The sequence below is a fragment of the Copadichromis virginalis genome, linkage group LG11 (assembly GCF_057382275.1).
Source record: "Copadichromis virginalis isolate Kocher_CV1m ecotype Utaka linkage group LG11, C_Virginalis_male_GT1.1, whole genome shotgun sequence".
NCBI classification, from domain to species: Eukaryota; Metazoa; Chordata; class Actinopteri; order Cichliformes; family Cichlidae; genus Copadichromis; species Copadichromis virginalis.
This window is the reverse complement of record NC_140628.1, coordinates 24,956,309-25,087,525: the sequence shown is the minus strand read 5'-3', so window position 1 is coordinate 25,087,525 and position 131,217 is coordinate 24,956,309. Positions and strand designations below refer to the sequence as shown.

The window sequence follows — 131,217 nt, the reverse complement described above, 5'->3', positions numbered from 1 at the left end:
CAGGACAGGAAATAAAGACGGGCAGCTCTGACCAGAAGAAATCTTTTAAAATGTTTCAGTCAGGTGAAACTCAGGTCAAGTACTGTGACGCTTCAAAAGAACTTCATTAATCAGTGCTAAAAGACAAATTAGAGTTTATCACAGATGTAAGTGAGTTAGCCTTGTGCTCTAACATACATACAACAAACAATACTTTATTTTGTTTATTCTATTTCCAAGCATAATACTGTAATATAAAACAAATTCATTTAAATTAAATCAAATAAAAAAACAAGTTATTTCCACAGTTCCTAACCCTTGGAAGTTATTTCCTGTTTTGGGTGTCCACACTGCAGAATCCAGAGAAGAAGAAACCCTGAAGAGGAACCTTTTAAGTGTATGGTGTAGACATAATCGCAGCATGACCAACTACCACATTCAAAAATATATTTAAAAATTCAAAAACACTGTGTAAAGCCTCAGTCACCAAGCCAGAGATCAATCGACAACCCTGCGGCAACTTCCGGTCACTAGGAAAAAATCTGCATCCCTGATTGGTTGATGAAGTAGAAGCTGGTGAAATAGTTCGCAAAGATGATGCTGAAACCTGAAAAAAAAAGTGACACAAAGCCAAATGTTTACCTGTAACATAAACGTGGTGCCTCACTGGCGCAACCAATATTTCAAAAAAGCACAAGTTTTACTTCGAATGGGTGAACATTTGTGCCACACTTGCCAGTTTCACTACCACTCAGAAAGCTACTGACAAATCAGACGAGTGACGTCTTCCATGTAAACTAGTGGCGACCATGGCAAATGAGCGGAGAATGTTGGAGCAGCACCGTCTTCCTCTTTGGAACAATTTCACTGCCAGCAAACAGCAATCACTCGCCAACCAGTTGGGGTGTACAAATTTTTCCCTAGCAACCAGAGGTTGCCAGAGAGTCACTGACCGGCGTGACTGGGGCTTTAGCAATTGATTTCACAGACTAGCCGATTGGGGATTTTACTTATTTCCCCCTAGCAACCAAGGTTGTCAGGGGTCGCTTGGCCTGTGTTCAGCACATATGCAATGAGGGGAAATATAGCGAGATGGTCACCCATCGAAGTGATATTTTCGCTGACATTTCCTCTCTACTTGCATCCCTGAGCATCCACACACAGTCAAGCATCACAGAGAGAAAATGAAGAAACAGAATGGCAAACAATGAAGACCACAATTGGAGAAGTGCACCAACACAGCTCTGCTATTAAATATTAGTGTAATGGTATACACATTTAATATTCAACTTTCCTGGTGGAAACTCTGCTTTTCCAATACCACAGTCATCATGAAACCCATGAGACATGCAAACACACAGGTCTGACCACAAGATCCTAAATCCTACGTTTCCACTTGTTGTTATATCAACTGTCAGTTACTGTTATGTCACATTAGCATTGCTACTGGCAGTGAAAATGGAAACAAGTAAAAATATGTGAATGTGCTCAGGGGAGCTGGAAGTGTGTAGGGAAATTTCTCTGAACACATTCAAGGGTTATACATTAGATAAAGGTTATCTTGGGGTTGGAAGCATCTTATTTAATGGACCTCGCACAAAAACAACCTTTTAAACAGTTATAAATCCACACACAGTGCACTGTGATTTAACCAGTACTGACTCAGTCAAACCACAGAGGTGGAGGTTGAATGAATTAAATTGTAATCTGGTGTGATTGTAATAAACTGGGACCACATGCTCCCAGGTTGAGCTGTTATTTAACTTTCACCCCTCCCTGTTTGCTTAAGATTTCCAGTAAACGTTTCCAGGAGTAAGTAAACCGCCGTGATTTTTTTTTTTTTTTACATGAGTGGCAACAGTTCTTGAATTTGCTGCTTCTTGCATGCACTCAAGGGGCACACTCGTGCACTGGTCCTACACACTTCTTTGCAGAACATCATTTATATGTTGTTTACCGTCACAAGGGGGCAAGGTCAGAAAATACTGGTCTGTGGGTTATTCTTGTTCATATTTGTGCTGTTGTTGGTCGCTTTCAACAAAAACACACAGAGGGTTATAAAAGACAAGAAACCTTTTTGTAGTGCAGTGAAGCAGAGTTTTAAAAAGTGTCAAATGAGGTGACTGGTTACACTTCTCGTAGTGCTTTTCATAGTGAAGTGTAGTTACTCACTTCCTGTTCCAGCCAACATTTTAAATAATCATCATTTGACCATCACTGCTAGCTAACACATTTGGTTTTTTGGAGGGAGGAAAGTATAAAAGCAAGTCTGTGTAGGTTGCATCCTTAACTCTGCATAGACAAATACCTATGCAAATGGCCAAAAATGCAGTACTATGAATCGTACTTCAGGCAGCAGCTACTGTGTTTTGACTCCACCAGCCTTGTCCAAATAATTTGCTTATAGAGATGTTATCACAGTTGAAGCAGATTCCAGGTTTATTAATATCAAGTATAAATGCACATTGTTATGGATTAGATGGTTTTCTCTGGTCAAAGTATCCTTCATGATCACACATGAGATAAAATAAAGACTAGCAAACCACTGATTATGGTGAATTTATGGTTTCGCAGTTGTGCCTGTGCCTGGGTATTTACCTACATAAAGCATACACATGCAACCTTACATGGACATGCTAGTGGAAACCACTAGCGCAAAGCTTGATGTGGATAACAATGGCGATTGGTTGGAAACCATGAATGTTAAAAGTGTGTAAAACTTTGAAAATACAGTATGAGAAGCACAGATGTCAGCTCCAGTGAACAGTGCAGTACAAGAAAAATATTTGCCCTGAATTGATTTTTTAAAATATATTTGCCACATTTTCACGTTTCATATCAAACAAACTTTAATATTAGACAAAGATAACCTGAGTAAAAAATAAAGTTTTTAAATGATGATTTAATTTGTTAAAGGGAAAAGCTGTCCAAACCAGCCTGGCTGTACGTGAAAAGTAATAACTGGTTGTGCCACCCTTGACAACAAGAACTGCAATCAAGCCTAACTGACAATGAGTCTTTTGCATCACTGTGGGGAAATGTTGGCCCACTCTTCTTTGCAGAATTGTTTTAATTCGGCCACATTGGGGGGTTTTCCAGCATGAACAGCCTGTTTAAGGTCACGCCAAAGCATCTCAATCTGAGTTAAGTCTGGACTTTGCCTTGGCCACTCCAAAGCCTTCATTATATTTTCTCTTGGCCATTCAGAGGTGGGTGCAATTGGGGGTGAGGAGGGCAGTTACTTTTCACAGAGGGCCAGGTAGGTTTAGATAGCTTTGTGTGACACACATGCAAAAAAAATAAAGAAGGGAATACAACTTTTTCATGGGACTGTGTGTTGCCTAACCAACAAAAGCACAAGCAAGAGGAGCCCACAGACTGCTTGTTTCTGCCACTCCACCCCTGGTGACAGTAAACAGCTACGCTCTGAATAGGACCACCACAGAACCACGCTGTCTCCTCTAAATAAGTCCTGTCATTAAATCGGATACTCGTTGGCTTGTGGTTGAAGTCCTTTGCCAATAAATTTGCCTCCCTTTCCAACTTTAACAAGAAGAACTTAAAATGCATTTACCATAGCTTGAAGCTATTGATTAAGCCTGTAAAAGTCGACCTCTTTCAAATGAGAGGTCTTTTTGCAACAAAAGGAGTCGCCCCCTGCTGGCCATTGCCAAGAAGACATGTTTTAAAACACTCATGCTGGCTTCACTTTTCAGACTCCAGGAGCGATATCTATCATTTATACAGTCTAAATTGGGCATTTTTTTGCATGTCTTTCCATCATTTCCTGTCGTCTCTCTTAAGAGAGATGGCAGGAAATGATGTTTACTGAACTGTGCAGTAAACACATCCAACTCTGATTCAAATTTTTCAAAGACGCCTAGACTACAGTAAACACATGTGTCATCCATCGTCTCAAAGCGCCGCCATTCTTCACCACAGTTCCCCAACAACCCCCAAACAACGGTTAAATAATCAAAGTAAAGTAACTGGATCAACTGCTGAATGCACACATCTGTCACCAGCGATCATCCTTTTAAACTGTAGCAACGCATGTGCTGTCAGAGCTCTGTGTGGAATGTGGGGGGAAAAAAATTAAAAAAATCAAGGCAGAGATGAGCAAAGCACACCTTAGCTCTCTGAAGTGGCTTCCCTTCTCTAAACACTGATCTGATAAGATAGGAGTGAACCCCACTAGGAATTTGTTTTCACTGCTCTTTCACTGCAAAGCGGATGATAGCGAAGACATGTGGAGAACAGAGCCACTCCGGCCCTGTCTCGGGGCACACTAAGAAAAGCAGGCGAATTCCACCTGAGAGGAGGAATCTAGAAGCCGGTTATTGGTTTTGCCCCCTGTCAGATTGACCCCGAGAAACAAAACACCTGCTTTTCTTATTTCTTTTTGGGGTTGGACTTGGCAACCACCGTCAGTTCTCGCTCATTTAAAAAGAGAGCAGGCTGTGGGTCACGGATGGGCACGGACGAAAAATTATGACTGCTTCGATTTCACTATTCAGTGACCAAACACGGATTCAATTAAACCCAGCTGAAGGTCATGAGGTAATACAATGTAAGCGGGTCTGCCACTGAGCTTAATGGAAGCTCTCATGGCTTTGGGAATACTTAAACCAATGGCCCTGTCTAGCTACCCCTCAGTGTCGGCCATTCATATAACCTGAGTGCTGTCATAACCTGAGTGGAGGAAGCTGGGGGTAAGAGTTTAAGAAATGTGCTTCAAATTTGGACTAGCACAGGTGCCAGATATGGAAAGATGCGAGTGTTATTGCTTACAGCAGTTTTGGCCACAGAGAAGAAAGAACAGATAAGGATCTGAGGCAGGGAGGGGAGGATGGGGGTGATGCAGGTGAAGAGGTGGTAAAGTATAGTGGGCGGGGAGTGGATACTATGGGAGAGGGAGAGAAGGGGGAGGGAGAGGGAAAAAGAAAAGATAAGGAGGGGAGCCGCAAAGGAATTTGTGAGAAACTGAAAGCAGCGGCGTGTGGCTGAGTGGAAAGGGAGGAGCACCGAGCAGACAGCAAGGTTACACACGAGGAGGAATTAAACAAAGCACAGACAGGGACGGAGGGGAAAGGACAGGCAGAGCTGTTGATAGTAGGTTTACATCTTACCTCAGCACTAATTACTACTTTTTCACTGCAGCAGAAAGAAAAGAAACAGAAATTAAGAAAGAGAGAGCGAGAGAGAAACAGCAAAGCGAAGGTGCAGCCGAGAAGAGGAAGAAAAGGAGGGAGTAGCGAGAAAAAAGTGAGAGACAGCAGTTTAAAAAAAAAAAGTCCAGGAGATTAAATTGAGGAAGCGAAACAAGAAGGGAGAGACGAGGCTCTGAGGAGTGAGCGAGGGAGGGAAAGTAAGAAAACTGCAGACACTCATTGACAGAGAACACTGGACTTAACTCCACGGTTTACTGACATCAGCAAAAACAAAAGAAGAAGAGCGTCACCAAAAAAAAAAAAAAAAAAAAGAGGTCACTGTGGTGGTGTGTTGCCTGCCTGAGTTTGTCTACTATGCAACCGAGTCAGCTGAGATAGACAAACTCAAGCACGATCCCACTGTTTACTTCCCCCCAAAAAAACTTCTCCCGGTATCAGCACCATGTTGATGAAAGAGTACCGCATATGCATGCCACTGACCGTGGATGAGGTAAGTGTGTTTGTCTTTCCCACGCTTTTACACACACAATTCCCACCACTTAAAAGTGAAAAGCAAAAATTTGGGGGTTATTTTAACTGCGGCAATGTTTTGTTTGGTCTTTTTTTTCTTATTGTTTACTTGTAATCGTGAAGGTGTGAACGTACTGATAAGACAAAATGCCAACACAGCACTGAGACCCCCCCGCAGCTGCCCTGTGGGAGCTTTTTCCACATTGGGATAGAGCGATGAGTCAAGCGTACAACACCTGGACAGCACTACACGTTCTACATTTGCTTGAGCGCTCCAAGCTCAAACTAGTCAGACTGGTTAAGATCCCAACTTAAAGGCATTTGGCCTGCGGGTGGAAAAACAAAGAGATCCTGCTGGAGAGGGAAAAGGTGAGCGGACGAGGTTGTTATGCGCTAAAGTGCCCTTCAAAAAGAAATGTCCTTGTCGTCTCCACTACCCCCAACCGGCTTACTTCTACCTGTTACCACAACAATGACAGTGACAAATAGCAGTCCAAAATAGGATTTACAGTATCAGGACAGGGCACACAGAACTCGAGCTTGCAGCAAATCCTCTTTCGCTTAAGTGTAATGTGAGTTTAACTGCAGTTTATTTGAGGAGGTATCAAATCATAATAGGAACCACGCAACAGACCGCAACCTTTGCTCCACTATTAAAGTGAGCAGATTTTCAAGTGTGACATGCACAGCACACCCGCACCGTGGCAAAGAATGTTCCGTGTTGCTTTTGTCAAAGAAAAGAAACAGGCGGCAGGTGATAGTGGCTCAGGTGGTAGGTAGGTGTGTCGGTTCTGTTGTTGATTCACTTTCTATTTCTTCCACAGGCACATGCTAAAAATAACTTGGAGCAATGGTTCTCAAACTCTTCTTAATTATATGTCCCCATTAAAGTATTCAGCCAAATTAACCCAGACACTTGCTGTAGAACAGAAGGGATACACAGAGCACTGCACCATCTATATTTAGTTAATTAAAGAAATCAAATTGTAATCTAACCATTTGTTTCAGTCATTAATTGTTAGATATTGCTTGAGACACGATGTATATCTTTTTCTTCTATTTGTTGCTGGGATTGTTTCCAATTTTTTTCTGATTCACGCCAAAGCGATACGTATGAAGGCTTGTCCTATGTAAGACACTGTCTGATTATTACATTACTGCCTGCTGACCTGTGTTTCTACTGTCTGATGAAAAGCAGATGGTTCACGAAACGTCACACGCTACGAGATGTAATGAATAAGAAAATTGGAGTTCTGCAGTGTGCAAACTGTCACTCGCGTTTGTGGTTAAATAAATTACAAACTTGTATCTGAAAAAAAAACTTCATCTGAAAGTGAGGAACACGGGCTTTTGTGTCTCTGTGGTCTTGGTTATTCTCTTGGCAGGGAGGAAACTGCAGTGTTCAAACTTGTTAACGACTCTCAGTCGCTACAGAAAAGAAGGCCTCACTCAAGCGTGCCCTTTGTCTGTGTTTTCAGCATTGCTGCTTTCAACCACAAATCTTGTTTCATGAAATGTTGGAAACAGGATTCACGCTCACAGCGATCATAATTTTGTTTGTTGCTATTTGGGTCTGTGAGGTTTTACAACCATTTAGGGGTGTATGAAAACTGATTGCCCCCCCCCCCCACTGGCTCTCCCTCACCAAAGCCCTTACACTAGGGTACTGTTAATCTTATGCTGCCTAGCACCACTGTATGAGAGTGCAGACTAAATAAGGCTTCATGGTGGAAAGTAACTTTTTTTGCACGTTTACTCAAATACTCCACTGAAGTACGGTATTAATGCACTTATAATACAAATAGTATCCTTATTTGAGAGACACCTCTCACAGAGGTGTGTATGAAAAAGGCAGTGTCACAGGAACATGCAGCGCCCCATAAAAAATATTCAGACTTCTCAGAAGATTGTATGTTTATTGCTTTACAGCAATGAATCAATGTGACATTTTTAACTTTGAAGATAAAGATAAAGATAAGATAAAAATCTTTTATGTGACATTTGTACACATACACTGGGTCTGGGTACATAGCAAATTGTGTGCAGAGCTGAGAGTCAGGGTCAAATAAATACAGACACATATGCAGTATAAACCAAAGTGCATGTTGAGGTAATATGTTTGGGGGTTTTTTTAAGAAAAAAAAAATATGTCAAGATGTTTCTCAGGTAATTTTTGCCTTAACTCCAAGAATTATGACCTTAATTCTTCATAGCGTAGATTCAGAAAAGCCTCAGAAAAACAGATTTGGGTCCATATCGACATGACAGCGTCACACAGTTCCTGCAGATTTGTCGGCTCACGTTCATGATGAGAATCTCCCCATCCAACACATGACAATGACTGTGAAGGTCATTTGTGTAGAGTGTCATGTTCAAGAAACCACTGAGAGATGATCTCAGTTCTGTGATATGTTGTTATGTTATTATGTGCCGCATGTGTTTTGGATTTTTGCTGCCGTGGTGCCAGGTCTCTCTTGGAAATGAGATTTTTAATCTCAATGAGATTTTTACCTGGATAAATAAAGGGCTAATACAATAATATAGTGCATTGTCCTGCTGGAAGCAGGCATTAGAAGATAGATAAACTGTGCTCATAAAGGGATCAGCAAGGTCGGGCATGCTGCCACATTAAAACAATGCTCAGTTGGTACAAAGGGGCCTATAGTATGCCAATATAGTGGTATTCTGAAACTAGGCCGTCAGCTTGAGGGTTCATGTTGTGCGTTCATATGCAGGAGAGATGCTCTTCACTGGGCCATTTCTTGTAAACCCTACAGATCACTATGGGGGAAAGTCCCAGTAGATCATCAGTTCAGGAAAAACTGGCACCAACAACCGTGCAAGATTCAAAGTCACTTGCTTCAACTATTTTCCTCATTCTGATGTTCGTCTTGACAATTTCTACATTTCTAAATGCACTGAGTTGCTCTTATGTGATTGGCTGATTCAATATTTGTTTTAAGGACCAGTTAAACAGGTGTATCTAATAAAGTGCATAAAGTGTAAATCGCCACTGGGAAACGTTGAACACAAATTTTCCACCCTTAATTGTCATTGTTGTCGTTGTGTTTTGCTAGTTGACGATCAAAGACAAAAGCTGGTAAATATTTTAATCATGAATCATGGCATTGTCCTGATAATGCGTTGTATTTGTAGTCTGACGACATTTCTTGTAAAGCAAATCCTGGGCTGTAAAAACGAAACAGTAAGAGGAAACACATTCCCAGAGCTGACAACGATCCCTCCTGACCTGTATGTAGTGATTTAAGGAAAGAAAGATACTTTCCACTTCCTTGTTTTTCCTAAAACGGGGGGAAAAGATTCATAACTTGTGTGGGAGGAGCTCTCTGTCCTGCAGTCTGCTGGCTTTAAGATGGTGTTAAAGCACCCATCACTATGATTAATTAAGTCCCATGAATATCCAAGAAGTAAATATTGAATGTTGACGTTCCACAGTAATTGGAACAAGAAGGAGGAGTGTCACATGATGTCAGCAAAGCACAGTGAAGGATGGCAATCTGATGTCTGCCGTCCTCTTTCTCTCTTCCTCCCAATCTTTCTGTTTCTGCTTTTAATTAGAATAATGCTTTAGTGCCACAGCAATATAGGGCAACAAAATGAATTGCATTATGGTGGTCACAGCAGAACAGCGAAGCGCTTTATGGCACAATTTCTCAGCTTTTTCATAACTTTATAAACAAAAGTTTACCAAGTGATTTACAACTGCAGCAAACAGAAAAATGCAAATAGAAACAAGATTAGGGAGAGAAGATGAGAACGACCAACAGCAGCAGCAGCAGCACTGCAAGAAATGAAAAGAATTATTGTGAGAGATTTTTTTTAAATACACTGATTGTATCAGGCTTAGCTAAACGAGGAGATACTCCAGATGCCCAAAGCCCTTGTCCTCTTTAGACTAACTAACACAAAATACTCCCTCATCAGCGTGCACAAACTGGGGCTGCAGCAGAGAACAAAGTCCCTTCCCCTAATTTAGACACTAGGCAATCACTCTCACTAGCCAAATTAATTTTTTGATATCTGAAATGGAACTTTAGGGAAATCTTTATACACAGCAAGTGGCTAAGATTTGAAAAATGAAGAGCAAATACAAAGCCTGTGCCTAAGCAGCCCTGAGTAAGTGCCTGTCGAGACAAAACCGGACTCAGCAACCAGGGTGAACCTGCTGCCAGGAGGATTTTCTGCCATCATTCTCATTACTTCCTCTTAGTGGCAGATGGGTATTACATTTTCTTCAATGGGACCTGCATTGTATTGATTTGTTATGGATGAATTTTTTTCTTATTTAAGTCCTCATATCCATTATTATGCTCCATGAGAAATTTGGTCTGCCCTCCTTCAGCTTAAATGCCAATTCCAGTCTTTAAAATATTCCCAAAAAGTTCAGATTAAGAATACAACTTTTCTGAAGAGCAACTACAGCTGCTCGAGCAACAGTTGGATAATGATACACAGAGAGGAGTGAAGAGTAAAATCGAATGTGATGTGATTTAGTTAAATGCAGCAGTTCCTTATTGTGGTTCAAATGTATGTGTAGAATAAATGTTGAAGTAATTTAAATGTAAAAAAGCGACTAAAAATGGGATTAAAATTTACTCCAGTACCAGACCGAGAGACGAGAGAGGCTACAGCTGCAAAACCTCTGAGAACTGACTCAAGCAGCAGTGCCTGTTATTTGGATATGGCTTTGAGTTCACGGCAAATTCATATTTATTTTGTTTGTTTGCAAAAAAATGAAGCATAAATGTGTGAGTTATTTCAAAGGCTACATGTTTATGGTAGATGAACGTGAGGACCTGTGTGTTTAAACGAAGGATGACCACAGTCAACAAACACTTGGTTAATTCAACTAAGGCCGCACTCTAAATGTGTCCCTTTGGATGGCATCTTGAGGATTAGCAGGAGGAGGACGAGGGAGATTTTTGCTTTGTGCTTACCATTTTCTCACCACATTTCTCTCTCTCTCTCTCTTTTCTCTTCACGCCATCCCCGTCCTCTCCGCCATAAACCTCATCCTAAACCTCTCCTCGGGCTCCAGTACAGGATTGGGCAGTTGTACATGATCAGTAAGCACAGCTGTGAGCAGAGTGGTGGGGGAGAGGGGGTGGAGGTGGTGAGGAATGAGCCAGATAATCACCCCAAGTACGGAGCGGGGCAGCTGACCGAGAAACGAATCTACCTCAGCAGGTACAATTAAACTCTTTGATTGTGTTGTTGCACTAATGATGTACACATGACGGGCCATTAGAATAACTGATTGCCGTGTTCTGATCGCTGCGCTGCAAAGCTTCACATCTCAGCAATCCAAGTTACACGAAACACACAGTAACACCCAGCGTGCATTGCGACCTGCCTGTTTACAAAGTCCAAACACCCTTTGTCTAGACATGCTGAGGTATAAGTGGAAATATTACTGTACCGTGAGGTCAGTAAACACTGGATTACGTAAGTAAAGTTCTCTAGCTGGGCATAACTCGTGCACATCATCCCGGTGCTGGTAATTGCAGGGTATGTGGGAAGATTTAGCCTCTCATTAAATTTTCTTTGTAGAGTTGACAAAGTTTGTTGGCAGTCAGAGTCTAGTCACAGTATAACCACACATAGAAAAACTACAGATAATTACCTCCAAGTTCTTACACTCAAATAATGGATGTGTTTAACCCCTGGTAAGCTTTTCTAAGTGGTCTATCAGAACTCTGTTATTGTAAGAAAGAAGTGACAATATTTACATAAGACAAATATTATTTACACGTAGGGGAAAAAAGACAAAAACAGGAAAGAAAATTACAGAATAAAGCGAAAGCCATCGATAGCTATTGTGACTGCAGGTGTTAATATGTAACTTGTCTATATGCATATTTTTACAGGACATAGATGTGAATGTTTATAGAGTGTAGTCTTGAGTACATAACAGAACATTGTAAACCTTTTTTTTGAAGTATTTATGTAACATTTTGGGAAATAAACTCTTAATTATTATATGATACAGTGTTTAGCTCAAACATAAAGTCACGTCAGTTGACTGTTATGCAAGTTCTTTGTTTTTTTTTAAACTTTGGACTGCAAAACCTCCAATAAAAACTAAATCTACTGTTTTTATACAACAGTGTTGATTCAGCAAGCCAGACAGTGAGTTAATTAGTGCTGGTAGGTGAAATTTATTGCCTGTGGATGGAATGAGACTTACTGTTTCCACCATATCCAGTCTTTTATTCCTCTCTGATCTTTTTAGGTGGGTGTCACTTCATGTTTTATACACATACTGAGAGTGTTTTTCTTATCATACAACTCTTCACCACAAAAGAACTGATGATTGGTCAGGCTAAAGCCAGAGGAAACTCCACCGGAGGCCTGCAGTGGTCTTCACATGCAAATCTGTCATCTAACAGGATATATGGGGAAAAAACTAATTGAACCACCAAGTACTTGGCTCCCAATGATGATTCCCCCAGAATAGTTGGCATTCAAGCTTTGCATTTTTATCTGGTAAAGCGAATGATAAGGGGTCGTTAAATTATATAAACATATTCTCAAACTTTAAATGGGTAAAATGCCCGGCCTATTGGCTTGGATCTGGGCATGTACGCTGCCAGCATCCCATTTTTGGTAAGCAGAACTGACATTTCCCAAAATGTCAAGCTAGTGCTACAATGTATTTGTGACAACTTTCATACCATAATTTATTAGCATGGTATTGCCCTGTTTTTTTCCTCCACTTAAAACTATACAGACATCCCAGGGTGTCACATGCTGCCATTTTATCCAAAGCTACTGGCATTGCAGTGCCCACTGGCATCGGTGCTTTCAAGTACTGGGATGTAATTCATGGTCATGTTTGAAAAATAAGAAGGTCGGTTAGTAAGTTTATCAGCCAAGAGAATCTGCTAATTTTATTTGGCATTTTAATTTTAGATTAATTTTAATTTTAATGAATCTGCTCATTACAATACGGCAAATAACTAATAAATTACCAAAAAAACAAAGTTGTTGGCATCTGCTGCTATCTACATACGCAGAAAATCCAGTCGAACAGAAACTAATATTAAGTACGTAGATTAAATAGTTCATCTAAGATTAAATAGTTCATCTAAGTACTTAATATTGCACAACTCTGGGGATGTGAAACAGAGATTCAGAAATTCCTCCCTAAAAGTGACGTTGCTGCAGGACATTCAGTCGGCAGTCACTTGAGTCAAGTCCCTTACGGCAACTAAATTTGTCACAGATCACTCATCAGCGCAGACTTACTCAAACTGATTGCTACATGTCGGTAACATGTCTGCATTTAGAGCTCAACTATAAACTCAACTCCAACTATTTGCAAACTTAATCCAATTTGTCTAAGACTGCAGGCAATCTGAGTTGGACTGCAGTTGGTTGGAGACAAGCTGCCTCCAATCAAAGTGTTCACTGCAGCTATTTGCAATTGGTCACCAAATCAAAGGGCAACCGATTTGTTTCTAGTCACACTGAGGTTTTGTCCTTTTACTCTTGGAGTGTCTGAGCCATGAGACTGCAATTTCAGTTGCAATATACCCAGTATAATAGCACATTAATATTAACACTATATTCTGAAAATACAGTTAATCAGTGTGCTTCATTGTGAAACCAAGCGGTTCCATAAATGATGAGTCAGAGGTGAAATTGTTGCTCTGTTTACAAAACGGAGTATTTCACACCCTGTGAGTGATAAGAGTTATAAACCAGCCACAGGCTGCACACTGATTATAAACCTTAAATAGGAGTTGATTTTTCCTACATGATTAAGTGTGTTTGCACTGCTACAAGTAAAAAGGTTTAATAATGCTGCTCTGCGAGAGAGTATTGTGTCCATGTACTTTTCTCTGTGCTCAGGCTGACAGCCCATCAGTTAATTGTGCTCATAATGAAAGCCCAGTCTCAAATATAACATAAATCTCCTAACTCTAAATTCACTTCCTAACCCTGAAATAACCTCACTCATTACCCTCATGTAACCTCAGCTCTTATTCCAATCACCACTACAAACCCAAGGCCTAATCCTAAAATAAACTCTCAAAGAAGTAAAGACGTGTTCACACTGTGGAGGATTTTTCTAATCTTTATGTGCTTGTAGGACATTTGGTCTTCATTAGTAAAGATATGTAAGAACACACGCATGCTCTTTCTCTCTTCACACACACACACACACGCACGCACGCACACACACGCACACACTGTATTCTACTTCAATCATGTTCTGACATGGGACCTAGGAGCTACAGTAACAGTTCATCACCACAGGTGTAATTGAGAATGAGTCATACAAATGAATGCTGTGGTGAGAGTAGCCTACAGGTAATCTGGCTATAAACGGCACAAGACCCACTCAGGATCTCTCCGTCTCTCCCTTCATAATCTCTCCTGCTCTTACACTCTGCAACGGTGATCCTTCTTTCTTTGCTTTCAGTAAACTGCCATCTTGGGTAAAAGCATTTGTCCCTCGATTTTTCTACGTTACGGAGAAGGCCTGGAACTTCTACCCATACACCATCACAGGTGCGTGTTTGCCTTTCTTTGTGTTAAACACAGAGTTATTTTAACCTCAATACATTATACAAAGCTTGTTTACTGAAAACAGATGCTTTTTCAAGTGACATCAAATGTTCATAACTATGTATGCATGTATTCCCTTGTGGTAAATTGCATGTGTGTGGGCGCAATTTCATGTTCAAGCATACGAGTTACTTATGCTGTTTTCTTCCCATCTATATTGAATGTCCCCGGTGCTGCAGAGTACTCAGTAAGTATTCTCACACATCATTTACTGTACATGAATGCAACAGAGCTCATCTCTTTCCAGTATCAGAGGATCTAATCTGCAGCCTGCTTTCACACTATCTCTGCCCCTCAACCCTCCACCCCCCATTTTTCCTCTTTGTCACCCTGTAGGTATCATTCCTCCCCAAGTTCAGCATCCGTATTGAGACAAGATTCGAGAACAACAATGGTGATAACGATAACGTGAGTATTGTAAGAGGGGGGTTGTGAGAGGTGAGAAAAATAGAGTGATTAGAGACGAGGGGGAGGAGAACGACAAGGGTCTGGAGAGAAATTGCAATTTTCTCTGCAGCACTACAAAAATGTTCATCAAATTGATGCGCCCATTACAAGGAAAACAAGCAAGCCACGAAACGCAGTATTGGCAGATCTATTAACCAGACATGCAGTGTGCTGATCATGGCTGCCACGATGCATTTTGTCCAAGGCACGCAAAGACACACACAGACAGAAAGTCACCAGCAATTGCAGCTCTGTCTGGCACTTGTGTTTGCCTGGTGTAATTGAGAAAAGTCAAGACAGGAGAACCAAAAAAAACAAAACAAAAAATGCATAGATCCAAGAGTTGTTTCTTGGGCTGTGCATCCAGTGAATCTAGTTTTATGTCATGTAGTTTCAGGTTACACGAGTTTACTCCAAACAGTCCCATTGCTGTTTGAGTGGCAACCACATACATGCACACTGACATGTGTTTTATACACTAGGGGGAACAAATTGAGATGCCTTAATCTTTTAAGTTGGTAATTTGTTAGCAAACAGCTGTTTATTTACACATCAAAGATTACAGAGCAACGCTATCAGCCAATTAGTCGTGTCGCTGCATGGCTAACTGGTGTATGTGATCAATTAATCACTCAGTTTTGCTCAGTTTTTGGTCTCTACCACCTTCTCACTGAAATATTTCCCCTTTATAAACCACTACAGACAGCATAAGAGACGGATGTAGCTACCCTGACATCACCCACCGTTTTCTGGTGTCTCGCTTTGAAGCCTCAACATGAGCGTTTCCACTGTTGCCATCTTGCAACAGACAGATGTGACGTGGAGGGGCGGGGTCTGCCTGTTAAACCACCTGATCCTTTTTTTAATATAATATGACCCAGAATGAGAGGCCGAACCCTTGAATTCAGCAGAAAAGTGTTTAGAGAAGCTGTCTTTGTATTGACTTCTAAAAGGACTGGAAGTCCTCTTTTAAAACCACAGCTATCATCATCTAGTGGCCTTCAGATAGGACGCACGGTTGAGGCACTTAAAGTGTTGGCTTAATTTTTCCGACCTTGAAGCTACGTCCACGTTTTATGCTGTTTATGGTAGTATAAGTTTAAGTATTTACATTACTTTAGCATCTTCCTTTCATAGTGCTTCATCTAGTTACTCTGGGATTAATCCATTACATGTGGAGCAACTCTTAGATATGTTGTCTAGAAGGAAATGTGAACAGACGAATGCCACCGTAAACCACTGATTCTGAAAGTTTGTCTAGCATGCCCAGCTTCAGAAACAAAAATATGTTTATTTATTTTAAATTTTATTTATTTAAGTCAGCTTCTCTCCATATTTTTCCTCGTCCTCTACGCCACTATTGCAAACTCGAGTTTGAGAACTACTGACCTGACCTAACTGTTGTAACAGTAAACATACCAACTCAGTACAGCTCTCAGTGCACGAGCTTGAACTCGTTTGTATTCTCACACAGCCTCTGAATAACACAAAAACAATTACCATTTCATTTAGTATCATTTCTAAATATCATTAGTCAGATAACTTTAACTACACATCACGTAGTCTAAATACCCACAGCCTGATTAAAAGAACTGAATGAAAGGAACTATTTATGCGAGCATTAAATTTATTCCAGTTCAAATTCATTTACTGAGCAGATTTTATCCTAGAAATAATTTGACACTTTCTCTTTCTGCCACTCTTTCTAACTGCAAAGTACAGATACTCTCCCAGTAGCGAGTAAGACAGATGGCCAGGCTGCATATTGAAAACAGCTTGTGTGTTTGGTCATATTTGTTGAGCCCCATTTGAAAGGCTGCATTTGAAATGATCTGCTGCTTTGGGGGGAAAAAGCAACTCCTTTTACGCCTGCTACACTTGTCTAGCTTGGTAACGCTACACTTGTCTAGCGTTACCAAGGTGTTGAAGACACTTAGATTTAAGTGAACCTAACACTATCAACATGTGCACGCATGCAGGGAGGGCAGGAATGAGAATGGAAAGAAAGGATGCTGAGTGAGGAGGCGGGATCGTGGGGTGACATTACTTTCTTATTTCTTGACTGAGTAGCTCCATGGCCGCAGCTGGAAGGAACGCCAGGCTGCAGCACCTGGAAAATGAGCTTGCTGGACTTTATTATGTATGAAACTGCCAATCAGACTTATTTACTTATTTACTCCAGATCGTTCCCGCTCACTTTAACCCCTGCTGTTAGTGTACTTCCACATTTCCAAGGGAAATATCATACTTTTTACTCAGCTGCACTTATTCACCCACCTAAGTGTATGCTTTACAAATCAGGCTTTACATACAAAGCATGCGGAGAGATTATAAAATACGATCCTTCTACAAAGCAGTGCATACAATTTGAGCTAACAAACTACCAATTTGGACCGCATCCGCTCATTTTCTGGAGTTTGGAGCCTATTCCAGATGACAGTGAGCAAGAGGCGGGGTCCACCCTGGACAGGCTGCCAATCAATCACAAGGAAAGGAGACAACACCTTGGCTAACAGCCACACCTGATTTAGCCTAACATGCCACCTAAAGACCACCTAAAGAAAATACACAGAGGCACAAGTAGTACACAGAAGGACCTCCAATCAGGAGTTTTGGAGCAAGAACCTTTTTGCTCTGAACTATCAATGCTGAACACTTGTTTTTTTTTTCCCCTCTTTTTTTAAAAAAATCCCCCAAATTTTAAGCTTTCAGGGCCTCATATATATGAATAGATTTTTTCTTGCATGTCCTTATAACAGTTATGGTGTTTATACAATTCAATTGACAATCGTTACGACACCGTGAGAAAACCCCAAGCAACTTGTAGAAGGCAACACAAACACGCAGCTAACACAACACATTCCATAAAAGGGAGCAAGACCTTGTGAAGACACAGACTAACAACAACACCGCAGGAGCGTAGCAGGCTATTATTTTACCCCAGGTTTTTCTTATTTGTTAGTTTTCAGCTGTGAAATGAACAACTCCAGTGCGGCATTAGAGCAAATTTTAAACAAGGTCAGATAAAAGTGCAGTCTCGTCTCTTTCTCCCTCTCTCTCCAGGTTTCTTCCATTCTCTCAAGGAAAAGTGTACGTGGCTCTCATAACTTTTTCCCCCCCTCTCTTTTAATACCCCTCATATGTCCTTGTTTTTTTCCCCTCATCCCCCGCCTCTGCTCTCTATCTGTTCGCTCCTCTGTTTGCACCAGTGTGATTTGCTCCAAGGGCCTCCGGGTGGGATATAGTGAGGGGTGTTATGGTGTGTGACCTCCGTTTTCTACACTGTTACTCATCTTCTCTTAGTCCCGCTCTATGCCGAGTGAGTGACTGTACGTGTGTGACACTACGGGTGGGTGTATGTGCGTCTGCTGTCATTTAACTGTGTGACCTCCCCCATCTGTTTGGATGTAGGTGTTTGGGGACAAGCCAACCCCAGCAGAGAATGTGTGTTTCCTGGATATCCTGAGTGACCCCATCCCTGAAAAGCACTACAAAGAATCAGAGGTACTCACTGCACTGGCAAAAAACCCACAAACATGGACATATGCTTCACAGAGGTGCAAACAAATGACTGTGAACAAAAAAAAGTTGTTTTTTCTGATTTTCTTTCTCTTCCAAATGGAAAACTATGTGATTGCTTTCCAAGAATAGTTCAGCATTTAGTGAAAAAATAAATAGGAGACTTGGTTTAATGACAAGTAGCCAAAACTGTAAGCTTACTTAATTCAAACATATACCCACTAACTTTGCTTTGGATTTTGGCTGCTTTTTCACTAATTCTCAGTCCAGTCCTTGCACAGGACCATTTTCAGAGGTATTTTTTTTCTCTTCAACCATTTAACACTGAACTATGAATCATTCAAGCATAAAAAGGCACCAACCTCGAGGAATGAATCAGTGTTGTGTCTACACATAATAGACAATTTAGCAAAGAACCGGTTTTAAATTGCATCTTTAGGCACTTTGTTACTAGCTGTCTGTCAATTTGGTCACATTTCTTTAGTTGAATCCATGAAAAATACCAAAGACATCACAGTTTGAAAGGCATGAAATAATATTTTGCGTGAAGTGAAAACAGAGAGAAAAGGCTGAGGTATTCCAAAATCAGTGGCAACAGGTCTGGTGGAGTGATGAATCCAAATTTGGATGAAGCTGTCGTTGATATGTATGAAGCAGATTAGGAGAGAGGTTGGTGTCAGCCATCTGTAAAACACGGTGAAGGCGCTGTCATGGTTTAGGCTGCATTTCAGTCAGTGGTGTTGGGCATCTTATCAAAACTGATGGAACTGTGAACGATGATAAGTCCTATCAGATCTTAATCCACTGTGTAGTACCATCCATAATGTGTCTGACTGGCAACAGCTTCAGTGAACTCAAACACACATGCTCCAATGCAGTTGAAGCTTACCTGAATTAAAAACAACAATTAAACACTAGTGTTCATCGATTGGCCTCCTGCCCGGACCTCAACATTACTGAAGAAAACAGAACAAGAAGCAGGTCGATCCTGTATTTCCATTTATGTATGCCCTTTTCAATAAATATGAATTACATCATTTTTAATTAATGGCAAGCATGCAACCAACTGAAAAACTCCACCCAAAAATCATATTAGTTTGTCTGGGGGAATCAACATATATGGGCATTTCTACTCTCAAAGCCAAGAAACTTTACGCAAAAAGGCAAATAAAACACTTTAGTGACTGAAGTTTGAGTCTCAGGCGGGGAGAATTTTTCACATGTTGCAACAAAGAAACTTGATAACAGTGATGGAAAAGATAAATCCTTTGAAGCAGCACTAAAGAGGTGATATGAAACTTTGTTTCTATGTGCCAAGACATGCCATATCTAAAAAATGCATTCTGCATGCATTTCTTCATATGACCGCTAGATCCACTTAAACCCACAGCTATAGGTCAGAACAACAGCTCATGCAAATGATCTATATGCTTGTTTCCTGCTGTGGAACAGTCTAAAATTTTCTCTAACTTGATGTGTCATTTTATTATCTGCATTTTGCATTGATCAGATTGTTGATTACTTAAACTAGTGGGGCTTTGTTGTTGTTTTGTTTTTCCTGTGCTGATTTTCCCACTTCCTGACTTTATATTAAGCTAAGACTACTCAAACAGACATTTAAGTCACATCCAACTCAAAATATTGTCTTTTAAGTGATAATGGCTCATAATGCATAGTGCTTAATATACAAACAATGATCCACTAAGACAAAAACACATACCTTTTTTTTTTTTTTTACTTTACTGCCTTTTGTTTCTGCTTCTAAATAAATCAGTTACACACACCCCACACAAACACCTCTGCATCACTGCTTATTTTCATTGTCTCTCCTCCAAGGTTTAACACGTCTTTACATGTGCATGTTACACAAGCACACCAATCAATTATATTAAGTGACAAGGTGAAATAAAAGATCACAAACACAAACACTTGCCCATCATACTTTCATCAGATTCATAATGTGTGTTATCACACTCCTCTTGTGCAATGTGTTGTGCAACATGCTGCTGGCTCCTCCACACACAGATATTGTCACAGTTTCTGCAGACACAGCTTTTATAACACACTGTTTACTCTGTAAAGGACCTGAGTCTGTGGCAGTCAAGTAAAACTGGCCGAGGACCTCTGGAGAAGGGCTGGAGGGACAGCCACAAACCTGTCATGTGCTCCTATAAGAGGGTGGAGTGCAGCTTTGAGGTCTACGGCTTCCAGACCAGGACGGAGGAGTTCATACATCGAGTAAGATCGAACTCTTTCCCTTTATGTTCATTCCATTGCTATTGTAACGTGACTGCGTCAAGGAGACATCACAATCTTCTTCAATGCCATTCGGTCATTTATTATATGAATGTGCCATGTGTTGCATTGTGACACAAATAAATCACTACCACATTCATTTTAAGACATTAGCATAATTACCAGCATTAACGGCAAGAAGGCTGCTGGCGTCAAATGACCTCTGATCTGTATTATATTATACAAAACGGTAAGAAAACATCTGTTTTTCCACTTTTAACAAAGCATAGTTGCAAGTTAGGGGAAGAAGTTGTACAGCTGGTGGGAAGAAAAAAAAACACTTTCACAACATTTATCCTCTGCAATGAGGCAAAGCAATGAAGCGTGAAAAGAAAGCAGAAGCACCAGCAGCTAAACTAGCAATAATGCCTTTTAACCCACCCCAACGCTGTCAGTGAGGAGCAAGAGTGTTTGGATTGTGGCTCTATTTTTTTTACAAAGCCGAGCAAAACAGATCAAACTAATAGTAAATGCGCTGCACTCATAGTCTTTTAACCTTATGCTACAGTCACACTATGCAGAACAGCATTACCAAACAAAAATTAATTGTCTACATACACAGAAATTCCCAATAACATACATTAACATTAACTACTTACATCAAGAGCAAAAGCCTCATAGATTTAGGGACAGAAAAAGCAAAAAACTCCTCCAAAAACGGTCGCATACTTGCTGCGATGACAGTGATTTAAGATCAAAATGACATAGGTTCTCTGAAACCTCGCTTTTATGTAGCAATGTAACCAGAACTGAGTCCCCTGGCGCAAAGAAATGCATCACAAACTAGGTGCACTTATTGCAGAGGACTAAGTTAGGTTGATTGCAACGAGGTTGGCAATCCATCTGTGTTCATTCCTTTGCAAACCTTCACGATTAGAGAGGTCGCAGTTGCTCTGATTCGGACTGCGATTGTTTGGAAACAAGATCCTGAGCAATCACCTGAGTGACTAAAAGTGGTTGCAAGCAGCTACTTCTAGCATTTGGTCACCCAAAGGTTGCAGAAGTTGGTCGCTACTACTTGCAAACTGTTGATGAATGCAAATAAATTCAATACAATCAATGAGCAACTAATATTTAAATGAGTCCTTAGCTAGGCATGATGGACCACTATTCACACACAACAATGCCAGGGGATCTGCTGTGGAAGATGGCCAGCCACTGGAAGCAACTTAAGGTTCAGTGTCGTGCCCAAGGACACTTTGGCACATAAAAGGTCCAGCGACTGAGCCACCAACCACGATTGAGCAACAACCTCTACAACCAGAGCCAAATCCACCTGCCCCAGCCTCCTTATTAAATAAATCCTCATCTATCTCAGCCGTAATCTCATATGTTTGAATTAATTACACAAAGGCACTGTCGTGATTTTGACACTGATCTGCTGTAAAATCATTCTAAAAGCAGCATTTCACACACGACTACACACAACAGCTGTAGCTTTTTAATTACATTTCCTTCCCATAACAGGTTTTTGTTTTCTGTGTAATTGCAGAACATACGAGACATTCTCCTGGTTGGCCACCGGCAGGCAGTGGCATGGATAGACGAATGGCACGGTGGGTCAAAATTACAGTAAACTGCTAAATTTTATATTTTACAGATACGAGATCATCTATTCTGAGCAGCGCACTTGTACTTGTACTTTGCTGTTGTTTTACCCTCGATCTACAGCCTGTTAAATTAAATATGTATCTTCCACTCTGTTTCAATGCACGCCTGTGTTTATGCACTGTTTTCCCCACAGGGCTCTGTTTGGAGGAGGTGAGAGAGTACGAGCGGACGATGCAAGAGAAGACCAACAGCAAAGTCAAATGCAGCCAGAACAGCACAGGTGAGTTCTCAGCATCTGACCTGCACTGTACTGAAATACCACAGAGGAGGAGAGACGAGAAGGCGGGGGGGGGGATAATAGAGGTAGATATGAGAGGAGTGGAGATGGAGGAATAGATGTAAGTGAAAAAAAAGGGAACAGGAAGTTTGAAATGTATATTTGTGCTCTACAATTATTAATTTCACACCGTAATAGGCAAGAGATGTACATTGGCTGTTTTCAGGTATTTTTTTTTAGCCTGGTATGGTATTAGATGCTGTCAACAAACTGCAAACACTATGAATAAATAACCATGTAATACTGGCATGCTTGAACAGATATTGGTTGCACCACTAGTGCCTTCGCTGTGCCCTACAAGTACCCAGATGGCTGGAGTACATCTGTGGGAGAAAAATGGGAAAGGAAGAGCAGTCAGGAGGCATTTCACAACACAAGGAGCAGTGAGGAGGGAGAGACAGAGGGTGTATGCCCAGAAAAGGACGACAGAAAGACAGATGTAGTGCGTGTGTGTGTGTGTGTGTGTGTGTGTGTGTGTGTGTGTGTGTGTGTGTGTGTGTGTGTGAGGTTCGGGGCGGGGGGGGGGGGGGGGTTGGGTAAGAAGGCTCATGAAGTGATAATGCCACTGCGTCTGTCTGATAAACAGTGTAATGCAGCCACCTGCTGAACTCTCACCATCACGAGCCCTCTCAACATAAATAACCGACCATTGCAGCACTTAGCTGCAAATGTCAGACCTGGTGGGGGTATGTGCCTGGGCATATGGTGTGGGTACGTGTGTGTGCGCGCGAATGTGTGGGTATTGTGTATGTGTGTGTGTGTGTGGGGGGGGGGGGTGTCAACCTGCCACCTGCTGGTTAGTCTGGTGAACCTCGGTTGGCTGTGGGAGATATCAAAGGTAAAATTCCCAATATGGCCTGTAGCATCTTGCTGCCTGCGCTCTCTCTCCTTCTCTCCCTCTGTGCGTTATGATGAGACACATCAAGCTGCAACAAATCTGCAGTCATTGCTCAACCTGCTGCAGCCTGCTCCACTGCCGCGGCCCCCCTACAGGCTGAAAGCTGCCACTGCATGCAGATCTGCACAGACTGAGGAATTGTTTTCATTTCATTCATCTGGTGTAATAAAAGTAAACTGATGTCATTTACTCAAGTCAATTGAATGAAAAGGCAAGTCTGTGAGCTGAATGACAGCAGGGGAGAATCAAGTAGCAGAAATTTAAGATCCTAAATACGCTCACAGTTTTCTCTTTTTCCTTCTGATTTTTTTCCTCTCTTTAACTTCTTTCTTGCCACATGTAAAAGTGGATGTATCTGTGTGTCTCAGATTCAGGGCTCGTCCCTCGTCCTGCGTTTTCTCGCTCCATCTCTGTGACAGATGAGCGCAGCCTTAAGAAGATGGGAGTGACCACTGCAGCCGTACCTGACCCCTCCCACGTGACACACAGTCCCATTCGCCTGAACTCAACCCCCGAATGACGCCTCTCTCTCTTTCTCTCTCTCGCTCTCACACACACACACACACACACCTTGCACAGTGCAAACACAACTCAAATACAGTGTGTTACAGGAAAAATGATTCTATGTTTCTTTACCTTCTTTTAAATGTACAAAGATGCCTTTTGTCTGCCCTCTGCCTATGGTTAGATTAGTTTAGAATTCACCAGAGTCATGTGATGTCATCTCTCAAATATGAACACACCCATATGCAAACAGCAACATGATCCAACAGACACCGTTTTTTGGGAAAATGCTTTGTTGCTTTCTGGAGCAGAGTATGATATCAATACCTTCTTCTTCTTTTTTGCCTTAAGTTACCGGTTCTAGCTCAGGGAAAAAGTACTTCACTGTTGTTTTTGTATGACTTTAAGAAAAAAAATTGTGAGCTGTAGAAATGTTGGTAGGGAGATTTTGTTACTTTTGGAGAGAGCCGAGCTTGATGTTCTTTCTGTTTTCTGTCTTTGTGTTAAGCTAAACTAACTGGCTGCTGGCTACAGTTTCTAGTATCGATCTCTTCATCCAACTCTCTGCCAAAAAGGAGCACAGAGCAGTTCCCAAAATACTAAACTAATCCTCCAGCACCACCTAAGAATTATTCATTACTTTTTACTTTGTTGATATGAAGTATGTTACAGAATGCCACTCAGATGCACAAGAACACACAAGCGCCTTGTGTCTACTCAGACATTTTCCACAAATAACCTTCAAGTGTCCTCGACAGATTGTAAACACGGTGCATTTCAGCACTTTCTCTCAGTTCCTCGGTTAGAGTGGAGTGCAGGACCCCCAGCAGGGCTCTCCGATTGTTTCCGAGTCCCCAACCAGGAGCGTACAGACAGATGCATAAGGAGTTTAATAGAGTGGATCTAATGAGAGAGCATGAGAGGAGGAGGGTGGGCTGTCAATGCAATGGATCAGCTCCCCCTCCCCACCTCAGCCAATAGGTCAGACCAAGTGTATTGACAGAAGGTAGTGAGGCATTGTATTGGTTCCTTGATCGCTTAGCTGAGTGTTGGGCCAAACGCGAGCTAAACTTCAATTATGTATCAACGGGGTGAGCATTTATAACATTATTAGCTCATGTGCATTTAAAGGGAGAATGGGTTCTTGTCACTGGGTGTAATTATGAAAACTGAATAGATGTAAGTTGTATGATAAAGTGTTACGTACTGCTGTTGCCTTTTTTTTGTAAAATTACTGGATGTTTAAATAGAATCAGATGGAAAATCATATAGATGTTACACTGTATAGTCTTTTATAACAGCTCTGATTAATAAATACAAATTCTCTCTAATGTGATGACTCAGCTGTGTCATGTTTAAACAAAAATAATGGACTCAATCTGCACATTATCAGCCATGTTTGATCAGTATTGATCAGCTGCTGGTATATCACAGACCGCGCATGTAATCTACTCACCAATTTCACACGCGTGTGCCATGTGGAACCAGCTCGAGCAGCAGCGGACGTGAAAATAATCACGCGCTCAGTCCAGACGTTTTCCCCGCTGCAAGACGCCACAGAATCCTGATTGTTTCACAGATGAGGTGGGTGTGTGCGCACGTCTTGTCATTTCATTGTCACTTTATTATTCAAGACTTCAGGACAAAAGCCAGGCTTGTCATGGAGAGACTTGAAAGTTCCCCTGATTGACAGACATGGCAGCTTGCTTTGAATGGCACGCCAAATAGCTCGCATTATGGGGCTCATTATGGCTTCTTTTTACCCATACAAATCAAGAGCCAGCATGACAATTTGTTATTAGATTCCCAACAAAGTGCTGCAGACGTGCTGTCACATATACACACAAACACGTAAGTACATACGCACAAAAAAAAAAAAATCTTGCTCCCTATTGTCTCTTTTTACAGTTGCAGCAGGGGGCTGATATGAAAGCACAAGTGCTCACCACAGCTAGGAGGGTTCACAAGCACTGCAGAGGGAGCACAAACTTCTGTGTGCACTGCACTAACATCACCTCTGTCTCTCTCACTTCTTTGTGTTTCCCATTAAATTTTCTCTCTCATTATTACCATCGTCAGAGCTCTCCTCCATCCTACTCCTTTATGCTTGCTTCCCCATTCTCGAAATCTCCCTTGATCTTATTTCTTTCACCTCTCTTTATCTGTGTGTCCTCATCTTCATTCCTCAAGAGGGCCTCTAAAGAAGATGTACTGGGCTCATTTTATGGAAATGTTCCCTGTGGTGCATTATCATAGATCCTGACCCTGTAGTGCTGAATCACCCAGCCGTTCCCAGTTCACCTGTCAGACCCCACAAGCAGCACGGTCGAAGAAATACGCGACGTTCTCCAGAGCCGCACCACCGCCGTCCCGCAGATTCGGTTTTGTGGAGCCTTGAAACAGGGCTAAAGGAACGGGAAATGGGAAAGCAGTTTCAGAAGCGGTTTGTTTCTGACAAAGAAAAGCATAAAAAGCTTGTGTGGGGTTGCAGGCCATGTGTGTACACAATTTCTCCTGAGCCTTAATGGTATTTTGCTTAACCACACTGATGAACGAGCTTCTGCTCCAGATCGATACACGCCCTCCATACGCTACACAGACAGTAATGCAACTGCCTCATTTGTCTGACGTCGTGGTGTGTGCACGAGCCCCCGTGACATTTTACTCATGTTGTGGGGACATAATGTGCGTACTCAACGCGAGGGGCAAAAAGCAAGCCCCTGTGATGTCATGTTTTAAGGTTGGGGTAACGTTCGGGTAGGCGGACGACAGTTACGGTTAGATGAGTGCATATCACCGTGATTTGAAGTTATCGATAAACGACCTCATTTGTTTCCCATTTCCCGACCGTGCAGTAACTTACTCAGACATTAAACGAGAATAAACATTAAGCTTTACCGTTTAACATGACTAACTTCATCCACACACCAACACTGACTTGATAAAGTCTTATTGTGGTTGTGTGTGTGTGAGCACGAGGTTTGAAAAGATATATATTCTCCACAGAATGGATGTTAAGTGAATCAAAGGGTCTCCATCAATGTTATCATAAGCATATTTACCTCCCATTGTGTTGCTATCATTGTTTGATATGTCATGTGAGTGTGCTTCTGTGTGTGAATTCCCATGGGTATGCGACTCCCATGAGATTAAACGGTGAGGCCAAAATGCTTGCGTTCCCTCATTACAGTGTAAGCAATACAGTTTTTAGCTCACTCAACCACCTAAAAGACTTTAAATCCTCCGCGTATTAAGCCTTACCACTGGGAACCCAATTTGTAACCTCTGCCCAGTAATACGTTAACTGGACTTTATCTGGGGATAGGCAGAGTGTAAAATTCATACAGTATCTGAGTGAACTAATTGAGCCAATTAAGAAAGTGAATATGGATTACTGTGGGACTGTGAACACACACAATCCCTCTGCAATAGAGTTGGAGACCACTGCTTTCACGCGATAATGATTGTCATTGCAAATGGATGGCGGTGCAGGGTCTCAAAGCGCCGCACGACAACACTCCGGCTGGCCTTGCATTTACACTGATGTGTTTTCATTAGTGCAGCATCAGCTGATCCCAGGGCCGTTATTCCGGGCAGTAATTAATTGCATGCGGGTAAAGGAAAAGTCAAGGATAAGTGTTAAAAACTGTTCCCCGCCGCATACATACGCTTGCCTCACTCATAAACACAGAGGCAGCACTCATTTCTCACACAAACACACATTTGCTCGAGGAAACAAAAGACGAACGAGTATAAACAAGAAGATACGCAGCAGAAACTTGCACAAAAATAAGAGCCTTGGGTACTTCATGCTTTAAATATCTTAATCAGCAAGCGCATAAAGTCTCCCAATTTTAATTGCACCGCCATGACTATTAATTACATAACAGCCATTGCAGTCAGCATGCCCATATGTTTGCTAATGGGAAAGGATAGATTAGAATAGTGAGTGGAATACATTAGAATACAATGGTTTTTATTGATCTACAAAGGTAGAATTACATTTTTCCTGCAGCATGTACATACAAACAATAACGTTTTTTTTCTTTGGGTTTTTCAAAGAACAACATTGTAAACAAATGGCAGGAGACACTTCATAAGCTGAAAGAACAATAAACCACCATTACTGTAAAGAAACTCCAGAAGACAAGATTAATGTAAAGCAAGAGATGCTTCAGAGACACTACAGAAAAAGTGCTGTACTCCTGTGAAACAAAAGATGCTTCAAACAGTGGGCTCAAGGAAAAACACGTTTTTGTTTTAAAACTGAGAAGCTTTCTGTCATAGAGACGAAACATCTGGCTTAGAAATGGACTAAATTTGATCTGCAGCTATTTCTCATTAGCACCAAGCTATATTTTTGTATAGGGCAGGGCAATATGGCCAAAAAATATTTATCACCATATACATTTGAAAATTTGCGATAACGATATAAACTGACGATATAATTGACACTAGACAAAATACTTTACAACTCCACAACTTTATTAGTGCAAAAAACCCCATCAATGTATTTTCACTTAAACAAGCAGCTGTTTTTTTATGTGCATTAAAGTTATATAAAAATTTAACAGTGCAAATGCAAATTCCTTGCTGACAGTTTAACCAAAAGACATTTCCAGTGGAAATTGGCCGACATATCCTCAACATAACCATGTAAAATATCCACAAAACTTAAAAAGAGGTTATACACACACAATACGGTAATATTATGTTGAAGCACAGTACGTATTACTCTGCGAGGCTCCTGCCTCCGGTAGCTGTAATGTTCCAACAATCCATCAAGCGGTGCGGCTTCATAGCTTACGAAAGTCGTACTAAAACATTTCTGACAGATTTTCGAGCGCCGTGTACAACATAAAAACTGTTCGAGGTCAGTAAACACAACCAGAATTCATACATAAGGCACACAGGGTTATAAGGGGCACTGTCGATTTTTCAGAAAAATCAAAGGATTGATTTTAAGTGTGCCGTATTTTCCGAAAAACACGGTAATAATGACGGCCCGCTAGCATGCTCTACCAAAAATAGTGCTTTGTTGTGTATCAGATGGATGAAAGCTAAACCAGTCCCACACCACTGAAGTTGCAGCATTTTTACAAACCAATTCTGGTTCATCTGTTTCATTCAACGATCCACTTTCGCCCTTCTCATTCTGCGTCGCCGCCATGCTTTTTCCGCCATGTGCGTATGTAAACAAAGGTACTGTGCATGCACGTTTTACTCATATTCCATCGCGATATTTCATTTTCTTATCATTGCCTAACATTATACCGGTATTACCGTGATACGCACGGTATGATATGGCCCAGCCCTAGCAGGTACCATGAAAGTCTTAAATAATTACCTGTACTCACAATGAAGCATTTGCATTGTATACTGTTGTCTAACACAGGTTTGCTTTCCATTTACAGCATCAATATGTTCTAACTACATATAAATAACTAATTCGGTATCTAAATCAAAGGAAACCTTAGCTGTGACAGTATCGATCAGAAATTGCTGCCGAGAGTCACTGTGCAGTTGATTACAAACACATTTTGTAGTAACACGACTTGTTTGAATCACATAATATTGGACGCCTTGTTCATCTAGTGGCCTGTACGATAAAGCAAGTTAAACATATGCAGGAAGTCTTCTCGTTATCTGGCTCTACTTACGCTAACGACCGCAATCAGGGTAAGTGGTCACACAGAGGTGGTTATCAACTCAATAAGTCAATCCAGGGTTTCCCAATCCAGCTATGAGTGCTTTCATGAGAGTGGTCGTGTTGGCAACATCTGACCAATAACAAGCATGGCCTGGTCTGCTGGCAGCAGAAAGACAGATTTTGATACAAAAATATGAAGGGGTTAAACACATAATCCACACTGAAAGGAGCAAAAGGTGCTGGAGACTAATTTGTGTCAAAGGAAAAGTATTAAAGGCTCTGTTTGAATATGTGTACGCTTTAGTCAGTAAGACTAGAAGAGACCTCCTATATTCATGAAGTCGAGCCTATCCGAAGCCAGGAAGCTGACAAAGAAGCTGACTCTGGACGTTAACAGACCGATCAGTATTCACAGCTCTGTCATTAACACAGGAAAATCTGACAGGTTACATTAGGGTTTAACTGTCTGACAACAAGAAAAAAATATACAAATCAAAATGTAAACACATGTTCAGGCAAAAAAAATTCGACACAAGGTCAACAGGTATAAATAGATGAATCAGGAATAAACTTGTTAAGAATCTACTTTTCTTACTAATGCTCTACTGGGAAAGACAAAGACGTTGGATGCTCTTTAAAAAAACAAAACAAAAAAAAATTCCTTGCATGCAGAGAAGAGCACAGTACACAAGGAGGGTGAACCAAGACACAGCTGAAACTAATTAAGACATTATAAAAGGAAGTAAAACTAACAACTGAAAAGTTACCGTGCTAAACCTCAAATCCCACTGACTGGCACAGGACTCAGGTTTAAATAAATAAATGAAACTAGAGCCAACACAGTAATGCTTTCAACCTGCATTTTTTGCTCATTTTGAAGTCTTATTAAAATGAACTAATGTCTATTTTGTAAAACAGACACTAAATAATTTGAGGGCTGCAACATGAACACATCGCTGGAATTGTGTCTCAGTTAAATCCTCCACTCTCTTGTGTCTGGTATAAAAAAACATGACAGAGAGGGCCGTGACATTAAAGTCAACAGTTCAGAGCTTGACAAATCAAAGAGTGATGTCAGAGTGGAAACATCCATCTTTTAAATACAGTCTATGATTGTAGGTAGCACGCAGTTTGCTACTCGGTGACCTTACAAAGGTAATTTATCACTAAGAGCAACAAGCACAAAACAGCAGTAAATAAATTTCAGTCCAATCCAACCTTTCATGTCCCCTCACTTAAAAGTTTTGTTAAACTTTTAAGTGAGGGGACTGAGAGATTTACAGTTGACTTTCTGCAATAAATATGAAACTACGACCAGCACCGGCTTAGCTGAGCACAAAGAGGGAAAACCGGAGGAACCATATCTGTTTCTGTCACCCAAAAAAACAAAAACAAGCACATTTCCAAAAAGATTTGCATGTGAAAGCAAACATCTATCAACAATATACTGAATTATACTGCGTTTATCTTTTTTGTATTTGTGTTCTTTGTCTTGTGTGTCTGACTTACACATCAGGGTGACATGTTGCTCGTAACTGACAGTAAAGTGGGACATGGGCAGATTCGTGGCGGCAGCTCATTAGTTTTCAGGTGACAGCTCCGGGTGACAGTGAGGCGCTACTCGACCTGAACACCAGTGTAGAAGAAACCTTTCATTTTTCCAGGCCAGCTGTCACTTCAGTCTCGATTACCACCAGGATTAGTATAACACTGCAGCTGGCACTTTTGTAGGGTCAGTGTCTTTACTTGCTGTTTCTAGCTGAACTCGCCGGCTGATAAACAGAGACCTTCTTTCTTTTGTTGTGGATCTGCAGGGTTAAGCTTTTGACCTGGTTTTGTCTGGAGCTAAAGGGTGGACTAACTTTTTTCATTTCTCTGTAAAAGGCTGGCAGAGTTCTTCTCTCACACACTGTATTTTAGCCACACTACATTTTATATATAGATATATATTTCTTATGATTACTTCCCCCTATTGCCTATTGTTCTTTGAAGTGTGTAACTGTATACCTGGGTGTGTTATTTGTAGATGTAATTCGAGAAAAACTAATGCAGGCTTATAAAAAGCACCAAAGTCTTAGACAATATGGTAATGACTACCCAAATCTTAATTCCATATAAACGCCCACATGCTTTTTATTCTCCTGCTGCTCACATAACATCTATTACAACTTTCCATAGCTCCAGGCCAAGCTTTCCTCCTCGCCTTTCTTGCTTCTCACCCTCTGTCTTTTTCTACTTGTCATCTGTGCTCATTTTCAACTTTGCCACTGCGCTCTGTGTTATTTCAGAATCAAAGTAATAAAATGGATCTTCACTGAGATGATTTCATTGCGGGGGGGTGTGGGGTGGGTATCATGTGGAGAGGACAATGATAAAAATGAGAAACGGGAGGAGGAAGTGGGCAGAGAAACAAATCAAAAACACCTGGCTGCCTGGCTTATTTTGATTTCAAGTTCCAGCTAGATCTATAGCTACTGCCTTAAGGAAAAACCCACTGCTGGATACTCTTAGATAGTTATAAGTCAACAGTCTGTGGCGTTTGTTTGTCATAGAGTGTCGGCATTTTTACTCTACGGTGCATTCCCCTCTTTGCAGTCACTGAACAATGGTGCAAAAGCTTCTGCTCTTTGATGGTTGACAAACATGTCAGTGATGTTTTTTGCAAAAAAAAAAAAATTCTGCTGTTTGGCTAAATAGACATATTTTTGACAGGATGTAGCAACATCTGTGTTTGGACAGCCATTAATGGGAAACAAGACTTCGAGTGTGCAGCTCTACTAGCAACTCCGTGATGCTGTATTTACACTGTATTCACGCTGACATGCTGTTGTTTAGCGCAAATAATGTGACAGTTCTGACATGTTCACCATTTCTGCTTAGCTTGTCAGCATGCTAGCTGTTACTTGTAGGTTCTAAACAAAATACAGCTGAGGGGACTGTTGGCAGCTTTTGTGGTCATAAATAAAAAAGTATTAATCCAGTTCAAGTGTTAATCTGGTGAAGAGTCACATATTACCATTGATCTAATCTAGTCCAAAAACTAACTCCACTTAACCTGCATCAAATTATTAGTGGAACCTGGTTATGGCTCAGTCATATTAGAGTTAAATGGAAACCTCCTTGCGACAACAACAAAAAAAAATCTGGGGCTGTCTGGGGATTTCCTTCAATTTACTGTCAACTGAGACCAATCGCAGGCAGCTGCACCAGTGGGTGCAACTTTTCTGCAACGTGTCACTTTGTGAAATGGGAAACATTGCAATTTGTTGCAAACTGGTTTATGGTATTCCATACCATAAAGTACCATAATTTATTTATACAGCACCTTAAAAACAACACAAGGCTGTCCAAAGTGCCGTACGGTAGAACTATAAACAGTAGAATAAGAACAATAAATACAATAAATACATAACAATAAAACAACAGTGCCAGTTACCCACTCAGTCAAAAGCCAGCGAATAAAAATGAGTTTTTAACCTGGATTTAAAGACCACCAATGAAGTAGATTGCATGATGTGAGTCGTGATTTAGGGACTGAGAGCAACGGGGGGACATAAAGCTTTTCGGGTTGTATTGCTAAATGCAAACACGGTTGTTGACCGTCTATGTCATTTTGTAGTTAAATCACCATCCTGCAGCAACTATGTCGCCATCTGTGGAGGAATTTTCGTATTTCTGGTTAATATTTGTGTTGTAACAGATTTGCAACTGATGTGCATTTTAAAAGTTATCACAAACATATTGTGTATAACTCCCAACTTAACCCTATGCAAACTGCAAACTGACTCTGTTTTGTTGCCATTTTGACACTCCAAAGACACTTTGAAGATGGCAACTAACAGGAAGTTAAGACAAGTCATGCTCCTGTCATTGAAGTAACCATTTCAAAGGCAACAAGAATTCATGTTCATTGTGCAGTAGTCGCCAACCACTATTTTCCTTAGTGTGACTTTATCATTACTAGCCCATCACAGGACTAACACAGAGAGACAGCAAACCACGCCAACATCCACACCTTACTACCAATTTAGAATAACCAATCAACCTAACATGCATGTCTTTGGTTGTTAGTGCATAAGACATTTAACTAAATACTCTAAATGTCAACCTCACGTTGGTGCCAGATTAAAGGTCACAGAATCAACAAAGTCAAAGTTCAGCCTGGTCCAGCCAATAGCTTGTTGTCACACTGAGTTGGAGAAAAATACACACATCATCTGGAGACAGCAAATGTCACGGTAGTCTAAGCATGGTATCTATTTTTAGTTATTTCCAAACCAAAGTGGTCGACCAACTAACCAAACAAAGTAAATAACCAACTAACAGGCTGATATTATAACCAGTAAAGCCATGCCATTAGCTACTTTGAAATGCATGCTGTATGAGTCAAAGCAACCCCAGAGAGTTTGGTATTTTGCAAATGGTGATTTTAAATTCATTAGCTGAAATTTCTCTGAATTCCCCAAAGTTATCATGGTGGAACGGCGCTTAAGTGTGCCTCTGGGCCTCTGTTACTATGGGCGGTTGCATTGTGTTGTCGTGCTTGCGTGCTTCACGGGTCTATTATAGAGACATCAGGGGAGTAGCGGAGGTCGACAGAGACAAACAGGTCACCCTTACCTGGGCTGCAGTATAAACGATTTCCCCTCTACCACTGCTCGACCTCGCTTCTTGCCATTTTACCTCACTTCACTCCACCATCAGCTCACATCTCCTCTATTCTACTTGTCTGCCGACTGCTACTTTCCAACCTCTGTCCCCTTTCCCTGCACATCCTCCACAACCCTTCTCCTCATCATCCCAAGCCCATCTCTGCACTCCACGCTCCCTCTTACCTCTCCACCCCTCGACAAAACAGAATTAATAATATAAAGGTGCCTGTGTGCGCGTCTGCATATGTGCGTGTGCATGGTTGGAGGGAGGGGTGATGAGAAGAGGACTGCAATGACCTTACTCGCAAATCGTTGCCTCATGTACAGCAACCATGTCCTTGTTGCAACAGCATAACAGCTCCGAGCCCCAGACCACAACACAGCATAAACAAACACACAAACAGCTGACTGCTTCCTCTCACTCTTTTTCTGCTGCAGCGTTATATGCTCATTATCTGCCCTTAAAAATTCACTCTGTTTGCTCGCTTGGCATTTAATAGAAAGAGAGCCCGATATTCCATCTAGCAGTGAAGTGTTGCCGCCGAGTATAACATAGCTTTTTATGGTCTGACACCTCAGTCAGGAGGAATAAGGAGGAAGAATGTGCTTGCAGCCTGTTCCTCTTTAACTGTCATAGAAAGGGACAAATGATGTCAGACTCTGTTGCCACTGCTTCAAAGATGCACATGTCCTTTTAAAAAGCCCTCGAGTTGTGGCATTTAGCATTAACACAAGACAGGTGCCGTCATGCATTCAGCTCTGAGTGTGTGTGTGTGTATATTCATGCATTCGACCTCATCTGCTGATGTATGATCACATGCATACAGTATGTGTGGATGCATAGGTGTGTGTGTGCGTGCATGTGTGTCTTTGCTACTGTGGCATAAATCACTGGAGCTGAGCAGGGGGCTGGTGCTGCTCCCTCCATCTGTCTCTGTCTGCAGGGGTGAGGTATTTTACACTGATGAACGGGCGATTGGAGAGAGGTGTGAAAAAGTGAGCCCTGCTTGAGTCGTGTGGGACGGACAGAAAAATAAATGCTGCAAAGTTTAAGGACAGCGGGCAGCGTGTGCATCATGTTAGTATGTGAAGAGACTAGGGGGTAGAGATGCGTCAAAGTCCGCAGTTCACATAATCCATGTCTCTGTAGGGCCGGTTACTCACCACCTAAGATCTGCTTTTGTGAAACAGACTCTGTTATCCAGTAGTGAGAAATAATGCCTCCCATATAATGTCTCTGCATGCAGTCCTCCCCCTCCCGCTGACTGAATGATGGATACATTTGAATGAATGCAGCTGGAAGCTAAAAACTCAATATTTCTTTGCTCCAGCATTTCTTGTGCATCAGCAATATGGACACATCAGCCTCATTCTTGGACCAAATTTCTTGTTCAATCTTCACACAACAAAATTCCTAAGCTGAGAAAATAGCTCCATATGCGGGAGAGTAACCTGGTGTCCACTGGTTACCTCGCCGCTATCAATCCCGCTCGCATCCTCTTAACATGATAAACCAACGCAGAACAGCTCCTGAACAAATGTATCCAGTACTTCCTAATCAGACTGTCACAGTCACGAGGGAAAAACTCCCTTCAAATACACACCACAGATACATGAGCTGCGAGACACAGCCTGTTCAGCTCAAGTGTGCTTGACCAATAAAACGAATCCCCAAAACAGACAGTTCCCGAACTGAACCTGCAGTCTACCATACCTGTAGAAAGAGGGCAATCAAACAGAGAGCACAATGTAACACACTCACTTGCTGCTGCTCTGTACATTATACAACTTTGACAGCAGCACCACTGGAAACTGTCTTGTTGAGCACCCTCTGCTCCAGTTATGTCCACAAGAAACTGAGAGAGCTGAGTGGAAAAACAATTCAAAAGTTGGAAAAGGTTTTTTCGGCATCCATTTAAGGCCTTCCTCATCCCTCCTATCAATTTGGATTACAGCGTTTTGAAGAGACACAGTGACAAAGGCAGGAGAGACTCTTGGCTTTAGATGGGTCTTCGGTTGAAGGGGAGGAGGTCATGCCTGGTCAGTTCGGATGTGAAGGTAGAGGGAGCAGAATCTCTCCTGACAGACAACCAGTAGCTTGCCACAGCGAAAGATTTGGTTCTGGGTTCTGAGATTAGCTCAAGCATGGCAATCTCTCCTTGGAAGCGTTCTGCAGGGCTTAAAGAGGCAGCCATAGAGCAGCGACTGTGGAATGGACGAAGCAATGCCAGGATGTTTTCTAAGTCCCAGTTGGCAACTGAACACTTCATAGCAACACTGTCACATAATTGTTTCTGCATGCTATGTAACCTGGTGCTAAAGAATAGTTTCATATTTGGGGATATACACTCTTGACAGACAACCAGCAGACAGCCAGTTTGGTCGAGTCCTCTCATGTTTCGTCCAATTACAAAGACTCATTCAAACTCCTGCATTTATAAATTAGCAGCAATTATTGCAAAGCTTCAACCGTCTCTCTGAGAGTGATTGCAGCTTTCTACCCGGCGAGCTCAAATGTGGCAGTGAGTGTGCAACACCCTCAAGTTCTGGGCAACCATTTAGTCACCACAAGCTGAAATCGGCTGCATAACGTAAAATCATCTATTACAATCACCAGGCAGTCAATGATTTTATTTTAGTTTTTTTAGATGGAAGGATGTTGCAGTCCTAATTGTTGAGCCATTAGCTTGCTAATTAGCATTAGCTTGCTAATTAGCAAGCTAAGTGTTTCCAGTGTTGGACGCTTTTTCATTTGAGACGATTTAATGTAAGTTTTCTCTGTATCTAATATCTAATAAAATATCAATATTTCCGGTGGGTGTAACAGTGCAAAGTATTACGATACTACACTGTATGGATTTATTCCCCCAGCACTAATAAATGTATATCCATAAAAATATTTTTTGAGCTTACTGTGATCATAACCTTTGACATTTGACCACCAAACTTTAACCACTTCATCCGAGAGTCCGAATGTCTGAAATTTTTTTATAGATATAATAAAATTAGAGTGTGTCAAACACACATGTGGGTATACATGTATCTATTCGCACAAATAGAAACCCATATGTATTTAGATCAATTTAATCTGTGGGTGTCCACTGATGTATTCATAGCATATGGAATGAGGAAGCAGGAGGTATGAAATCCCTGTGGTGTGGGTAACCTTGAGGAACAGGAGCCCTTATATCCTCATTAACATGGACGACCCGTGGCCACAGGTATAACACACCTACCAGCACGCAAACAGACGCACGCATACATGCACTCGCACTCAAACGAGCGCACAAACATGCACGACCCCCCACCACGGCATGTATTTTTCATTATAACAATGCTGGCAAATAAGGCAAGGTTGGGCTGCGTTACTCTGCAGCTGCACAGAGGCTGAGTGTGTGAGGTGAGCTTGTCATTGACGCTCGGCCTCAAACACGAATCGGTGAGGTGTAGTACACATCCTGCTCTGGAACTCAGCTGTGTCCTTTGCAGGTACAAATACTCACAGATAAATACACACTCGCTCAACACACAGGGCCGCTCGTGGCACAGGCTTTGTTTTATCTGATTTGGCTGTAATCTTGCTTCAACAAGGCAATAACTCTCAAGAGGATGAATCTACAGTTCAGGTGCAGGCAGTTTAACAAAGTGCACAGAAGGGTTTGGATCATTTTGTGTCAGTCCTGCCTTTTGTAATTTCACCCCATGTCCTGCAAAAAGAGGTTTGTATATTATTCGACACCGTGGTGAAATGTGTCCTTTATGTCCTGTCATGTAGCCCAACTATACGTCTGATTTACACAGACAGTTTTGTGGTGCTACTCTGTATCTATACATATTTGCACTACTGGAATGATTCCTCCGGGAAAACAGATGCCTTGAAAGTGATCTGATTTCACGGGATAAATGGCTGAGAAAAGCCTGGTTGTGCTATAAATTTACACACAGATGTGACATGTCAAGACTGTCAAAACAATAGTTACAGCCCCCAATGGTGCTAGACATTCATTAGCACGCTGGACAACACAATAAATTAGAGCGGACAGGACAAAAAAAATGATCTAATCCTCTGATAGAATGCAGAAAGCCGAGTTCTTGCAAACCCACAAAGCAAAAAGCAGAAGGATTATTACACACACTCACCAGCCACTTTATTAGGTATACTAGTTCAACCGTTAACACAAATATATAATCAGCCACATGGCAACTCTATGCAATGACTGGCATTTAGGCATGGCCAAAGCAGCTCGCTGAAGTTCAAACCGAACAGGGCATGATTGTTTGTGTCAGGCGGGGTAGTCTGAGTATTTCAGAAACTGCTCATCTACTGGGATTTTCCCACACAACCATCTGTAGGGTTACAGAGAATGGTCCGAAAAAGAAAAAATATCCAGTGAGCAGCAGTTCTGGGTGAAAATGCCTTCTTGATGTCAGAGGTCAGGAGAATTTCCAGATTGTTGTGAGCTGATAGGAAGTAACTCAAATAACTACTCATTACAACCAAGGTATGCAGATACATAAAAACTTGATGCCACTCATTTCAGCTAAGAACAGGAAACTGAGGCTAACATCCACACAGATTCAACTAAACATTGTTCAAACTCCACAGCCTCCCTTAGTATGGTGAAATGGAAAAATCACAATCATGGATGTGCAGCTTACAAATCTGCAGCATGCATGATCCTATCAAGTCAACATGGACCAAAATCTCGGAGGAATGTTTCCAGCTCATTGTTGAATCTGTGCCACGAAGAGTTAAGGCAGCTCTAAAGGCAAAACGGGGCAGCTCTAAAGGCAAAACGGGGTCCAAGACTATCAAGTTGTAATAAAGTGTCCAGTCAGTGCACATTTTCATGAACAGCTGGAAGAGATTTTAATGACTGCATTACTTGGCAAGTGTCACACCTTCTCAGATTCACTGAGATCTAGCTCATCACACACAGTTAAACTCAGTCACATACACACTGACAAGGAAAAATTGGTTCTGAATGCTCCTTGATGTGATTTCTTTTTATCTGACTTTACAGATATTTCTTTGCTCTTCATTATGAAGGTTTTTAAAAAAGTGCACGATTAAATTTGGATTTTAATTTGGACAAAACTGACACTCATGACCAGGTTTCTAAAATTAGCATAATTGTTATGCAGAGCAACTTGACAGGAAGGACCTTAACACTGAAGTGAAGCTGGAAATCACTTGTGATGAGATGCAGTACTAAGGTAATTTGTGCAGAGATAATAATTTTTTTTTTTCATGTCAAAGCTGCTAAAATAAGATTTTTTTAAAATGTCAGAACCTGTTTGCATGCTTTAGCTTTTGCTTAGGAAACAAAATCACCTGTAGTTTCTTCTTGTTTTACAGAACTTGCTTCATACCTGGATGCTAAAGATGGCCATTGACACAAACACAGCCGAGCTGTGAAGCCTTTCTTCTCCTGAGCTTAACACTGTCCCAGAACCACAATACAGTATGGTATTCAGTCTTCACTGAAGAGATGTGGGCCTCTTGGCAAGATTTAAAAGGCATTACTGCACCGGTGGTGTGCCATTTATCACATTCACCGTGTAGATTTTCAGAATTTAGGATATAATTTTCAGTTCCTAATGATATTTAATATTTAGGTACAGTAAAACAGGTGTAACAATTGGTGGTTAAAAGTTATACTTGTAGTTTAAGTGACCGGTGTAAGTAATTTTAAGTAACAATTACCTTCACAGCATTTAAAAAGGTGGTGCATGTGAGTGCTTTCAAATGAGAATGTCTATCAGGCTTTGGTTTTTGCTACAGTAATTAGTTTATGTATCCAAAAAAAGTTCTTTAATGACCTTTTTAAAAACCAAAAACACAGAAAATAAGAAGACTTGATTAACCAACTGTGCTTGAATGCTGCCTCAAATGTTACACCATCTATAGTCAGGCATTGCTTTCAGGCAAAAGAAACATGCCATTAACTAAATACTGCGTATTATAAATAGTGTTGGGATCATTACTCAGAAAAGTGATGTATTACTCATTGTTGCCGCAATGAATTACGTCATTTAATTACTCCCTGGAGAAAGTAATTAATTACACTATATTAGACTACTTGTGCTACTTGGCCACATGACCTGAGATGCTTTGTTACATAATAACCAGCTAACAGTGTAAGCATATCTCTATCCTAATAAACACTGCACAAAAAAAGGTCACAGCGATGATTCTGCTGGACAAACAGGTAGAAATGGAGGCCACAACGCTCCCACGCCTCAGTGCTTTTTCTTTCTTACCTGTTGAAGCTCAAGTTCTGGATGCTTGCCTCGGCTGTGGTCAATATTCAAACTCATTTACACTGGGTTCAGGTTTGCTAGCTGCTAGCCTTGTGTTAGCACGTTATCTTTGCGGTTGATTGCAGAGAGCCGATGTGTTAGCAGCAGTTGTATGTGGGTAAGGTGCAGTTTGCCCTTTACCGTCACCTTCTCGTCCTTTGGTGCAGGAAAACAGCAAGCAGGCATAATATTCGTATTTTTCAACAAGCACAGAAAAAGAGCAAGTTTGATTATTTAATTTTTTGCCTTTATTTATTGTTCTCCCGCACAGTGCAAATGATTGGAGAGTTAGATTAGTTACTGTAGTGTGATTAGTGAATTTAGCACTGCATTGCTGCTTTACAGAAGGCCTTACTTTGGAAGGACTTGTCCCTAATATAGTGAATCATTAAAATAACATCTGTTAAGAACTAAACACCCAGTGTGAGGGAATTCTGCAGCAACTGTGTGATGGTGTAATGTCAGTGTGGACCAAAATCTGGTAAATGTTTCCCATATTGTTGAATCAGTGGCACAAAGATAAAGATATTTTGGTGAAATAAAAAGGCACAGATATTGACATGTTGTGTTAAACCTGTAAACTGATGCATTAAACTCTATTTAACAAAGTACTCCTACTGTAGGTTGTTATACCAGATACTGCACATTATACAAGAAAGTTGTGGCACTCAAAGACTTTTAAAACCTTGAAATCTCTGGGAGAACTCTGCAAAAGCAATTTGGTTGGACTTTCAAGGAGAAGAAGCTTTTGAAAAGCTTATTTTGGAGCAAACTTTTTATGCATTTTTATCAGATTGAACTGGTTATTCTGTAAATGTAGTATTTTATGACCCTGTAAACACTGAAATGAGCCTCTTTTTTCTTTTTCTTTTTTTTAAACAGATGAACATATTTAAATCTACAAAAGCTTCTAAGTCTTAATACTAGTACAAACTACTATAATTAAAAATAGACTATCCCATAAACCTTCCAGCAATCTCGTAAGACTTTCAAGATAGGGAGATTTAGCAAAAAAGCCTCTGGTAAAGTAAATCCGTTGGGCATCTTTCTTCGCCTTTAGACAATAATTCTGATGGCAAAAGAGCCAAACGGGACAGGCAAAAAAAAAAAGCCTCTGGGTTACTTTTGTGTTGGTAAAGACGACATAAGCTGCACCGTGGAGTCACTTCATGAGGATAATGTGAAACTCTGCAGTGTCGAATGATGCAAATGAGGCACAAAGTCTTCAGATGTTTCTCATGTTCTTCATCTGATCCTGAGCACAGTTCTGCAAAACACACTGACTGTTTATGGAATTCAAGGTGTTGCAAGACTTCACTGTTTTTGTCTCTATGTTGAGGCAGAGCGCTGCAGTTTTCTGAGTCTTCATGAAGCCTCGGGGTGTTGGGACTGCAGTTGGGAACTTCAAACATTTTTAGGGTAACCGTAAAACCAGACAGTTCACACAAGAAAGGTGTAAATTTGGCAAAGCTTGCATTCCACAGGGGTTAGAGAGGCTCAACCCGGTCTGTCAAGAAACTCGGCTGGAGTTCCCAAGGCTCCCGCTATCGTGGCAAGGGTCAGTTTTAAGCATCGGTACATCAAAAACTGCCTTCCCAGCGTTGTTGTAACGGCACAGGGCTTAAAAATGGCACACCGGCTTAGCCTTGAAAGTGAGCCTCTTTTCTTCCTGCATCTTTTTTTAAACTAAAAAGAGGCACAACATCTGTGGTACAGAAAGACTGTTCCGTCAAGCCTTGTTTTGGTGCTAATTAGTCCAATTAGCCTTCCCCATCTCACACAGTTTTAAACAAAGACAAGCGGTAGCTCTGCTCGGCTTAACCAGCCCTGCAGTTTGATGTGTGGTAGTGCTGGAAAGCTGCAGAAGCCCCTGGTTACAGACACAGATGCAGGCTACTTTAAACAGTTTCGGGGCATCCTTCCTTCAGAGGATAACGCCGCATCCTGCCATGTCTTTTGAAATATCATATGCATGTCCCTTTAGCAGTATTTTAGCACAGAAACACGGTCGTATGCATTAGCAGTCAGGCAGCAGTGTGAAAGTAAAATTCCCACAGCCGTAATTTTATGATTAGCAATGCTGAAGGGCATGTTCCATATTGGTCGGCTGTACTGTGAGATAACAAATTTCATGAGGAGGTGTAAATGAACCAGTTAGATACAGTTCAACAGAGAACTACAAGGAAATTAGTTATTCTGAACACAAGAAGAACAATCATTCCTCAACAGCAGCCTGTTCGTAGAGGCAGTTTATCGTCACGAATCGACCCACATCTTCTCTCGGTCCTTCCTCTTTTATGAATAATACTAATTATACAATTGCAATTTAGACAAATATTGTAATTATGTGGCAAGATAGTGATATCTGGTCATCCCCTCCCTCAACCATTATGTGTACCTTCTAATGACAGAGAGAACAGCACAAGAGCACAACATCTGAATTTTTCAAATATTTCCTCCTCAGGGCAGAGCAGCAGTAATAATTCACTGGTTTTTGCAACAGAAAACAAGATTTCTGTAGTGGTTTCACCAAATTCCCGTGTTTTTTTTTTTTCATCCCATGAGGAAATTATACATTCAGATGTTTTTATTTTTGTTCATGCACTTGTAGAAGCAGTCTGAGAGAGAAAAAGAAAACATGCTTTACACCAGGCGGCTTAGATGAAGCTGTACATCAAAGCCTAAAACCAGGAATCTGTTTCTGTTCCTTTAGTTGGGTCAGCCTGTTTTAATTGTTGTAAATCATGTGTTTCAAAGCCACAATGTTTAGAGATTTAATGTAATCATACTGTTGAACCATGTCTTTAATTTGTTGAAAGGACTGCACCAATAAAATATGCATCCCGTCTGTTGCGTGCGCTGATCTAATGCGAGATCTTGCTGTCGTGCTTTTGGTTGTGTCAGACATCTAATCCATTTTCTCAACCAGTTCAGGGTCATGGTGAGAACAGGGTGGGGTCACAGAGAGACAGGCACACTCATACCTACGTCCAGTTTACAATCACCAGTTTCCCTACATGCATCTATTTGGAGAACCCTGAGAGATCATGTAAAGTCCAAATACATCCTGACCAGCCATCAGATTTAAACCCAGTAACCTTCTGAGACGTTCTAAAATTACTTGAGTTCATGTAGTGGTTTTTATTGAGGTATATACCATGCACACTACCTGCTGCAAACATACGCTGTGACCATTGTACAGAGCACTGTGCATCCTTTATCAGCTAATATGCATGTAAATATTAGGCTTACATTCACCAGAAATTTATTGGATGTATAAATTGGCAAGTTTAGATAGCCTATAAAGGTGATAACATATCAGTGTTATTTTATTTCTGCTACCTTGTGGCAGTTACTGTAGGTTAAGGGGATTTGTTTATGGCATCTACATGATGCCAGGGATTGGAAGAAGGACTTTATGTTGTTGCACAGCTTTAATAAGTCTCTTGTAACCACACAGCTCACTCAGTAAAAAGATTTGATTGATTTTACATCTCATGTATTGCTTTATCTGGTAGCATGCCCTCGTTCTGCCTTATATTGTATGCATGATTATGATTCGCTCAGTGATACACAGGCTAAAGTAGCTGCCCCCTGTCTTCTCTCACATGGTTTATAATAGCAGAGCAAAACTCTCAGAGGAGCACAACAGAAATCAAACCATAGCGACCCTCTGCCAGTGATCAAAGCCTACCCAGCCCCGACCCAGGAGACGAGAAATAAGGGGGTAAGGAAGTGAGAGGGAGAGATGGTGGGAGCGAGAGAATCCACACGTCTCGGCAAGAGCTACCTGCTTTACATATGAAACACACCTTTCTCCCTTTAATTTCCATGAAATCATGCAGGAAGCAGTTATTGCAAGGGAGGAACGAGGAGGAAGTGATGTGGAACGGCTAGAGGGGCCATTACAGCGAATCCCTCATTACACCCTGGTCACAGCTTTGGAGTATTACCCCTGTGAAAACACACTCTCACCCCTGGGTGGATAAGTCAAACAGAGAGTAGATTGTCTCGTCTTCTTTCTTCTCTTTGTGGCATGTCTGCGGTAGGGTTAAACTTATCAACATATGCAGCTTTAAAGAGCTGGGCCAAAGAAATTGTGTGTTGTATTCCTGTCTGTCTATGAATGAAGAGACTGATCCTCATTTTAATACTTTCGATATAATATCGCTGTCGTGCTGATCAGTAATCGGAGATCATACGTTATCACTTCTGCAGCTTTTCATTTGAAAGCATATTATTGTTCTTCAGGATTATAATACTGTGCCATTTTGAAGATTAACTATGGAACTATGTGGGTGTTAGTGAGGTTTCATGGATATTTAAGATGCATATTGGCACAAATGAATATTTAATTTACTTTGTGGTCATCAATATTTGATAAGACGTAATTTGGGACAGTGATCAGTAGTTCTTTCTTCATCCATTTGTTAATTCTCTCAGTGTGCTACATCACTTAACTTCCTGCCCAGGGATGAAAGAAAGAGGAGGCACATAGTAAATCTATTAAGACTTTAATTTTTGTAATGCTTTTAAATACATTGTGGAGAGAAACATTTGCACAAATAAGTTACAAATAGACGTACAAGCAAAAACATTTTGTTTTGTCTCACATTTTCAGAATAAGGTATTTATAGCAGCAACTAAACCACAGTTACCTGAAACACTCCAGTGCTTTCAGTCAACGTTTTTAACTCAGTTTAAAACAGAATTATTAAACTTTGGCTTAATTAAATTAGTCAACAGTCTCTGGGGTGTTTCAGGAAAGTCTGCACCAACGATCGGAAGTAAATAAGAAACAGGGAAAAGACTGTTGTCAGCCCTAAAGCGGAGGAAGTCACAGGAGGTAGCATCTTACTCTCCTGCCAATCTATTTTTTCGTTTCTTTTTTCTTTTTTTTTCTTTGCAGCAGGCAATGCTTATTGATCGCTATGATTATCATAGCCATCCATCCACATTTAGCTGCATTTTCATAGTCTCTTTGCTGAAAGCTGTACAAGAACTGCTTCAGCATAAAGCTGTTGCACTGAGCTGAAGGTTTGCCAATGCACAGATTATCTTATCCCAATAACTCACTGTGGCTGGCTTTATCACTACAATAAGAGGAAGACAAGCCACAACAACACATTGCCTACATAGAAACAACAAGACAAGAACGTACAGTAGTATGAAGTTAGACTTCGAGTTTCTGTGCCCTCTACATGAATCAAATTGCACTCACTGCTTCACTTTCATTGAAGGGAACAAATGCGTTTTTTAGATATAATGATAACATAAAAGAAGAACTCTGCGTCATTTATCAAATAATCGAAATGCTCTAGACAGGAATTAGACAATCAGAGCTCTCCAAAGTGATTGATGGGACATGCAGCCAATTAAGGGCCTAGAATAAATTTATGTAGATGGGATCGTGTATCTGAATTACATTCATCTGGTACAGCAGAGGTTAATGGCAGATAACCTCTGTCAGATTTTTTTTTCATTAATATCATTATGGTAAGTGGGGTTGAGAATGGACGTAACTCACTGAAAGTGTATTATGCAAACAAATAATGTACCCACTACTGCACGACCAGTAAATCGTGTAGAAGTTTGAGCTAAGATTACTGTCACCCGTAAGAAAATGTGCGTATTGGCTCCGACTGACAGGCTCACCTGGTCGCGTGATATGTTTCATCCCTAAAACACAGTATTTTGTGCTAACGCTACAATACATTTTCTCTTAATATTAATGGTCCATTTGTATATTGAAATATGCACCAAACATTTAATATTCTTAGCAATAAATTGGAGGAATTCATTTGCAGTAAGTGAACAGGTGTGGCCTTGGTGTTGGGTTATAAATTGTGCTAAATCTGGCTTTTGCTAGTAGCAGGATAATCACCGAGGAGCAGGCCAGACACTGTTGGGGGTTAATCAGGGAACAAAATGACCACCTGTTTTTGCAAAGTGATGAGGAAAGTCTCACTCGGCTGATTGGTGCATTTGTACGGGGACTATTTTTGGGGTGGCTTCCTGATTGCTCTCCTGGAGGATGGCGGCTTAAACAAGGTAATGTGGTTGTTCTGATGATTACACAGGATAACTACACTGGAGTTACTGCCCGCTGGCAGAGGGACCACAATTAAATGTCTGCTTTAGGAAGTGGACACTTACTGTAAATCCGCGGCCTCTCTTCTGTGTTCTTCACGTGTATCCTCTCACAGATCTGTCATGCCACACACAAGCAGGCACACTTAATCGCAAACAAACAAATAACTACAAGTGCTTTGGCTCGGATGCTGATAAATACACCTGGAAGCATTGTATGTGGACACATACAGCCAAGAGCAGCCATGTGTGCACTCGCACAGTCAGTCATATGGAAAGCGCACATATACACACACACACAGATCACACTTTCACACAAGCATGTACTCACACTTCCTGTGTGTGGCTTCTGCCAGCTTTCTCCCTCTGCATGCCGACTGTGTGTCTGGCATCGGGGTCAAGGTCTGGAGCCACACACAAGCTGTGCGCTCTGCCTGGCTTTTACACACTCTGAATGGGCTTTATGAATGGCTAGGACTCAATGACTGAGTCAACACCAGGGGCCATACTCAACCCAATCCGACAACGGGTTTTGGAGATAAGTCAGAAATGACATTCTCCCAGCACAGCCAGGAAGCATGTTTAAATTAATATGCCACCAGGTTTTCTTTTGTTTTGCACTGCAAACATTGTGCTGTGGAGTGTGTCAATCCACAGATGTGTGGCTTGTTTGCCATTTCTGGCTGAGCCCAAGTGCTTTTAAAAAACACTACGAGTGTGCATAGGGTGAAAGTGTGCGCATGTGTTTGTGTTCTCATTGTCCCGTCAAAGCTGCTGGATCCGATCGCTGCAATGGATCCAGCTCTCGACATTGCGTGGAGCTGGTGACTTTTACAGCTGAACTGACAAATAACGAGCGATCACCCCTCGCAAGTCCTCACCACTGCTCTATCATCAGGTCCAGCACTCGATTGACATTTAGATCTGAATCCAGGCTCAAGTCTGGCTCGACAAAGGGGGCTGCTGGGGGGGTCAGAGGGCGGAGGCCGGACGACAGCGTTTCAAGCCAGTCAGCAGCGTCGAACGGTGTTGGAGCCCGTCGTTTCCGGGACCTCCTGGTGGATGGCAATGGGGAGGTACAGATGGGCGGTGGAGGAGGAAGTGGGACTACCTGGCTCGGGTTTATTACAGCAGGGGATGGAGGAAGCTCCAACAAGAGAGAGGAGCAAAGAGGTGAAAGCAGGGAGTTGTCGTCCTTGTGGTGCTGCTGGGAAGCCTGGGACTGATCATTTTGAAGAGGAGAAGGAGAACGGGCTGAGTGGGCAGGAGATTTATGGTCAGACACATTGACGGAGTCTGAAAGAGAGCCAGTACAAGGAATTAGACGATGAAAGCAATCCGAGTGTTAGTGAAAAGGAATTCTTTATTAATTGTGTGAGACTGACCGACAGAAGCAATAGGCTCATCTAGAATGTCATCAATGGACTGCCGAGGGTCCATCTGTTAGCCAAAGAAAAGGAGAAATACTTCATTTTACAGAACAAAAGATACTCCTTGTGATCTCCTGTTCATCCAAAGACTCCTGACCTGTGCTTTCTGGATAGCCTCCTGTAGCTCTTCCTCCAAGCTGCGAACAGAGGGTAAGGTCTGAATAGGACTTGCTGTAATCTGCACTGGCAGTTCAAAGTCATTGCCAATTGCATCACAGGGCTGGCAGCAAAACACCTGATTAGAAAGAAGAGATAAATTGTTTGACAGGTGGCGTATGCGCATGTTTGCATGTTTGAGAAATGCTCCTAGATGGAAGGCTGTTTAGTGTGCCACTGTGCAGAATAATTTATACCCATTTATCCAGGACATGTGTGCTCTGTTTTGTATGTTTACCCGTGTAAACAACACCTCTGCGTGTGCATCTGTTTCTTGCTTCCCTCTAGAGCATCCCAGGTCCTGTTGCAGGAACGGATGGAGGGATCCTCCACAAGACTAGTGGAAAAAGATTTTTATAAAGCAGTCACATCATTAAATGATCATTTCTCGTATCAACATCTGTCACACCAGAAATCTGAGTCTGTCTGTCCTCACCTCATTGCCGGAACATGTGGAGCGGTCTCTTGGCCTGCTCCTCATTCTCTCCCTCATCTCCAGCTCCACACTCAGCTCCTGCTGCTGTTGCTGCTGCCGCTGCTGCTCCTTCTCAGTTCTCCAGGGAGTCCCACACTGTAGGGGTGAGGAGGATGACATGGGAAGACTGGGACTTGGAGTTCCCGAGGCAGTGCTGGCAGGAGCTAAGAAGACCGTGTTGGTGAGACTGCACGGTTCCCCCGCCAAACTGACTGATGCAGCATTTGTGAAACCGTTTGGGACAGTGTTTAGAATTCCATTTGGAACTCTATTTGGAGCGCTGCTGAGAATCCCATTAGGAATTGCCCTATCCTGGATGTAAAGCTGCTGGTTCGGGCTGCTGCTGGGCGAGTCTAGCCCAGAGCTGGAGCTGGAGCCAGGGCTCTGGCTGGATGGCAATGAGGGGCAGGGGGTGAGTGGCTCCGGGCTGGTACCCAGCTGACAGAGGGGAGCCGGGGTGAGGCAAGCACTGGGAAGCTGGAAAGGACGAAGTCGCTGCAATAGGGCAGGCTTTGTGCCGGAGACAGGAAGGCCGCGCTTACGCAGCTGCTGCCGTAACTCTGACACCTGAGGAAGAAGAAATGGAGGCAATTATTGGACTATTGGAAAGATACTAGTGTAGGTACTTGGTTTCCTTTAATTGTGGATCATTTCTCAAACATTTTAAGCCATTTTAGCGTCTCTGTTCTCTGATAAACATGATTTTCTTACTGTTAAATCAACCAGATTAGCAGGGAGAAGCTCAGGCTTTGATGGAGGGTTTGTGTCCGTAGGGGTGTGATTGGTTGTAGCAGGAACAGGTTGGGGATTCTGTGGTATGGCTCCCGAAGACTTCAGATCACCAGATTCCCCACTAAAAGAACGACAGGAGCATGAACTCAAGTAAAGATCAGCTAAGTAGGATCATAATAAAATACCCAACACTGTGTCACCCACTAATCTGTTTGTGTACCTGGGTACAACAGTGATCTGTTCTTGTGGTTGTTGCTGCTGCTGCTGCTGCTGCTGGTTCTGGAGGATTTGAAGCTGAAGGAAGACCTGCTGCTGTTTCAGAAGATCAGAATAGGCTGGGTCTAAAGACTGGGTAGGGTTAGGGCTCTTCTGTTTGGCTCCCACCCCTGAAAATACGTAAATATTCTGGCTAAACTCAATCACTTTATCACCTGAGCAAACCTTGATCTGATGAATGAGTGTTGCTGTTTAAGTAAACCAATTATATTGGTACCTCCGGTCCCAGCCCCTCCTCTCTGGTCTGGAGGAATGTACTGATGATATTTGAGTTTCCTCATTTTGGGCTTGGTGTCCCGCGGTTTCCGTGGACGGGGGAGATGGGTGAAGTTAAGGGAGTGAGGCAGAGTTGAGGTGCAGGGGTTGTTGGGAGGCCGAGCTGTCTATAAAGACGCATTTAGAAAACTTGTGAGTTATTTCAAGAACACTTTAAACCATATAAGAGTAAAAAAAAAAAAAACAAATGAGTCATTTGACATATGACATCATTAGCTGCACGCTACAATCCAATCCAACTTTATTTATATAGCACTTTTAAAAACAACAAAGTTAACCAAAGTGCTTTCCAATAATAAAACAGAGATAGCAGTTAAGAAAAGCTACATGAAATGCATAAATGCCTCACAAATCCCCCAGATGACAGCATGCGCAGGCTCCGACATATAACCAAGCTGCTCATATGTGAATGCGTTAACCTCTGGGGCAAACACTGAGGTCCTCCAGAAGTGCAAATTGACATTAATGAATGCAGAGCAGTTTACAGCAGAGGATTGTTTCACAGGAGTGACCATCCTGTTAGGTGAAAGACCTCTACATTTGTCTTTTATCTCTCACGTTGTACACCTGCTGTGAGTACAACTACAGCAAGCACATACACACAGGCGTAAGACGTAAACACTGTTTCCTGGATGAAAATTTTACATACACAGAAAATAATCAACTCACCAAATAGCACCCACGTAGGATTTTTGTTAGCTCTATGTAGCAAAATGCACATTTTTACACTTATCTTTTCAGAGCATGCAGAAGGTAAGTGTTTTTTACACTTATGTATCATTGTTAGAAATTTTGAAAGTGGTAAAAACTAAAGAACACAAAAGAGAAACAATATAACCAGAGAGTATTACATGAAAAGTAGCAATATTAGCGACATGATCCAGGTTATTCAATTATGAAATTGGTCTGAGGTCAAAGTCCATGATTTAGACTTTTAGGGTCAAAGCGTAGAGAAGGGTTAATGTTTTAACAATGATGCAGTTTATGTCTCCCCCTCTCTGTGGATGTTTTATTACATCCATTCCCACATACAGTAAAGATCTGTGGTATATATGACAGCTAGAAGTGTACCAGCAAGGGTGAAAGTTTACAAGATGCTCGTGAGACCAGCTGTTACATGTGAGGCGTAGCCAGAGGCGGGTGAATTAAAAGTGCTGAGATTTGCATTTGGAGTGACAAAGATGGACAGGATTTTAAAAAGTGAGTACATCAGAGGGACAGCTTAGTTTGAATGGTTCAAGGACAAAGCAAGAGAGGTGAGATTAAGTTGGTCTGGACACTTTCAGAGGGGAGATACTGGGTACACCGTCGGAGGAATATTGGGAAAGCTGGAGGAGCTGGGTTAGTAGGAGAAAGGTGGAGGCAGAGAGGTTTATGGATGAGAGAGGACACGCAGGTGGTTGGCGTGACAGAAGGAGATGCAGACAAAGATGCAGAAGATTGGAAGAAATGGAAACAGATGATCTGCTGTGAATGAGAGCAACCGAAAACAGAACATAGAAGAAAAAAGGAAAGCGTCCATGACAGCTGCTCAGCATGTGTCCTTTATGGAGTACAAACTGTTGGAGATGCATGAATTGCATAAGGTTTAGAGTATTTTTAAAATGAGCTTTTTTCTCATGCTATGTCATGCATTTTGTTTTGTGGCTTGTGATAATTTAAGAATTTAAGACAGCAACTCGGAAGTTCAGAAATGTGACTTTTCCACAAACCGTCCTTTTTCAGCGCCAAGATGTGCACGGCTTTTCGTCTTTTGTTTTCATGTAGCTTAAAGCAGCGGGGTTTGTATGTGGAGGAGCATGCATTAACCCCAGCTTACCTTTGGCAGCAGGGGTGTGGTCTGAGAGGTCAGATACATCCCAGTCGGCCTCCCAGTCGTTGCCATGGAGTTTGAGTCACTCAGCTTTACGCTCATAGGTTGTCTGATGCCCTCGGTTCCCGGGAGCACTGCCAAACCAGACTGAAGGCAGAGTATCAGATTATTAGAGCTGACATATGAAGCTATTTATAAACTCAACAGCTACTGAATATATGCTTTAATATGTTTGTCCATGGTTATAACTGAGAGCTCATATTAGACATTTTTTCCAAAATATGTGTGTTTTTATTAAAACTATATACTTAGTGCCATTCCTTCACCTGAGCATGACAGGGACCGTGGTTAAGGGTCGGGACCAGAGCCGAGCAGTCGCTCAGTAATTGGTCACCTGAGAGCCTCGGCAATGAAGAAAAAGCTGGTGATTGGTGAGTGCTGTGCTGCTCCGTGGGTGAGGATGAGGAGGAGATGTCATCTTCGAAGACATCAGCAGTCAGAGGGAAGGAGGCAGGACCTGAGGAAATGAAAAGCAAATGGAAGTAAGGTCAAAAGACAAGGCTGGGGGGGGGGAAGTGTGTGGTGGTTCATGCAGATGCGCGTTGACTCACCGTTCTCCGGAGGCGGCGTGCGTTCGAGCTGCTGCTCCACAGGTCCAGGCGGGCGCTGGATCCTCTCAGTGAGGTCCTGCGCCTGGCGAGCTTTCTTCTGCCTGTGGGCCCCACACGCAGTCCGCTCTACGGGTGGGAGAAAGTGGGAGGGATGGTGCAGATAAATGAGGAGAACGGGACAGATGGGAGATCAGTGGAAAGAGGCAAGATAGGAGAAAGAGAAGCAACAGGATTTCAGAACATATGCAACGTGAGCGTGCGCAACAGCTTTGCCACAGGCGATCAGTCCCGATTCAAAGCAGCAGAGGCATCAAAAACAAGTAAACACGCCTGCCCATGGGGAAATGTATTCCCTTGGAAATGAAGGCAACACACACACGCACGCAATCACACATTTTTAAAATGTCACAGAAGGACTATTAAGGAAATTATACATTTTGAAAAGCCAGATGCTATAATCATAGTGTTTTAAAATTAAAAGGCAGATTAGAGGAGAAGGAGGTGAGTGGCATGATGAGAGAGGGAGATCTCAGTAATAGCCGAAAATGATGACTCTGATTCCTGGATTGACAGGTTTATCACGTGCTGTCAATCCCTGATATGTCCTGCCGGCTGCATGTGGAGCAGCGTTAAAGTGTGCTACAAGGTCACATTTCAGTCTCGCTGACAGCTGATGAAACACAAAGCCCTTTGTGAGATTTACACACTTCACATCTTTGCACTACTACTACTACTGTACGACGGGGAGCGGAGAACAGCACAGATATGATATAACGCAGACCGAGAGAAATGGACAGGAGGGGAAGTGTGTTACAGTGAGCTACGCTGGGAGCATACAGAGCAAAGCAAGGAGGAGACAGCAACGTTACTGTGGGCATGGTATCACCTTGTGCAGTTTCAGTATTCAGACCACCAGGAGGCAACTTCTGAGTGGCACCGTCATCAGTTAGACGCTGCATCAGGAAACAGAGGGTCAAACCAACAGCCAAGGCCCAGAGGAAAGTTGAATAAAACTTTATTGTCAGTGCAGCCTAATGACATATTATTACACCAGGATTATTGCAAGGTTTTGGGAGACTTTCTATTGAAACTAGTGCAAATTAGTTTTCTTTAGTTGAGAAGAGACTTAATCATGAATTATATTTCTTATGAACTCACAGCAGTAACCTGACATTTGGACTCTTACTAATATAATCACCAACCAAGATTCATAAAGATATTTAGAGGGTTCAAATGTGTTGGATGCTTCAAAATCAGTTTGGTGTGAAGTGTGAGAAATTAATTTTTTATAAAAAGAGACAGTATTCAACTCACCAGAGCTTCACTCTGGTCTTTCTCAGCTTTTTGAGGCGGGCACGTGGATTTCAGCCCTGTTCCAATCAGACAGACATGCAGTTAAAGATGAAATGTGGAAAAGCAGAGTTTAAAAAAAAAAGATAATTTGTTTTTCTTAATCCAAACTCTCATATTAGACTATTTCAGAGAACAGTAGCCTAGAAGAATAGAAACTCAGGTGATGGGGTGCATCAACAAAGCAGCGTCAGCTTTCAAATGATCCTTCCAAGTTACAGCATGAAGCATCTCAGACACTCTTTTGTGTTGGCAGGCATCAAAAACGGAGTAACCTGCAGCCAGGAGGGAAGTGAAGCAAGGTGCCTGCCTGTCGGATGGGGATTGTTTTTGTCTGCTTTTTAATACATTTCTGCACTCGGCACTTTGAATTCTGTGCATGACACAATTTATTTATGCTCACATCTTCAGATAATGATTGTTGATTGTTCCAGCTTTATATATTTATCCTCATGTCTTCAGCGTGTGAACTTTTCCCCTTTCTAATAAAGTGCATATCTACTGACAGCAATAGACTTTTTAAAGTAAAAATAAAAATGTGCTTTTACATATGGAGTAATATCTACATTCACCAGCTACTTTTTAGGTACACATACTCAGCTGCATGCTAATGCAAATATTTAATGATCTAATGGCATGGCAGCAACTAAATGCGTATGAGCTTCCTTTGTAAGTTCAAACTGACCATCAGAATGAGGAAGTCTGTGATGAGCTGGTGTGAGTCTTTCAGAAACTGCTGATCTGCTGGGATTTTACTGCACAACCATCTCTATAGTTTACAGATACTGGTCTGAAAAGCAGAAACTATCCTGTGAGTGGCAGTTCTCTGGGTCTCAATTTCTGCTGCCACATTCAGATGATAGGATCAGAATTTGGCATAAACAACATGAAAGTATGGATCCATCCTGACACGTCTCAGTGGTTCAGACTGCTGGTGGTCGTGTAATGGTGTGGAGGATGTTTTCTTGGCCCACTTTTGAGCTAAATAGCAACAGAGCATTGTTTAAATCCCACAGACTACCTGAGTATTGTTGCTGACCATTTCAACCCAGTACTAGCAAGGTGTATTTAGTAAAGTAGCTAGTATATTTTATTTTTATTTTGTTTATGGTATAAAAAATACTTTTTTTCTTATTTTATCCATTTTTTGGGTAATGCTGGGATTATTCATCTAAAATACAACAATATTAAAAGTAAGGTAGCAAAAAACTACCCTTTCAATATATTGTAATTTAAAAGGTCTGAGTGGGAACTAAATGCTCACACGTCCTTTTAACTGTGTTTTCAGGCTTTAGAAAACCAAACCCATTCATCTGATTAATTGCTTATCCAAGGGGAGGGCTCGAGCCTAGCCTAACCATAATGAGGTGAAAGGCAGGTTACAGCCAGGTCAGGTCACCAGTTTGTCTAAAGGCTAAGAAATACCTAAAATATATATATATGTGTGTGTGTTGATTTATTTATTTTGTTTTGTTGTTGTTTTTTAGACAAATCAGGCGAGTAGTATAAAGAAAATCTGTGAAACCAAGATCTGGTAAAACAAACGGTTAAACTGAGGACTTTAACCTAAGAGGGTGGGTTTCATATCCTATGTGAAGTCAATGTTTACTTGTTTACTTATTTACTTATTCACGTTTCTAGATTTCTGATTACTGCAGATCAAACCTAGAGCCTTATTGAGTTTTGTAGATTCATGTACAAAAAAAGTTTTTTTTTAATATATAAATAAATAAATTCAGCATTAATCCAACCATTTTGCTGTTACAAAAAACGAAAAGGTCAGTATAGTAAAATCTAAAAAGAAAAAAATTTTAAAAACTGGGCAAATCAATGAGCAATCGCCTTCCACTGAAAAGAAGTGACTTGAAGATCATTAATGTGAAATGCACCCTGCAGTCATAGTGTAATGGATCAATCACAATGTTAATGATACACGTAGACTAACCTGAGTCTGCATTGATTTCACTCAGCCTTCGGTTCTGAATCCTCAGCTGCAGGACTGAAAGACAAGATTGAGCTGTGTTACCAAGAAAATGATTAAGTATTACACTGATGGAACAGTACATTAGTTTCATTTCATTGAAGGCAAAATTGGAATAAGAATAAGAAATCAGACTGACGTAGGAAGCTCGGAGTTAAGCAATGCTAGACAGCACGCTCACTGTTAAATGATATGGCCTTCAAACTCATGTTACCCCATGACTTTGCAGTGCTTGTAGATTATATATCTCCTTGAATGCTGGCACGCACATATTAACATACACACACAAACAGGTGAAGCACGGAAGGGCTGTGCCCGTGACACAAAGTCCCCACCCCCCACCTCGCATGATACATTTCAGCAAGCATTGAGACCTGAGAGACCTGACAAGGGGAGGGTAGGAGAGGACTGCTCGAGGGGGGGGTGGAGGGCAATAACTATTTATCTCTCAGTATGTCTATTTCTGTTGGTCCCATCCCCCCCTTCAGCTGTCCCGTTCTCTCCACAAGCCTCTCATGCATGCCCTCCCCCTCACATCACTCTCATATGTGCTGCTAACTATACTCTTCCTGCTCTTTCCTGCCTTTCTAACTCTAAAATTTAAAAGGTTTCAAGATCTGTATTTAAAGCAGCCTTACGTATCAGTCCCCTGGGTTTAAAACAGGATAGGGAAGCAGTGTTAAGGTAGTTTAACTGTTCCTGAAGGGCCAAATAAATATAATATAATACATTTTCCCTTTTTGCACCAAAAAGTCAGTAATTGTCTTAAAATCTTTAAAAATTTCTGCAGGGACGCTCCAGATGAAGAGCCGACAGCTTTAAAGCTGTGAAAAACAAAGACAAAGAGTTATCAGATGCTTTGTTTCAAGTGGCTACAAGCTATAAATAATCGCTGTTATTCTATTCAGTTGGATGTCATCATCTAATACGTGCACGTCCAAGTTCGAATTAAGTGCAATCATAATGCTAGCTGACAAAGGGATCAACAAGTTGGATATAGTGGTAGATAAAATATATTCCTCCAGCTCAGCTATGTGCATATACGCTTTCTGACAGAGCAGCTGCTTATAGAATCACGTTTTCCAGCAGGTGTTTGCACACCTAGGGGACTGTCTGTGTCATTTTCTCGCCGTTCTATTTTGCCAGCCGTTTACGACAGCTGCGTGGGAACTCAGCAGCAGCCGCTGCAACTTGTTGGGGAAACTAGCATCGTGTAGCTTGGGAAGGGTTGCCTAATGCTGTTTGTCACAGACTGCTGGCTGCCTCCTGAACGGTTCACTGTTAGGTTATTATCACACCTATCACTGACAATGATATTTACATTTTGGTAGGAATGCATGAAGACATCATTCTCCTTTAAACTCGCGCCATTTGTGCCTATTTTATGTTTGGGATTTCTGCTTTTGTGCAAACCCTTAATGGCTGATTTGATGTGGACGAGAGTCAGACAAAAGGTTTGGTACACCTCTTCCTACTTTAGCAATATTAGAACCAACATCTGAGGATAATTGTGGGGTCGTTTGCTTTTGCTGCTTTACAGTTGTCATTCAGATCTGATCAAACCACACTCACCATCAAGGTGAAGCAGCTTAGCTGAGCTTTTCACTGTTACATTTTTAACATAATAATAATTATAATAATAATTGTAACTCGGGGGGGGGGGGGGGGGGGGGGGTTATAGGTGAGGTCTGATTGTTTGTCATTTGGACATGAATTATTAATAAGACATAGATTTTAAATCTGGTTTGCAGAACCTTCAAATAATGAGGACTTTTCTGGTAAAGACCCACAGTCAGTTTTTTTTCCATAAGCACAACAAACCAGCCCGTTTCCTGATTGAAGTGTCAGACAGTAACGTTCAGAGATCTTTATCCTCGGGGTCAGCGGATTTACTTCTGTTCAAGACATCTCCATATGTCTGTCTGTAGGGAGCGATCACTAAATCCATTCGCCATGATCAATAACCTTCACTGGATTGATCACATGATCAACAGTGTGACTGACTTGCCAATAATCTTCGCAGACATTTCAACTCAAAATATTGATGATCATGCATGTGCGCCTGAGATGAAAAGCCATTGTTGTGGGAAAACGAGTCCTTCTCTCCTTTAATTGGCATGAGCTCAAATCCTCACCTGAGCGGAACTTGTTCCGGATGAGAAGCGACCTCTCGGAGGCCAGCAGTGTCATGGTGGAAGGGGGGGGGGGGAGACGATGGGGGCACGAGAGAGGAAGTGGAGCAGAGAGAAAGAGGAAATTCCTGGCGTCACCCTACCAGGAGGAATGGACTCCTCTCCTTCTGTCTCTCACTGTTGGGAATGCAGAAGAGTGGAGGAAGCAGAGGAGAGAGGCAGACAGCTGCTTGTTAATCCACTGATAGACACAAACCAATATTGATAGAGGCACACAAAGCATAGCGAAGATACATTGAGGAGGAAATAGAGACGAAAAGCTTCTCAGACCTACAGGCAGACTGAACTGTATGGTTAGCCGCTCTGGCAACAGCAGGCCTCCCTATAGACAGCCTGTCAATCACACAGAGAGTCACAAGGCCCACCCACAGAGACAGAACTAACGACACAGAGAATTAAACAGATGGGAGGCTTTTAGAGAGAGACAGGGCAAGGAGCCAGACGAGGAAGACTAGGAGAAAAAGTCGAGTTCACGTGAGTGAGGGAGACAGAAACCCCAGCAGATACTTGGACGTCAGGGCTGGAGGACACTGATTGCGACGGACAAACACGAACTCGCAACACCTACAGCATGGCGCCGGGGACGGCAGGCCAAAAATGTGCCTTCCACTAAAAGGAAGATGAGCTGACTCTGAAATAGAGAGAGAGCTGGGAATCTACATGAGCTGCATTAGTGCACATACACACACAACCTATTAACAATATTGATTTGAACTGGCCAGCCACAAAACACCCAAAGGAAGCCTGTTTGAAGGGACTCTACAAACACACACACAAACAAAACCACACACACACACACACACTCTGGAATAGCTGAGGTTATGCATACTAAATCACCGCAGAGCTCTTCCTATTCCCAATCCGATAAATGCACACACTTCACTTATTTACAGCCTAAAGAGTCCAAAAGAAGGCCTCTCGTTCATTAATGCAATCAAATAACAAGCAATTGATTGAGATTTCACGTCTGGCACAGGCATTGTTTCACAGCAGGGTGCTGAGTCACAAGAAGGAACTAAAAAACACAGAGAGAATAAAAGCAAGAGAATGAAAGAGAATACTTACAGGAAAAGAGAGAATTGAGTCCCTCGGGGGAAATTGGAGTGGATTTAAGATTAAATTGAGAGAGGTGCGAGATGGAGGAAGAGAGGGAAAGAGAGAACTTCGTAGTGCGTTTAATGACGATTTCTTTCTTTCATGTTCTTTTCATATCCTTAGTTTTTGGGGGTTTTTTTCCTGAAGGTGAAACGCAAGGAGGGAAAGGATCTGCGGTTCCTTCGTCCTCCTTCCGATAGAAGTTCACCGTCTCTACCTCTGCCTCGCTCTCTCTGCCCCTCTCCCCCCCCGTCTGCCCCAAAGCATCCTGGATCATCAGTGCCAACTGTGAGCGACTGTCAAACTTCACCCCTCCCCTGCAGTGACCTCACCCCCACCAACCCCCCCACCCCTCTCTTTTTGCTTGGAGCAATTTACCCCCTTGACATCTGCAGACTGAAAGAGTGAGGAACAGATTACAGGACAATAAGTACTTCTGTGTTTGTTGCACTTGACTTTAACATAGAAGAGGATAGAGCAGTCGATTTAATGTTAGGAGCTGGACTGTCGCATGATGTGATGATAGAAAAGTGTAAGCAGGATTTCTTTAAGAAAGGGGGGACAGTTTATTATAAAGCAGCTAGAAGAAGAGTGTTTTGGACTCTCTTCAAGTCGTGCACGGCTGCAGGCTCATATGCTCCTGTCAAGACACCTTTAGGTCACCCCCCCCTAAAGTGATTTACTGTTCTGTGTATGTGCAAGTGTGTGAGTGTGTGTGTATGAAACACAGCACAGAGAGTCACAGGTCAGTAAGTTAGTGACCGTCAGCATACACTATACAGTGTGGTTCCAGCAAAACCAGTCAAGTTTTACCTCAAAAACAAGCAGTGTTTGCCAGTGCGTGCATGATGTCTACACATGTATACATACGTGTGTGTGTATGCATGTATATGTGTGGCTAATGCTGCAGAGGGGAGGGGGGGAGAAGCAGAGACACCTGTTCAGTCCTTTTGACAGACAGACGGGTGTGTGCTGGTTCAGCAGGTCATGGAGAGGAAGGGAGGCAGAGAGGGGAGGTAGAGAGGCGGAGGCGACGGGTAAAAGTTGGTGAGGAAAGGAGGCCGACACACATGACGGAAGTCTTACTGGTGAGGACAGGAAGTGTGGTGACAGGGAGACAGTGGGTTAAAGCTCTTTTTATCTGATAAGGAGAGAAAGACACCAGCACGGAGATCCACTAATCAGAGAACACGGAGCAGAGATAGCACTGCATGGGCCAATTACGGTTGCCATGGAACAAAATAGAACAACTAATGGAAGACAAAATGAATGGGAACCTTAATTTAATAGATGGTTATAGACAGAGCGCTCTTTCAGGTGCCATTTGCACAGTACGTCTGTGTTTGTCATCATTATAAAATCTCACCTTTGGCAGCTTTTCCTCTCATGCCCTGCAAAAAGCATTTTACACACTGCTCCGACACACACATACACATATATATAAACACTGACAGCGTGCCATGTTATTGTAGGAAAGGTGATGTAATTGCTTTTTCCTCTGGTTCCCCCCCATCGCAGCTTCACCCTCTGCTCTGCAGCAGGGACTCCCTCTCTGATTAACACCTGTTACCCTCCTTCTCTGTCACACACACACACATATGCACAGACAGACTCCACAGTGTTAATCCTACACTGTGTCTGGTGAGCGAATTAGCTTGCACGCTGTTAACCCTTCCCTCTTGATATCATATTTCTCTGTGCTATTCTGGGCTTACCCATCTTTTTTATGTGGCTAATGAGCTAAAAACTCACTTTGTCTATCATTTGGCTTGTAAAATTCATTCACTGATTTCATACTTTAGTCGTAACCGCCTCCTCAGTCTGTTATATTTGCAGAGCTTGAGTGATGCAGCTCTCAAGAGAGTCGCTGTCTTCTGCCTTTCACCCTGGTGTAAGTATCTCTCCACCATTTGAGAGGCTTGACATAGAGAACGAGCCAGACGTGCAGCACATCCTAAGTGTAAGTGTGCCCCCGCGTGGCTGAACTGTGCAATGACAGTCATATACATTGGACTAAAAAGAAAAAAAGCTTTCATGGTTTGTTTAGCTCTACATCATTTTGGCTCTCAGTGACAATAATGGGCTGTCTGTGATGCAACAGAGCAGATATACAACAAACATATCAAAGTGCCAAATGTATCAAAGGGAATAAAAAGCTGAGACACACACGCCGAGCTCACTTCATTACATCTGCTGTCTCTCCCTGGTCGTTCATCATTGGATCTATTCTAGTCCGTCTCTCCACTCCTCCTCTACCTTTATCACTTCAATCACTTGGCGATGTGCCTTGTGCCACTCAGAAGGCCTGCTGCCCGTTCCACTTCACGCAGCACAAACACAGCCACACACACACAAGGAAATTTCAAACACGGACTCTACAGATTCCTGTCCTCCGTCTGTCTATCATCCATCTGTCTGTCAGTCACTGCACTTTGAAGCTCGGTGCAATCTGGATAGTTAGCAGCCAGCACACACAGAGAAGCGCGCATACTGTACAGTGCACACACATCTCCAGCTGGACTGCTGAGCTCACACATTCAACTGGTTGAATATTCATCATCTCCATCGCGCGCTGAGGACCTTGTGAGCTCAGCAACGCAACAGCCCAGTGGTGTCAATTAAAGGGCTCGAATCTGTTTTGTGTTGTTCTTTCTCGTTCTGATAGGAGGCCACCGATTTAAGTGAACGCTCGAAGTGACCTTCACAGTAGGTAAGCAGTACTTCAATTGGCTTCTTCAACAAAAAAGTGAGGAGCTGTTAGGTGACCGGGGGGGTTATATTTATTAGAATTTGATCTAAACAACACAAAGATATGAATAGAGCGTTGTAGCCTTGTAGTTCAGAGTGCTGCTGCTGCTGGTGCAATAGTGTGGAGGATATTTTCTATTTAAACACCTGAGTATTGTTCCTGACCATGTCCAGATATTCAGATGGCCTCTACAGTCACCAGATCTCAGTCCAATAGAGCACATTTGAGATGTGATGGAAAGCAGCTGTGTGATGCGGTCATGTCAACATGGAGCAAAATATCTGAGGAATGTTTCCAGCACCTTGTTGAATCTGTGTCATGAAGACATTTCGACAGGCAAACGGGAATATCAAGGTGTGCCTAATGAAATGACTAATAAATGAACACATGAAAAATTTTACCAGTGTTAAAAAAGTTTTTTAATTTTGGTTTCCAAGGACAATCATTATTTGATTATTGAGAAATGTATGTAAGTAAAAAATTTCAACTTGAGTACTTCATTCATCAAGATTTGACGTGTGATTTAAGTGTTCCCTTCATTTTTTTGACAGGTTCGTATTTTTCCAGTCTGTCTGTCTGCCTGTAATCATTCTTCCTGTCCATACTGGCACTGAAGTCATTGCTTCTCGATATTAGGCAAGCAGAAGAGATGGAGTACAAAGCACGGTCCTCTTTTGTGCAAAACTGACCTCTAAAACTCTAAAATATGAGGCTTCCTCAGCATGAATTTGTACAAATCCAGATGATGTTTGCTCTAGTTAAAAGGTTTTAACACTTTAGCTTCCATAGGCAGTGTGTCCTTGTTGGCCTTTGGCAGAAAAGTAGTAATACAAAGAGAGAATTTGGTTCCTGAAGATACTGTAAGCCACCTCTTTCATTAAAATTTAGATTTCTGAGTCGTATTAAATTCAGCCTAATGTCAGAGCTCTTACAGCGAGCTCTGATTGTGGATTTTGTTCCCCATCTCTACACTGAAGTGCCATTAAGAGGGATCCTCTCACAGGCATGAACAAGGGGAGCAATTACAGTTACTTACAGTCCTAACCCACAGTGCGAATGGGGTTTGTTAGCATTGTTTTAAATAATTTCCCCCAGGGATCAATAAAGTATTCTGATTCTGATTCTGATTTTAAGACAAACTTGAAAATTGTAAACTGAAGCTGCACTGATAGCAGTGCAATTCCTGCTGAAAATATGGTAATAAAGTGGTATTAATACCATATTCAGTTTTTACACATCCCTAAAGTCTCCTTGTAATTACAAAAATTCAAAGAGGTAAAGCTAAAATATCTGCTTTTTAATGCTCGGCTATCTGCGAGCACAGGGCATTTCACAGGAGTAAATTAACCACTCTTAATAAACTCCTCAGTTAACCTTTGATCCTCACACTCTGCACACCTTTCTCCTTCCACTGACCCTCTGTGAAAGTGAATTTCCTAAACTAAAACACAATGGTGCTCAGCACAAGCCTTTCAGGAGGCCAACGCTGCTCAAACAGCACAATGGCCGGCGTAGAAATGAAGAATGGGACGCCCATGACGACCCAGTCAGGTCATTTGAGCGATACAGTATTTAATAACTTATCTCCAGCTTACCTCTCTTAGGCTCCATGGCTTAAATGGAGCAGAAAATTGAGAGAGTGCAAAAAACAGAGGCCCGGCTTCCAAACTCAATTACTCCCTGGAGGCTGTCCAAGTGGTCAGCCTGCACACCCAAGCAGGGTGTTTTTTCCTTAATCATAGGAAATCATGTAAATCTCCTCTGTGGCGATTAAGCTGGCAAAAATGGATCAAATTAAGAAGAAGAATAACTTCATGCTGTGTAAAGACTTGAAAGGTGAGGCTGTGTTGTGCAATCCACAATGTGATAAATGGTCTGGTTCTTATATGGTGCTTTTCTACTCTATCTGAGCACTCAAAGCATTTTATACACCATGCCTCATTCATCCATTCATACAAGCACTTTTTTCTATGCTTAAGAGCTTTCTGTCTAACATTCATACCCCAGTGGATGCATCGGAGAGCGACTTGGATTTAGCATGCAGACTGAAGCAGCCAAGGACCGAACTATCAACCTTCATACCACCAGCTTTACCTCTTGAGCTAAAATAACTCCCTACAAAGCAAGGTGGAAGGAGATAGAGAACAGTAAAACTTTAGGACCTCTAGTACGAGCTATGCTAGCAGAAAGGAAACTAAAAAGTGAACTTTTTTTTTTTTTTTTAAACCACCAGAATAAAGTTGGCCTTTAGATTTTGCCAGAAAGTAATCAAAAATGTGACTTAGAGAGAGAAATAAAACATAATGACTCAGATTTTACCCCCCAAAAGATGCCAGTTAAAGTATGGACTAGTAAAGACCTAACAGCCTACTGTTGCTTTATACACAGAGAAATTATGGTTTGGAGAGGTTAAATTAAATCATAAGGAGGGGCTGAGAAACAAGCAGAAACCGATATATTGAATGTCTTCCTATCAACAAACAAACAAGAAAGCAGATATAAAATAATATCGAGGCTTTGCAATTCTTAGAAGTAAGCATCCAAAGTCATACAGACGAATGGAAAAGTGAAGTGGAAATAGTTGTATCTGCAGAAGAATGGGAAACTATTGGGGAATTATGCTTTTCATATCCCTGGAGGCCATTTGAGTGGAAAAACATTCTAAGATTTTTTTTATTAGCGCTGCCCCGAGAAAGCACCAAGGTGTAGGAAGGAATTGTTGGAGGATATGTGGCTCATCAGTGGGTAATCATTGCCATTTATTCTGGGAGTGTTCAAAACTCAGGCTATTTTAGAGTGAAATCCATTTGATGCTCTGACAGTGAATTTAAGCGCCTCGGCACAAAGATCCAAACTAAAGAAGGCAAATACTGAATGAGAGTACTACCTGTAGGAGGGTAAAAGCCGTTCTTCTCTGACAAAAAAGTGATCAGACACGAACTGAGGATTAGTTCAAACTTAATGGGAATATTCTCCTTTTCCCTAAAAGCGCAGCAGGATAAGTTCATGGAACTGTGATCAAAATGGATTGCATTTATCACCCGACTTCAACCAGACTTAGTTTAACTGGAAGCGACAGTTTTATTATCACTGTGATGAAAACTGTGACGCTTGAAACTTGTATCTAAATCGCAACAAGCACAGAGAGAGGATGGGGTTATGTCTTTCTGCTATAATGTATTATAATTAGTAAAATATTAGAGAAATTAATACAATGTAGAGTTTTTTTGTTTCGTTTTTGGCAAAAGTCTGCATATAACGCTCAATTGTAATAGTTTATATATTAAAATTGTGTTAGCAGATTATAATTTAATGGGTGTATTTTGGTTTTGTGTTGTAGCTTCACACATAAAAAGGATTTTTTTTTGTTGTTGCTTTTTTTTGTTTTTGAAAAACGGGGCAGCTGGAGCTCAGCAAGCAGAACTATGTGTTCATTAACTGGAAGGTCAGTGGTTTGATCTCCAGCTCCTCCAGCCTGCAGGTCACAGTGTCCTTACACAGAAACACACTCTATACAGCAGCTCAAAACAGTGGGAGCGATATGTAAATACAGTCTGTTTATACTATTTAAAGTGGAGGAAAAGAAAGAGCAGAAACAGAGAGTTAGCTTTGTGAAAATTTAATACCAATAAATTAACAATATTCAAAATTTAAACAAAAACAAAATTGAATATAGAGTTTATATTAGAATAACTCAAAAAACATTTGGTCAAACTCTTACAGGATGTGGATTAAATACAGAAGATCAACAGCGGCAACGAAATTAAAAGTAAGCGTTTTCATACACAATGTAAAAAAAATAACTTTTGAGTTCAAAGAAAACGAGTGCAAATTCCTCACAGTGTGTCTGACGGTAGGAAAGATTATATCTTTCATATGAGATAGTGCAGAAGTGCAGCTCTTACAAGTAGTACTCTTTATATACACGACTAGAGCAGAGGATTGTTTAGTTCATAAGCTATCTTTCTTTTTCGAGCACTTTAGGGTTTCATCGTGGATTGCATGGGAACGCAACTTCATGAGGACTTGTTAGCGTTTTAATTAATGTTATGAATTCCCACACACACACACACACACACACACACACACACACACACACACAAAGAAAACATGACTTCAAGAATGAGTTTTCCCTTAATTCAAAGTCACATCTGACTTTGAAGGCTGTGTTTTGGCCCTTTAAATGGAATGGGAATAATATACATTCATATAAATAAATTAACATTAAAAACAATAAATATGAAAGTGCTCCCTTCTTTGATTCTTAGTCAATAAAAAGAAAAGATCAGAGTCTAACTGTAGTTAGATATCATCAACAGCACTTCTCCCCTAACTCCCTTTACTTTAAAGTGTTACGTTTCCACCTCAGACTCTGAGTTATCCAAATTAGACACAGTGGAGCTGTACCATTCAGCACTCTCCTCTTCCTCCTGGACTCCTGACACACCACCGCCTCCTCCGTCTCCCCGGCTGCCTCCTCTGTCTCTTCTCTCGTTAAGCATTTCCATGGCTACTTGGTGGTAGGGGTGCTTGCGTTTGGTGTGCCGCCGGAGGGTGTTGCGCTCGGCAAAGCGCGTGTGGCAAAGCTGGCATTGGTAGGGCTTCTCTCCGGTGTGCACCCTTTGATGGCGCTGGAGCTCACCTGCCTCCCTGAAGCGCTTGGCACAGATGGGGCACACAAAGTTCCTCTGGCCTGTGTGGATGTGCTTGTGTCTCTGTTTAAAACGAGAGACGAACATCCAAATGATTACTCAAAGGCATATAAACAACATTTTAAGTGACATTTATATGCAAGTAAAAGGGCTTGTGGGAGGCGGTGAAGCAAAAATGAACTATCATAGCCCAAGAATCTTTTCCTCTGGTCTGTAATGTTGTTTATTTTTATTTTGCTGTATTCTGGAGCTATCCTCTGTAGAGATGTCTGCTTTCTTTTTACCAATAACGAACTAAAGGGCCTTGTGGTTCTCAAACCATCAAACTGAAAAAAAAAATACATGAGAAATTTCATGTAAAACTATTTTCTTTCTGCTGTCTACATCTGCCAACCAAAAGAAGCAAACAGCTGACTAAAATTATATCTCAGCTGGTGGGGGGTGAAGCCATTAATGTTTACAGTCTGTCATGCTGACACGAGCAGGAATTATAACAGTTCCTTCATGAAAATGCTCATAACAAGCATTTTGGAATAATCAGCCCATAATTTTGAAAAAGAAGCATGACTGCTGAGGTTTTTATACATCTTTGGTGCTTTGAGCCCCACAAGGCAAAGTCTATTTACTGTAGTTCCATTATATTCAGTGGAATACAACTCGGTAAGTCACACCAAAACGATCTAGATAAATAAAAAGCAGTACAGGTCCAGAGGAACGTATGTGTATTTGATTTAGAGGTGAGCTGTTCCTTCGGTGTTTGCTCTCATCTTTGTAGTGCTTCGTTGGCTCTTTTAGCTCACTGTGTGAGTTTTTAGTATATCTGATAATGTCTGCCTCAGCAGGCGCTGGTATTTGAAGCAGAAATCTCTAAATATCAACTCCATAGCTACTGCTTAACTTCTACATAAGTGTGTAGATGAGCAGCAGCTTGACTAAGTTTGATATTTCACCTAGAAAGAGGGTAAGATGTCAGGTGTTTGATGACAGAGGAGCTAAAACAACTGCTTGGACAATAAAACTGACTGCCAGCTATTTTGAGACTTAACTATAACTTCTAATTATTTTTTAAGTGAGAATGTCAGATATTTTGTTTGCAGATTTTACTGATGTTACCTCAAAGAGCCGGACAGTGGGCTTGTAGCTTTTGTGCATGTGTGTGAGAGAGATGCATTCAGGTCGACACGCCATACAAGTTGGTGGCGGCAATGTCCCAGTGGGGCATCTCACATCTGGAGTGTGTGCATACTGTGGGTAGGCTGCAGACCTACAATAAGCCCCACTGTGGGCCCCCCTTGGCTTAGTGTGGGCAGCCCACAGTAATGAAGGTGCTGGGGACTAAACATAATGAAAGGAGTGCATTCTGCTTTCAAAAGTGTGCTGCCACTCACACATCACCCCTACTCTTGCTTCCCTTCACGGAAAATCAAATGAATTCTAAACGTTTATCAGTAACATATAACGCCCTGCGTGGCTGCGCTCCTGCAGCAGAACTACTGAGACCTTTTAACAGCAGTTGGCCTCTCAGATCACATGATCAGGGTTTCTTACCTGTTCCGTACACTTATGTTAAATCCGGAGAAGATCAAGCTTTTAAGGTTGTTGGAACGCCCTTCATCAGCCAATCAGGAGAAGTCATTATTATAGTTAGTTTCCCCTTAATTATCGTCCCATTATTTTTGGCCATAGTTCACATTTGATGTGTTTTTGTAAGAATGAGTGTGTTTGACTGTGTGTCCATATGCTGGAACATGTATACTTGGTTTTATTCAAACTATGAAGCACTTTGGAACTGTGTGTTTTAAAAGGTTCTATACAAATAAAGTTATTGTTGTTGTTGTTACAGAGAACAGAACAAGGGCAGCCAACATCCCCCCAAAAAGCTTTGAATGTCCTTAAAGAAGCCTGGAAAACTTTGAAGAATAAAGGTAGTGATACCAAATAATAATTTTTTGTTTTTCCTTATATGCTGCATGTTTGCACATGTTTCAGTAAATCTCTGTACCCATTTTCCTAGCATAACATAAAGAAATGAGGAGTGGCTCCAGAGTTTTGTGGTGTACTGTATTGATATTATTAAACTGACTAGCTTTCATCTGTGGTTTAGTACCAAGCAGGTCAATGCACCAATGTCAGGTTTGTCTCCAGGAGTGTGGCTGGTACTTTTCGAATAAATCAGCTAATTGTTCATGAACAATATTTGCACATTTACACACATATTAAAGTTTGTTTTTGCTGCTCCCAAGTGGCCAACATATTCATTTGTTATTACTTGTCTTTAGGATGAAATGATGGTTATGATTAGCTTGTGCTGACCTGCAGATGGCTGGAGCGTTTGAAGGCTTTGCCGCATTGCTGGCAAACATGAGGCTTCTTCTGCGAATGGGTAATGGCATGGCGCTCAAGGTCGGAGAGGTAAAAGAAGACCCTCGGGCACAGCTGGCAGTACAGCACCCTTCGGGAGCCCGCGGTGTTGGGTGACTGCTCTGGAGAGAGTGGATCTAGCGGGTCAAGTTTACCAGGGGGTAGGATAGGTCCGATAGAAGGGGAGGTAGGAGCAGCCGTGTTAGAGAAATAAAGATGGTCATCCAGAGGTAAATGTTCAGAGTGAAGGTCTGATTTGGAGTCAGGTGATTGGGCGTCTAATTCTGAGGCGGGCTGAGATAAAGAGTCATAGGTCAAACTAGCAGACGGCGGTCTCGGAGACGATGCTGTAAAATTTGATGGCTTGTTGTTTTCATTGGAGACCTCTTGAGCAGATATGGCTTCATTTCCAGGGTTTGATTCAGAGTAAGTGATCTGAGTTTGAATAAGAGGAACTGAGCTGTGGTCATCCTGAAGAGCAATAGTGGATGAAGGGACAGTGAGAGACGTAAGAACGGAGCCAGAATTTATGTTATTCACGCCAGACAGGATGACAGGGGGGTTATTGGGGCTGAGTCTGATGACAGGGTGAGACAGTGTAGGAAGAGGCGATCCCAATGTGCTAACCTGACCAGAGGACAGAGGAAGGGAGACCGGAGCTGCGGCCGTAATCTGGGACAGCTGGCCGGTCGAGGAGTCGAGGACAGCAATAGGGGTGGAGGTAGCGGTGGACTCACCAGAGGAAGAAGGTACAGAGGAAAGGAGAAGAAACACGGGAGTGGAAGCACCATGTGAAGTCTGAGTAACTGAAAGGGGAAGAGAGAGACCGAGTGAAGCCGAGGAGAGGTGAGAAGAGGAGGACAGGAGGAGAACAGGAGCATTGCCTGCAGGATTTGCGACAAGTTGAATGGGTTGGGTGGGGACTGATATCCCAGAGGAAGGGGACAAAACAGAGCTGGCATCCTGAACAGCTTTAACGCTCGGCTCTGCAGCCACTGAAGGGTTTGCGTTTGTAATCAAACTTGTGAAGACTTCTGGAGCTTTATCCTGATCATCACCTAGTGATGAAGAATCACTGATAGGGGGTGGCGAGGGGTAAAAATCACCAGAAGGTGCATTTAGGGCATTATCTGTACTTTGGCTGGGACCTGCTAACGGTGCCAAAAGCGACGACTCCTTTCCTTCTGCTTCTTCTGAATTAGCATGATCAGACTGAGAATCCTCCACCCTGGAAGCATTGACTTGTGGCACTTTGAGTCCATCCGGATTGAGCATATACGGAATTCCCTGGTCATCGATGAGAAGAAGATTTTCAGTGTCACAGTCTATCGAAGAGAGAGAGGTCAAAACAGAGGTAGAAAAGAAAGAGGGAGACAGAAGAGCATCTTCAAGAGTATCTGTGCCGCATCCCTCATCGTCCTCTTCTACTATGTCTCTGTCTCCTTCTCCCTCATATTCATCCACCTCCATGATCAGAGAGCTCTCACAGCCCGAGTCATCCAAGAAACGCCCATATCGCCTCTCTCGGCTCTCCCTTTTCTTGGGCAAACTCAGGTCCAGAGGTTCTGTCTGCTCCTCCGTTTCAACCTCATTGAATGTTTTGCAACACTTCAAGTCCATTTCTCGCAAAATTAAAGGAACATTTTTCTGAATTTCCTTCTCTGTAGTTTCCTCTTTAATCCTCGGCTGACTTAAAAACTTAACTGTATTAGCAGTAAAAGGAGTTTCCGACCCATCAATGTGGACAATTTTAACATCCAAAATGTCTCGGTCTTTACACAATTTATCCCGTTTCTCTGCTTCTGTCTCAGGAAATGCTTCGGCTTCTTCTTCAGTCTTCTGGTAAGTAACTTCCATGATTTCTCCTTCATTTTTAACAGCTGGCACACAGATTTCACGTTTCTTCTGTGATTCAGCAGAGACCAACACGGGTCCCTGAAATTCTGAGAGAGCAAAGTCTTTGGTCAGGCTGATAGCAGAGTTTGTGATTGGCTTCTTGCACCGTGGAGGGACAACAATTTTGATTCTTATTGGCTGGCTGTGCAAAACAGGCACTCCAGACTTTACTGTAATTGGCTGTCTGAGCCCACCAATCTTAGTTGTTTCCTGAGAGGCTGGCTCATAAGTCCCGCCCACCTCTGGCTTTTTCCCATTGATTGATAGAGCATCTTGCCTGATGGTCACTGCTGCCGTGACAGGGCATGGCTGGAGGTTACCTGGTACAGTACTGCATGCAGTTTCGTCCTTTGGGTCCAATAAAGTCTCTGTCACTGGCCCTGATCCCTCTCCACACTGGCTGCCATTTTGGACATCCAGGCTGCCACTGGTCAGGACTGAAGCCAACTGAGAATCCATTTTGGGGCATACCTAGTTATATTTCTTTTAAATAAAAGTAAAATAATAGATTAGACACTAAAATAAGGACAATTATAATAAAGAAAATGTGCATTTTAATTATAGCCTTTTGCTTATACCAGGAGAGGAAGATTATTAAATAAATATCCTTAGTTGGCTGGATGGGAGAAGAAGAAGAAGAAAGTCTGGGGATTATTGGGGTCAACTTTAGTGCGAAATGCCCAAACCCACTAGTGCTGTGATATTATAAGCAGCGTGCAGACTATTCAACCTAAATCCTCGGGCCGAAACGATGAACGACTCGTATGACCCTCTTCCTCAACAGCAAACGTGCTGTCACTTTACATGATCCCAAATCTTAGCTCACAATTCCTAACGACGGATCACCGATAATGAAAAAAAAACGCACCGGAGTACAGAAGGGTCCGAATGATGCGAGTGAAATTTCATTTCCTGGCTTACACTTCTTCCGTCCACATTCATCATACATGATGAAACCTTCCATTATAAAATTCGCATCAGAACATTATTCATACCCGGTTAAGCTCGCAAGAACCAGCCTGTTCTACCCCCTTTCTGCTTATAAACCGAGAAGAACTATCCGCGGAGGACGCCATTACGCACAGTCCTAGGTCCGAAATGCCAACGTTATTATTATTCCGCGTGTGCGCCCTGACGGCTCTCGGACCTGGGACAACGCTGTCGCAAACGCGCGCGTCGGAGTAGAAACCCCCCATGTATATTTACACACAGTCGTGGCGTGGAGCGGATCCTTCCCCTTGCACCGGAGCTTCCTCGGACCCACAGCCAGCCATTTTAGAGCCGAGGGTCCGAGATACCGCGAGCGCAGCTTTAGGACAAACTTTCCCGGTGAGCTGTCATTTATTCCAGCCGTGCTGTCAGAGCCGGTGTTGTGCCGGACACGCTTTCGATACATTTAAAAACTGGATTTTAAACTATACTCCACCCATACTCTCGCTGCATAGGGACTGGCTTACCCAAGCTGTGGATATTTCCGGAGGACCAAATATGACTGTGCAGTGTAAAGGGTGATGCTGCGAATGCTGTGGGAGGGAGGGGTCAAGGGGAGTTGCTATGGTGTCGCAGCCTACCGGGTCCGACCAGTAGCCATGTTCAGCCTATGAGTACTGTTGAACCTGCAGCCTGCAAAGAAAGGCTCTCTGTGCTCCCAAGAATCAAAGAGAAGGGGGCAAAGCAGGAGAGGTAAAGTGGAATCACACAGGAGGGTTTTATTTGCCATCAAAGAGCTGGAGAGCAAAGCATTTTGACAATATTTTATTTCAAATCTCTCATGTTAAAAACTTACAAGCTTTGAGACTTGATGCGTCGGGCTCAACAGAAGAAAAAAGATCACACAGTGAAACATCACAGAGTCGAGTCATTATGAATTAGGCTACATGAAGGTATCGTCAGGGGTATAGCTGGTACTACTGTATTATACACACACACAGTCATGATTACATATAGATTGCATCTATGGCACAATTTGGTTGAATTACTTCACAGTTATGCCTGCAGTTGAATAGTATTCAGGGCAAAGAGAGGAAAGTTGAGAGCAGTGGTGAAACCCCGTGAGGCCAAAAGAAAGACATCTTAGGCTGCTGATCCACAAAAGCTGTGAAATCAAAAAAATAGTCCCTGCATCTAACTAACTGTAGCTCTGATGGTTACAGAGAAGCTGCAGAGCGGTCAGGGAGGAGGTGTACGGAGGGCGTGTGTTTTGGAAGTGCTCGAATTGTGGCACAGTGTCTGTCATGAGCGCTGGGTGGGTCGAGATCAGACGTGCAGGTCATTACTCCACGTCGCCGGGCTCGCATGCTTCAATTTCCGAGACCAGCCGATGAGGAAAGAGTTTATACTGCAGCCACGTTGGCTCTGAAGAACGATAAGATTGCACAACTATTAGAAACACTTCATGGCGTTACAGATGTTAGTTACACGTGACAAAGAACCGGGCACGGCGGCTGGTGCAGGTTTACCAAGGTAGCAGGCTGGTGTCTGCAGCTTTCCATTAAAGCAGGTCTGGGTTGCGGTGAAGCTGCATTGCTTACGAGAATGTTTGCAGAAGAACGTCACGTTTTCCCCGTGGGGAACCATGGCATCTGTAACATCAAACGGCCAGCGTTTCACGCCACCAATCATCACGCGGCTTCGCTCGGCAGGAATGAGACAACGAGCTGTGAGGGTGACCAACAAGGTATGAAAGTATCATATAAACATCAGACACATAATGCTGTGTTTATTAATTGCCGTGTGTAGGTGCACATTTATTTGAGTTTCTAGGACTTTATGCAAAGGTGTCTCTCTACATTTTACTTCAGCTTTGTTAAATAGTCCGGATATTAGATTGGATCGTTCCTCACCTCTACAGTGCGGGGGCGGCGCACTCCAGCTGCCATTGGACAGACAGGTGATCATCTGGGGTCCATCCAGGAGGAAGTTCTTTTTGCACAGGTAGTGGATGTCAAAGCCCACTTCATACTCAGTCTTTTGGACAGCCACTACATAGCCCTGCTCCACCTCTGTAGGAGGCTGGCAGTACACTTCTATTGAAGAAAGCAGGTTTATCAGTAAACTTAATCAGAAGGTTTGCTGACATTTAAAACACAGGAGCAGAGTTACTATTTCACAGGACAAATGCACAGTTGCTCAATTTTCCATCATTGTTTAAAACCTTGAAACTCCACTGAAGTAACCTCGCTCTTATCTTTAACATGTTTTAATAAATGACAGGCCCAGCCGTACTCCCGTTGGCCTGATTCGAGAACTATCCTCAAAGAATTTTCCATTTCTGTTAAACAGGCCATGAAATCCCAGGTTTGACCACACGATGGCAGAGAAGCACTGCAAAACGGAGCAGTAGCTCCTGAAAGATGCATGCCTGAGAGTGTCTGTGTGTTTCTGTCTGGCTTCTCTGATTCAGTATTTCTTAAATATCAGCTCTCAGAAATGCATGCATGCTACAAATGATGGAAAAACAAACCATTTCTGAGCTGATGTTATATTTAGACTCAGTTTGATCATTCGCTACCCAAGCATTTTCTGCTAACCTGCTAAAAAAATGGATGAAGTTACACTAAGAGTGAAGAAAACGTAGCACACATGCATGTTCACACATGATGGTTAGTCAGCACAGGACGCCCTGTACACTTACTTTTACAGATCGGGTGAGGATACTGCCAGGTCTGATTCTCCTGGCAGAAATTTTCCCTGCTCCCCACTATATCCGCCCTGCAGGAGAAAAAGGAAAGAGTGATGGAGACAGACGGTGGTGCGACATGTACAGTACTGACTAAATGTGATGGAGAAAAAGGTGTAAATGTTTCCTTTTTCCACCGTCTCTCTGTGAGAGTGACTAAATTTTGTGTGCACAGTTCTCTGGCTGACACATCCACTCAGGCTCATCTTATCCTGTGAGATGAGTCAGTGCGTAAAGGGGAGTCAATACAAGATTAGACTGTAATGACCTAGTTAGCTCAATGGAGAGATTGTCAGCTGGGAGATCAAAATGAATTCCCTGCCATTCATTGCTCATCACACCTCTGCTGTATTCAAGCCTTCCCTTCACTCCCTCCCTCTTCTTCACACTCCGTCTCCGTTCTCTCACTTCCTCCATTTCCATCTCTGTGGCATTTCAAGTTTTGAGACCCCCGCACATTCACACTCAACGTTAACCCTGCCCTCACCCAGACAGGCAGCTGTAGCGGATGGATGTTCCTACAGCAGCGTCTCCCTGAATGCTGAAGGTGTTGGTCACTTCCTCGGGCAGAGGGCAAGTCTGGACAGCAGCAAGTTCAGGTGACTCTGATAGTCAAAGAAGACAAGAGGCAGTGAATGGCAGGTTAAACATGCTATCTATAAAATACACTCACTGGCCACTTCATTAGGTACATCAGTTCACCGGTTTGATAATGCAAATATGTAATCAGCCAATCACATGGCAGTAAGCCAGTGCATTTGATCATATAGACATGATCGTGTCGACCTCCTGAAGTTGAAATGGAGCATCAGAATATGAAAGGTGTCTCAAGTGACTCTGTATCTGGTCTGTTTATTTCAGAAACTGCTGATCTACTGTGATTTTCCACCATAACCATCTCTAGAGTTTACAGAGAATGATCTGAAAAAGAGAAAATATCCACTCGTAGCCAGTTCTCTGGGTGAAAATGTCTTGTTGATGCCAACGGTCAGAGGAGAATAGTTCAAGCTGATAGTAGAACAACAGTAACTCAAATAACCACGTGTTACAACTAAGATATGCAGAAGAGCCTCTCTCAACGCACAGCGTTGAGCTACAGCAGCCATAACATATACTGCTCCTGTTACCTAAGAAGAGGAAACTGTGCCTTCAGTTCACTCAGGCTCACCAACGCTGGACTGTAGAAGACTGGAAAAAAAATGTTGCCTGATCTGATGAGTCTCGATTCTTGCCGCAACATTTCTTGCCTTGTATCAGCAGTTCGGGCTGGTGGTGGGGGTATGATGTTCCAGAGGGATATCCTTTAAATGCCAAAGTATACCAAAGTATTGTTGCTAACCATGTCCATCCCTTTATTGCTGCAGCAACAGTGGGATGCTGTCACGTCAATATGGACCAAAATCTCTGAGGAATCTTTCCAGCACCTTGATAAATCTATGCCACGAAGGATTAAGGCAGCTTTGAAGGTTAAAGGGGGTCCAGCTCAGTACTAGCAAGATGTAACCACAAAATGGTAAGTCAGTGTACAAAGTCAAAATACACACAGTCACCTTTGTCATTCTCCAAATGCAGTTTCTTTTCTGTATCTACTGGTACGCTGACTCTGAACTACACTTCATTGGCAAATATTGCACTTTTTAGGAAAAACATTAATATTATTATTGTGTTGTTGTTGCAGGATTTTTCAGTGGCAGAAAAGACCCAGTCTACTCTACTCCATTCATCTGCTAACTAACTATAATCACAGGCATTACAGACTGCAGGAGTACATATAAACATCTAAAGATCAGACTGCACAAAAGTGCACAAAACTGCAGTCATTGCAAGAGTAAAGCATTCAATAGCATACATGTCCTCATGCATTTGTTTCCAAGACATTAAGTATATTAAGTGAATGATAATAATGACTCACAATGACCCCAAAAAAGCCCTCGATTGAGTGACATAGATGTGATAAGAAAGGTAAAATCTACTATCAGAGTTTGCTATCAGAGTATAGTTTGGTTAGTTTTGGGCAATGACGACCTAATAGCTAGTTTTAGGAAAAGATGGTAGTTTGGGTTAAAATATCTGCGTCTTAAGGAGCCGCTGTGACAAAAAGCCCTGAATGCAAACTCGTCCCATGTGTGAAGAAAATCAAGAAAAAACCTGAAGGAAATGAAACAGGAAGAAAAACAGAGAGCAGGACCAGCCATCATGTCATCTCATTTGACTTGTGTTAACCAAGGTTTCCATATAGTTTGTGACCCACAGAGGCGTTTGACACAGTGTCTTGTTTTATTCAAGTTGAAACAGGCCTTCTTAGATAATAAATCAAAGTTCGACGAGCAGGTGAAACGCCGCCCCGCACGTCCCCGAGCTCACAGCTCTAACTGTGATTGTATAACACCTGGCATTGTTCATTCCTAGATGTTTGAGTGCCTCACGCTTGTGGAAATATAAATATCAAGAGTGGTGCTTGGAGAGAGGCTGGAGTGACCTGAGCTGCATCAAGCGCGGGGTTTCAAAACTGAACACGGCTTTGAAAGGTAGAGACAGCGCTCGCCCGAGGGCTATCTTGGTATCTGAAACCGAGAAACGTTAATGTGAGAATGTAAAGGGACCTATGGGAGAGGGAGAGTTACGACTCTGTTTGGCTGCAGTTGAGAGCCCAAAGCAGAGTTCTGTTTTCACATACCGCCCTGCTCCTACCTTGTACCGCTGCCACCCACACAGGCTGCAGCACCAAAGTGCTATAAAGCAGGTATACCAAATTCATCTTCTAAAAACTGTAAAACTGTGATGGTTTTTTTTTTTTTTTATCCAACGAAACAGCGCTAAATATGCACCAATTAGACCGAGATGAAAGATGTAACAGTACACCACGGTTCCCATATACTTTAGACCTCTTTATACTATGGGGTTTTTTTCCAATAAAAATATACACAGAGACATATCCACACAACACAAGCTGAAAAGCCTAGAGCTGCACACTTGTCCTTGGCTCCTATTGTAGAGAGAGACCTTATCAGAGGCCTCGGATGGAAGCGGATGAGAGGAGAAAGAGATGAGAGGAAAAGAGGATGAGAAGAAAGAGCAGAGGAGAAGAGAACTGGGAACAGAAAGGCCTCGAGCAGCGTGAGCAAGAGAGCTTTCAGACTGTAATCTGTCGCCCACACACACAAGCACACACAAACACAGTCGTGTATCTGACTTCACAGCGCAATGACACATTAATTTCCTGGAGACTTATTTCAACCTCAACTATGACTACTATTTGCCTAATCCTGACCTAAACCCAACCTTACTCTACCCCTCACATTTATATGTTAAACTAGATTGATTTCAAATGCATTGATTTGATTTTTGTCCCCATAAGGAAGGCATGTCCCCAGCATGAGTAATGCTTGGACACACACACACACATCTACCTCTCTACGTGTTGTTAAACGCACACCCTCACTCACATCAGACCCGCATTCACACTCGCTCTCGCTGGCGCAGCGTGCACGCAGCTCCGTGCCACTTTGACAGTGATCTGCCGCCCACTGCCTCTCAGCAGGCACGAAGGAGCTCGGCTCACACTCTAACACACATGCAAAGGACACACAATACAAACACTCTCACACGCTCTAAACCCACCTACCTTCTGCCTGTCTCTCAGAAGGAGGATACTCTACGAGCGAGCTGAGAATTGTATCCTTATTTCATCTCTGAATTGGTGAAAAAATCCTGAGGGTGAGACTGAAACGCAGCAGGGTTGAGGATTTCTAGGAAAGCATGTAGCTGCAGGTGGGCGATGAATGTAACAGGCCTCAGACCTTTAAAGCTGAATTACATTGTTATCATGAGCGTTGACAGGTTGACCTAAGCAATAGTACTGATCAGGTCTGGGGAGATACTAAGAAGAACCTTGTGTTGCACGCTGCAACTTTATAGAGGTGAAGTAGTGAGGATGCCTTTTGTTTGAATTCAATTCAGAATCAACGCTTATTTTTCTATATTTCATGAGACAGAAACATAAAATATCTGCAGCCCACAGTGCTTGCAGTGGCAGTGCAGTAGTCTTCAAGTGGGTTTGCTTTTTAACACCCTGTCTTCTGGGTTTTAACTTTGGATATGTAATAATTTAAATAAGCAATGTATTTTTTATAAACTCTGGAGTCTGTTGTCAGTTTACATTGCCGCTCACAAGCCTGATTCGAACAACACGGTTACCTTGGGGCAGAGAAGCACTTTGGTTGTAAATTAACACAAATCGAAGGCCTTTGAACTTGCTCTCTTTGAATTGACATTTGTTCTTCCCTCTCGCTCTTTCTCTGTTGTTAGCACGCTCGCCTTAGCACAAGAAGGTTCTGGGTTCAAACCTTCCCGAGGCTTTTCTGTGCAGAGTTTGCATGTTCTCTGTGTGTCTGCGTGGGTTCCCTCCAAGGACGCTGTCTTCCTCCCACAGAGCAAAGACAGGCATGTTAGGTTTCAAATGTATGGTTAAATGTGGCTTGCAGTCTAAAACGCTTTAAGTGGTCAGTAAGACCAGAAGAGTACTATATAAATGCCTTTCTGTTTCCAATACGCTGGTCACATGTTTATTATAGATCTAGTACCAACCTATATCTTTAAACACAGCATGAGCAAAGTTTTAGTTGAACCTGTGTTTATGCGTGATTACACTTTCAGGCCGTAATTAGTCTTTTTTGCCTTGTTGGTTTTTGTGGTAGGTTTATTTTGTCTAGCCTTACATTATAATTTTGACCATATGTAGACTGCATCTTGCCCTCTAGTTCAGCAGCAGCATAAATACAACTGAAACAAGCAAATAATGTTACAAACACAGTTTCCAAAAACACACACATGAGCTGCAGACAAGAAGCAAGTCTGCTATAGTGAGCACATTTTCATCTCAGCTCTTGTGTATGGTAGTCCTGTTGCTATGGAAGCCACTGTAATAAATAAATTGTCATCTATAAGTTAAAATTTCAGGTTATTATCTCAAATTTGTGACGTATTGACTCACCACTGAGGAAATAGACATTTTTGAGATAATAACTTTAAATTTTGACTCAGCTCTGCGTGGCAAAAAAATAAATAAATAAAAGATAAATCTCAGCGGAGGAAACAGGGAATCATCTGTTTATAGCACCAAATACACTGCCTACCTTTCTGCTTTCTGTGTGGCAGATCCTTCCAGCAGGTACTGGAGAGGAGGTGTGGTTTGTTCCCAATTAGCATCACTGGAAACACCTGAGCCCAGTGTGCCAATGATCTGTAAAAGCCCTCAGAGCTCAATTACTGTGTCTCTCCTTTGTAAGAGGCTGTTTTTGGTTGTAATTGCTCATTAGTTTGTTTTCTTGCACTAAATAATGTTGCCTCCACCCCCAACAGGACTGACTTCATACACCATAGCTAGTTTTTATTCTTTCTTTATGTTTCTTTTATTAAAAATAAAATGTTTCTTTGTTGGCAGTTGTGTGCTTCTCCATTTCTGTCATGGCAGTTCAACATTGCTGATGTAATATTTTGACATTAAGTGTTTCTGATTTAGTTTAGAAGGCTATATAAATGCAAGATTCCTACAGAGGCTGCCATTAGTTTTATTTATCCATCCATTATCTTCCACTTATCCTTTTCAGGGTCGTGGGGGGCTGGAGCCTATCCCAGCTGTCTTAGGGCAAAAGGCAGGGTACAACCTAGACAGGTTGCCAGTCTGTTGCAGGGCTAACACATAGACACAGACAACCATTTGCACTCACGTTGGGCAATTTAGAGTTTTTCCATTAACCTAACCCCACGAACTGTGTGTCTTTGGACTGTGGGAGGAAGCCAGAGAACCCTGCAGAACATGCGGGTGTGTTTTGTACCATCATCTAACACAGTAACACAATAACTAATGAGTGATAAGAAATGTATGATCCATCTAGAAGGCTCACTAGCTGATTAGCAATATTATCTCTATCTAGCTTGAATTCTTTCTCTGGTGTTTTCTCATCTGCTTTAATGACTCGCTCACACTGTTTTTCTGTAACACTATGTTTTGCCACTAATTCAAATGTCAGTAAGTAAACAGTTGTAATTCTTCCACTTTCTGAGTTGGTCCATAAATTCCAGATTATTTGCCCTTACATGTAACGTGGCATTTATGAATCTTACGAAATAATCCAAATGTTGGGATTATTCAACATGACCCATGAAGTAAAAAAGGCAGCTTGCGATGCTCTGGGACGTTCTACATTTTTGTTTTCTAAAAAACAAATAAAACATGCTTGTGTATCTTTGTGTTGAACTTGTTTACCTCTAAATGTTGCACACGTATATGTTCTTGCACACATATTTTTTGAAATGCATATTCTTTGTATTTAAGATAAGAAACATGTAAGACATACTGTATGCATGCACAGACACAGCTGTGTATTCAGCTTTTGTCTCCTTTTTAAAGTTCTCGACAGTTCAATGGTAAAATCTTCAGACCCACTCTGAATAACCGAGGCTCTGGTTGCTATGGTGATGGGGAGAATAGGTCCCAGTTGTGTAATGTCTACGTTGACACAAATCACAGAGGGGTTTCTGGATTTCTCGTCTCACATATACACCCACAAACAGCTGTGTGTGTTCACTGCATAGACCTCCAGCTGACCACTACCTGTCAGGAAGAAACCCGAACCAAAGAACATTTTCCCGTGACCTCAAACCTACCTGTGCAGATGGGCTCATCGCCACTCCACTGTCGGTCACCCTGACAACGGCGAATAGTGGCATCCATGCCGCTGGGCAATGTGAATCCTGGCTTGCAGCGCACTTCAAGCAGGGCAGAAAAGGAGTGAGTGGGAGAGAGGAGGCGAGCTTCTGCGTTTTCGCTGTGGGGTAGAGGCCAGGGACAAGTACGACCTGAGGATGAAAGAGATGGTCCAGAGAGAGGAGAGAAAACAAGAGGCAGGGAACAAAACAATTCAGAGAATGTGCAGGAGACAAATGAAAAGAGCACAAATGAGGCTGTATAATGAGTCTGGATACACGCACAGTGCTCCCTTTTACAGCACAGAAGCATAATAAAAAGCTTCTGTTCAGCACTGGCATAAGGCTTTTATTTTATTTTCCATCAAGAAACACACACACACTGATGTATGTTGGCACAGCTGCGTATGCGTACGCATTTGCACGCACACACACACACACACACACACACACACACACACACACACACACACACACACACACACACACCCTTTTAATAGCTGAGCCCACAATGCTTTTCAAAGTGAGAACTGACAGCACACATGCATACAAATAGTTACCTGGAGCCACACAGCTGAGACCACACTGGCCGTCACACAGACACTGGCGTTTGCTGCCACAGTCACTGTCAGCTTTGCAGGGTCGTGGACACATCCTCCTTCCCTCCTCTCCCACAAGCCTCTCCGGACATGACCCTGTTGTGATACCCACACACTGTTACACAGTAATTGCCCCTTTGTTTACTCCTATTTCATTCATGGCCCCCCATAAAAAAAGGGAAAAAAAGACAAACGCTGTGTCGTAAAGAGATTTTGTTTGCCAATTCTGCTCTGTTTTCTCTGTGAAGGAAAGCAAATTCAGTGTGGGTGGCCGGGCAAACACTTGCCACCCAGGTTGCAGAACGAAGAGGTTTTTCGATGGCGGGCTTTGCTGCTCTGTGCCTTTCAGCTATCAATCTTGTTCTTCACTGAAAAGTGAGTGTGTTTGTGTGAGAAACTTTATCTAAAATGCAATTCATGCAATTCTGAGTCATACATCATAAAAACCACAGTGAATTACTGTACATAAACATCAACATGACCTTGTCATTTGAGACGGAAAGGGGAGGGGATGTGGGGGAAACAAACTCGGTGCCCCATTTTTCGATTCTCAGAATGAAAATGTGTGCGCTGCTGTATTCACTCTGCTCAAAAGCACATGTGCACACAAAAAACATGAATGCGCAGCACATGATCGTTCCAGACATGGCATACATATTTAGCACCTATGATATTATATAACTAATTAGTCACTATGAAATGCAGGCCAGTATTATGGAAGACTTGGAACTGTTCATGTGAAGGTAAACAATGATCCAAAACAGCTTTGCAATCATTAACTACTGACTAGAAAGCCATACATTTATGATGTAGGCTACGTGCAAAATATACATACAAAATAAACATTAAAATAAAATCTTAGTTTCTTAATTAGTACACTATGACCAACATTTGCCACTTTCCAACTGACTAATTGCGTACGTCTGTATCCGAGCTATGTGCTCACCTAAATTTCAAACTACAACTTAGAGAAAGATGAAGCATTTCAGGGAAAATCCTAATGGCATGTGCTCACCTAAATTTCAAACTACAACTTAGAGAAAGATGAAGCATTTCAGGGAAAATCCTAATGGCATCACTAAAGAGCATTCAGTCCAGCTGCGTTAACTGTGTATGCAGGGATCAGTGCTCTTCCAGGTGAAAGTGATGGAGGGCTTACCTGAATCCTGCAGGGATACGGTTCCAGTCAGAGCCCACATGGACAGCAGCAGCAGTGCACGGTCCATCTTTGGAGCGAGGATATGAGCAAGGGACACGCAGATGCAGCATTTTTAAGGAAGGGGGGAACAAAGGGTGGGAAAGGGGGAGAAAGAGGGAGAGGTCCAAAGAGAAAGAGAGGGAGAAGTGGAGAGAGAGAGGGTACAGCCCAGGAGCACACATCTGGTTCGTGTTGAGGAGGAGAAAAGTGAGGAAAATTCCACTCTGAAGGACCTTTCACCCATTTCTGTTGAGACAACAGATAAAGGGGGTGACATATGCATAACTACTGTCCACACAGAGAATTAACAAACAGGAAATGCTATAAAAGGAAGAAACTGATAGATTTGACTTTATATATTGAATGCAATATATATGTGTGTGTGTGTGTGTGAGCACCAAAGTAGGTCAGTGTGGCTTTTTTAATGCTTTATCTTACGCATAGCCCATCATATAAACTTTTTTACATTATCTTACCTTATATACTCTAACTCAGTCTCTTAAACGTAGTGTGCATTTAATTATAAAATGCATAAAACACTCTTTAAATTTATTTACAGGAACCAGAACTGCCTCAGTTGGGCAAGACTTGGTATTTGAACTGTTTTGCCAATTAAGGAATGTACACAATGTGAACAAACAGGGAGGATATCAAAACAAGTCTGGTTATCAGCTTAAGTAAAAAAAACCCTGAATTTTTAACCTTTGTCGTCTTGCCTTCAAAACTGGGCTTTGATTCAATTCTGGATTACTTGGAAGCAACCACAAACAGCGCAGTGATTAATGAGAACAATCTTTTATTTGTGTTTTTTTTTTTTTTGGGGGGGGGGGGGGGGGGGGGGGGGGGAGGAAATCTCATACTACATCCAAACAACCAGCACTGACTGGTGGGCTGGGCATCATCGACACTACTGATGCAGCAGGGCAGTTGATCAGTTAAGAGTCACTATAAGAGTTATCAACCACATCGGTGAAGATACAGGAGACTAAAATCCTGTTAGGAGAGCAAACAATCACTGAATGAGGTGATAAAGGCAGATAAACCAACAAGGAGCGTATCAGTAGTGTGCACAGTCCATGCACAGGTGAGAAAACGGTCATGATGAAAGGTCAAGTTGGTCTGAGTGAACATCATGTTCAAGTTACTGAGCCACGTTTGTGAAATCCCCGGTCAAAGAAAACAGAAGTCTCTGTAGAAGAAGTGGATAGATGTGGGTCCGAAGACAGGTGCAAATAGCCGAGACTGGGGTTGTTTTGTTTTTCCATTTGAAAAGTCTTTCTGAGGAACACTGAAGATCAAAGATGTTTCAAGGTGCAACAGATCATCCAAAGAAAGAAAAAAAAAACATTCAATAATACAGAACAACAACAATAAGAGGGATAATCATAATAATCATAACAATAATAATAGTTGTAATGGTAACTACTCATCATGGTCATTGGAGGATTAAAATCACACTATTACTAGTCGTCCCTCCCCCAGGGAACATAACATAGTGTACCATGCCCCTGTGTAGGTGTTGTTGGGTACACAGAGAAGTTCATAGATACAGTAAAAAGGAAGGAGCAATAACAGGATTGAAAAAGCACTAAATAGCAACAAGTTTCGTGGATCGACATAGGATCAACATTTTGGCTTTTATTTCTCCCAGAAATCTGAGAAATTAACACATTCCACTCAATGGGGGTACTCAACCCATCTCCTGGAATACATCAAATACACAAAATAGTAGAGGCCTATCCAATATACACAACAATTCCCCTCCCTTCCCCCCACCACACCCCTGTAATAATGCTAATTAAAGTGTGTTCAGTAAAGTAACAACGTGTGTTTTTACAGGGACGATTGATTACTACTGCAGAATATGTTACAACACTGAGATTGAACTGCTCTGTGCACCTTTCAGGTGCAAGAGAGTCACAAAGACAAAATGCATTGGGAAGAGTTTGCACATAACTGTCAAAGGACTGCCTGCAAGTGGGAGCAGACAGAAATAGAGACATCGGATATAGAAACAGGGGAGCAATTCAAAGAGAGGATGAAGAGGAGCAGAGTTACCCAGGGCATCACAACAGGCTTCCACAGGCTCGGGAAATATCGAAAAACACCAGAGCAGATTGAAAGCACTTCCACTGGGATAGTGAAAAAGTAAAAGAGCAATACACAGAAATATGGGCTAGAGGAAGATGTACCAGTCTCATAAAGTTAAAACCAAGGTAAAAAGAGCTAATATTGTTAGAAGGAGGAAGGGGGGGTGACGTTGTTCTAATAGAAAATAATATACGAGACTGGCCAAGAGGATAGAGCTGGGCTGTATACATAGTGTCTCTCATTCTGTCTCCCTCAAGCATCCCCAGTGACAGAAACATAAAAGGAAACAAATTAAGTGCTTGAATAAAATCCACAAAATGTCGAACTACACGTCTTTAAGATAATTTTGCTCTCTATATTACAATTGTTACATGCCTTCTCAACCCTGCTGCTGCATCCTGGCTATAATTATAAACACAAAAAAACAAAAACAAAACCATCGATGGCTGACAACCTGTTAAGCATCTCCTGACTCAACTATGATAAAAAGATATTTACCGCAGCTTTCCCCCATCTCTGTGTCCCCATCATGTAGAAAATATACAAAATTATTCTGTAATTTGCTCTCCCTCTAATTTTTCTGAAGTATTATAAAAATATACAATTCTCCAATAACAAAACTCTTAAAAGTCACATCTTTCATCTGTTAAATTATTCTCTCTGTCCGCCACTTTTAAGAGCCGACACCTCAACGAAACAAGACACCTGAGCTTCAATGCACAAACCTTCTCCTCGTCTTATACATTCATCATCAACATCATCATCATCATCATTATAATCATAATCAGCTTGACCCCCTTTATGTCCATCAGGTTACCCCAGAAATTCAGAGTCTTAGATTGAATCCAGCTTATATTTCTCCTTGTCCTAATTCTTCTCCGCGCTGCCATCACTGGTCAGCGAGACGGTTTTCGTATTTACTAAGTATGTTACGACACCGGCCCAGTTCCTTCCTCATCTCGGCCACTTCCTGTCGGAGGGCGGCGTTCTCTCGCTCCAGGTAGGCGGCGCGCACTGATATCTGGTTCTCCTTGAGACGGCGGGCGTCCCGGGAGCGCTTTGCCGCTTCATTGTTTTTGTGCCTCCTGCTCCAGTACTTCTCATCCTACAAAAGGACCGAAGAAAAAAAACAGCACATATGGATTATTCAGCATCCACCAATGCAATCCACTTATTTTTATTGGGGAATTTCACGATTATTAGGTATAAAATGTATAAAGAAAAGAATCAGTGAGTGTTCTGATTTGTTTCTTAAGAAGTGTGTAGTGTTTTTTCTAGCTTAACTTCTACAGCTATGTGGGTGTTTGGCAATGAAAAGACACTTCTTTGTCGTTGTTGTTTATTTGCATACCACATCCTCAGAATTTGGTTACTGGTTACTGTCTGACAGCAAATAAAGTAAGCAAACAACCTGCATGTGCCACACACAGCTGCTAAAAACTGAATTGCTGTCTTTTTTCTGGCTGTAGAATATTTTATGGACTTCCATAAACTACAGAGTGAGGATTTGCACAGTTTATGATTCTTTATACTCAGTTACAAGTCATCAATCTTATAACTTATACTGGGCTTTTTGTTTATGTAATCTCTGTTTTTATTTTGCAGCTCCTGTGTTTGTTGCTTGTCCATTATCGGATGCCCTCATTGTGAAACTGTTCTGCCTTTTACACTGTTTTCATTAAACTGAAGCGCTAACAATGTAAAATATAAATGCAGACCCAGGCGTGTGCTCATTTCTGATAAAAATAAATATATCAGGTAAACAGCTTAGCTCTCGCCAGTATTTTCCTCAACTGATCATTTTCCATGATCATAGCTGGATAATTGCCCCATTAGTCATCGGATAAATGAATCTCAAACAATGTGGACAGTGTATTAACCAAGGCTTTATCTCTGGTAAATCTAGATGGCATTTTCACTATTTTATGACATTAAAATCATTCGATACAAATTTTTAAAATAACCGATTTAATTACTATTTATCTGCTTTCAAACTACTTCAGTCTCAGGGCATAAACTGCATGTAAGCCACTTGCATCAATGCTGTGAATACCTCAGCAGCCTCACCTTCATGTTATCGGGTACCAGGATCTTGCGTGCCTTCTTGATCATTGGCTGGGGCTTGAGCTCATCCTCGCTGAAGGAGTGCCTTCGCGGATCAAAGTTCTGCTCTTCCGACGTGTTGGACATAGCCATGTCTGAAGAATCCATGTCAAACATTCCAATCACATCTGGCCCATTCCCAGTGGGTGTGAGCAGAGGCGGACAGGAGGATGAAGAGGAAGAAGAGGGTGACTCACAGGAGTCATTCATTCTCCTTTGACTCCCTAGAATTAAAAAGAAGATAAACCTAAGTACACTAAACACTTTGACAGTTTTAGTGGAAGACGTTTTGACACTTTTTGACAGATCAGCCACAAAAATAAAAAAAACAATATGCAGCACTCCATGATAACCACCAGATGGCAGCAGAGAGCTACATTGTTAATAAAAACAAACATTGCTTTGGCCTTAACCAAGAGTTGGCTGGTATTCAGTGAGCTTTCACTGGCAGATAAAAGATTTCATAGTCAAGGTAATGTTTAAAGTATACTACAATAGCAAATGCAATATAATTCAATCATGTAATCTACAAATATTTAGTGCACAGATTTGTGGATGTAACTAAGCAACAAGCTGTTTAAAGCAATACCTAAATTAATTAATTGAAAGCCAATGCTAGCTGTCTCAGTAAGATTTTAGCCATCTTGTGCCAAAAACATAGCTTCAATGCACCTTGGCACAAATTACCCACATCTTTAATACACTAATGGGGGAGTGGAAACTTTTTTTTCTTCAATATTTACCCTTATTTGTTTTGTCAGTAATGGAGAAAAGCATTTCATTATTTTTAAACAAGTGTTCACTTTGTTGAGATCTGATTACTGATCTTTTAACCTCTATGGATGGAGGTACTATCTATCTTTTTATCAGGGTGTAAAGACTTCATCATGAGATAAAGGTAACCTCTCAGAAAAGCTGTGCCATGTCAGAAATGGGTGCAGATTTCCTCTTCATTTCTTACCCATCTGTATAATTTATTATGCATCTGTCGATAATGGGAAACTAACGTCAAATTAGTTCTTTATATGTCCCACTGAGTGTGCTACTGATAAAATAAAAACATAACCACAGTCTTGATGTGAATCCTCTGGTCCACAGGCTTTAAGAATATATAACACACAATCACCACTACACAAAACCTCTTGGCCCAAAGCATAACCTTGACAAGTTTTATCACATGAACTGCTGAAAATGTACTTGTGGACCAAAGCTCACAACCAGAACAAATGCAGATAGAAAAATCTATAAGCGGAAATGTTATATAATGTGTTCTCCCTCCTCTCCAATCCAGTTTCTTTAAGTGGGGCCGGTATAGGGTGATGTGCCAGCCCACCCCCCTGTAGGGCCAATGCACCTTACTCGACTGGCTTTTCTTTCAAAGAGCACAAGCCTCCATTAAACTTCTATGTGAATCCAGACAGCTCAGTCATCATCCTTGTTGTGAATGTATAAGCCTGTCCACATGCAAGTGAGGCAATTTAACAGAGATGTCAACTTGACTCAAAGCTCCTCTATGTGTTAGCTGGATACCTAACAAGGTATCTACTTAACACAGCACTGCAGCCTCCCAAATATGGACAAATATCAAACCCAGGGTGAATATAATGAATATTTAATGTAGTTTAATAAAAAAAACAAGCCAGCAGGTTGTTGGTCTGTATGTGCTGCCAGCTGCTAACTATATTACCTGTGGATCTGTAGTATAACAGAACCTACAGCATGAGTAATGGCTATATAATAGACAGGTAATGTGAGGCCATATTTTGACACCAGGTGAACACTGTTCACTCACACTCCCTTGGCAATGCCTCCGTACTATAATAAAACTATTTAAAGTGGTAGATGCACCGGGGCACAATCAGCAGTCAGATCTACGTATTGCTGAAAGCTCTTGTGGATATGGTTAACCGAGTGTCGTGCTGCTTAAACCCAACAGCAGGAACTAGGTAGTGCCACCACCTGTTGTGGTGCTTTGTTGGAGTGAAAACCTAAAGACCCTGCAGTTTACTGCTACCTCTCACCTCTGACTTTCGGGCAGCTCTGGAACGCAGATTTGCCAAGGAGATTTGGTGCATTTTTCGTTCACATGTTTCCACCGTTAAATAACAGCAGGATTTCATTTTTGATTACATGGCCCGACATGTGCCCTCACACTTTCCAGAACTTGTACAACAGCATTCCAAGAAAGCCCAAAACCGTTGCGAAGGTAAACAGGGGTCATTCTCCTTGGTTACCTAATAATTGTTCATCGTTAGGCCGTCTGATATTTTGTGAGTACATTTGTGATGTTGCAGTTTAGCATTAAAAGGAGGCAAATAGCATCTAGACGTAATTATAAGACTTTAAACAAAGGGACATTGATCAAAATGCACAAGCCTTTATCATGCAGTATAAATGTCTTATCGGAGTTTATGAACGAGTGCTTTGTAACTGAAGGAGTGAATTAAAGGTCTTCAGTCAAGATCCCATAAAGTATAAAGCTCCCCTCTTGATATCAGTGCACTTATTGTCATTCATTGGTGATCATATGTTCGGTGTGAAGTCCAGCAGGCACAGGGAAACTCTTCCTGTTGTCCCCCCCCCCCCCCCTCCTTCTCCTCTGTGGACTCCTCCTACACGTCTGCTGGCCCTGCCTCTAGTTCTCTCACTCCAGTACTCCCAGCCTCTGCACGTGTAATGACGCGTGCACATGGCTGTGGCGTGTGAAGTGGGGAGAGATTTAAAGACACGCAACCGCAAACACTCCACACACACTGCTGTCTCTCTCTCTCTCTCTCTCTCTGTGTACTGTTTTGACCCTGCTTCACAATCATTATTGGCCGGGAGTGAATGCTGATTGTGTTGTACACTGCAGTGCACAGATCACATGCCAAACTACACCAAACTCTCTTGTCATAGCTATGAAGTTGATTCATCAAATAGCTCAGGACTCCTTATTTTGCTTTACCTATTTTTTTTCAAGTTCTTCACTGCTCTTCAGCTTTTTGTTTTTCTCCCAATCAGTTTTTACCTTGCAGCCATGCAACCAAATGGTCATGGTTTCATGGTTAAGGTGCAAATTTTAAACTCTGTTTTCTTTTTAAAGCTTACTTTGTTTACATAACCATGTGATCTCACGGCCTCAGCTTGACCCCACAGGACAGCGAAATGTTTGATTGCCATGATAGTCACTGTGAAGCAAGAACAGTTGAAGTCCTGAATCATTAGCCCACACTCCACATAACCCTGTTTACATCACAACTATTGTTATTAAACCGAAAGGTCTGCTAGTCGACCAGCAGCAGGTGAAACTTTGTCAACTCTGAAAAGCTTGGAAACCATTTTCCACGACTGTTGCTGTGAGGTGATCTTGACAATCCCTAGATAATAACCAGTCTCTGCACTGGCCATAACAAACTAGTCGATATTAGTCAACTCACCATGCAGGCAGTCAGTTCCTCCTGGAAGATTCTGTGGCTGAGCCACCTCCAGACCGATGAGAGATGGAGAAGAAGAGGTAGAAGGTGGTGAGGATGAAGATCCAGGTGGGGATGAGGGTGGTAGGCACTGGGAGCTCTGGTTGGGCACAGCTGACTGCGGGCTCTGTGAGGGAATCTGGGCTGAACAGGAGCTGTTGTTGTTATTGTTGTTGTGCATGCTGCCCATTCCATTTTCAGTTAGAAACTCCTCCAAGTCCATATACTGAAGCTGGAAGAGGCCCCCATCCGCAGGCACAGTGCGATCCCACAAAAGAGGCCCCAGGAACTGGTTGAAGTTTCCTCCTCCATTTCCACCTCCTCCACAGCCATTACTGCTATTACTGTTGACTATTCCACTTCCATTCCTCATTGGGCACACTCCCAAGGAGTCCTCATCGAGGTCCAGTCTGTCTTTGTCTGCCAGATGGGAATAAAAAGCAGACTTATTAGTGGAATATAAAAATGACGATGCTTACTTTTGGTGTCACTTTAACAGGTTTCAGTGGACAAGAAGGTGGCCTTGGGATAGTTCACGCTTCGGCTGCTTTATGCTAAAAATCAGCTCTTCATATTTGCACAGAACTAAATGGCACTTCTACAAAATCCCCTTCTCCGCCTATCTCTCATACAATCACACACAGAAACACAGATGGGCCCAGATGGTAGCTGAATTGCAGCATTAACCAACAGCCAAAACCGATTTGCTGTCATAACGTATACACAAACTCCAGAACAAATCTCACAATAGCCAGGGATACATTTGGCAGAGAAAACGCACCCAGAACGCATGCTTGCATGGGTTTAGATTTACAGCTAAACCAAAGCATGTTATCACCCAGTGTAATCTAGATCCTAATTTGAAGTTGCATCAGGGATTATAATTCAGCTCATCTGGCCATGGTCACTGAGGAGTCATCCTGAGCACATGTCCTGGGGCATGAAACCTTTGTGGCCTTTACATATGAAAAATTACTAATAGTGGTACATATTTTTATACAACAGTAATAGTGGATGGAAAAGATTTATCCATGCTTTTCCGCTGCGTAGAGAAGAAGGCAGATTATGCTGATAAAGCCACACTTTGACCTTTTATTAATTAAATTCACAGAAGGGTCTCACCTTTCGAATCGCATGAGTTCTTTAAACGCTGGTCTCCTTTCATGGGGTGCTGCAGGAGGGATTTCAGACCTGCCATAGAGTTGAGGTGCCCCCCTGTCAGGGAGCCTCCAGGTTGAGTACAGCTTCCAAACTGTGGGCTTGCCCCAGCTGGGAGGTCTGGGGTCGGAAGCTGGGAGAGTTGCCTGGACATCCTGGACCAGACGGGTCGCAGAAACACACCTGGGGCACTTGAAAGGGCTAGGCGAGCTGACAGGAGTACCTACCAATGGGACAAGCAGGCTGGATGACTGTGGCTGTGAGCACAGGAGGGGTGGGGTGGTGGGCAAATACAAAAAGGTAGTTTTGAGACTTATCTATGCAGAATAGAGCATCTGTTATATTGTAATTACAGTCATGACATTGGCATGGCATTATGTCAGAAAGTTTAAATTACACACGCAAACTCTTACCTTTCACTTGTAGATATAAAGAGTTCTTTATTTCCCTGCAAAAATATTTTCCTCGAAGTACTCCATTGCCTTTGGATGTTGTAGATGAAGCTGTTATTCTCGGAGAACAGTGTGGGAGGGACAGTCAGACCATCTGATTAGGAATACTGTCCATAATAAAACTGCAAAGGCGTGAAAATTCCGCACACACACTTTGCACGCACAAGAAAAAATATTACAGTAAAAACTTGAAGAGCGATATCCCGAGTTAGTGGTGCGGTAATTTAAAAAGAAATACTTATAATAATGAAAGAAGATCGCAGAGAGAGACTTCCTCCGTCAAAACAAAACTGTCGTGGAGAAAGAGGAGCATTAAAAAAAAACAGCCAGCGACGCGAGCTGTACGTGGTCAGATGACAAGTTGTATTGCTGCTTCTCTGCTGTCGCGCTCTGCTGTCCCTCGGTGGGGAGGGGGTGGTTGGAGAGGCTGGAGGGGGTCGTTTCCTCTTTCTGTCTGTACTTTTTTTTTTCCATCCGGTGGATCCAGTCACGGGCGCACGGGCTCGGATCTGTGTTTGGGCCGCGCGACGTACTCCTCCTCCTCCCGTTTCTCTTTCTCTCAGCTGGAATGGACACGGGCAGTTCACGTGACGTCACACCTCGAGAGAGGGGCGGGGCCTGGCTTTAACAGATCTCTCAATTTTCGCCTAAATTATTTATGAGGACACACCTACCCCTCGTGCCACACCTCGAGGGGAGCAGCAGGTTGTGTTGTTTTTCCCGACAGGTACAACCACAATTATTTTTGTAAAAAAAATAAAAATCAAACAAGAAGCAGGAAATATGTAAATTAGTCTCAGCGTCACCATGGTGATGGGAAAGAAACCATGAGAAACAGCTAACTGTGCTGTAAGCTGGGGGTTAATGGCGCTTAGGCTCGCGCTCTCCGTTGGAGCATAATTTGGCTTTCTCTAATATTCAGGCACTGCTGCATGACTTTTCCAGCTTCCTTGTAATCCACGGAAAACGTGAGTGCGCCGTTTTTTCAGGCGAGAGGAACGCTTCTGCACGTTGCCTGCCGGCGTACAATAGCAGCTCAGGCTCACGTGTATGAGGCACGCGGAGACGAGGCCCGTCTGCTCACAGCTCGGGCACTGATAGGCCCGCGGAGAGCTGCTGCTCCGCCCTTGCGCCGGAGCCGATTGGGCAGAAATAGGTCGGACAAGCCCGCCCGCTCGGATTCCCTCCCGGTGCATGCTACTGCCGCGTGAGACCGAGCAGCTCGAAATACAAAAAAAGCGCGAGGGTTGTCTTGTCTACTGTACAAGTTGAAAAGCACATGCAAAACAATGCGTGCAGCAGGAATTCATCCCCTTTGATTTTTTTCCTCCAGAGTTAAACATGCAGAAGTTGACGTAAATAGATTACAGACAGACCAGCATACAAAAGACGCATTGAGTAATTGCATTTGAACAATATGCCCTGAAAATAAATAAGTGAATGCAACTGGAGGCAGGAGCACTGGAGGAGGAGGAGGCAGCCCTGTGTTCAGCCCTGTCCCGAGAGTCCCTTTTTTTTAATGATTATTTTTCCGAATTAACCTATCAGACTCCAGTCTTGTCCAGCTGTGTTCTCCCAAGATTATAACCACGTGTCACCCCCACATAAAAAATATCAGAGTGGATGAATCATCATTTTTTGTGTCTGCAAGCAAGCCAGATCATCAGCATGAATTAAACCTCACAACACTTAAAGAGTTCTTAAATTAAAATATATATATATATATCTGCGGACAATTTATGCAAAATTAAATGCACAGAATGCACAGAGATCTGCTTATAAACCACATTAATTTCCAGAGGGGAAAAGGTGCTTTTAAATTAACTATGGGTTACTGAATCTGGTCGCTACAACAATCTTTTTTGTTTCATTAATCTGGAGCAGACAGCCACACAGCACCAGCGTCTCCAGTCCACCCCCTATCGCTGTAAAATCCATGTGACTGCCACACTCATCCCCACCAGGCCAAGAGCACACCATAAATGAGTTGCTTACTGCCATCTTGTGGAGCCAGAAGTGAGTTTTCTTTTTGTTTTTTTCTCCCCACAACAGTCATATGTGCAAGCTTTGATCAGTAAAAAACATTCTTCATCCTGGAGGAACTTGGCTGATAACATTAGTAAGTCTAAGCACTTCAATGAGCTTTATTAGTGTACCTACATGCTGATAACCACTTAATCCAAAGATTCATGTGAACGTCATCCTTGACTTTCACATCAAGTCATAAATGCACTTTACATGCCCTTTCAGAAACAACTCGCTCATGTTCGATAACTAGCAGTTTTTACCATTTCCTGGATATTGCAGTGAGTAACTCTGAATCAGAAATGAAAGGAAAACAAATAATTACACTTAAGGTTTATTCATTGCTGAAATATAATCAACTACTGACTTCTCAGTAAATAATGTGATAGAAATCTACTAAAACTATTATTTTTCTTTAGAAGAAGAAAAAAAACAAGGCTTGACAGGGGTATGAACATTTCATATGTGTGAATAAAGTGACAAGATGTATTTTGAACTTATTTTTCTTTAAAAGAAAAAAAAACAAGGCTTAACAGTAAGAATATGATTGCAGCTCAGCAAAAAGTAAAAAGGTAGAAGGGGTAAGTATAAGATTGGCATGAAGACTGATTGGGTTACACACATAAATACATGGAATATTACATTTGTTTCTATCATGATAGGTCCTTGTTTTAACACACCGTGAAGTACTGTAGAAATAATCACTGCTAAAAAGAGCATACAAATAACATGAGATAAACATGTGTTATAGTCCACTTGTTTAACCTGTTTTCAATCTCTTGGTATAAAAGCTAGGAAGATCTCAAATAAATGAAGTAAAGTGAACATCATAAGCAAGGCTTCTTGTAAGTTTTTCGTCATTTTGGCAGGAGAGGGGTCCTTGTAATGCTAATTACCAGCAACGTTGACATTTTATCTATGTGTGATTAAATCACTAGGGAATATAGAGCAACTTTCAAATCAGGTTTACACTACAAACTTCTGGGGATATACTGAATAAACCATCACATACTGTAGGAGTGATTTCACAACCTCAGCAAAAAACTTGACCAGAGAACAAACATGCACTGACAAACTATCAACAAAGGTCTTTGTCCCCGTGTCCCTACTCCTAATAAATGCACTTTACATTTTTAAAAAATCCTCAGAGCCTCTAATTGAACAACAACAAGACAAAATACACAGCAGAGACGTTTATCATACAGCAAGAGGTGTAGCGGGGCTTCTAGTTATGGGTAAGAGATACATTAGCAGGTCATTTCACCTAAACTGCTCTAGTAACTGCACAGTGTCAGCCAAGCATAGTGTCAATGCACTTAAGGGGTTAATTAATGATCCTATGGAAACAGTCACGTCTTTGAAAACACCTTCCAACATAATCTGGAAGAATTTCTGGAGATATTTTATAGGACACTCTACAGTAGTTGTTAACACACTCATTCTAATAGTCAGCAGAGTAGATGCAACAGAGACACGAGGCAAATTTTCCTTAAGGCAGCAGATGCCTTTTCAAGTCCCTTTTTTTTCTCTCACTTCCTATTTTAGAACTGAAACATCCCTCTTGTATGCCACTCTCTTCAGAAACCAGGAAGCTCAGTATCTGTATGGTCCCTGTAGGAATGGCATCTCCTCATGACCCTCACGGGTCTGTCTTTCTCCCGGTCTTTTTGAAAGCTTCAGCCTCTTAGCATCTCCCCTCTGCAGTCCTTTAGCCCTGCGGCGGCAGGACACTTTGTGCCTGTGAAGAAGGGTAGCGTTCCAAAAGCGAGCTGAGCAGCGTCGGCAGGAGAAAGTCCCTCTGGCACGGTGGGAAGCCCGATGAATGAAGACTGCCAAAGGCCTGTAAGACTGCTTCCCACACACACTGCACCTAAGTCGCTCCTGAGTGCTCAAGGCTTTTTGTGGGTGTTTAACTGCCATGTGGACAAGCAGCCCCGCTTTACGGGAAAACACAGAATTGGGGCATATTGGACAGCCAAAACGTTTCACAGGAACTTTGAGAGATGACAGGATCTGCACTTTCATTCCACCAGTGTTGACAAGCTTATACCCACCACCACCTGATCCTCCTCCTCGCCTAATTGTCAAACGAAGAGAGCCTTGTTTTTTATTCAACTGCCCTCTTATTGTACAACTGATCTTTCTCTTTCGTTTGATTTCATCAAATCTGACTAAATCTTGAGATTCCCATTTATTTCCCTTCCAATCTCTCCTGTTGGACTTTTTTTTCTTCTTCTTGTGTCGTCTCATGTCATCGTGTGACGACTGGACGTCGCAGTCGAGGGTTTGGTGGGGCTGGGTGCCTGACTGATGATGGGGATGATGGTGGGAGTGATGATGATGGTGATGCAGATGATGATGTTCAGTGGAGGGCAGTTCCGTGAGGGGCTGGAACGGGGCCGTGGTGTGAAGAGTTCGGCTACGGGATCCAGCTGGATATATGTGTTCTCCTTTAACTCCGGCTGGAGAATGCGGGTGTTGCGGGGGCATGACTGTAGAGTTGGGAGGAAGTGGCTGAGAGTAAGCTGGTGCCGCAGAGGCAGAAGACTGAGTAGCTGCAGCATCATAAAAGAGGGGAGAATAACCAACTGGTGGCTGTGGGGGTGCTTGTTGGTGGCTATGAGTGACAACACTTAGACTTTGCCCTCCGTGGCCTTCGTTGGAAGGTGCCATCTGAAGCAGTGCATTCGTGGCAGCCTCACTCTCAGAGGTTGACTGATTAACATCACTCCCACCTCGGTTGTCTCCAGACCCACTGTTGCTTTCTTGTGGGTTAGACTGTTCAGGGCGGGTCATGCCATGCTGAGACTGCTTGTGTCGAGTGAGGCTGTTAGAGTAAGCAAACGCCTTCCCACACACCTCACAGCAGAAGAGCTTTTCACCCCCACCTTCATGGACCGTCTGGTGATGGGCAGTCAAGTGAAAGTGGTGACGGAACGACTTCCAGCATATAGCGCAGGTGTAGAGTCGAGGTGGCGGCGGGGGCTGTGGTTGGGGTGGGGGAGGAGGCTGCGGCTGGGGGTTGGTGTCTTGAGGCTTGACATCTTGGGAGTAGGGATAATAGGAGGAGGTGCTTGGTGCTTGGTTCTGGCTCCGGTCTTGGGCCACGCTACATTGAGGATTTGGGTTAAAGCTGTTAAGGTTCTCTGGAGCCGGTGTGGTGGGCACCTCTTCCATCTCCCCTTTCTGGTGGAGTTTACTGTGCCTCCTGAGGCTCTGGGAGTAACCAAACTCTTTCCCACAGATGCTGCATTTGTAATTCTTTGCCCCGGAGTGGACTGTTTGATGCTTGCTGAGGTGGAAAGCTTCTCTGAAATACTTCCCACAAACAGTGCAGTGATGGGGCTTCTCTCCTGTGTGGATGCGATCGTGCCTGCGCAGGGTCTCGCGGCGTGCAAATCCCTTACCACAGACACTACAGAGGTGAGTGCGTGGGAGCCCACTGGGGCCCATTCTGGGGGTGTACTGCCTACGTTTGGGGGGCTGTCCGCCAGCTGCAGGATCTTTCTTAGCTCTTGGTTTGCGGGGACGTTTTGGTTTGGCAGTAGGATTCTGCGGGTTGCTGGTCATAGCCTCTTGACTCCCACCACCTCTGAAATTCTTATCCATACCAGATGTGGATGAAGGTGAGCCCAGAGGTCCTAAACCAAGACCACCTAGCAGACCTCCTATGATGTCTCCCCTGTCATCCCCTCTATTTCCACTGTTACTAGCTGCTGTTATAGCAGAGATTGCATTATTCACAGAGCTAGTGACATCATCTTCTGAGTCATCCAGTAGAGAAGAGAGGGGCAGGTGGGGCTGTTGCTGCGGATGGTGGTGCTGGTTGTGGGTCTGTGAATGTGGATGCAGTGTTGGCGCCAGGGGTGCCTTTCTCAGAGCTGGGCCCGCCATCCCACTTCCACATGGGGAGGCACCAGAGTAGCATGGAGATGGATTACCTTGAGAACGGTGGTCATCATGGTAGCCTGTGTAACGATTCCGAGAGTAGTCAGTGGGGTATTTACCATCTGCTCTGTCCCTGTCATTTGAATTCCCTCCCCTTCCAGAATGAAACAGACCATCACATCCTAAACCTGATTTTGGTTCTCCTTCCCTCACAATGATTACACCATCCTCTTCCTCAGTTTTCCCATAAATAACCCCTCTATTGCTTTGATAAGTTCCCCCTCCTCCATTACCTCCTCCACCCCCTCCCTCGACTCTGTCCTCACCATCAGTTCCTGTCTTGCTGCCCCGTTGTTTGGGTCCCCTACCTGGCTTGCCGCAGGTGCCTGAGGCAGCATGGTTGAGTAGAGAGGTGCTCTCACGGAAGGCACGACCACAGGCGGGACATCGGAATGGCTTTTCCTCATGTATCTTCTCATGCCGTGTCAGTGACTCTCTACGATTAAAAGCCCGAGAGCAGGTGGAGCAGCCATATGGGCGGGCTGACGAGTGTATAACACCATGTTGCAGGAGATGCCCTTTTTTCTTAAAGCCTTTGCCACAATCAGGGCAATGAAATATTTTGTTTGGGCTAGAACAAGAATTGGAAGAGGGTTGGGGAGGTTCTTGGGTCGAATGGGGAAGGCTTGGATCAGACTGTGTTTTTATGTGAACAGGGTTTGGGCCAGTAGTGGCAGTATTGCTAGTACCTGCTGCGGTTGGCTCATGCATGCGCATATGCCTGCGAAGGCTTGAAAGTTGAGGGAAGCTTTTGCCACACTCTCCACAGCTATAAACTGGCTCTGTGTCAGACTCTGTGGTGTTGGGTTGCATTGAGCTCTGGTTATCAGATTTAGAGAGGTGAGAATCATTAGTAACCAGTACTGAGGCAGCAGTGGAAGACGGAGCAGAGGAGGAGGAAGAAGAAACTACTGATGAGGATGAAGATGATGAGGCAAGCAGGGATGACGGTTCTCCACCCATGTTTGACATACCCACCCCGCTCCCAATTAAAGCTGGCGGCTGACCATGATTTAGCCCCCCGTTACTACTAGTGCTGGGATTACCACTGTGGCTACTGTGCCCATGGTTGCTACTGCTACTACTGTTGTCAGATTTTCTCTGTGGCAAATAGCCGGCCATAGCTTTCTTCCTCCTACTGCTACTGCTGCTGCTATTACTACTTCCACCTCCGCTGCTTTCCCCTTTACCGTCATCCTTAGACAAAGATAAATGAAGCGGCAAAGGTAGGGGCAAACCTGCTTCCTGCTGCATCAGAGAAGCTATCTGATTTGACGATAGTACAGGAATGCCCTGGAAGTCAAAGCCGCCCAGCGATGAGGGCTGAGAGCCTGGGTGGAGAGGGTGATGAGGATGAGAATGAGAGTGAGGATGAGAAAGGGTGTGCGGTGGAAGCTGGTGCTGCTGGGGTGGTTGCTGTGGAGTCTGCTGTGGCTGGGGAGTAGAGTGGCCATGAGTGTGAGAAGAGTGCAAAGCAGGAGGCGGAGCAAGGCTAGTACTAGGCTCCCCGCCTGTCTGACTTAAGCCAATGCCTAAATGGTTATGAGTTCCCTGTTGAACAAGAAACTGTTCTAAACTAGCATTAGCAGGCACCCCAGAAAGAAAATACTGATTAGCGGCTAACATGCAACTAAACTGTTGATGAAGGCTCCGTGCATCAGACTGGGCCCCAACCAACTGGTGTCCCAATGAGCTGACTGCACTGCTGCTAGAAGGGTTATTAGAGGTTGCCACAGAGGTTGAAGGGGAAGGAGAAGAAGAGGAGGGGCCAGGTGATGCCTGGGGGACAGAGAGGCCGGGATGCAGAGGAGGGGGGGGTGGAGGTGCTGATGTTACTAATCCTCCTAATCCCCCAGCGCTCCCACTACTGCTACTTCCCCCAGCAAAGTGCTCAAAGCGGCCTACACCTGGGTGTAACTGCTCCTGTGCTAGTGCTGCCTCAGACGGGTGGAAAGAGCGCAGGAACTGTGGATAGCCTGAAGAATGGCTTGAGCTGCTGCTGCTCATCTTGCTTGACTTTGAACGAGAGCTCTGAGATGAGGAAGGCTGTTGTTGTAAAGGTGGGGGAGGAGGGGCACTCATCTTGGCAAAAATGGAGGCAGAATCAGAAAAGGCGTTACCTCTAGACCCCTGCAGGGGGCCCAAGCCAAGTCCAGACAGAAGAGCTCCAGGGGACTCAGCCTGCTGCTGCTGCTGCTGCTGGAGTTGATGCTGGTGAAGCTGCACTTGCTGCTGATGCTGTAGTTGCCGATCTAAACCAAGGCCTTTGAATTGGTGGGCCTGGTGCCCACTTAACATCTCTATAATGTCCAGATTGTATTTTCCAAATTGGAACATTTCCCACTCACTGGCACATGGGGATGCAGGTGCCAAACCTCCAGCACTAGGGGCGGCGAAAATGATCCCACCACTGACTGGTGAAAGACAAACTTAACCCTAAGGGTGAAACTAACCTACGACTTCTTTTTCAAGAAATACTTAAATGATAGCTTAAAACTAAAAGTTCGTCTCTCCAGATTGTTTAGGTCTGGTGCTGCTACTCTCTGTTGATCATCCACTGCCCACGCACTACTTCCAAACTGAGAGGGGTAGCCGAGACGACAATCTGATGATCAGACGGTAAAACGTGTCTTTTGGCAGGTAGATAAGATCCACCTAATTTTAAAACTTGCTTAGAATAGTTTTTATTGAGAAGCAGTTCAAATGACGACTTCTTGTTTCCTTTACTGCGCTCCTTCACCTAAGCAAGATTCCTCATCGGTGTTCAGCCAAGAAGTTCCTACAGCTGAAAACACAAAATCAAACAGGAGTGAAAGTCATAGCATTACTACACAGTCTATAAATGTATTTAAAATTCACTTATGCCCCTTCTATAACAGTCCTTTAATTTATTGAGGTGAATTTGTACATGCTTAAATCTCAGCCTCAGATTAAACTGCAGCAATACACAGACTATAGTGAGGATGACACAACCCACCAACCTGACTTTAAGTAGCCTTTACTTTTAATAAATATGGCATTTATACCTAAAGTGAATACTTCTTATAAATGGAAACATTTAGTTGAGATGTGACCAATATACAACTACTGCTGTTAGGCTGGAAAAGTGAAGGTTTCTACTGGTATTAGGAAAAGAATCAATTAACAAATCAAGCTTAGCATTTCACAGCTACTGAGCAAACTATTAAATACATTAAACATTTTACAATTTGTAATGACTTACCGGTATGTAGTTCTTGTGGACTGCAGCACAACTAGAATTGCTGCATAAAGGCCAATTCCTTTATTATTAGACTCATAATTGCTACAGAAGACAAAGTTATTTTTTAAGCATTTTTAGTGTCTATGCTTACAGGTGCACGGTATGAAACTAGGCAGATTTTTATCTAACCCTTTAACCCTAACATGCTGCAGCAGTTTGTGAAGAATCTCGTGTGTTTTACATTATGAATGCAGCATTTGCGTCTCTCTAATAACAACAGTTACTCAGGAAGATGTAGAGAGAGAGAGAGACATGTGGCAGTGTTCCACGAAAAACCACATCACACAGCAGATTTCTTGGTTCTGGTTAAGAGCAGGTGTGTCTGTGTGTAAAAACTGGTTTTGACTTCTTAAAGCCTTACATGACACGGATTATATGTTATTTTTACTGACTACTTGAGTAAAGTGACTTCTCTCCACCAGTGGTGAAACAAGAAAGACATTTTGCATTACTTTTAACCTACACTACTTAGACACTAGCCACTTCTTGCTATATTTTACCATGTGTTCTGTAAGAATTTACAACTTCAGTAACAGTTTTCGCATTGCAATCTCTTTTACATAGTGCAAGAAAACACGAGACGGCGTTTATTGTAAACGTACAGTCAAATGTAAAACTGAGTACACAACATGATTCAGTAGCTTGTGGTGCCACCTTTAACAGTAATAACTTTAAGTAATCATCAGTATGCGCTCATCAGTCTCTCACATTATTGTGGAGAAATTTCAGCACAATCTTTATTACAATATGGCTTCGGTTTATTTAAGGTTTGTGGGCATTCATTTAAGCACAGCTCTCTTGAAGTTGTGCCACAGCATTTCAATCATGTTGAGCTCTGGACTTTGGGCAATTGCAACTAGGGCTGCCACGATTAGTCGACTAGTCACGATTATGTCGGCTATCAAAATCACTGACGCGTCGTTTGAAGCTTTGTAAGATTCCAAAAGACGCAGGAATAAGTAGTAGGATTTAAGAGTGTAATAACAGACTGAAACAGAAGATGGCAGCACTGCATGTACTAGGATGCCAGCTGCCATTAAACCCCGAAGAAGAAGACACAGTGTCCGGTAACGTAGCTGTGTCCAAATTTAGGAACTGCATCCTCCTGTGCCCGCATTTGTAGGCCAATTACGTTACAGCGACACGACGAAGACTGTACAAATTCGAAGACTCCAACAAATGTGGCTGACAAATGCGCCCTTCATTTCCCCAGATTTGAAGGATGGGTCGGTGTATACTTCGTAGCCCAACCTATCCCAGAATTCATAGCGTGGCCTTGCTCAGTTTCCATCAATGGCGGCAGCTAGTTAGTTTTAATATTACTCTTATTATTCTTTCTGGGTCACAAAATAAATGTTTAATAGTCGACTAATCGCAAAAATAATCGGTGACTAGTCGACTATCAAAATAATCGTTTGTGGCAGCCCTAATTGCAACGCCTTGATTCCTTCCTTTTTAAGCTGGTGTGCTTGGGATCATCATCGTGCTGCAAGACCCAATTTCAGCCAAGGACAGGTGGCCTCACGTGTGACTCTAGAATACTTTGGTATACAGAGGAGGAGTTCATCAACTGAATGGCTGCAAGGTCTCCAAGTTTTGTACATGAAAAACAAACCCAAATCTTCAACCCTTCACCACTGTGCGTGACAGCTGGTATGAGGTGTCTGTGCTGATACTCTGTGTTTGTTTTCCACCAGGCAATGTGTAAACACACACCTGAATGACAGACCAGAAAACTGCCAAAATGTCTGCTTTTACAGCTTCTTACCCTCTTAATTCCTATGGATACAGTAAGGGTGTACTTAGTTTTTCACAGGACTAGTACGACTCATTAAATCGCTCTTGTTCTCATGGCTGCATTTCAGAAGGTTTCAGGGTTTTCAGTAGAACTCAATCCTTGTGATAAGAGAAACTTCAAAGATGCAAATTAGATACAAATTAATTTAATGAGGTTATTCACTCTTAAGAATCCTTTTAAAGATAAGTTTCTGTATAACTTGAATCATTAGACACATGGGAGCCTGTTAGCCAATTATCAAGACTTCACTTTCCAACATTAAACTATTCCATCATTTAAATGCAAATAAAACTGCCTTGCAAAAAAATAAAATTTTCATTCAAATTTGGCAATAAGTCATGCACGTTTTAGCCCCAAAATGTACAAAACCAACAATGCTGACTTAGATATTTTAATGTTATTGTGTCAATTATCACACAATTCAAATGTTAGTTTTAATCTTAAAGGTCCATGAGCAGGTTATAATATACATAAGGAATGTTTTTAAAAAGATTAATAGTAATGATCAATTACCTGAGCAGGTATGATGGATGTAATTACACAGCAACAGTAGGTGTATAGTACCTTAATACAGATCAACAGGGTGGCTGATCTGCAGATACATACATATATTTCTTATTAGCACTTTTATTTTTACTTCTTTACGCTTTATGTGATTTTCTTGTGCCTCGGGCAGCAATAAACTTAAACCAATCTAACCTCCACTACCAACAAGCATGGGCACAATCTGCATGGCTTATTAAAACAAGTAGGCATAAATGGACGTTGCAATAAAAAAATAGTATGAAGTTGTTCCAATTTATTCGAATACTTGGATGGCTTAACATGAACTGTCTACGGCAGATTCACTCACTTTGCTCACCTCTTAAAAAAATCTTACCGTTTCCTCTAATTGATGCGATGAAGCTAGAGGGGAGTGAGCTCCCCGGGCAGATCAGGAAGATAATCTATCGCACATTTGACTGCCTCTCATTTTATAATGCACCTCGGCAATCCTGTAAAGAAGGGCAGAAAATGCTCAAATTAACACAGTGACGCTATACAGTGTAAACATTAGCAGTCCGTTACAGGCGCCAGTTATAACGGATGCACTTGAGGTGGCATCCTGAAATAGTATTGGCTAACATTTGGAGGAAAGTGCGGGGAAGAAGAAAAAACACACACACACACACACACACACAGAGAAAACATTGGAAGCGCTTGCATGCAAAACTTCACGGTTCTCCTTAGCATCGTATTTTACACTGGCTCGGCGTGTTTAGCTGTTTGCTGCCACACACACGCAGTCTACAAAACCACATAACCGACCGACCGCTAATGTTAGCCGTCATTTTAAACCACAAAAATACAGGCACGCCGACTGCCGTTAACACTGTGATGCTAGCGTTAGCATATACATCTGCGTAACCTATAATCGGCAAATGTTTACCTACGCATCCAGTTGCAGGGCACAGTTGCAGACGGATGAGGCCTGTCACGCCTTCTTCTAACCGCCTAGCTAGCTATCGTCCGCTTCCATTTCTGCGTGCTGTTTTCCAGTCGTTAGCCAGAGCCATTTTCACTGATGCTGAGCTGGGTGAACGCTTGCACAGTTCCCCCCAAGAAATCGACGCCGACGGGTACCGCAGCCGCCTCCTCGCCATTTGATTACGACATGTTGCGCTGTCAGTGAGCTTTTGCTTGATGTTTCGGCGGCCGAGAAAAATTAGGATGCTCGGTGATAATATTTTTGGGTAAAAGTGAGTGACGTGTGCTCCCTTAACATTGGTCCTTTCCGGCCCTTGTAATATTTCCGGGTAGCAGCAGCGGGGCTCACAGACGGCGGTTTAGGGCTCACAGCGGATTCAGCACCTTTGGTTGCATGCTGGGCTAAAAGATGAGCATTTTCACATTGCCTGCTACATCAGGGTACAGACCCTGTGTCATTGTATTACAAGTTATCAGTATCCGTGAAGCACTTTACCCCCCCCCCCCCCCCCCCAAGCTCCAATATGCATGCCTTGGAGGCCTAGAAATAGTTATTATGTTATGCTACACAGGGCATTGAAAATATATAAAATTAAGTGAAATTAAAAAAAATATTTTCCCACTGGTGATTTAAGCTGCTATGATTTTGTGGATTTTTCTCCAGCTGTCCTGCAACCTTAAAATTGGATGAGCGGTTAAGAAGATGATAAATGAGCCGGTACTTATGTAATGCTTTTCTGCTCTATTTGAGCACTCAAAGCATTATCTTACTGCAAGCCTCATTCACACACAGGCTTTTTCTACACCAAAGCACTTTTAACATCAACTAACCTGCGGAGTGGGAGAGCTGTCAAACCAACAGCCCTCTGATTGGTAGATGATGTACTCCATCTCAAGATCTACAGCCACAGGTGGATGGATGAAACTAAAACGTTTGTTCCCACATCATTTTATTTTTCTGCTTACTTTTTGTTAACGGTATAAATCTTGGCATGTATCTTTTTTGAAATTTTTTTTTAAAACGAGTGCACATTCACATTAATGAACCATTAAAAAAAACACACAAATATATAGAAAACTTAAGTGCAGTCTCAAAAACATGTGGATTACAGATTAGAGTGACTCTACAGAAACGCTAAACATTCACACATTTAGTTTTTTGGACTAAGCTGTATTTAAAATCATTTGTCAGGATTTAGAAATGCTTTTAATTTTCTATATTTCTATACAAATGTAGAGGGTGACAGAAGGGGATGCTAGGGTTAGGGTAAGATGGAGGGAGGTGAACTGAAGTGGCGACCCCTAACAGGAGCAGTCCAGTGTTTTACCTAATTTGTCTGGATGTGTATTAAGGTGTATAAAAGCTGTACTGCTGCTGATGATTAATACCTGCAAGAGGTGGTTCTTTAAATACTTTGCTCTCAGATTCCAGGCTTATTTGTGATTCTTAGGGTGTTTAAAAGTAGAACTCAGCTTCAGCTTTCAGGCCCCACACTATTGCTACTATTAAGATCAGGCTTAAAGCTTTCCTCTTTAATGAAGCATATATTTAGGGCTGGATCCTGAATCCTCCATTAGTTACGCTGAAATAGGTCTAGGCTGCTGGGGGATTTCCATGATGCACCATGAGTGTTTCTCCTTCAGTCACTTTCTTCACTCACTATGTGTTTACACACTCCTCTGCTGGAGGTTTCTTCCTGTTAAAAGTGAGTTTTTCCATCCCATTGTCGCCAAAGCACTTGCTCATAGGGAATTATGTGATTGTTGGGGTTGTCTCTGTATTTTATTGTATTATTGTACCATCTTTACCTTAAAAATATAAAGCATTTTGAGTTAATTGTTGTTGTGATTTGGCACTATATAATTAAAATGTAATGTAATTCAATACAGTCAGCTTGCAGTTTAATAGATCTGCAGCTGTAAGCTTGGCAGAGTCAAATAACTGACTGTATACTGAGTAAATACGTCTTAAAGGCATTTTTTCCCTCTATCTCAACAACAAATCTGCACAACACAGTTCAGTGTTTGATTGCCAACAATAGGTCGGGGGTAACTAAGCTATTTAATAATGTTTAGTAGTTACCAAATCTGTGCAAAACAGTGACTTAGGAAGCACATCCTCAGACTAAATAATCATTTTATTATTCTTTTCAATTGATTCAGTTATCCAAGTCACAAGAGGGGTGAGTAATTTCACGCCTCTCTGGGTTTTAACAGTTTTAACCAGTGTGGTTAAAACTGAGCAAAGAATCTCTTATGATCAGTGTTTGCAGTTTAGATATTAATGTAAATTTATCTAGCTCCTCGTTAACTTCTCATCATTTATAGGAAACAATATTTTTTTTTTACTGTTTTTACAATGTTTGCTGTTGCAGTGCAGATTAAAACTGAAATGACTCAGGTTGACATATGTCACAGAATACACTACAGTACATAGTGCTACAAAATGCACTGTAGTTAGCTTCAGACATTATTGGATGTGTTTTCAGGTTATCTTTTTCTTGCCATCTTTGTGTATTCGAGATCATCAGGTGTGCTGTGCTGAGATAGAGCTCATATACAGCAAATGTCGTCATGTGAGTACTGTAGAAGTCCGTATTATGACTCAGCTTAGTAAAGAGAATCTATTTTTTAACTCTGCAAGTTTCGATCGCAGTTGCAAAAACCATCAACCGCTGTGAAGAAACTGTCTTTTATGTGAATCTCCCCATCAAAGAGGAAGAAGAGCAAGAGCTGTTGAGTCTGTTGGAGCAGCAAAGCTCATTAGAGTTACCAACCTGAGAAGTCACCAATTAACACCACCTCAGATTAGATCCCACATCAATGGTTCCCAGTGCTGAAGTAGGAAAACCACATCAGCATCAACTCTTTGCGTGAATTAGAGATAAATTGCTCCACAGAAACTACTGCTGAAGGAGAGCAATTAAGAGAATTGCTTGGGACAAGCAACAAGAGGACTGGACATAAAGAACAATGGAAACAGAAAATATCTGTATGAGTAGTTTTCTCACTAAATTTTGAAGGAGTGGAACTATAATTTAAATATCTTTTAAATAGAGTGATTCAGATCACACGTGCAGGCTCTACAAGGTCTGTTTGACCATGAACAGTGATTGGGTGGCCCATGAGATGACCTCTACAGTCATGTGACCTAAAACTAGCTGAGATGCTTTGGAATTAATTGAATGGCACCTGAAAAGCCACCAGTGGGAATGCTTTCAACACCTGCAAAGCCTCCAGGTGATGATCTGAAGCAGACATAGCCAAATGTGAAAAAACTGATAAAGACAAACAGTAGTGACTTTGAAACTTTGAAGATGTAAACAAAATATGAAACATATTTTTGTTTCTTTTCATTCCTGCATACCTAATATGCACATGTAACTGTTTTTGGAAACAGTAAAAATAAAGGAAGAAAAATGAGTGAGTCACAGTGTTCAAACCTTTTCACAGGTACTTGTTTATGGTGTGTTAATATGAGTTTTGAGAGGCGTTGGACAGTTTGGGCAGTGCATTTACTGATATCTACAAACAGTCAGATGATATTATGTTCTGTGTTTTGTTTTTGTCAGTCCCGTGTAAAGCAACAGAAATAGCTTTAAGGGTGAGTTACAGTCTGAGCAAAGCCTTCTTGCACAGCTCATCCTGGAGCCACTGAACCTCCTGGTGGTGAAATGTGCAAACTACGACTCTGACGCATCAGAGGCAGATAGTGCTTAAATCAAACATAATCATTTTTGTGCCCTCTTGTGTAGCCCCTGCAAGAATTATTTCTGTGTCAGCACGGTGGCTGTTATCTGCCCCTTCATACATCTCAGTGCAATAAATGTATTCACAGGAGGTTTTAAATATGAGCTGCGGAGCCCTTGTTTCACCATAGGAATCCAGCACGTCCAGCAGTGATATAACTTTGCAGCCCAGACGATCTCGAGCTGTAAATTATACGAAAACAATTCCACCTTTTTCATTTTATTTAAAAGTGCAGTTGTCCGCTCCCAGTAGCACTGCATAGCCATACTGCAACTTATATAACATCTCACAGGCAGATGATATGGGATTTTATTATACAACCAGTCTGTGTGCTCACTAACCTACTGAACACTAAAAGGGCCTTTTTTTTCCAAATATAGGAGGCGCTTTTAGTTTGACTCCTTATAAAACACCAGTTTGCCTTATGATTACTGTTATGATAACCCATATTTATTAACATACTGATGCTGAGCAAGCCACTGGTGTCAGATCTGGTTATTATCCTAAAAGTTTGACTCACAGATTGTTACAAATCAATAAATAAATACACTTCAGTGACAGAAGCAAGCTTCCATAGCAGTGTTTTATTTCTACTCCACTAGATTTGATCAGGTTACTAGTTACATGCAGATTTTACGTGAGAAACAATAATCTGTCGCAGTTATATAATATATAGTGCAATACTGTAAATATGTCAGAGCAGATATTGTTTATGATAATAACACACTTGACATTTTCATCGTCGGAGACTGTTTTTATATTGCACTATTAAGACGTTCGTGCAGGTAAGAGCTCTGAAAACAACTGAAAAGTAGCTCGTTTATCTAAACTACAGAGCTCATTATTCACACCTTGGCTTAGATATGATTTCATTGTGCACCCAGTGAGCACACACGTCAATGTGATATATTGCTAAGTCTTAAATAGGTTTGAGAAAACAGGCACTCGAGGGTGTTTGTAGGTATTATGAAGTGCTTTGAAATGCAGAGGAACAATGTTTACCTCGGGGATTAATAAAGTATCATTTGAAACCCAAGTGCGATGCTGATAACTCGGTTTACGGTGTTAATGTATTTACAAGGAAACTGAATGCTGCTCATCTTTAACATGTCCCATGCTGAGATGACTGGGAATGGAGTTTTTTTTTTTCTTATGATTTAATGACAAAAGAAAAAGTTGGGAAGCACTTTAAAGTATGGTGCAGGTGAAGTCCTGAATTCACCCAGACAGAAGAGTTGAAAAGACGAGCATTAACGCAAGAAAAGAATCACAGTTTTTTTTCCCACCAACTTTATTATACAAATTCTTTGTAAGTCACTGTCGTATCCAAGGGGATCAATGCATTAAACAATAACAAAAGGGTCGTTTCGAAATTTATAGGCGTCAAAATTAATCCATGAATTGTTTTTTTTCCCCCAATACTGGACACTGTCCCTGTCCGCTTCAGATGGCCATTAAAGAATCCGCACTCTAAATGAATTCATAATGGCTAAAAACACACACCATATTCATTCATTTCCTTCTGAAAAGGAGCTTTTCAGCTTCACTCGGCTGTCTATTCGCTCTCCTCTGTGAAAAAAGTAAATAACCCCTGTGGCCATCTAGGAGGGTGTGACGATAAAAAGACAACAAAATGTTATGAGTTTGGCACTGTACAGATCATTAAATACTAACACAGAATTTTTCTGAATCTTCAAATTAATGCCGAAGAGATCACTTAAAATATTCTGATTGTACTAGCTATACAAAATACAATACTTGCACAAATTAGATTAACCATTTATAAAATTGTGATAATGAGCTTCGATGGATATGGCTTGTGAGATATTACAGACTTTGCTACAGACCTTTTGTGGCTCTATTAAAAAAGTCTAACACTACTGTATGTCACCTGTCCTATTTCCCTGAAAAAGACACTGCACTCAAAGCAATCAGGTTTCCATTAGACGCCTGTTTTGTCTCCAACCTGTGTAATAAACATTCATTCGATACATACATACATTATGGCATCATGGGTTCAGCGTGTACAACCCATTTTTAAGTTACTGGGGCAGGCTGCCGCAGAGGAGACAGCAGACTGCGTGTGATGTTAAAATCACTTCTGGCCCATCCCAAACTCATCTATCCCTCGCCGTCATCTACGCGTACGTTTAGAAGGCTGCAGATTATTCAATACCAGAGTGGAAACCTAAGTAATCACTTAAGATCAAGAAGTCATAAGGCCGATGTCTAGGCACAGTACATACAGCTGGAAAAATGGCCATAAAGGCATCAATGACCCTAAAATCCAGGCATCCTGTAAAAATGCCTCTCAATGAAATGGAGCTGGCATGCATCAAGATTTGGAATGTCTTAAAAACTCGAGTTTATGACCAGATGTATGAAAAACCAACTAGTCGCGAGAATGCTAGTTATCTAAAAACAATAAACACTTAAATCCCACCAAGTAAAAGAACATCACATCGTAAGATAATTGTTAATAATAACCATAACAGTTATAATAATTATTAATAATAACACTCCATCATATTCATAACAACTACATTTAGCACTGTGTGTAGGAAGATTGTCCACATGTGTTTCTGTTTATCAGCATTTCATCTCTGTAGCTTTTCCACATGACTGAACACAAAGAAAAAGAAAAAAGAAAAGAAAGCCGGTGCAAGTTCGTTCTTTGATCGGCGTTATTACCGACGATTTCTGTTTAAAAAAAGCAAAAGAAAAAAGAAAATCCTCTCTCAGTATAATACCTTCCATTGATTGGTCACACGTTCAGCCGTGCTTGTACAGAATGTAAACCTTGAGGACACGATACAAAGTGTGCTTGTATCTGGTGCAAATATCAGGGGCTAGATTTGTGCAAAGTTTAGTCTCTGATTCTCGTTGAACTGTGCTTAAATTTCTCTTGTTTTTTTGTACACATTAATACTTAATACATCATGACAATATCAACACAAAATCAATAGAAAGAGATAGCATTTTATATGGACCACAGATATCACATACTACAGTATATAGGATAGCCCTTAGTATTGAAAAGCGTTGTTATTGATGAAGATTTTTTTTTTTCCGTTTCTGTTTTTTTTTTTCATACTGGCTGAAGTGCGTTATGATACAGCAAGGTCTTTGTCTTGAAGATGGGAAGGGCTTCCTAACCATCCGAGTCTCTTGTATGGCACACTGGAGCCGCTCAGGAGAGGACCTCAGGTCGCCCTCGCTCTTGACTCTGAGGGTTTCGGCTTGCTCTGAAGCCAATCCTTCTGTCTGTACAAAATGTTGCTGACTTTTTAATAACTTGTCACCTGGTGATAATAATTAAATGGTGATTGTCAGACCAGCTTCCTGTGTGGGATTTTCTTTGTATCTCCATAAATGGCTTGTAAGGACAGTTGTGTAAGTGCAACCTCTGCGTCATGGTCTATCGTTTGTGCTCTGTGGAGAAGCCTCTGCTCTTCGTTAGAGCGAGTTGCCTCTTTATTGGTAAACTGAACACATACGTCTGTTCTTTTATCTCTTGATTTTGTATGTGTATGTCAAGAATTTTTGGAACGCCGTGACTGATGGCTCTATAATATTTGGTAGCCCGTTGTTTTTATTTTTTTCAAACAGGTAGGTCCTGATCTATAGATGAAAACATTGAGAAAAACTCACCCATAATCTTATATCAGCTTACGCTCCCGTAGTGTAACAGTAATGAGATTGTGAGTTCCTCTGGAGGTTTAATCTAAGGTCACATGGAAAAGTAGGCAACCCATGGAATCAGATCAGTAATGTGGATACGTCCTCAGTTCCTGTCGGGTGGTGGCGTTGTGTCAGACTGCTGCGTGTCGCTCAGAAACAGAGCCCGTCTTGTCCTCTAGGTTATACAGGAAGCAAGAAAGAAAAAATCAGTTCTGTCTCACTAAGTCAGCACGAGGTCGGTGCAGAAGAGTTCAACAGGCGCACAGTTCATCATTCAGCCTCGTCCGGTCCACCGGGCTCCTCATCTGAGAGTCAGTTTAATAAATCTTCGTCGGTGAGGACCGAGCGGAGTGGCAGTCCAGGTAGTTGGCTCAGTTCTTTGAAATTCTGTGACAGGATATTCCACACAGGCCTCCGCTTCCTTTACCCTGTTTTTTCATTAATATCATCTGGTTTCCTATCTAATATGGCTCCTGAGTACTTTTTGAAAAAAATATATAAAAACTAAAGTATGAACGGCATTTCTGTCGGTTTTATTTCACCCTCCCAGTCAGTCCTTCTACAAGTAATGGCACCTCTGTATATGGCAATGCGGCAAATTCAGATACAAAATATGGCTGATGTAGGCTATCACATAACTGGAACAGATGTCCCCTACCTAATTTTTAGTTTTTATAAGTAAGTCATATTTAAGCTATTTAATTACAAGATAACACTAATTTGAATAGCCTAAACACATTATACTGTTACAATACTTTATACTTCTAGTTGTATTTCTTGTAGCTGAATGTCTAATAGTTAAATGCAGAAGGGTGATATATTCCTGTCCCTTTAATCTAAACTCTACATTAGGCACTGACCTCACACCGTCACCTCATTTTTACTCCCCGTCCTGATCCCCTGACTGCCTCCTCCCCCGCTCCCTGCTGACCCCCCACCGCCCCCTCCGGGAATGAAATGTAGCTGCTCAATTGTGTTCTGCCGTTTTGCTGCGAAAGCCATCCTCCGGGCGCTGTGGCCTCCTAGTGTTCCCGTTCCCATGACTACTCCGGTTCCGGGCCCCTCCCCAGCCCAGCCCATGCCCCCGCTCATGTGCCCCGTCATAGGCGTGGTCCTCTCCTGCTCCCGTCCGGACGTGGGATGAGAGTTCATCTTGATCATGTGGTGCCGGTCGAGGGAAGGCGTTGCACAGACGTTCTGCTGGGACTGGGCCTTCTGCTGGCGAGGCAGGGTGGGGACGATCCCGCTTCCCGTGTGGGCGTACGGATCTACAACACCCATCCCACCAACGCCCATCCTCTCCTCCAAATGGTCTGGGGACATGAGCAGCCGTTCCTGTCTCTCCTGTCTCTCCTGCCTGTCCTGCCTGTCCTGTCTGTCCTGGGTCTTCCTGGTGAGCGTCTGCGTGTTGGAGTTCTTATTGGAGGCAGCCATGGCTTTGTAGTACTGGTGTTGCTGGTTCTTGGAGAGCCGGGACAGAGTCCCGGTGTTTCCAGGGACATCACCCATGTTGAGCAGCTGGTCGGTGGACTTAACTTTTCTCGGAGGCTTGGAGAGAGTGTCGTAGTTGGGGTTGTGCTGGGGCTCTGGGGGATCCAAAGGGTAAGGATTGGGAGTGGGTGAAGCAGGCATGCCAGAAGGTGGCGGTGGGATCCAGGGCCGAGCCGCATGTCTGGGGAGGGTCCCTCGCCCGCTGAGGGTGTAGTCTCCACCCCAGTGGAGGTGGTGCTGAGACGACTGCAGGGCCGGCTGGGCTGTGTGAGGCCGGCGCTTAGTGGTGCAGTACCCAGATGAGTACTCGTCAAGACCTTTCTCTGCAAGCCAAACAAAAGTTCTCTGAATTGTTTATCACCACAGTAAATAGCATGAGCACATAATGATGCATCGTGCATTTCACAGCACCCGTGTCAAGAGTGTCGCTCTGCTTCAGCACTTACGAAACAGCTGCAGAAAAAGCAGCATAAGGGGAGCGCAGCTTAGACGGAACATGTCTCATTCCTGGAAAAGCGCGATACTCACCGAGCCGTTTGAGTGAGGAGTATCTGTTGAGCTCAGGCTTGGTGGCGCTCTCGTACGAGGGCGGCAGCTGGGCCAGGTTGTGCAGGGAGTGGTGGAAGGAAGGCTGCGATTTGGTGTTGTTGTGCTTACTGGAGAGCAGGGTGCCTCCAGCTGCCAGCTGAGCATTGTTCATCCGAGGTGTGCGTTCTGCAGAGACCAAAGGGAGAAGACGACGGTGTGTTAAATGAGATTTGCTCCTCTGGATATAGCGCGATGCACATAGCAGAGTGTGAATCTTCTAACATTCACTGAAAGCGACAGATTTGAACTTGCTTTCAGCACTAACACAAGCAACCAAAAATATGATAATCATTATTATTGTTGAAATGAATGAGTCTACTTTTGAGCTCCAAACGAAGCTGAATGAAGTAAATGAAGCATCCAAGTGATTACATGCAATTTACATGGGAGCCCGGCTTTCATCAGCTGCCTTACCGATAGTTGCAGTGTGCTTGGGACTGGAGCCTGATGAGTGGATGAAATTGTGTTGCAAATTGCCCACTGTAAGTGAAAAGAACATGAAGTAATCAGCTCACAAAATGGATGTCAGGCAGTTGAGCGGTGTCTTCAACTAAAAGGAATAAGGAAACTTTACGTGCGTATCTACCTAAATCAATTCATTTTCACATGATCACATAAGCACCCATCTCCACATTCTTGTGCAATTAACTACTTTAATATTGAAGTGGAGAATTAGAGACACAGAGGACCCCAAAAGAATCATTTATAAATGACCATGGCCCTCGCAGAGAAATTACCGAGGTTAAAGATTCATTTTTTAGCACATCACTACTGAAAATTCTTAATTTATTCTCTCTCATAAAGACATCTTGATGGAGGAACACAGAAAAAAAAAGCTGCATCCATTTACAGACGTGACGAGCACAAAGTGCCTCTGCATAAAGAGAGGATGCTGTTACAAAAGTGCACCTCTGATCGTGCTATTCACTAACGCGCTACGAGCCCTAGACTCTCACATCTGTTGTCTTTGCTGGGCAGCCCGGGGGCGTAGAGATTTTTCGGCGGTCTCCCCAGTGTCCCCTGGCCATCTCCTACAGCCAGAGCCACGCTGTTGTTTCTCTCATCCTGCTGGACTGGGCTCGACTGGTGCCGCAACATGTCCACCAGAGCTCTAAAGATGCCATAAAAAAAGCAATAAAGGAAACATGAGATAAAAATGGCAACAGGGTATAGGCACTGTGGAGCAGGGAAATTATTTTACTGTTATTGTTAAATAATTATTATCAGTACCATTGCATTGATAATATAATCTGCAGTATGATCATTGCTTTAGCAATGTAACAGATAGCTTTAAGATGGCCTTAAGATGTTTATGATGATGTTAACTTTGTATTCCAGGTGCAGTTATAACTATTTTATACATATTGCATATCTGTGCTTATTTGAGTTGATGTTCAGGTTCTTTAAAGGTCTTAAGCTTCACTGACGTGACTGTTCAGGTGATACATGCTGAGGGAAAACTAGAACATAGAAGGAATTGCAATACATGCTTACAAAACACTTATATCAGGTCATTTTATATTAAGGTTTTAGTAGAGGTTCTTGGTTAAAACATTTATTTAGTAGAGGACATACACAGTCTCAGTGAGCCTCTGGTCTGGTAAAAGGTCAGAAGTGCGAGAGGTGACATAGAGGCTGAGTGAGGTCAACACACACACATTAGTTAGATTTATTTATAGGAAAGAGTTTAGTCATGTCTGGCTGTAACTGCAAAATTGTCTCGGTAAAAGAGGAACCGTTCCTTGTTGTCTCGGCAAGAAAGAGGAACAAGACAAGAACTGAAAGGTAGACAGGAAGTGCCAGCCACGAAGATAGAAGACGATGTTCTTTTTAAACTGTGTTAAAAGTCGTTGTGGTTTTGATTTGACGTATGTGTATATATCCTGTCTGTGACGCATGAAGGGGCGTCAGTAAATCAAGCCCTGACGGTATAAAATCTGTGTATGCTTTGAGGAAGTCGAAGATCAATTGCTGTCTGCGTACAGAGTTGTCTTCCCACACGTGTGTTCATTAAAATCATTGTTTGACCAAGAGCTTCTGGACCAAGGGTGGTTTGTACTCTCCTTCCTCAATTTTGAACCTTAACAGCACTAAATTCTTCCTCCCATGAATGCTGTTTTTGGATTGCAAATAAGCAACATATCAGCCATCTATGTGAGGATGAATGCTTAAATATACATAAATGTGAATGTTAATCTTGTGGTCGGACATTAGGGTTTACACCGGTTATAATCACCAGTTAACTGTGCGGTTAATTTAAGTACAATGATGAATAAATATGGAAAATGTGAAACCAAAATAACATGCAGGGCTTCCCTGAGGGGATCAACCAACACTTCGTTTTGGTCTACAACTGTCATCTTCCATGACTGATGCAACTAGTAAAAACACCAAAAGACCCATCTTTATTGCCAAGACGACGGCCCATATATGAGATAAGAAAGCCAAGAGGAAATCAAAACAGCCACAATTTCCGCAGCAGTCACTCGATGAAGATCAAATATGTTTCAGCTGATGACTAATAACATTTTTCTGGGCCCAGAATGATGAATGTAGGCCATTTATGGAGTCCTGAAAACCTAATTTCATTACAATATTCATACATCAAAATGAAGTACTGAATTCAGCAATGAGGTGTGATGAAATAAAAAAAAAAAAAAAAAACGTGTAAGCCTCACCTGGGCATGTTCAGGTCCCTTTGGTTGGCTTCCTGTTGCACCTTGTTGAAGACCACCTTGATGCCTACTGCGACAGCCACCATAAACACAACCACGCCACCGATGACAAAGCCCGTGTTGTGGCTCTGCTGCTTCAGTGGATCAAAGTCTGGGTCACCTAAGTCATCTGGTGTAATCATGGGCTCCGTCTGTGGCTTGGCCCAGTCCGGAGAGTCGTAGTTTTTACAGCTGTCCTGGTCCAGTTGGCGACTTCGGTCTGGACAGCAGAAGCGGTAGTGGCAGGTTCCGCAGCAATAGATGAATGTGTCCTTGGAACAGTTGAAAGCGCTGTCAAAGTGTCCCATTACATCGTAATATCCTCTGCATCCATCCACCCATACATCCATTACAGGTGGCCCCTGGGCTGCACCTAGTAAAGGAGGTGCGAGGGCCTCTGCTGAAGTTACATTCTTGGGGAACATTACCTGGGGCAGGGGTCTCGGAGGAGTCTCTAGAACTTCCTCTGCGGTTTCTGGGAGCGTTTCTGGAGTTTTTGTCCTTCCTTGGAGAGCAGCTGGCCTGAGGTTGGCCTGGATGGCGAGGAGTATGAGCGAGGAGCTGGAACCAGTGTCGGGCTCCTCCGTGAACGGTCTCCCTGATCGGTCTAGGTGCTGAGGAGGTGGGGACGGAGAGGCCTCCACGACGGTAGCAAGAGGGGCAGTGAGGAGGGAGAGGAGGGAGACAGCGAGGACTCGGAGATTGGTGGTGGGCGGCATTTTTACATGACTAAGACATCTATTTTTTTTTTATTGAGTCAATGCAGTTGCAACGGTGTATCCGCTTCTGCAGTTTAACCCACTAAAATGGCATGTGATGCATTCAGCATGTACTGGGTACTGGAGTTTCATTCACTAATGCTGGCTGATGAAATCTGAAATTTTTTGTGTTGTTCGTATTTATAAGGTGTTATAATAATAGAAAAGGTCGGGAACAATAAAAATAAAAAAAACTGTACAAACAGTATCAAAATGTTTTTGTAAGTTTCAATAATTGGTGATAATGGTATTAAAATGTTTTTAATTTCCTGTTAGAAGGGAGCTCTGAAAGTGTAATGACTTCATCTCTTGCCCTCTAAAAACCCCTCTCGATTCGAGAACACTCAAATGGATGCAGTTTTGTAAAAAGCACAGATTGAAAACAATCTTCATGCTTTTAGTCCTTAATGCCTCATCCTACATGCCCTACTGAACAAAAGAACAAACATCTCATTTACTACCAGGGGTGAAATTACGCTTTGCAACCACAAAGTTAGGAGCAAGTATTTTTAATAGAATATGGCATTCCTGTACATTCCTGCGCTGATGGCACTTAAAGAATAGACTATGGCCAGTTTTTTGTTAAATGTAAACAAGTTTATCTGTTCTCTTCATTCCTTTTACAGCCTGGCACTACGTACATTCAGAAATGGCACTTGTTTAACCTGTAAGCAAATCCTTTCTGGGGGGGAAAAAAAAGGAAAAAGATATTAAATCTATTTTGTTTTTATATATTCGGCACTTTTTGCCATAGTAAACAATTAAATGGAAATAAATGACTGCACCACTGATAAATACTGTCCATTAGTGTGGCCTAGTTTCTATAGAGTACCGCATTATCTCCACGTTAGCCTGTTCTCAGCACCCATCACATCTATAGATACACTGTGTACTTTATCTCAGTCTTTTCTATGGCTGGATTATTGTGCTCAGTACTCGCCTGGCACGGACCGTTACTGTGACTGGGCTGTGGGTGATAATGAGAATGGCTCTGGTTAAGTGCTAGAAGACCGCAAGCACTGAAAATTGGGAGTAATCATAAAGCAAAGAAACGACTCCCAGCCTGTAAAATACATTGCACAAATGAGGCAAATGTCATGATTTTAAGTGCTCTGCCTTCAGCTTGTAGGCACAAAATGTTGCCCGTGTCACTCAACTGTGTCGCTAATTAGATATGAAGTGAATGGCACATTGCTTCTCCGTGTGACATGTCTCTCTAAGTAAAATTATTCCTGATTTGTCTCCGATGTTGAAAGAATATCACTTTTGTGGAGAAATATGTAAATGTGTGAAGTTATTGTGTTGGAGGTGTTGGCAATAATAGACAGAGGCAGATCTGTCTCCCACAGAAATTATAATTATATGTAATTATCAAAATGTCCCTATCTGTAGCAGAGAATGTAGGCACAGATGGGGGAGACAGAATGCTGAAATCACCGAGGGCTCCACTTGTTTCAGTTACATGCTCCTCTAACCTTGTGAGGAGAGTTCAGTGGAGGAAAAATGAGAAACACGAAGCACAGCAGCTCTCCCACTGACTAATGTTCCAAAGGAGTTCTCCGGGTGATTTTTTCCCCCCCCCTTCTTGTCGTTTCTAAGCGTTCTGCTTGATTTCCACAACTGTCTTCGGGTTTACGTACGGACAAATCTGGAAAATCGTTGGCCAAATGTCCACTGCAATACAAATGAGAGACATTAGATTAGAAAGCAGCTCTGCAACCTCTTCTCCACACTTACTGACCCTCTTTGTGAGTGTGTGTGATCATTTTGGGTACACACACGCACACCACAGTTATTTTTATTAAATGCGCTATGTGCATCGTGGAAAGCTGCAAGTGTGTGTGCGTGTGTTTTAGTGTGCCTGTTTGGTTGCAGGAGGAACACTCTCCTGAAAAGCCAGTGATAGAGAACGGGAGCAGAGGGATAAATGCAGGGTAGGGATTTAAATGAGCAAAGAGACTGTGGCGAGCGGGAAGAGCCAGAGGTATAGATGCAGAGACGACCATGAGTGGGAGGGCGGTGTGTGGGTGGCACAGAATCAAGTACATTTCTCCCAGCACTTACCAATACAACACATCACACAAACAGCACCACCAAACAGATCTGCAAACACAGTCCATGCCACACGCAAGAGGAGAAGAGAAGTGCTAATCAGAACTGCAAATCAACCGCTGTTGGAAGAGTAAGAGGGAAAGAATGTGAAACAGTAAAGAAACCCTTTACTGTGCGAGTGTGTACATGCATGCATGTGAGAGAATAAAGCTGGCATTCTGTAAACCCCCTCGTAGTCGGTCTCTGCCTCTCTCCTTTATTCCTCTTGCTCCCCTCCTTTTCCTCTTTCTGCCTTTCTCTCTTTCTCAGATTCTGTGCGTGGGTTGAGGCAGCTAACTCTCTCAGAATAGCACTGCAGCTCTGTCTGTGTGTGAGTGAAAGAGGCAGTGAAAGAGAAGGGAGGTAGAATCCAATCTACACCCATTAGCCAAACCAGATTTCAAAGTCACATCTGCACGTCTCCTTCTCAACACGATGACACCTGATGCCTCGCACCGTCATCCGCCAACGCTGCCCAACTCTCCCGTCACCGTAATGTCTGTGCTCTGCTCTCAATCATTCCACTTCATGAGGATTTTTTGACCAAATCCTTAAACCGCTCCTGCTAAACGTGCATATGCAGATGCCCAACATTGAAATTTTCACCCTGAATGTATTTAAACTACAGAAGACTGATCCATGGCAAAAAAACAAAAACAATCCCCCCCTGCTATTATTCATAAATCTGGTCCTCTAGATGTCTGTATAGTGTGGTGCTGAAGCAATGCAGCAGAGAGGGAGGGAGAGAGGAAGAACTGTACCAAAGGGGTGAAAGGCACACATTCACATGTGTGAGGAAGCAGCCCTGACTTGCATGGCCACAGGAGGGAGGACAACTCAATCACTTACAACTCCAAATTCCTAGATTTGTCAGTGTGTCAAAGCAAACGAACCTTGGGGCCTCTTTCACTGCAGGAGCTGTGCAAACGGCTGGGCATGCAATCATTTCAACAGGTGTTTGTTGAAAAAAATCAAACAAAATGGCCCCTTTTTTTCCTCTAGACGTGCTGTTGCAAAACGCACTGTGGTGTGAATCCTTTAGGGGGAGGGGGGAGAAATCGCGCAAACAAGTCGTGTGTTGCGTGTGCGCAAAAAGACGTCTAATTGCAGCGAAAGCCGCGCGGAGCAGCGGCTGCTTTTGGTCTCACCGGCGAATATATGCTGCGCATTTACTTTGCATCAGACGAACGGATGTGGACAGACTCCTCAGACTACACTACATCCTTCATTGTGTTAATAAGTTGCAACTTGCAACAAACAAGCATGCGGGTTATGGACATGACTTGCATCTATCAGTAGGCTAAGAGTGCGTGGGTGTATCCGTGCCGGTGTGTGTGTAGTCCGGCTGGATGAGTCGGTGTGTGCGTGTGATATCAGTGTTCTTAATACCAATATGGTTATAATGTCGCAGTTTGCTGCCACTTGTCGATTAAAGTGATTAAGAGGTGGGGGGAAAGAGGTGTTCGCGGAATAAAGCCCGCAGATGTTTTGTGTGGCGCAGATTTCATTCAAATGTTTTTGTTTGACAGCCTCCAGGTCAGCGGATGCGTCTAAACTGATGCCAAACTCAATTTTCATGCACGCACAAACACACAGAGCACTTATCAATCAGCTTTGATTGCAATTCCGTAATTGGCGTTGCATTAATAAAAGGTGCATAATGTCGTGCCTTACCTGTGCGCTGCTCTGGGGGGTTTGATGCTGAAGAGGAGCGCTGGAAGAGCCTGCGCACTGTATCTCAGCGGTTTCTCAGATGGCAGCCTGTTATTGTAGCAGAAGATGGTGAACTGTTGCTGGATGCGCCACTTATTTTAATTGCCCGTGTGTTTTAGAAGTGCAGCAAATCTCGATCGCGCTTGTTGTGTCTCCATCAGGCTATTGATAATCCATCATGACGGCGGAAAGACGAAGGGGGGGGCGCGAGCGGGAGAGGAGGGGAGAGAGAGTCGGTGAACAACGAGATGTTCTGAGATTTTCTGATACATGTGACAAAGCACTTCATCTACACACTACGTCGGAAATTTCCGCCTGGTGTGCGGCACAAGTTAGCCTGCAGAGTAACTATCCCGGACAGCACGCAAAGTAGCCGGATTCGCATGTCAGGTGCGCAAAAATGTGAAGCTTTTCACCAACAAAATATCCGCCAGGCTCACTTTCTCCATCTAGAAACTGACTAAGACTGGTTCAGTTAATCGTCTCCACGCGATAGCCTATAGGTTACACCGCCTAAACTGCGACTGGCCTCACGGAGGTCCACCAGTGGGGGGGGGGGGGGGGGGGGACGCTGTGATTGGCCGGTCAGACAGGCGCTGATGAGGCTCCGCGCTCCGCTCGGCGCTGATGGTCAATAGGCCCATTCAACTGGTGGCGTTCATCTTTACTCTCCTCCATTTAATTTCCATCTTTAGTTGCGCGCCCCTGAAGGCCTGCATACGTTTTACTGGCTCTGATAAAAATAATAAATAAACATAAACGGGGAAAAAAATGTCGACCAGGGATTTGACTGATGTTCTTCCCGAAGAAGTAAAAAAATATATAACGAATGAAAAAAAGAATGTATAAAAGCCTCTCCGAAAAAACGGAAGAAAACTTGCAAAATTTAAAGCAGCCGGTAAAGTGAGGGGAAGATCCAAAGTGTGTTTGTGTACGTGTGTGTGAGAGAGAAAGAGAGACACAGACATGGTTGCCACAGCAACTGTGTCATTATGTTGGTGGCAATTATGAAAGCGATGAAAACGGGGAAGGGGAGAGGATTGGCGCAAAAGCCTTAACACTGAAGCGTGAACGAAACTGTCAATTAGACTCAAACCTACACTGACAAGTCTTGATTTCTGTGAGTGTAGGACGAGCCGGGCAGGTGGAAATCCAGAGAAGAAAAAGAGGATAGTTGGATGAGAGGTAACGGTAGGTTTGCAAGTGTTTGCGCCGTCTTACAAACCTCGCGATCCTCTGAGATCACCACCACGCATGAATGAAACCGGGTTTAGGGTTGATCCCCCGACGATTATCCTCCAAATAAATGAAATCACTGACTGCACATCAGGCCTACAGGATGAGTCACGCACTTATGTGACAGAAACACCAGCATGCATTCATATTACATCTGACCCAGACTACATATGGTGGTTGCTGGAGTACTTTTCTATGCTGTGGTGTGCTGGGGGAGCAGCACAGCAAAGGAGGACTCATCCAGGCTGGAGAAACTGATCAGGAAGGCTGGCTCTGTGGTCGGCATGAAGCTGGACACTCTGGTGACAGTGGCAGAGAAAAGGACATTAAAGAAACTGCTGGACATTATGGACAATGCCAGGCATCCTCTGCACACGGCCATAAACAATCAGAAGAGTCTGTTCAGTGACAGGTTGCTTCTCCCCAAGACAAGAACTAACAGACTTAAAAACTCCTTTGTCCCACACGCCATCAGACTGTTTAACTCCTCTCTGGAGGGGAGAGGGAGGGGAAACAGGAGGACAAAGGAGGGGGGAACAACTAAGCTGTAGTGCCTCTTCACCTCACTGTGCAATACCTTTTGTGCAATACTTTTGTTAATAGTCAATGGTTCAATAGACCTTATGGAGCAGGGAAATTATTTTACTGCTATTGTTAAATGATTGTCATCATTACCATTGCATTAATAATATAATCTGGAGTTTATATTGCATTCACGGGTTGAACAGTGTGTGTCTTTCAGAAAGGCTAAAAGTCACAGGCTGACAGGAAACAGGCTTGCAGAGAGTTTGCAGAAGTGAAAGTTATTTTGAGCAGCAGGCTAAGACGAGGCTTTAACAATGTAACAGATAGCTTTAAGATGGCCTTAAGATGTTTATGATGATGATAACTTTGTATTTCAGGTGCAGTTATAACTATTTTATACATATTGCATATCTGTGCTTATTTGAGTTGATGTTCAGGTTCTTTAAAGGTCTTAAGCTTCACTGACGTGACTGTTCAGGTGATACATGCTGAGGGAAAACTAGAACATAGAAGGAATTGCAATACATGCTTACAAAACACTTATATATCAGGTCATTTCATATTAAGGTTTTAGTAGAGGTTCTTGGTTAAAACATTTATTTAGTAGAAGACATACACAGTCTCAGTGAGCCTCTGGTCTAGTGAAAGGTCAGAAGTGCAACAGGTGAAGAGGTGACACAGAGAGCATGTGAGGTCGTGACACACACACATGAGTTAGATTTATTTAGAGGAGAGAGAGATTAGTCATGTCTGGATTGGAACTGCGAAAGTGTCTCGGTAAAAGAGGAACCGTCCTTGTCGTCTCGGCAAGAAAGAGGAACTGAAAGGTAGAAAGGAAGTGCCGGCCATGAAAATAGAAGATGATGTTCTGTCTTAAAAGTCATTGTGGTGTTGATTTGACGTATGTATAAAATGTATCTGTGACGCATGAAGGGGCGTCAGTAAACAAACCCTGATGTTATAAAATAATTGTTTGTGCTTTGATTAAGTCGAAGATCACTTGCTGTCTGTGCACAGAGTGTTCTTCCCACACGTGTGTAGTCATTAAAATCATTGTTTGACCAAGAGCTTCTGGACCAAGGGTGGTTTGTACTCTCCCTCCTCAATTTTGAACCTTTAACAACCTCAATACTTGAAATGTGCAATTCACTTGTATTTTTATTCCTATTTATCCCCTTTGTATATTTTATTTATATTTGTCTCTGTATTTATATATGTGTGTGTGTGTGTGTGTGTGTGTGTGTGTGTGTGTGTGTGTGTATATATATATATAACAATTCTGTAACTGTAACTTCGGTTGTTGCTGTGCTTTTTTTTGGAAGTCGAATTTCCCAGAGGAACCCACCCGAGGGATTAATAAAGTTCTATCTTATCTTATCTTATATCTCACACACGTCAAAATCTTCAGTGAAACTGTGTTTATGATTAATAGCACGGTGTGGGTTTTCACTGCATGGATGTTTATACCAGGTGTCGAAGGAGGTAAGCACTTCCAAAACGGGTCTTGAGGAAGGTGTAAAGGGTTACACGGAGCCCCAGGTGTCTAAGAAGGGTCTGATAATTACCTGCATGGCAGGCTGCTATTTCTACACAGGTGGGTGGGCTGCTGCATGTTGGCAGCAGAGGCCAGTGGAGCCCTTCATTAGATGGCCCAAAGACGCTCTATCGGGTGCACTTCAACTCACTGGTTTGCTGGGGTGGATGCAATTACTCGTTTTTCCTCATAATGGTTATTCCATCACTGCAGAACAGGAGACCACTAAACAAAATGTGCTAATACGCGTCACTAGAAAAGCCTCATTTGCATTTGTTCTTAGCATTAATTTCAACATCGCTTGACAGAAGAGGACCAAAGAAAAAAACACAAACAGGAGTTGATTTTCCATTTCACTTCTGGTATTTCAACATTTTATTAATTTAAATAATTTAAAATGGACACAAGATATCCAGCCAGACAGTGTGCACAGTAACAGGAGTTTCAGAGGCACCTTTTCCATCCAAATTAAAACAGCGCTTCAGTGTGTTTCCTTGGGAAATGTAGGCCCCGCATGCATTTAAGAACGGAAAGAAAATTTGCCCGAGAAACCCTGCAGTTGCCACGGATGGAGGGGCAAGTTGGTTCAAACTAGGCACTTGTCATCTCTGGTACTCCACGCGGCTGGTCGGCGTGCGGTGCATCTGAGAGGACATGCTGCTTTTGTTAGGAGGCAGGGGTAGTTGAAGCGAGTCACACCACAGTATGCCTAAATACAGAGAACAGTTGAGGTGGCATGCGCATGCCATCTACCCTGTTCCCTTACAGCCACTGAGCTACATCTTCACACACAACCACAAGACAGCTGAATATGGACGTGTCGATTAAAAACAGCTTTTGAAAATACTGGTCAGTGAAACAGTTTTAAAAAGTCAGAAAAACAAAACAAAAAACAGCAGACTTCCTTTACTTGAAACAATCCATACCTTTACACCTTTACCTAAATTGGATCACAAAACGAAGAATACAATTTGGACGTTGCATAATTTTAGCGCCTTCTTCCATCATTTCCTTTGAGCTGAATTTAAAAACCTGACTTTAAGGTAGCATCGTGGTTCAGACTCGACAATGAGTCAGGCTGTGCAGTACACAGTACCATCACAGTTGCTTTTACCAAGAAATGCTTTAAAAAAAAAAAAAAAAATGGCTGCTATTAAGTCTGAGACGACAGGAGCTATATCTCATTAATGGACAGACATCAGAGGCCGTGGTTTGCACAGTGAATCGCATTAAGTATCATTCATTCACAGTAGGCCAAAGGAAAATCACAACTGATGGCATGATGGGTTTTTTTGGGTTTTTTTAGACTGAAAGTGTATTCTTTCATTTCAGAAAAGCAACAATTTGTCACCGTCTTCAGGTATGGGAAGAATTAAACCCGTGACACCAACTGGACAAGACAGAGTGATGGAAAGACAAAGAATAAGGTATAAGTACAAAGTGAGAAGTCTGGATTTTCAGGGTATAAAGAGTCAAAGGGAACAAAAACATCATCAGTATACTTCAATATTTAAATTTACTCTCCCACATTCACACAAACACACGCGCACACACACACACACCCACTGAGAATTTCTATGGAGGTATTAAAGTCGCCTCAACGCACGCTTTTTATCTGCTTTCTTCTTCCCTGCTACATTATTAGTGCTACTACTACTGTTGCTATTGCTGGTGGTGGTGCTGGCTCCATTGGCTCCATTACCCAAAGCTGCTGGCACAGACGCCGCACTGGGTCCCGCTCTCTTCATCGGGTCACCTGCATGCTTCTTTGGCTGGGGGCCGTCATTAGGATCCTGAGGTGCCCCAGAAGTGCCGCCCATGGCGTGGATCTCTGTGAGCAGGCGGGCCCGGGACTCGTACTCAGCATAGTCCTCTAACAGCAAGCGGCCGGCCTCTTCGTTCAGAGCCGATTCTGGGTTCGGATGGATTAGAAGACACTTGATTGTCTGTAGGAAAGTGAAGGAAAGAGATGTGAAATTAGTGGCCTCAACACAAGCGATACTGAAACAAACACACAGATCATCCTTCTTACCAGTAAGACATGTTTGAGGCCGAGTTCTGCCTTCCAGTCCCTCTTCAGCACGTTGACACAGATCTCTCCCTTATGACCCACGTTGGGGTGAAAAATCTTGGTCAGGAAATACCCTTTGGGTGGAACCGCAGGGAAGTCCTTCCCGAGGACCAGACGCATTCGGAAAATGCCACCAGCAAATGGAGTTCCCTCTGTTGAAGTATAAAGAATTCATCACATGAACATTATGTCCTGACTCTGCCAAACTTCATCCAGAAAAAGAGGGTCACAGAGCTGCAACCGAGTCCTCTGACAACACATTCAGCGCATACAAGTCAGTCAGTCACAGAGCACATTAACTATCATTTCAAATCTGCCACATAACAGCAAATATTTCAAAGCCGAAGAAATACCACCTGACACTTTTCCTTGACACCTAGTCTTGGTTTTAAAAAAAATAAAATAAAAGGTTCCAGAATGAAAACTGCGCCAGCATCGAAGATTTAATCTTACCATCTGTTAGACAGGTTTCTTAAAGCGAGGAGACTTTTTAGGGAACAGGAGATTTGTGTACAAAAATAATCGAATATTATCCTGTCATCAGTGGTAACAAAGTGAAATAAACACAATATTCTTTCGCGAGAGAAGAGTAAGGAAGTTTACGAGGCCATTTCAAATCCTTGTCACTTGCTCTTAAGTCAATTTCCTGCATTTAACTTCTATCAGTTTCCAATGAAATAATCTGATATTTGATCTGATATTTCTTGTTTGACCATCATCACCATCTGTCTGTGTACGCTTCAGCTTTTAACCAGGTATGCCAAGTAGCAACAACAAAAATTTGACATTATGAAACACACTGTACTGCTGCTTTAACATAATGAATTACCTGATCTGAAATCAGATATAAATGTCAGTGCCCAATAAATGAAACTGATGCCGCGACGGAGCTCTGTGGAGGAGTAGAAAATGTGGACAAGTGTCTGGCTCTTCAAGACCTACTTAAAAATAACGTCTGAAGCAATGAGTGCATAGTGGCAAGATATCATGATAGTTTAAAGTGACTTATGGGTCTCATGATATTAACAACACCCACAAAACCCATAATTTAAGTGATTACACAACAGCATAAATTTTGAAAGCTCCACGAAGGGGGGAATAGAAATGTAAAACAGGCCTTGAGGATTTATTATTCTACAAATTAACAGCACAAAGACTAAATTATGTACAGATAGTAAAAGATTCCATCAAAGCTGATGGCTTCCATTTAAGCTTCAATAATACCTAAAAATCATGGAGCAGACGGCTGACTCAGCTCAGTCATCACCAGTCATGTTATTACCTTGAGCTGATAATACAAAGTTGGCTATCAATAAGAAACTCTCAGCCTTTAAATATTATTGTTTGAAGCTGTTTTTCTGGATGTGAAGTGGTGAAGTAACTAACACACTGTAAATGCACAGTTTGCTGCGAACATGACGCAGAACTCGGGGTTTTTCCTGGACACTGGTGACCCTTTGATTAATGACTATAACACACTGGCACAACTGACTGGCACACAGTGAAGGCGGCGAGTGTCTGTCACCTTACTTAACAGAAATCTGAATTTATTTCTGGACATTTTCAAAAACAAGAATGCATGTAATGTTGAAGGAAATAAAATACAGCCTAAAAAGAAAATGGGCTAAAATATTTTTGTTAGAAACCTAGAAATGTTTGCATGCAGGAAAAACCCTGAGAGATAATATATTTAAGAATACACAAAAAACCCTTGAAAATACAAGCTGCAAGGTGACTAAACTAGGATATTTTATCGCTGGTTTTGAAAATAAATTTCCACATTAGTTATTCAAGGACAGAAGTAATACAATTAGTATGGATTTCATTAAGTTTATTTTACTCATCAGTCTCTGACAATTTGTCTATTTAATGAAATACGAAATGCTCTGTACTGATCTTCTATGATAAAATATTTTGAGTCAGGACAAACTCAACAAATCTGGTTCAAACTAGAGATCTTAAAGAAACTTTTGCAAATCTAAAGCCCTAAATTATGAAAAGACCATACTGCAAATACTCACTTGGTGAGTTTACTCCCAAGAGTTGTGTCGGTCCTGCTCTAAGTGTGAAGTGATGACACTATATCATAATCCTTACCTGGTCCCTCTATTGCTGTGTGAAGCTCTGTTATGTCTTCTTCGCTGGGATAAATCTTAATGCCCTCGGGTGGATCTGCTGCTAAAGCTGAAACTTCTTTGTAGACCAAGCGAAGAACATGAGGGGGCAAATTCTCCACATTGGAGTTCTGGAGAGACATAACAATAGTTTAGCCACAGCGCTAACAGGAATGACCAAGCTGTACTCTTACTAAGAATGAGGAAAAATGAAGGCTGTAACTTCACCTCAGGTACTGTTAAGATAAAGTTTTACATTTAAAGCATGTAAGCCAAAGCAGCTGAAAAAAAAAAAAAAAAAAAAAAAAAAAAAAAAAAAAAAAAATCAACAAATATAGGATCACCAGATTCAGAAAAAAAGAAAAGAATATCTTTGTGTAGGACACTGGGACATGTTACTAATGCTGAGAACTAGACTTAAACAAATTATGCAGTTTTGACATCAAGAAGTCCAGAAAAAAAATGAAGCACATTTCATTACATCCCCCCCCTCCCCATTTGTTATGTGATAGTTTGTACAATGTAAATTTATTTTCCTTTTCTATAGCAACAACTGTCCCATATTATTCAGTGTTATTTCAGCTGACTTTGGGACTTTAAAAAAAAGCCCACTAGTTTATATTTTTCACATGTTTTGACTTTTTATTTCTAAGCATTCATTTAATTTCCAGAATGGGTTCGCTCATTTTAGTTCATTTTTAATCTTTGAAAATATTTAGTTTCAGCATTAGGCAGTTTATGTTGACAACCAAAGTGGCTAAACCTAAGGCTATTTCCTCTACATTCTGATTTTCACTTTTTTTTTTGTATTTCAGTCTACTCAAATATTTATTTCACACTTCGTTTTTGGCTTGCTGCAAAAACCTTTGTCTCTGTAGATGTACACATTTTACAACCACGTGTTTACTTTCCTAAACTTTGACTAACAAATAAATATGACACTGCCTCAACATGTTGGTCTGTTAGCACACTGGACACCTTTTCTTTAATATACAGCGAGTGTGAGTGAAGTAAATTTAACATATTATCAAAATGTTTATTATGTAGGTAGGTATCGACTCATTACACACTAAAACATGTTTTTTTGTATGGCTTTGATGATTTCGTTCCACACATTTTAATAATGTGTCGATCGGCCATATGGCAGAAGAAAAAAAATCTATCATCGGCACCACCTGAGACCATCTACATTTTCCGCTGCGGATCTGCTGTCATTTTACACAAGCTTTTCTCTGTAATCTGCGCTTGCCAGTCATTATCTTCCTAATTTTAACACGTATTTACGTAATGAACATGAGCTGGAGCTCCTCTGGGGGAGCTACGGTTTCATCATCGAGCCAGCGGTCCCCGCACCACGTTAAGCATCCTCAGAGAAGTCAGATGAGTTATAACTTGATCAACTTGAAGTATGCTTTAAAGGCACAGCAGTAGATAATTAATACCAGTTAAACAGTCGACGGGAAATGTTAACTTTATGTTACCGTTAGCATACCTAGCCTAGCAAATGCCTCGATTAGATTTCGTGTTAAAGAAGCTTTTGGTTTAGTGGTAATAGTTTCTATTGTGTATAAAGGTACTTATTAATTACACCAATATACATCTGAAGACTTTAATAAACGCATTAACTTTCAACAAATAGACACAACCGCCCATAAAAATCGAAAGAAAAAAAATCGACAGCTAAAATCGGTTAGAGCTAGCAGTGTCTCCCATTAGCTGTTAGCTAAGAGGTTGATCTTACCATCTTCAAAAAGGAGCTCTGCTTGGGTGGTGGGTGTCTGGCTGGTGTCAGATATAAAGAACCGTTTCTAATAGAGCTTAGAGGAGTGAAAAACTATATTCGATGAAAACTTAGCCGACTGGCTGATGATCGCCGTTCTTCTTTTCTTCTCTACGTTGACACAGGAACAAAAATACGATCCTCAATTGAACCTTAAAGCACAGACCAATGACCGGCACAGTGGTGTGAAACGTCAGAAGAGACAGACCAATCGAAATGCATCGATAGAGCTGCGTCACATCAAAAAGCCCTATCAGCCACATAGAGTGAAAAGTACATCTGATACACGCCAGCGATAGGTCCATTTGAAAAACTCACAAATCTAATCGATACTGAAAGATCAGCACCAGCTACATTGAACACCAAAATTAAGAAACGCCTACTGTTTAAACCAGCCAGCCTAATTTATTCAATAGATAAATACTTAACTTGATAAGCGGGGTCACTTTTGTTACGTTGTATGATAGATTTATTTTAATGTTGGTTAATTAAGTTCACTCTAATTGGCAATAACAATAACTGGATTAAATTACACTCATTTTTTTTCGTATTCGTGTAGTACAGAAACGTGCCTGAGCAACACACCACCAAAAATAACAACACAATTAACATTTATTCATCAGACCCTCTTTTAGGTGACCTACGCCTTGTTAGTACTGCTCTGGAGCCGTTTTTGGTTTCA

At 42.3% G+C, this 131,217-nt stretch overlaps 8 protein-coding genes across 16 annotated transcripts; 1 reads left to right on the top strand and 7 right to left on the bottom strand.

The window, feature by feature from the left end:
- The first annotated feature begins 4,947 nt into the window (after positions 1 to 4,947).
- pitpnc1b (phosphatidylinositol transfer protein cytoplasmic 1b) lies at positions 4,948 to 23,900 on the top strand. The gene is made up of 10 exons (XM_085471528.1): positions 4,948 to 5,640; positions 10,720 to 10,868; positions 14,110 to 14,198; positions 14,435 to 14,442; positions 14,592 to 14,663; positions 18,114 to 18,206; positions 20,304 to 20,459; positions 22,009 to 22,072; positions 22,261 to 22,347; positions 23,671 to 23,900. Exons 1-10 carry the CDS (start codon positions 5,593 to 5,595, stop codon positions 23,820 to 23,822), a joined length of 918 nt encoding a protein of 305 aa, XP_085327654.1. The 5' UTR covers positions 4,948 to 5,592; the 3' UTR covers positions 23,823 to 23,900.
- A 21,008-nt stretch (positions 23,901 to 44,908) lies between these two features.
- Positions 44,909 to 59,151, bottom strand: LOC146698745 (myocardin). Of its 2 annotated transcripts, none has more exons than XM_085471526.1 (16): positions 58,859 to 59,151; positions 57,737 to 57,910; positions 55,566 to 55,619; positions 53,585 to 53,640; positions 53,157 to 53,223; positions 52,271 to 52,396; positions 51,986 to 52,176; positions 51,666 to 51,806; positions 49,788 to 49,953; positions 49,515 to 49,680; positions 49,274 to 49,415; positions 48,524 to 49,129; positions 48,326 to 48,424; positions 48,029 to 48,166; positions 47,887 to 47,941; positions 44,909 to 47,797 (listed from the first exon to the last, which is right to left on the bottom strand). In XM_085471526.1, the coding sequence occupies exons 2-16, from the start codon at positions 57,789 to 57,791 to the stop codon at positions 47,379 to 47,381; spliced, it is 2,481 nt and encodes an 826-aa protein (XP_085327652.1). In that variant the 5' UTR covers positions 57,792 to 57,910; positions 58,859 to 59,151; the 3' UTR covers positions 44,909 to 47,378. The 2 variants fall into 2 exon arrangements, with proteins under 2 accessions (XP_085327652.1, XP_085327653.1); XM_085471527.1 differs by having other exon boundaries at positions 48,341 to 48,424.
- Positions 59,152 to 65,240: 6,089 nt separating this feature from the next.
- LOC146698744 (uncharacterized) lies at positions 65,241 to 72,061 on the bottom strand. 4 transcript variants are annotated; one of them, XM_085471522.1, is made up of 4 exons: positions 71,757 to 71,996; positions 71,125 to 71,162; positions 68,603 to 71,029; positions 65,241 to 66,352 (listed from the first exon to the last, which is right to left on the bottom strand). In XM_085471522.1, the coding sequence occupies exons 3-4, from the start codon at positions 71,003 to 71,005 to the stop codon at positions 65,990 to 65,992; spliced, it is 2,766 nt and encodes a 921-aa protein (XP_085327648.1). In that variant the 5' UTR covers positions 71,006 to 71,029; positions 71,125 to 71,162; positions 71,757 to 71,996; the 3' UTR covers positions 65,241 to 65,989. The 4 variants fall into 4 exon arrangements, with proteins under 4 accessions (XP_085327648.1, XP_085327650.1, XP_085327647.1 ...); XM_085471524.1 differs by lacking the exons at positions 71,125 to 71,162; positions 71,757 to 71,996 and adding an exon at positions 72,004 to 72,061; XM_085471521.1 differs by having other exon boundaries at positions 71,125 to 71,996.
- Positions 72,062 to 72,285: 224 nt separating this feature from the next.
- On the bottom strand, positions 72,286 to 82,839 carry ntd5 (ntl-dependent gene 5). The gene is made up of 8 exons (XM_085471520.1): positions 82,692 to 82,839; positions 81,494 to 81,628; positions 80,895 to 81,086; positions 74,713 to 74,830; positions 74,181 to 74,257; positions 73,390 to 73,572; positions 73,006 to 73,203; positions 72,286 to 72,901 (listed from the first exon to the last, which is right to left on the bottom strand). Exons 1-8 carry the CDS (start codon positions 82,756 to 82,758, stop codon positions 72,819 to 72,821), a joined length of 1,053 nt encoding a protein of 350 aa, XP_085327646.1. The 5' UTR covers positions 82,759 to 82,839; the 3' UTR covers positions 72,286 to 72,818.
- A 730-nt stretch (positions 82,840 to 83,569) lies between these two features.
- Positions 83,570 to 93,659, bottom strand: dbpb (D site albumin promoter binding protein b). 2 transcript variants are annotated; one of them, XM_085471518.1, is made up of 5 exons: positions 91,951 to 93,659; positions 91,502 to 91,794; positions 90,344 to 90,799; positions 86,889 to 87,148; positions 83,570 to 85,926 (listed from the first exon to the last, which is right to left on the bottom strand). In XM_085471518.1, exons 2-5 carry the CDS (start codon positions 91,689 to 91,691, stop codon positions 85,711 to 85,713), a joined length of 1,122 nt encoding a protein of 373 aa, XP_085327644.1. In that variant the 5' UTR covers positions 91,692 to 91,794; positions 91,951 to 93,659; the 3' UTR covers positions 83,570 to 85,710. The 2 variants fall into 2 exon arrangements, with proteins under 2 accessions (XP_085327644.1, XP_085327645.1); XM_085471519.1 differs by having other exon boundaries at positions 91,502 to 91,760.
- A 676-nt stretch (positions 93,660 to 94,335) lies between these two features.
- On the bottom strand, positions 94,336 to 104,882 carry LOC146698741 (uncharacterized). Of its 4 annotated transcripts, none has more exons than XM_085471514.1 (4): positions 104,452 to 104,882; positions 103,903 to 104,017; positions 103,536 to 103,614; positions 94,336 to 100,747 (listed from the first exon to the last, which is right to left on the bottom strand). In XM_085471514.1, exon 4 carries the CDS (start codon positions 100,297 to 100,299, stop codon positions 95,608 to 95,610), a length of 4,692 nt encoding a protein of 1,563 aa, XP_085327640.1. In that variant the 5' UTR covers positions 100,300 to 100,747; positions 103,536 to 103,614; positions 103,903 to 104,017; positions 104,452 to 104,882; the 3' UTR covers positions 94,336 to 95,607. The 4 variants fall into 4 exon arrangements, with proteins under 4 accessions (XP_085327640.1, XP_085327643.1, XP_085327639.1 ...); XM_085471517.1 differs by lacking the exon at positions 103,536 to 103,614 and having other exon boundaries at positions 94,336 to 97,982; positions 98,271 to 100,747; positions 104,452 to 104,881; XM_085471513.1 differs by lacking the exon at positions 103,536 to 103,614.
- Positions 104,883 to 112,605: 7,723 nt separating this feature from the next.
- On the bottom strand, positions 112,606 to 121,837 carry shisa7a (shisa family member 7a). The gene is made up of 6 exons (XM_085471512.1): positions 121,237 to 121,837; positions 116,678 to 119,145; positions 114,956 to 115,110; positions 114,414 to 114,479; positions 113,940 to 114,125; positions 112,606 to 113,734 (listed from the first exon to the last, which is right to left on the bottom strand). The coding sequence occupies exons 2-6, from the start codon at positions 117,430 to 117,432 to the stop codon at positions 112,782 to 112,784; spliced, it is 2,115 nt and encodes a 704-aa protein (XP_085327638.1). The 5' UTR covers positions 117,433 to 119,145; positions 121,237 to 121,837; the 3' UTR covers positions 112,606 to 112,781.
- A 3,624-nt stretch (positions 121,838 to 125,461) lies between these two features.
- Positions 125,462 to 130,735, bottom strand: ube2s (ubiquitin-conjugating enzyme E2S). Its single transcript, XM_085471511.1, has 4 exons — positions 130,497 to 130,735; positions 128,739 to 128,886; positions 126,603 to 126,793; positions 125,462 to 126,516 (listed from the first exon to the last, which is right to left on the bottom strand). The coding sequence occupies exons 1-4, from the start codon at positions 130,497 to 130,499 to the stop codon at positions 126,157 to 126,159; spliced, it is 702 nt and encodes a 233-aa protein (XP_085327637.1). The 5' UTR covers positions 130,500 to 130,735; the 3' UTR covers positions 125,462 to 126,156.
- Between the last annotated feature and the right edge of the window lie 482 nt (positions 130,736 to 131,217).

Excerpts from the sequence above, each read along its gene's own strand:
- LOC146698741 (XM_085471514.1), bottom strand. The coding sequence starts at position 100,299 with ATGTTCCAATTTGGAAAATACAATCTGGACATTATAGAGATGTTAAGT.
- shisa7a (XM_085471512.1), bottom strand. The coding sequence starts at position 117,432 with ATGCCGCCCACCACCAATCTCCGAGTCCTCGCTGTCTCCCTCCTCTCC. Across the intron at positions 114,126-114,413 it reads CAAGCACACTGCAACTATCG|AACGCACACCTCGGATGAAC; the intron begins GTAAGGCAGCTG and ends TGGTCTCTGCAG. Across the intron at positions 113,735-113,939 it reads CTCCTCACTCAAACGGCTCG|AGAAAGGTCTTGACGAGTAC; the intron begins GTGAGTATCGCG and ends TTTGGCTTGCAG.
- ube2s (XM_085471511.1), bottom strand. Across the intron at positions 126,794-128,738 it reads CACAGCAATAGAGGGACCAG|AGGGAACTCCATTTGCTGGT; the intron begins GTAAGGATTATG and ends ATACTTCAACAG. Across the intron at positions 126,517-126,602 it reads GCCTCAAACATGTCTTACTG|ACAATCAAGTGTCTTCTAAT; the intron begins GTAAGAAGGATG and ends ACTTTCCTACAG.
- ntd5 (XM_085471520.1), bottom strand. The coding sequence starts at position 82,758 with ATGGACCGTGCACTGCTGCTGCTGTCCATGTGGGCTCTGACTGGAACC. Across the intron at positions 74,258-74,712 it reads CGCTACAGCTGCCTGTCTGG|GGCGGATATAGTGGGGAGCA; the intron begins GTGAGGGCAGGG and ends TTTCTCCTGCAG. Across the intron at positions 73,204-73,389 it reads GCCGCCCCCGCACTGTAGAG|CTCGTTGTCTCATTCCTGCC; the intron begins GTGAGGAACGAT and ends TCACCCTCACAG.
- dbpb (XM_085471518.1), bottom strand. The coding sequence starts at position 91,691 with ATGTCCAGGCAACTCTCCCAGCTTCCGACCCCAGACCTCCCAGCTGGG. Across the intron at positions 90,800-91,501 it reads GAACTCATGCGATTCGAAAG|ACAAAGACAGACTGGACCTC; the intron begins GTGAGACCCTTC and ends CCCATCTGGCAG. Across the intron at positions 85,927-86,888 it reads TGGTACCCGATAACATGAAG|GATGAGAAGTACTGGAGCAG; the intron begins GTGAGGCTGCTG and ends GTCCTTTTGTAG.
- LOC146698744 (XM_085471524.1), bottom strand. The coding sequence starts at position 71,005 with ATGGATTCTCAGTTGGCTTCAGTCCTGACCAGTGGCAGCCTGGATGTC. Across the intron at positions 66,353-68,602 it reads AACGCTCCAGCCATCTGCAG|AGACACAAGCACATCCACAC; the intron begins GTCAGCACAAGC and ends CGTTTTAAACAG.
- pitpnc1b (XM_085471528.1), top strand. The coding sequence starts at position 5,593 with ATGTTGATGAAAGAGTACCGCATATGCATGCCACTGACCGTGGATGAG. Across the intron at positions 5,641-10,719 it reads TGCCACTGACCGTGGATGAG|TACAGGATTGGGCAGTTGTA; the intron begins GTAAGTGTGTTT and ends CTCGGGCTCCAG. Across the intron at positions 22,348-23,670 it reads ATGCAGCCAGAACAGCACAG|ATTCAGGGCTCGTCCCTCGT; the intron begins GTGAGTTCTCAG and ends TGTGTGTCTCAG.
- LOC146698745 (XM_085471526.1), bottom strand. The coding sequence starts at position 57,791 with ATGACACTGCTGGCCTCCGAGAGGTCGCTTCTCATCCGGAACAAGTTC. Across the intron at positions 55,620-57,736 it reads CCGGAACAAGTTCCGCTCAG|TCCTGCAGCTGAGGATTCAG; the intron begins GTGAGGATTTGA and ends CTTGTCTTTCAG. Across the intron at positions 49,954-51,665 it reads CCACACCCCTGCTGCCAAAG|ACAGCTCGGCCTCCCAACAA; the intron begins GTAAGCTGGGGT and ends GCGTCTTTATAG.